The sequence below is a fragment of the Notechis scutatus genome, chromosome 2 (assembly GCF_049901735.1).
Source record: "Notechis scutatus isolate UNSWTSFEM ecotype Mainland chromosome 2, rNotScu1.2, whole genome shotgun sequence".
NCBI lineage: Eukaryota > Metazoa > Chordata > Lepidosauria > Squamata > Elapidae > Notechis > Notechis scutatus.
Window position 1 is genome coordinate 160,493,161 of NC_142010.1, and position 144,179 is coordinate 160,637,339.

The window sequence follows — 144,179 nt, forward strand, 5'->3', positions numbered from 1 at the left end:
TTCCCCTGCGGTAAGATGGGAGAGAACAGCGGCGCCCTCAGCGCGCCGGTCCCGGGACCTCGCAGCCAGACCGAGGTGTGTTAGGTGGTGGACCTCCTGGCCGATCATCCGGGAGAACTGGTGAGGCCCGACAGCCCCAACTTCTTGTGCTTGGTGCTGCTTTCCCACTGGAGATGCAACAAGACCCTCCCCGTGGCCTTCAAGGTAAGCCGGGAGGGGAGGCTGGGCGGAGCCGGCAGGTCCTGGGAGAGGCGCGCAGATGTTTCCTGCCGAGCGGGCTTCCCAAGCGCCCGGGAGGACTCGTGGTTTAATGGCAAAAGCGGCGGCGGAATGGGCGCTCGGTGGGTGGGGGGAAAGGCAAGCGAAAGCCTCCCCACACACACACCTCGGCAAGCGGTTTGCAGGGTTAGCCAGCAGTTTCTCGCAAGAGACTGAAGGCCGGTCTGCTCCCCCCAATTAGACGTTGGTTCAAGAGGAAGGGTCAGCCCTGCTACTAATTGGTGGTTCACAGTTTATCCGTGGGCACCGGAGGAGTTATGTTTTGGGGGGTGGGCATTTATTTATTTTTTATCTTATAAGTGGCCAACTTTTGTAAGCTGAGGGGGTACATTCATACACACATACACACACACAGTCGTTTATTCGTAGGGGAAGAATCTGTCTATCTATCTATCTATCTATCTATCTATCTATCTATCTATCTATCTATCTATCTATGACGCCAAACTTGAGTTTTGGAGGATGTCTCGGAGAAAAAAATAGTTATTTTTCCTACCCCGAGTACGGCAAAAGCGTCTCTCCCGCTTAAAAAACAAAACTCTTTCCTCCCCTCGCTTTGAAAAGGGGAACTGTTAACAAATGCAGTTTTTTATATGTATCGTATCTTGTGCTGACCCGGCCCGTCCGTCAAATTTTAAAAGTCAATGCGGCCCCCGAGCCAAAAAGTTTGCCCACCCCTGTTCTAACTGAAAGCAAATTAAATTTAAGTTGAGGTACATATAACATTTTTATGTTCTCATTTATACTAGAACAATGAGCTATACCTTCACCTTTTGCCTTCAATTTCCATCCATTTGCCAATGAGATATGTTGTGAACTCATGGACATTTTTACAATTTTTTTGTTATCATTTGTAATACAGTGGGATGCACCACTGTCAACCACCCATAAATTATTTTTTACAACTCCATTACTATACATTGCTAACTCATAATTCTTATTTCTTCTTTGATGGCTTACAGCATTCTGGCTTGCATTCTTGCGCTTTGCTTTCTTACAAAATCTTGCAAAATCTTGCACTTTTTAATTGCATATGCAGTAGGAGATTCATTATTTTCCTTTTGAGGTTGCTCTGATCTCTTTCAAGCCTTCTTCTGGCCTCTTCAATCAATCTGCCAGTGATATCAGTTAAAGTTAGGCTTTCTTTAGGCAATATTTCAAGGGAAGTTACGTAGTCATCAAAACTTTCGTCTAATGAAGATAGAATTATGTAGACCTGGTGTAGTTCAGAGAAAATTAACTCCTTCTCATGAAGTTCTTGAAAAATGCTTTTCATAGTATTCAAATGACTCAGCATATCACCATTCTTTTGGAGATACGTGTGGAAAAGCTTCCGTGTTAGATTTATGTGAGCACCAACGTTATCTCGAACATAAATCCTCCTCAGTTTTTGCCAACACCTAACTGCAGTTTGCTCTCCCCGTATATGAACCAGCTGTTGATCAGTTAATGTTAGTCCTATGATGCAAAGTGCCTGTTCATTTTTCTGTTTAAATTCTTCTGTCTTTTGACTATCTTCCTCATCTTCAGGATCCCATTCTTCTACGTTTGGTGGATTTTCAATTATGTTCCACAGACCTTCTCTTCGTAGAAGTAGACTACATTTCATAGACCATGAAACATAGTTTGTTCCATCCAGTTTGGATTTATGACTTGTGCCATATTTCACTATATGGATATAAAACTATAATTGATAAAACACAGCTGTCTGTTTACTGTAACGTGTAACAACACAAAATCTCACTTTTTACATAAACCTGTTTTTATACTAGCTAAACTGACTTTGCAGTCTCTCTGGGCCCATAACCAGTGTTAAGCCTGGATTCCCCAACGGGCGTTAAGGAAAAACAAACTAAACAGAATGTGCAGCGAAGTCAGATAGGAAGACAGGTAAATGTGTGAGATAAGTTTTCTAGTTAACACGCAGTAAAAATACAGATACGCTTGTGCTATCAAAAATATTGTTTATTCCATTTAAGAATTATAGCATAGTCAAATGTAACAGTCCAGTAGTCATATATCAATTTCAGTCAAGTCTTGTCAGGGATACTCTATTTGCAAAGTCCGTGTTGAATAGCCAATGTCAGTACACTTACAATAAATCAGTCCAATCTTCTCTCCGTTGAGAAATATCAACACACTTCTTCACTCCCCGTTTCAGCAAGAACGCAGTCTTCAATAAGCCAGCCAGTAAGAGCCAGAGATATAGTACTGCTTATATAGTACTTTTACAGCTGCACCCTTAATTACATTCCTTTAGCTTAAAGTCACATACACTTTATCTGACAAACCATGATTCATCATTTTATTATCTTTACCCAAAACAGTTAGGGTAAAACAATGTTATCCCTAACAGTGATAACTTCTCAGGAAAAGCTAGCATCTGAATATCACGCGGATGTTCAATGTTTCCCACCCCGCAGAACATGAAAATGAGCTTAATTTTGAAATCCAAACTCTTCTTCAAAAGTTATGCAGCATTGCTGCTAAATTGAGTTGGACCTTCCATTTTGATATATATCTTGTGATAACTTCTCAGGAAAAGCTAGCATCCGAATATCATGTGAAGGTTCAATGTTTCCCACCCCGCAGAACATGAAAATGAGCTTAGTTTTGAAATCTGAACTCTTCTTCAAAAGTAATGCGGCATTGCTGCTAAATTGAGTTGGACCTTCCTTTTTGAGATATGCCTTGTGATAACTTCTCAGGAAAAGCTAGCATCCGAATATCATGTGAAGGTTCAATGTTTCCCACCCCGTAGAACATGAAAATGAGCTTAGTTTTGAAATCTGAACTCTTCTTCAAAAGTTATGCAGCATTGCTGCTAAATTGAGTTGGACCTTCCATTTTGAGATATGCCTTGTAGTGGGTGGAAGAAGGGGCAATGGGCCCGGTCCAATAAGGATTTTTCTGAATCCATCCTCCCATTTGATCATCGGGGCCCATTTGTCTAACCAAGCAAGTCCCAGTATTATTGATTCTGACATCTTGGGGGCCACTATGAAGCGTATGAGTTTGCGATGGGGCCCTAATTCCATCTTGATTAATTCTGTCAATTGAGTGGCTGCCCCCCCTAATTAACTTTCTATCCACTTGCTCAAATCTGATTGGGCGTTTCAGCGGGTTAGTCTGTATGCCCAATTGTTCAATGATGGGAGTCCGATAAGACATCTGGAACATCCAGTATCAATGACAGCTTCTAACTCCCCAACCTTTCCCCGTGTTTGGTACCACTAATTTGACCTTGACTGTAAAAGATATGATGGGATCACTCACCATTGGGTCGTCTTCGCAAGTCAGGTTTTCAGGGATATGGTGTTGGTCTGCTCCCATAGGGGGGCTTTCCCAGCTGTGTTTGGCGAATCCGTCCCTGCCCGGAAGTCTTCCTCGATTCTTCTGACCTCTAACAGCTGTATTAGGCTTCGACTGAGGAGCTTGTGGCACAGGAGCAGGGGCTAGACAGTCTGCTGCCCTATGACTGGCTTGGCCACATGTGTAAAATTTCAGCACCCTGGTGGGTCGAGTACAAGCAGGTTCAGCTGGCCCGCTTGGCAGTCTCCTCACCACAATTCTCTTAATCAGGGCTGCCGGAAGGGGTTTTCTGTGTGGGTTGATGTTGCGATCTAAGCTGAGGGAGGCCATATACCATGACTGTAATATCTCTGGGATTCTCCTAATTTCACAGGCCTTCTTTACTTCTGGATCAATGGCTTTTTAAAAATAGTGTAAAGTCATTCTTTCAGGCCAATCCATGAGATGGCTTGCGACCCTTCTAAAGTCCCAAATGAATTCTGACAATGGTCGTTTGCCTTGCCTCATTTCCATTAACTTCTCTTCATTCTCTGCTACCCTATCTGGATTTTCAAATCTGAGTTTTAATAATTGAATAAATCCGTTTACATTGTGTAATTCAGGGGTTGTTCATTATGTAGTTGGGCCACCCAGTCTGAAGCATCCCCTTCATTCATCCCATTTGTTATGGCCGTAACCAAATCGCGCTCTGTGGCATATTGATCTCCAAATTGTTCTATATGGGATCGGATTCAAGTAAGGAAGCAATTGAAATGTTCGTGGTGGCCATTGAACACGGCCTCAAAGGGTATTCGGTCCAGCCTGGGTCGTGGTTGCGGAGGTGGCACATGCCAGGCTCCTGCAGGTTGTACTGGAATGAAAGGAACAGGCCGGGTGGCATACGTAGGCTGGGTAGGCCCCCTGAATCCTGGCTGGGTGGTGCCTCTCTGGAATAGGGGTCCCTGTGGCCTCGCTTCTGGTTGGGGCTGCAATTGTGGTTGCCAGGAGGAAGATGGGTGTGGCCTGATTCCCTGGTTGGGTGGAGGGGGTGTGGCTGCTGTCTGCTGTCTGGGCAACCCCCCTTCACACCAGGGCTGTGTTGGTGCTGGCTGCCAATGGCATTGAATCCACTCCTGGCCTGGATAAAATCCCCACCCTGGAGGGATACTCTCTGCAGGGGGCAAAATTCCTTCTGGGAAATGAGGGGATTGCCTCTGAGGCTGCAACATACCTCTGTTAGTTGATGCTTCTTTCTGGCTTCCTCCAACTGGCATCTGTATAGTCTCCTCGTTCCTCACGATATTTGTATAAGTGAATATGGGTGGTCTCAAGTTTCCAAACAGACAGTGAGACCAAATCTGTCATCTTTAAATTCTGGAACTGTTGATATAAATCTGCCCTTGATGGACTTCCAGGAATAATCTGGGAGTTGTCTTCTTGAGAGAAATCCGACCCCAATTGTCTCTCTTCCCTCCAATCTGACAGAATAGCCATATGCCTGGGGCAAAAAAAAATTCTCTTCAGACAGCTGGGTTACCTCTGGGTTAAAACAACTTCTTGAGTTGAAACGCTTCAGTATAGCTCCCAAATCTTTCTCCTACTGCCATCCTGAAAGCATCCATCATCTCCTCCAAACAAGAGCTGGCAGGTTCAATTAATGCTCTGGAGGCAATCAGAGGCAATCAATCACTCTGAGATGTTACCTCTCCAATTGATTTATTAGGAACAGATCTGGCATGTTCAAAAGCAATTTCCCAAGTTAAAGTTTTTTGGCGTGTTACAGAGAACCCACCTTCTCTCCTCCCACTTTTACACTTCATAAATCATGAGAACCAATTAACTGCAAGTGGAAATTCTTAATACGACACACAGAATAACCTTGAACTTTTCAACTCCTCTAATTCTCAAAAAAAAAAAAAAAAAAAATGTGGCAGTTGAATTCCAAAGCTGACAGACTGGTGTGGATGGGACTATTACCCATAAAGCAAGATTAGCTGCTCAAGGATTTGCTCAGTCAGATAAGGACGATGATGAAGTGTTTGTACCTAGTCTGAGAGCAAATACATTGAGAGCAGCATTAGTTTGGGCTGTAAATGTAAATGTAAAATAAACCATGTAGATGTTGAAACTGCATATCTACATGCACCTTTACAACACACCATCTATATGAAAAGGTTTAAAGGATGATGGAAAAACTGAATATTGGAAATTAAAGAAAAGTCTTTATGATCTAAAGCAGGGGTCCCCAACCGCCGGTCCGCGGACCGGTACCGGGCCGCGGAACAAGCCTTACCGGGCCGCTGGTTGCTGGGCGCCGCCATCTTTTTGGTAAAAAAGCAATTTTTCGTCAAAAAGATGGCGGCGCCAGCGCTGGTGAGCTTTTCCGGTAGAAAGCCATTTCTACCCGAAAAAGCTCACCAGAGCGCTGGCGCCGCTTTGACGAAAAATCACTTCGGTGACGTCACTGGAAGTGATTTTTCGTCAAAAAAAGATGGCGGCGCCCAGCTGACGCCGGAACCGGGCCGCGGCGCCCAGCTGACGCTGGAACCAGGCCGCGGCGTCGAAAAGGTTGGGGATCCCTGATCTAAAGCAATCTGGGTATGAATGGAATAAATGTATTGTAAAGGAATTAGTTTCAATAGGTTTTGAAACTGGTATAGCTCATCCTTGTTTGTTCCGAAGAGAAAAAGATGGTTTAATTTCTCTATTACTGTTATTTACGGATGACATAGCAATTATAACTAAAACTGAACAAGAAGCAAATGATATTGTTGATAGATTACAGAAAAAGTTCAAGATTAGAAATTTAGGGGAAATTAAGCATTATTTGGGTCTTGATATAGTGAAAACAAATAAAGGTTTTAAAATTTCCCAAGCCAAGATTAGCCAATTATTAAAACGCTATAACATGGAGCATTGTAAATCTGCTAAGACACCAATGAGTAAGGAATTTACACATAGTGATATTAAAAGTCCTATGTTTGATAAGGAAATATATCAATCCTTAATTAGTAGTCTATCATATCTGGGTAATTGGTCTAGACCAGATATATCTTACAGTGTAAACTATGTAAACTTACAGTGGCTAGGTATAACGCTGAACCAAATGAGAGGCATTGGCAAGCAGCTAAGTCAGGGGTGGGCAAACTTTTTGGCTCGGGGGCCGCATTGACTTTTAAAATTTGACAGACGGGCCGGGTCAGCACAAGATTTTTTGGGAATCGCCCCCCCCACCCTTCCCCCCTTCTCCTCCTTCCCCTCCCCTTGGAGGCCCCCTGAGTCAGGAGTTGCTACCGCCGGCGCGGCTCTCGCGCGGCTCGTCCCGCGTTGCCTCGGGAAGGGAAAGGCAAAAAGGAAGAGCCGCGGCGGTGCTTTGCAACGGGAGCAGCGGCACCGGAGGCTCAGGCTCAGCGGCTCCTGGTTTTGCCTTTTCCTTCCCAAGGCAACGCGGGACTGGAGCCGCAGGGAGCTGCGCCGGCGGTAGCAACTCCTCACAGCCCCAGCCAGACACCTGAGCGGAGCCCGGCGAAACTGCCTGTTGCTGCTGCCGGAGCACCGCCGGTCGCCTCCTCCAAGCAGCTCGCCCGCCCGCTGGGCTTCCCCTCTGCCGCGCGGCTCGGGGCCAGGCGCGAGCACCCGCGAGTTAAAAGGAAGCCGAAAGTTGCTGGGAAGTTGCTCGGGTGCTGGGAGCAGGCTTTTAAAGTGCCGCCCGAGCAAAGTTTAAGCAGCCCGCCCGCCCGCCGGGCGGAACCTTCCTGCTCCTCGGTGGGAAGGCGCTCCAGCCTGCAAACTTTGCCTTTGCAAAGTTTAAGCCTGAAGCCCGAGAAACCCAAGCAACTTCCCAGCAACTTTCGCTTCCTTTAACTCGCAGGCGCTCATGCCTGGCGGAGGGAAGCCCGGAGCCTCCTCCAAGCAGTCCGCCCGCCGGGCTTCCCTCCGCCACGCGGCTTGGGGCCAGGCGCGAGCGCCCGCGAGTTAAAAGGAAGCCGAAAGTTGCTGGGAAGTTGCTCGGGTTTCGGGCTTCCAGGGCTTTGCAAAGGCAAGTTTGCAGGCGGGAGCGTCTTCCCGCCGAGGAGCGGGAAGGGTTCCGCCCGGCGGGCGGGGCGGGCTGCTTGGAGCGGGCTGCTGTGCGGCTCGGGGCGAGGCGTGAGCGCCCGCGAGTTAAAAGTTGCTGGGAAGTTGCTCGGGTGCTGGGAGCAGGCTTTTAAAGTGCCGCCCAAGCAAAGTTTAAGCAGCCCGCCCGCCTACCGGGCGGAACCCTTCCCGCTCCTTGGCGGGAAGATGCTCCAGTCTGCAAACTTTGCCTTTGCAAAGCCCTGGAAGCCCCGGAAACCCGAGCAACTTCCCAGCAACTTTCGGCTTCCTTTTAACTCGCGGGTGCTCGCGCCTGGCGGAGAGGAAGCCCGGAACCTCCTCCAAGCAGCCTGCACGCCCGCCCGCCGGGCTTCCCCTCCGCCCGCGCGGCTCGGGGCCAGGCGCGAGCACCCCAGGCATGATATTCTTCCGATTAAAATCGAATTCCGATTTTTGGGAATCGCCCCTCCTTTCCCCCACCCCTTCTTCTCCTCCTTCCCCTCCCCTCGGAGGCCCCGAGTCAGGAGTTGCTGGCGCGGCTCCGCGCGGCTCCAGTCCCGCGTTGCCTCAGGAAGGGAAAGGCAAAAAGGAAGAGCCGCGGCGGCGCTTTGCAACGGCAGCAGCGGCTCCTGGTTTTGCCTTTCCCTTCCCGAGGTAATGCGGACTGGAGCCGCATGGAGCTGCACCGGCGGTAGCAACTCCTGACAGCCCCAGCCGGATACCTGAGCGGAGCCCGGGCGGTGCGAGCGGAGGCCGCTGAGCGGCAGGAAAAGGAGCTGGGCCAGCCACAGACCAGCCTCCGTGCAACACGCCGCCGCCCGGCCCCAGCGAGGGAAAGCAGCGGGCACTCCCCGGGCACGCGGCAGGGGGTCTCTTTTGGCCGGCCCCGATTTTTTTTCAGAGCGGAATATCATGCCTGGCGCCCGCGAGTTAAAACGAAGCCGAAAGTTGCTGGGAAGTTGCTCGGGTGCTGGGAGCAGGCTTTTAAAGTGCCGCCCGAGCAGGACCGCCAAGCCGGGAAACGGGGCACCAAGGCAGGGCAAGGCTCCACCAGCAGCGGCCTAGCTTTAGGTGGCTCCAAGCAGCCCGCCCCCGCCCACCGGGTGGAACCCTTCCCGCTCCTCGGCGGGAAGACGCTCCAGCCTGCAAGCTTTGCCTTTGCAAAGTTTAAGCCTGGAAGCCCGGAAAAAAAGGGGGATCGGCGGGGACTCACCTTCGGAGAGGTCGCACTCGAAGGTGATTTCGAACTCCCAGCCGAGGCCTTTGCAAATTTCTTTTCTTTCCTACCCCTAGATCGCTCCGCACTGTTTTGCAGCTTTGGGGGCCACGCGGCACAGGGCAATACGCCACACCCAGCGATTTTTTTTCAGGGGCGGGCCGGATTGGACAGACCAATGGCAGTGATTTTTTTTCAGGGGCGGGCCGCATTGGACAGACCAACGGGCCGGATGTGGCCCCCGGGCCGTAGTTTGCCCACCCCTGAGCTAAGTGAATACTTAGGTTTTTAAAACACACAATCCATTATTCATTATATTTAGAACCAAGTAATGAATTTGTGTTAACTGCATATGCTGCTGCAAGTTTTGTTACTGATATGACTTGTAAGTCAACATCAGGTATAGTGGTAATGCTGTAACAGAATGGAAGTCTATTAGGCAACAACATATTAATTTATCCACTATTCTCATATATATAATTAATGTGTACAGAATTGATATATTATAAACAATTGTTGAAGGATATTGGAATTACTGTACGTGATCCATTTATTGTTTATTAAGACAATCAATCTGCAATTAGTATGGCTACTAATTTAGCTGTTAAAACAAGGTCTAAACATTCTGATTTGAGATATTTGAATGTTAGACAGTGTGTTCAAAATAAACTAATTCAGTTAGAATACTGCATGACTGAACATAATATTGCAGATCATTTCATGAAAGCTCAAGGTGCAATTAAGCATAAAGAGTGTGGTGAGAATTATGGTTTCAAGATGTAATGTATTATATATTGACCTACCCAAAGGCGAGAATGTTAGGAATCTGTCCACCAATTAGTTGGGTTGGCAATATATAAACCAACAATGTATGTTTGTAGCTTTAAGACAAAATCACTGTAATATTCCAATTGGTTGGTTGTGTTGTGAATTGCCATAAGAGGGAGCTAGAGATCATAGCTTGCTCTCTCTGACATTCTGTCTCTCTGACATTCTGTTGCTGCTGTGCTTATACTTTGATATCTTTTTTTACTGTAAATGGCAAAGGCAACCTGTAAGATGACTTTGTAATTTGATATTTTTTGGACTGTAAAATGTATATGACCTTGACTGTTTATTGGACTGTGCTATTTCTTAAAGTAAACTTTAACTCAATTTAGTGTATCTGAGTGTGGCTGAATAATTATTCATAACTACTCTCATAAATGTTTCCATGTGCATATCCTTGTTACTAAAGGATTATTCTGTACATATCATAACAATCCTAAACTGTTCAAAGCTGGGGACCGCGTATATTTATCTACAAAGTTCCTAAAATCATTGCAACCCCCTAAGAAACTGGGACCAAAATTCATTGGCCCATTTTCCATCTGCAGAATTATCAACCCTGTTACTGTAGAGCTCTTACTCCCCAAGACACTTATAAGACAGATTCACCCAGTGTTTCACTGCAGCCTACTCAAACCAGAGATCACTTCAAAACTTAAGACTCCGGTTCTGGTTTTGGACTTCCCTGAAGATGGACCACTGACTGCAATTGTCTGTGGCTTTGGTCTGTGCTTCATCTGAGAGCCCCGAGCGGCTAGATCTGGGGCAGAAGCCGCCTTATAGGGGTGGTGGAGGAAGGGGAGACCGTCAGCCAGGTAGAGGGGGTCGCAAACCCCCTCCCTGGCTTGGCAAAAGTTCCCTCCTGAAGATGTCTGAAGCGGTGGTCTAAAATGGCCACCCTGAAGGAGATTAGACTCGAATAAGATTGCGCAGGAGAGAAAGAAGCAAACAGCAGGAGGAACAGGATGATATAATCAAATGGAAGATACCCCCAGGATTAACATTTCAAATTTTTAAGAAAGGATTTAAGCGGCAAAGAGAAAGAGAAAAAAAAAGGTGAATTGCTTTTGACAGAGTCAGGGCTTTGAAACCTTGAAAGGTAGAAGCTGGAGAAGGAATTATATAATCAACTTGGATAAATATATTTTGATTTTATATTGGCACTAATAAAGCTGAATTACAGACTGTTAAAGAGGAAATTTAATTTAAAGATTTGATATTTTTCTCGTTGGAAAATTGTGGTTTATAAAGCTCTGAATAATAAAGAAAAAAGAAAAGATTTAGCATAATAAAGAGTTCCATCTCAGTTAAACTCAACTTGTTTTTCTTTTACAAAAACTGTTTCTTGAAATTGCATGGAAATTGATACAATAAAGCAAGAACTTTTAAAAATTGAAACATTGTAACAAAGAAAGAAGTAGGAAGATTCTGCCTTTGGATTAATTGCTGATTCTGACATGGATTTGGCACTGGATTAGCGGAGGCTTAAAAATTGACAGGAAGAAAAATTGACTGTTGGAAATAAACTTTAAAGATACTATTTGGATTAAATTGAGAATCAGAAAGTTGTAAAATGGTGATTTCTCTTCTGGCGTTAAAAATGGAACTCAGAAAAATGAAAGAAATACTACAAGAACGAGGTGAATCTGTCGTGTCCGGCGCAGGAAGGAAGCTCGGAGTCAGTGACTGGTTTCAGCTCTTTATTGTGCTCCGGTTACAGCTTAAGCTTAGAAGGAGAAATGGCGGCTTTTTATTTCCAAGCCGCGGCGGCCGCAGCCAATGGCACCGCTTCGAATCTCCCGCGCTTGGTTCCTCCAATCGCAGGAGATTCTTAACGGGCCAATCCGTGCGGCTCGCTCGACCAATCCGGTCGCCGCGCGCTTTAGCCATTCGCGGTGCGGGGTTTACGAGTATGTTAATTGCAGAATATGAACAACAAAGACAAAAGGCAGAAGAGGAGGTGGAGCAAATCATAGAAGGGCCATCTTTAGTGACCATCGAGAACAAAGAACTCTGGAAAGAAAGAAGAAAAGAGTTGGAAATAAACCCAGGAGATTTAAGAAATTAAATAAAAAGGGGAATATCCAAAAAATTAAAAAAGGGAAAAAGAGCAGAAATTCAAAGGGCGTAAGGAAGCTATAAATAGAGAGGGGGATAAAAACTGGAGTGAAAGAATAAAGGAGAAAAGATGGGGAAAGAAGGGACAAGAAACAGGATTTGGGAACAAAGAAATATGGGAATTGTAAAAAAATGGGGAAATGCTTAATTGGACTCAGAGATAATGGGTGATTATTATATAGAAAGGGGATTCTGCAAGGTATTGAGGGGTAATATAAATAAATTTATAGTTATGAAATAGGGACATATAGACTGACAAGATGGAAAAACAGAATTGTTATTTTTTGGATAATGGAATCTAATGCACTTCTTTATTTAGAGAGATAATTGTAACAAATAATGGAATAAGTATATTAGATATATTGAAATATTTTTAAGATTGGAATGTTGGCTTTTTTTTGGTTTAAATATGAATGGAATAATTAATGGAATATGTGTATTAAATATACGGAAATAAATGAAATGATATAGGAGGAGAGCTGAAATGTAATTAACTTTAGGGTTTAGGATTATTTTACTGTTTGAGTGAGTAGATTAATATGTCCTTTTGGGGGGGGAATTTAACGAAATTTAAAAACCATGCAGAATCTAATTTATATATGCTATGTAGTTTCAAAAGGAGTATTAATTTCATTTTTTTAGGTAATAAAACTTTGAAACAAAGAAAGAAGCAGGAAGATTCTGCCCTGGGATTAATTGTTGATTTTGGCTGGACTTGGTATTGGACTAGTTATGAACTAAAAATTTGAGAAGAATAAAACAAAAGCTGATTGTTGGAAACTAACCTCATAGACACTATTTGGATTAAATTATTACACAGAAACATGTAAAATGGCAATATCTCTTCTGGAATTAAAAATGGAACTCAAGAAACATGAAAGAAATATTACAAGAGTGAGGTGAATTGTTGAGCTATGCTTTAAAGTTTTTGGAAAACGCGATCTTAGAATATGAACAACAAAAGACAGAAGATGAGGTGGAGCTGACTACAGAAGAGGCCATTTTTAACTATCATTGGGAACAAAGAACTCTGAAAAGGAGAAGAGTGGGAAATAAAAATATGAGATGTAAGAAGTTAAATAAAAAAGGGAATATTTGCAAAATTATAAAAGGTAAACAGAAACAGCAGAAAATTGAAAGGTGGAAGGAAGCTATAAAGAGGGAGGGGGATAAAAACTGGAGTGGCAGAATATAGGGGAAAATGAAAGGGAAAAGAAGGGATTAAAAACAGGATTTGAAAACAAAGAAATATGGGAATTGTAAAAAAATGAAATTGTCTATCTAGAAGGCATAAAGACAATGGCTGATAAATATTTAAAAAGAGGATTCTGCAAGGTGATGAGGGGTAGCTTAAATATAAAGTTATGAATATTGTAGGAAATAGGGACATATAGATTATTAAGATGGAAAATAGAAGTGATACTCTTTGGTGTTGGAATGTAAGCTCTTTTCTTATATGTATAGAGATGAATGGAATAATTAATGGAATATATTTACTAAATATATTGAAATAATTGAAATGATATAGGAGAGTTGGAATGGAATTAATATCAGAGTTTAGGATTAAATGAATAGATTAATATATTTTCTTTTGTTTGAAATTGTAAATAATTCTTATGAAATTAAGAAATTAACCATGCAGAATCTGATTTATATTTGCTATGTAGTTTTAAAAGAAGTATTAATTTCATTTTTTAGGTAATAAAAGTTAAATGTTTACTGGGATTAAAAGGGGAGATAATTAATGAATATGTAAACTTTAGAGGTGGCACACTTAAAATAGGTAATTTAAGGGGGAAACTATTTTTTTAGAATGATTGTATTAAATTAGAATTTATGAATGAATGTAATAAGAATATGTGATGAAATATGCAAATATGGCAGTTAAAAGTGTAATAACTATGAAGATATGAGTCATACTTGTGAACTAAGTAAGGCAAGCACCTGGAATAATATAATAAAGTAGAAAATGTATAAAAGCATTGTTAAGATAAGAAGTTGACTATAAAAATTGAATATATAATAACTATGGTCATATTTGTATGTAAAGATGAACCTGTAATCATGCTGTTTACCAAAAAGAGATGTTTTTAAAATGTGGAAAACTTAAAAACTTGTTTTAAAAAAAAAACTTAAGACCCCCTCCCCTTCCCACATCTCCAACTCCCATTATGGTAAATGGAGAAAAACATTTTGAAATGAACGATATCCTTGACTCACACTCATCGTGAATCTACACAATACAGGCATGATATTCCCCTCAGAAAAAAAAATCGGGGCCGGCCAAAAGAGACCCCCCCACCGCGCGCCAAGAAATCGCCCGCCCGCCGGCCACGCGCTCCCGCCCGCCCCTCGCACCGACCGTCGCGACACGCTCGCCGCTCGCCCGCCCCTCGCACCGCCCGCCGCTCGCACCGCCCGCCCCTCGCACCACCCGCCCGCCCGCCCCGCTCGCACCGCCCGCCCGCCCGCTCGCACCGCCCGCCGCGCGCGTGCCCACCCACCCGCCGCTCGCACCGCCCGCCGCTCGCACCGCCCGCCGCTTGCCCCGACCGCCGCGTGAGCGTGCCCGCCCACCTGCCCCTCGCACCGCCCGCCGCTCGCGCCGCCGCGGCGCACCGCCGCTTTGCACCACCCGCACTGCGCGCCGCCGCCGGCCGCCTCGACGGTGTTCGGGCGATTCCAAAAATCGGAATTCGATTTTAATCGGAAAATATCATGCCTGACAATAGTAGCTTGGAAATACCTTCCTTCCTCACAAAATGAGTGGGTAGCCAAACATGTAAAAGCCCCCACATTACTACAGAAGTTCCACCTGAAATACCTTCACAAACCATCCTAAGTTGTAAATGTAACACGTTTTATGTCTTCCAGGTGGATTTCTCAATTTTTTGAGGGCAATGTCAGATCCGTGTATCTGCCATTCTTCAATGGAAGAAGGGGTTTGATACAAGTAATCCTTTTTGATGTAACCTGAATATCTTAATTCTTGTATTGAATCTGTATAACTTGCACATGATATACAACTGGGGACTGGAGCCCAGATGCCTGGAAACTTGTCACCTCTTGGAGAAATAGCAAGAGAAGAGGCCATAAACATTCCATCTCTGAAAGAAACTTCCTAGGAAGCTCTTCTCAATTATGTTCCCAGAAAAAAGGGGATGGGGGAATTAACATGTTATTTATTTGTATTGACGAAATTCACACCGGACTAAGGGGAGAGGTTCTAACTCCCTTTATCTAAGCTACATGCCTAGAGGCATATTAGACACTGCTTTGAACATCATGTGGATCTTTTTCCTTTTCAATAAAGAATTCTTTTTGAAATATGCAGTTTTTGAAAGTTCATTCTTATTGTCTGAAGGGGAAAGGGTCTGGGCCTTACAATTACATGCATAGTAACACAAACACACAGAAGTGTGTGTTTCACCTGTCAGCCAATTCACTGATCTGAACAATTATATATATATATTTTAAAGAGGATATATAATTGTTAACATGTCACAATATAAATTAAATAACAATAGATTTAAACAGTCTTTCCACCAAAGCGTTGACATTCTAAATAATATTAGGCAAACAGAAGATCAAGGTTAACACTGACATTGTTGTTTCATAAGATCTTGTTATCAGTTCTGTTCATTAGTTGCATTGTAAAGCTCACAGCAGAAACACTGCACACACAAATTAAAAATTAACTTTTTATTGAATAACTTCCATTTTATCTATACATTAATACTGCTGTCATTTTCCAGCTCTGGACATTGTGCCATCGCAATTCATTCTTTTTAAAACTGAAGAAACAAATGACAATTCTTAAAAGGGGAGGAAGGAATGATGCTTGATTCTTCATAAAGCCTATAGAAATAAGTCAGAAAGAGAAATGGTCAGGACAATATAATAGATAACTAAGGGAAAACATAAACGGAAATGAAAATATAAGCATCACTAAAACCACCTAAGTAGTTGGCTGCTTTAATGATGGACAACAGATTCAATTAGACTTGAAGCTGATTCTTTAATATTTGGGGGAGGCACAATAGAGATTATGAGCAAAAACTGATTGTAAGAGCATGCTGCTGCCACTGCCTCCTAGTCCTGCATTACCTGGGCCGTAGTACAAAAATTGCAGTCTCTGGCCTGCTGACCTATAGCATCAAAGACTCCTGTAAAAATATTTAATAGAAAAGAAAAATGTGCATAAGTGATTTCAAAACAAATTTATATTATGTTTTCCTGACATTCCCATAGTCTTTCTCAGAAATTGGCAACTGAAACAAAATAGAATTCTGAGAGAAGCACATGGCAAATATGCTCATCTCTTTAATACCATGTTTCCTGAAAAATAAGACCCACCCCCAAAATAAACCCTAGCCTGATTTTTTTGGGGGGTGAAAAGTGGGCGAAAAGTGTGTGGCAGAGCAAGAGGCATGGAGGAAGGGAGGTGATTCCAACATGCTTAGCTCTGTTTCAAAGCATCCCATTTGCAAGTAGACAAAGTTTCGAATCTCCGTCATTTCTCCGTCTGGGCAAAAAGTGTGTCTGCCCTGGGAAGCTGTGTTTATTTTGGAGCTCTAAATAAGACCCAGTCTTATTTTCGGAGAAACACAGTAGTATCAAAATACACTCAGCACAGTGCTACTGTAAATTCTGCTGCCCATGTGTGGGGTTAATGCTTCTATGTGAAATCTTTTCTTGAAGACTTTCCTTGGAATGAAAAGGATAAAAATGAATCCACCAAAAATTCTCATTTCTTTAAATAACTTACTTCCAAATTGTTGATATGATCAGGAATCTAACATTTCAAGAATTTATTACATGTGAATGAATACATTTATTACACATGAAATTATCTTGCTATGTAGATTAAGGAAAATATGATTGCAATGCATTGAAATTTAAGATGCAAAGGAAGCATGTCAGCAAATAAACCCTTCGGCATTATTTCTGGAACTGAGATAATTTCTGTAAGCATAGCTGAATTAAGAAACCTGTTTGAAGTAATACAATGCAGATTTAAAAAACACTCCATTTTATCAGCAGTTTTCGCTCTTCTGTTTAGTATCTGGAGTTAGAAAATATATCTGTCTACTCTATCATGTATAATTACTTTTGATAAAAGATTAAATCACTTTTTAATATTTTGTCAGAAAGTAGAGTGTGAGGAAAGAAAAGGGTGTATGCTCTTGGGATGAGAAGTGAGCTCACTTCAAGAGAAAGGAACAGCAAAAAATTAGATAGGAACTTAGAAAAAAGCTCAAGAAGGGTATGAAAATAAAGAGACAGGATGATAAAAAAAAGAAAATTTTTGATCATTTATTTAATTATACTGATAAACCACCTTTCTTCAACAATGGATCTGAATAAAATATACACAATATATCTGGGTGATCCTCTAGTGGCTAGCCAAATACCTATTAGCCACTGAGATTCTCTGTAGGTTTTTAAAAAAACTAATAAAAGAAACTTGATGGACAGAAAACATGGATCTAATACCATAGGAAAGAGAGAGCAAATGTGATAGAAAAACTTAACAGAAGAGCAATGAGAAATATCTACCTATATTATATATGTCGAGAATACCATCAAGTATTCATATCTGTGACACTCACTTTACGTATTTATATACAGATAGAAAGCAACAGGTGAATCTAGGAAAAATCACACTGAGCACCTGGACAATTAGTACAGGCACCCCTCAGGGCTGTGTGTTCTCTCTCTCTCTCCATGCTCTTCTCCCCCCCCCCCTGCCCCAATGACTGCATCCTTCTGTCAAAGTACTTTGGAGATAGAACAATCATTGGTCTCATTTGAGACAGTGATGAGTCTGCATATAGACGGAAGGTTGAACAACTAGCCCTGGGGTGCAGCAGGAATAACCTGGAGCTGAACTTGCTTAAAAATTTAGAGATGAGAGTGGATTTTAGGAGGAGCCCTATTATTCTACCACCTCTTACTATATTTGACAACACAGTATCACCAGTAGAATCCTTCACGTTTCTGCTTTCTATAATCTTCCAGGATTTAAAATGGGCACCTAACATTAGAACCATCATTAAAAAGACACAGCAAAGCATGTTCTTCCTGTGTCAACTTAGGAAGTTCAGATTGTCCCAGGAGCTGTTGATACAGTTCTACAGAGGAATTACTGAGTCTGTTACTTGCACTTAACTGTCTGGTTTGGTACAGCAAATAAACAGGACAGGCACAGAGTCCAATGGATAGTCAGGACTACAGAAAAAACAATTGCAACCAGCCTGCCTTCCATAATCTGTAGGGTCAGAAGGGCTGAGAAAATAACTACAGATTTCTCACATCCTGGACATAAACTGTTTCAACTCCTTCCCTTGGAAAATCGTGAAATTGCCAAAACATGCCAAAGCCACTAGACACAGGGACATTTTTTTTCTCGTACCATCACTGTTCTGAACATCTAATCCTCATAGTAGTCATATGTCTAAGTATATTCATCCATGTTGTATGGCTGTAATATTATGGCTGTAATATTATTATCCTTCTCATCTTCTCTAGTACCAAAACTTATTGGTATCATATTATTATTCTGTTGCTTTACATGTATACTGAGAGCTTCTGCACCAGAGATAAATTCCTTGTGTGTCAAATCACATTTGGCCAAATACAGTATTCCATTCGATTCCATTTCCTATTCCTGTTTTAAATATAATTTCAAATATAAAGATGAGTCAAAAGGTGAAATGTTCTTGGGTATCTTTATTCATTCTTCCCTTTAAAATAAAGATATGGAATGATATACACTATTTTTGCTTGCAAAGTAATCCAGAGGTGAGTACATTACTTTACAACAGAGCTATAAATTTGATAGACCTGTGTCCTCCTCGAAAAGCTGCATAGCAAGGTCGGGAAGTTGTTTTCTGCGGTGATCTGATGCTTATCTTCTCCCACTTCCTTTTCTACAGACCTGCAGGGGAAAATCTATATTGGGAAACATCAAGGTAACTGTTCATTTTACATATCTTCTGCCACATACTCCACCTGGGACGCTTATTATGAAGCTTCTTCTTCTTTGCTTTTAGACAGAAAAAAGGATACACCTGGATTTCAGAATTTACTTTTTAAAATGCTGCAAAAGCAACTATGTTTTAAGTAATTATACATTGGTTCCTTTGTGGCCAAAGGGCTATATAAAAATAAACAAATTGTATTATAAATTACCACAAATCTTCCTTTAAGTTGCTTATGAAAACCAAACATATTTCTTGGATCCAGATGAGGCTCATTCCAAAATGAATTTGGTAATTCAAAATAGATTCCTGCTTGTATAAGGCAGAATTGGTGGTACAAATATGACATGTTTTGTATTCACCCACTTTTTGATTCCTAATCATTCTTCTGCTTACTATGATGCAAATCAGGCACTATAGGAAACAAGCTTCAATAAATCTTTCAAGTATTTGCATCAATGCCATATTACAGAGCCGAAAGAGCATGATTAGATTTAGTTTTGGACAAATCCATCCTCAAAATCAGACCATAATAATACACCAGTTCAGTATATCTGTCTTGTTGTTCCACAACTGGATCTTGAGTGGGCAGATCAGACAATTCCCAACTTCTAGAGAGCTAAGGATATAGGCTTGCGTAGTTTGGCATTAAAAATACAGATAGTCCTGCCCTCTGTTGAGAATGTCTAAGAAGGAGCTGTGTTCAGGAGCCTTAAAAAAAGGGAGAATATTTTTATTTCTTTTTCAAAGGGGCTAAGATATGCTGTCATTCTTTCTAATATATACAGGTAGTTTTCACCTTATGACCACAATTGAGGCCAAAATTTCTGTAATTGTGAGACATTTGTTAAGTGAGCTTTGCTCCATTTTACAACCCTTCTTGCCACAATTGTTAAGTGAATTTCTGTAGTTGATAAGTTAGTAATACAGTTGTTAAGTGAATCTGGCTTCCCCATTGATTTTGCTTGTCAAAAGGCTGCAAAAGATGATCACATGACTTTGGGACACAGCAACAGTCATAAGTATGAACTAGTTACCAAACATCTGAATTCTGATCACATGAGCATGGGGATGCTACAGTGTGAAAAACAGTCATGTCATTTTTAATGCTGTTGTATTATTCAAAGGAATAGTCATTAAATGAACTGTTGTAAATCGAGAACTACTTGTTTACAGATTCCAACTATTCCCTCATGTAGATATTTTTAATGCCTTAAAAAGAATATTCCCAGTAAAAAGTTAATTTTTGATACCACAATAGAATTAGAAAACAAACTGAAACGAACTACTCCGGGACAATTAACTACCACAATCTTAGGTCCAGTTCTCAGCCCAACATTGTTATTTTCCTTGCAGTTCTGTGATTTAAGCTTTCCATGTGTTTGAAGCTAGAAAGCACATTTCCACTACTACAAAAGATGCAGATGCTTGTAATTATAGGAAGTGTAAGATGAATTTCAGAAACTGAATCAGAATCACAGATTTTGTTACTATTTGAAATATCAAAAATGTTCTGTTTTTAATCATTATGTTAATCTAATTCATTTTAAAGTGCTACCCAAATTTGCACAGGCTGAATGCTATCTTTCTGGTTAGCTTAAATTTGCCCCAAAGCACTTTATTTTAATTGAGCTTTTGTCCTCACCTGTAACATTACTAGAATCTACATAATTCTGATCTAAATTGCCATTTCCACTGCCAGTCTTCTCAGCTATTTTCTCCCCAGAAATGTTTGATCTATAGACAAGCGTCTATCTGCTGCCTCCTTCAAGGAACTACAAATGCCTCCACTCTTACTGAGGTACTTATGTCTCCCAGATCAAGAAAGTTGTGTTTTGGCAAAATGTTAACTAGATGAGGTAAAATTAAACACTTAAAATAGCAGGAAATATTTCTTCTGACACCCAATCAACATGGTCAGGATAGAGAATTGACACCTGAGGAATTCAAACACTTCAGACAAACTTGCAACATTTGACTTGAATGTAAGTTCTAATATAGGACATGGGGGAAATATTAAATATTATTTTAATATTAATATTAGAATATTAAACATTAATTTAATATATATTGATTTCTAGGTCTGCCCATCTTGCAGATGTGACTCTGGATGATTAACAACATACCACAAACAATACAAAAACAATATCAATAAAAGCCTACAATGGATTCTACAATAATTCTAATAAACATTCAATGATAACATCTCATGGTCCATTTAACCTTCTGGAGCACATCTAGATCTTCAGTGTTTTGGAATCTCATCTTGTGGGTACAATATTCTTGAGGGTAGGCATTGTGACCAAAAAGGCCTGCTTCCAATTGACAATTATGGATTCATTATGATCACCCTGAGACCTATCAGAGTGTAACTGGGAAATCATCTCTTTTCAGGGCCACATTTCTTCATAGTAGTGTTGTCCAGTGCTACATATCAGTGGAGAAGAAGTGGAGACAGCTGGCATATGCTGTCATTCTTCCTGTTAATTTTTGATATGTCTGAGGGAAGAGGATAAAGTACCAATGAAACATTTTCAAACCCTTTTTGTCATGTGAGCATTTGCAAGGAGCAAACTGTAGCATGGAAGGCAAGATGGTCAACCCTTGCTTCCTCATTAGATGACTCTTTCCCATGAAATTGCTCTCATGGAGCAATTACACTAATTTAAATATGCTTTTATAAAGATTAACTATATATTTAAAATATGATACCTGAAAAGGTGGGAAATGAGACTGCTGAAACAATCACCCAATTTGCAAAAAAGTTCTGAATGGACTTGATGCTGTAGCTCTAGTTTATGTCTGATTGAACCTATTATGTTATTTTCTTTCACTTAGATTTTAACAGTTGTTTTGCTATTCCATCACAAGCTGTAGTGCTTTATTTATCATTAGCCAATTAGCCTCATCTATTTGCCTTTATTCTCAAAGAAACACTGTATATTTTGGGGTGTATTTTATAAAAAGTAGAAAAGAGAAAATGGGATTTTTCACAGAGCAAAAGAGAATGACAAATATTTGAAAATACCACACTTGCTCAATATAAAATTATCTTTAAACATAATTCTAATTCTAATTCGATAGACTTGGGCCCAAATTGAAAAGAATCCTGTGTATATCTAAGTATACAAACTTAAGAAAGTCAGGGAATTGAATTACAAATAGAATCTCAATTAGCTAATCTTCTGCTATATACTTATCCACTGCATTTCTTTATTTGCTACTTCAGGCTTTCCTTGCTTTTTAAATAGGTTTGGCTAGGGGCAATAATGTAAAATGATTACATGAAGTTTATCTCTTATAAGAATATTTACAATTTTTATATAACTTTTTCCTTAAAATGAAGCAGACTAGTGTTAGAATTATAAATCATATCACACGTTCAGAGATACAGCAGGAATTCTAGACAAATACAAATCAGATATGCATCGAACATTGACAGAATAACAGAATAACAAAATTTATTTATTTTTATTTATTTATTTATTTATTTATTTGATTTGTCAATTGTTTACAAGATAATAAGTACAAGTGTATACATAGTTGTGAATATATGAAATGGGTACATATAAGAAAAATAAAAGAATAAGAGAAACAATAGGACAGGGACGGTAGGCACGTTGGTGCGCTTATGCACGCCCCCTACAGACCTCTTAGGAAAGGGGTGAGGTCAATAGTAGACAGTCTAAGGTTAAAGTTTTTGGGGTTTGGGGAAGAGACTACAGAGTCGGGTAGAGTATTCCAGACATTGACCACTCTATTGCTGAAGTCGTATTTCCTGCAATCAAGTTTGGTGCGGTTTACTTTGAGTTTGTATCTGTTGTGTGCTCTTGTGTTGTTATGGTTAAAGCTGAAGTATTCATTGACAGGTAGGACATTGCAATGTATGATTTTATATACCATGCTTAAGTCGGACCGAAGACGGCGTAATTCGAGGTTTTCTAGTTTTAGAATTTCGAGTCTGGTGGCATAAGGTATTCTACAATGGGTAGAAGAGTGGAGAACTCTTCTTGTGAAATACTTCTGGACTTTCTCAATTGTGTTAATATCACATACGTGATAAGGATTCCAGACTGATGAACTGTATTCGAGTATTGGTCTAGCAAATGTTTTGTATGCTCTGGTTAGTAGTGAGATATTACCAGAGAAAAAGCAACGTAGGATTAGGTTAACAACTCTTAATGCCTTTTTGGCTATGTAGTTGCAGTGGGCTCTAGCACTTAGATCATTAGAGGTGAGTATTCCCAGGTCCTTTACAGAGCTTGGGTCATCAACAAGATCTTGACTATTCAGCTTGTATTTTATTTTCTGATTTTTTTTACCAATATGTAAGACAGAGCATTTATTTGTTGAGATTTGAAGTTGCCATATGTTAGACCATTCAGATACATAGTCTAGATCTTTTTGTAGGGTAGTAGTATTGTCTGTGGTATTGAACAGCTTTACATCATCAGCGAAGAGAACGCAATTGCTCTTGATATGATCACAAAGGTCGTTTATGTAGATTATGAAGAGAGTTGGTCCTAGAACACTGCCTTGGGGAACACCACTATTGACAGGTACTGGATTTGATAGGACGCTCCCAATTTTGACCATTTGTTGTCTGTTTGACAGGAATGCTTCTATCCAGTTATTCAGTTGTCCAGAGATACCATAAGATTTTATTTTTAGGAGTAGTTTGTCGTGTACCACTGAATCAAAGGCTTTGCAGAAGTCTATGTAGATTGCGTCTATTGCTTTGCCCTGGTCGAGTTGTGTAGTCCATATGTTTTTGCAGTGTAAGAGTTGCAGATTACAGGATAGTTTTTTTCTGAAACCAAATTGTTTATTGGAGAGTAGGTTGTTTGTCTCTAAATGGAGGATGATGGATTGGTTAATAATTGATTCCATGACTTTACAGGTGACGCAGCATAAGGAGATTGGTCTGTAATTTTCAACTAGGCTTGGGTCTCCCTTTTTGAAGATGGGGATGACTGTGGCTTGTAACCATAGGTTGGGCAAGGAGCTGGTTCTGAAAGATTTTTCAAAGATTATGCTTAGAGGTTTGGCTATGGCAGTGGATAGTTTTCTTAAGAAGTAGGCACATATTCCATCCGGTCCAATAGATAGAGATGGTTTTAGGTTGCGTAGTGCTTTTTCAACGTTGTCTACTGTAAAATCGATATGTATTAGATCATTATTGTTATCTGTGGTACGGCTAGGAAACATTGGGCATGATCCATTACTGTTTACAAACACTGAGCCGAAGAATGTGTTAAAGATGTTGGCTTTAATGGTGTCGTCGCTGCAGTCTTTACCATCAGGTCCTATCAAGGGAGGGATGGACCTTGAGTCTTTTAGTTTGTTGTTTACAAAATTGTAAAAAGCACGGGTGGAATTGGTGCTTAGAAGGTTTTCCTCTTGTTTAATGTGGTAATTGGTGCATTCGGTCTTTATCTGGTGGCATAAATTTTTGTATCGGTTTTTGAAATTAGCAACGTGACCAGATTTGTTTTTCCGCCAGAGTGATCTCTTTTTGGATTGAAGTTTCCTTATTGATATGGGTAATCTGCTTTTTTGTTTTGTTTTTGGAGTTGTTGTTGGAACATATAGTTTGATGACTCTTTTGACTTCAAGTAAAAATATGTTGTAATGGTCTTCAACAGTATTGCATCCAGTGAATAGAGATTGCCAATCGAGGGATGAGAGATCGTTATCTATAAGATCATAGTTGCCTTTTTTGAAGTTACAACTAGGGATGACATCATTGTGGTGATTTTTGTGTGGACGTATGTTGAGGCAAAAGTCAATCATATTGTGGTCACTACTGGAAAAGGGTTCTTTGGTTTGTATTCGGTAAATTAAATTCAAACTATTGCAGAAGATGAGATCGAGGCAGTTGTTCAGTCTAGTGTTGTTGGTTACTAGTTGTTCAAGACCTAGATTTGTAATAGCATTGTAGAAGGTTGTGTGTATGATTTCAGTTGTACAATTATTTAGGGTCCAGTCAAAATTGGAAGGGACCTGGAGACCTTTTAGTCCAAGTCCCTGTTCAAGCAGAAAACTCTATACCATTTCAGACAAATGGCTGTCCAGTCTCCTTTTAAAAGTCTCCAGTAATGGAGCACCCACAACTCCTGAAGGCAAGCCATACCACTGGTTGATTGTTCTCACTGTCAGGAAATTTCTCCTTAGTTCTAGATTGCTTCTCTCCTTGGTTAGTTTCCAACCATTGCTTCTTGTCTTGCTTTTTGGTGCTATGGAAAATCCCCTCTTCTTTGTAGCAGCATCTCAAATATTGGAACACTGCTATAATGTCCCTTCTTTTCACTAAACCAGACACACCCAATTTCTGCAACCGTTTTTCACGGAATGGAACAACTCGCTATAGCCAACTTGCCACAGCCAATTCATTGTGGAACAACTCACCAATTCAATTATTTAAAATAACTTAAAAATTATTTTAATTTTTCTCACTCACATTTCATTTTGTCCTTCCTTTTGGCATCCTTTTCTCTAATGATTCTATTCCACTATTTCTTCGCTATTAGTCTAACTCTTCTGCAGCAAATTGTCCCATAGCGAGTTGGCCATGGGAAGTTGTCACAGACCCCATTCTCCATATGTTTTAGCCTCAAACATTGCTCATCTCTGCATTCTTTCCAAAGCCTCAACATCTTTTTATATTGTGATAACCAAAACTGGATGCAATATTCCAAGAATGGTCTTATCGAGGCCTTATAAAGCAGTACTAACACTTCACGTAATCTTGATTCTATTCCTCTGTTAATGCAGCCTAGGATTGCATACTTCTGGCTCATAGTTAAGTGATTGTCCACTGGGACTCTAAGATCCCTCTTGCAGTTACTGTTACTGAGCCAAGTTTCACCTAATCTGTACCTGTACATTTGTTTTTTCTTGCCAAATTATAAAACCTTACTTTTCTCATCATTGAATTTCATTTCATTAGATAGGGCCTAGTGTTCAAGTCTGTTGAGATCCTTCTGGATCCTATCTTCTACAGTATTGGCTATTCCTGCCAGTTTAGTATTGTCTGAAAATTTGATCAATTCCCCTTCTATTTTCTCATCTAAATCTTTTATGAAGATATTGAAGAGACATTTAAAGAACAGGAAACTTCTACTTAAATGCTACTAATGTAGCATTTAATACAATACAAATCTGTTATATTCCTTTGTGAATCTTTCTTTCTTTCTTTCTTTCTTTCTTTCTTTCTTTCTTTCTTTCTTTCTTTCTTTCTTTCTTTCTTTCTTTCTTTCTTTCTCTTTCTTTCCTTTCTCTCCTACCCTCCCTTCCTTCCCCTTTCCTTTACATTCCTCTTTTGCATATAATAAAATCCCTGAGATACTTTGTCAAACTGTATACCATATTTATATATATAGCACCACAATAAATTGCTTCTCCTAGGTCCTAGGACATCTTTCCTACAAACAGAAATATTTAGATTTTAATGATTCCTACAATTATCATAGTAATTCACCTGTGAGGAAATTGTTATTGTCACAGAAAGTTCTTCAAACTACGAGATATTGAATGATTTATACCAGGGGTGTCAAACTTAGTTTCATTGGTTGTGTTTGACCTTTGGGGACCAGTGTGTGCATGGCCAGCATGACATCACTTATGTCGGGGCACCTGTGGAGGCCCAAGCACTCTGCCAGTGAAAACAGGCTCCCGAACTCCATTTTTGGCTGCAATGGCCTTTTACCACCCTCAGCTGGTGAAAACGGAACTGGGGGGGGGGTATGCACAGCCCTTTTGAGCTCCTTTTTCAGCTGGGATGGCCTCCTGAAACGGAGCTTGGGAGGGTCACATGCAGCCCTCGTGAGCTCTGTTTTCACTGGCAGAGGCACTGCGGGCCAGTCCTTCACTGCTTCCAGGGCAGCCCTGTAGGCCAGATCTAAGCACCCTGCGGGCCAAATCCAGTCCCCAGGCCTTGAGTTTGACATCTGATTTACACTGTGCATAATACACAATTCTGAGATTAAGCATGATATTCCTCTTATGCTATTAACAACTAAAATAAATTTTCTGATTCACAATTTTGCAGTGCTACAACTAATTTCTAATAAGCTTCAAAAATTGGGAGATTCAAAGTATGATTTTTAAAGGCCAGAAATAAAGTATTAGAGCCAAAGAAAATTAATTTTGATCTTTTTAGAGAACACATTTTTGTTTGATATTTATTTAGATGCTGAAATTTTCTTCTTAATGAGTTCTATTTCTGATTTTCTGGTTTACACATATATTACCTCTGGGCAAATAGTCTTATGGAGATAAGTGTTCCTAAGAAATTGCTTCATTTCCCATTCTATTCAGACTGTGAACATATTTCCCATCCTTAGTGACAGCTTGCTTCATCTCTATCTGCATGGATATAATCAATGCAGGATAGAAGAAAGTGATAATTCAACTACAACATCACTTTGTATAGTTAACATCAGGATGTAGTTGTTAAAGGAAAAAAGTTGAGAATAATGGACTTCCACTTGTTTTTAAGGAAGTGATAATGAAATCAAGAGAAATACCTAAATTTGTCAGCTCCCTTAGTCAGCATTCCAGATTAAACAGAAATATGGATTTAACATATCCGTTATGGTGAATAAGAACTCATCAAGGGTCAGACTCACCATGCAGAGTAACAAGTCAAGGAAGCTGTCTCTCATCTTTGCACATTACATCAGCTAATATTTTGAAATCCATCTCTCCCCAGATGGCAGCATTCTCTGTTCTCGGGTGCCATCTGTATAATCTTCTTCTTCTGCTGCCACCTACCAGTTTTATTATTCTGTTGCAGCACAAGGGCATATAGAAGAAGTTCTTGTTCAGTTCACAGAAAAATCACACAATGGGGATCCTTTAAAGGCATGAAGCTCACTACAACTTTTCCTCCCATACTCCCATCTCCTTCAGAAAAATATTGGACAGAAGACCAAGATAATAAACTTTGTAGGTATTGTTACAGATGGAGCTACTACATGGCAGATTAAAAATACAAATGCCACCAGATGCTTCTGTTACGTTACCATCACATTTCAACACAAAATATTTTGTTGCATTAAGCATACCTAGTTATTAGTTTCCTCTTTCATAGTATCTTATTTCTTTTTCCAAGTGTATTTCTAAACAAATTCTCATAAACTTAATTCACATAAAACATTAAAAAGTAAAACAGCATTTCCTGAAAACTGGAACTCTGGACAGTCTGCCTTATTGGATTGCCCTTTTAGTGCAAGCAAAGTGAACATTTAATTTTGATGAACAGCACACAGGTTCCTATTGTTTTAATATCATTTTTCATCTTCTCCACCCAATTCCAGCAACTGCTAATTTGCATGGGTGTTGACAATTATAAGGAACAATTTGCAGTACTATCCTTTCTCTTGTTTAAGCTTAAGTCACAAGAGTTGCAGGAATCACATTGTGTCAAAAATCCTAAAAAATAGCAAGAGGAAAAAAAGTGTGTTCAAGAGACAATTTTAATCTAGTATTTTCCCTTTATGCAATGCCTGTGTATCAAAAATAACAGGGAAGACAATTTTATAAGAGTTTTGCAGAGTAGCCATTTTCCCCCCAAATAAATTTGAAAAAAAGTTAGCTATGTCTGGGAGAGATTAAATACTTGTGAAAAATAGAAGTTATAGAAATAGTAGTATAACAGTATCTGCTTAAATCTTCCACATTAAAAAATAATCTATAATCTTTGTTAATCTATTTTAGCAAAATATCTTGGCACTTTTAAATTTCAAAGCATATATCTGTAAGATTAAACCTGACAAAGAAAACATTTCTCTTGTAATATGACATGTGTTATGCTCACATGCAAAATCATTTGGGGGAGTGTTCATCTGAAATATTTTGTTCTTTCATATTAGCCATTATTTCTACTGCTGGTTGTGTCACTGCTGTCATATGTTTATGCAGCTATTTGGATATTAAACCAAAAGTAAAATATTAAAAAGTTATTCAGACTGTTCATTAGCAATCAATAGCAGCATACTGAGCAACCCGTATGGAAAATTCCTGAAATAAAATCCCCATCTGAATTTTCGCAAGTACGCAATGCCCTCCACCCAAGCCCTGCTATAAGAAATAGAAAATTATATAAACTTTTTACTCCTATTTTTCGTACCTGTTAATTGATGCCGATTAGTTTTGTGCTGACTGTGCCCCTGGAAAGCATCAAAGCCCTGTAAAACTTAAGCCAAGAACGTATATTGGGGGAAGGGTACATGGGAAGATCAAGATGGCAGAATCTATGAAGTTACATACCATCCCATCCCTTCTTTCTGTCATTGCACACTTCTTAAATTTTCTCTTGCTGTGATCCTACTTGAACACATGGATCGCAATAAGTTTTAAAGTCTAATTATGCTAAATATATAAAAAATGAAGAACAAAAAAAGAAATACCATTTGCTTCCTAAAACTCATTATTTTATAGCAATAATTATATTATGACTGGGGAAAAGAAAAAAGGAAAGCAGTTTTAGATAATATGGGATGATCAAGAGCTGAAAGTTACCTGCCAAGGGATTGGGTATTGGATGCCACCGGGCTGCTGCGTTTATTGTTTTACCACAGGGGGGGGGGGAAGTTTAGGGAGGAACATTCTCAAGGATTTTCACAAGCGCTCTCTCTCTCTCTCTCTCTCTCTTGTCACCAGAAAGGGGAGAAGGGAACTTTTTCTCTGGATTGTTTGACTTTTTTGGCTCCTGAAAAGTTTTGCAAAGAACAGTAAGAAAGTGTGAATTGTTAGAACATTCAGAAAAAGTAGTATGCACTACACAGTGGTTCCTTAAGTGTTGCAAATTCCCACCCCAAAACATCGTTATTGACAAGGCATTAAACAAACAAAAATCCATTCAACTGAAAACTGTAACATGAGGGATACAGAAATTACCAACAATGGTCTAAGCCATCATCAGAACATCCCAAAATTCACCCTCCAATATCAAGACAATCATTATACACTGCTCAAAAAAATAAAGGGAACACTTAAACAACACAATGTAACTCCAAGTCAATCACACTTCTGTGAAATCAAACTGTGCACTTAGGTAGCAACACTGGTTGACAATCAATTTCACATGCTGTTGTGCAAATGGAATAGGCAACAGGTGGAAAGGATAGGCAGTTAGCAAGACATCTCCAATAAAGGAGTGGTTCTGCAGGTGGTGACCACAGAACCTTTCTGCTTTCTGGCTGATGGTTTGGTCACTTTTGAATGCTGGCGGTGCTTTCACTTTTGAATGCTGGCGGTAGCATGAGACAGAGTCTACAACCCACACAAGTGGCTCAGATAGTGCAGCTCATCCAGGATGGCACATCAATGTGAGCTGTGGCAAGGTTTGCTGTGTCTGTCAGCGTAGTGTCCAGAGCATGGAGGCACTACCAGGAGACAGGCCAGTACATCAGGAGACGTGGAGGAGGCCGTAGGAAGGCAACAACCCAGTATCAGGACTGCTACCTCCGCCTTTGTGCAAGGAGGAACAGGAGCACTGCCAGAGCTCTGCAAAATGACCTCCAGCGGGCCACAAATGTGCATGTGGCTGCTCAAACGGTCAGAAACAGACTCCATGAGGATGGTATGAGGGCCCAACTTCCACAGGTGGGGGTTGTGCTTACAGCCCAACACCATGCAGGATGTTTGGCATTTGCCAGAGAACACCAAGACTGGCAAATTCGCCACTGGTGCCCTGTGCTCTTCACAGATGAAAGCAGGTTCACACTGAGCACGTGACAGACGTGACAGGGTCTGGAGACGCTGTGGAGAACGTTCTGCTGCCTGCAATATCCTCCAGCATGACCAGTTTGGCAGTGGGTCAGTAATGGTGTGGGGTGGCATTTCTTTAGGGGGCCGCACAGCCCTCCATGTGCTCGCCAGAGGTAGCTTGACTGCCATTAGGTACCGAGATGAGATCCTCAGACCCCTTGTGAGACCACATGCTGGTGCAGTTGGCCCTGGGTTCCTCCTAATGCAAGACAATGCTAGACATCATGTGGCTGGAGTGTGTCACCAGTTCTTGCAAGACAAAGGCATTGATGCTATGGACTGGCCCGCCTATTCCCCAGGCCTGAATCCAATTGAGCACATCTGGGACATCATGTCTCCCTCCATCCACCAATGCCATGTTGCACCACAGACTGTCCAGGAGTTGGGAGATGCTTTAGTCCAAGTGTGGGAGGAGATCCCTCAGGAGACCATCCACCACCTCATCAGGAGCATGCCCAGGCGTTGTAGGGAGGTCATACAGGCACGTGGAGGCCACACACACTACTGAGCCTCATTTTGACTTGCTTTAAGGACATTACATCAAAGTTGGATCAGCCTGTAGTGTTTTTTTCCACTTTAATCCAGACCTCCATGGGTTGCTAAATTTGATTTCCATTGATAATTTTTGTGTGATTTTGTTGTTGGCACATTCAACTATGTAATGAACGAAGTATTTAATGAGAATATTTCATTCATTCAGATCTAGGATGTCTTATTTTTGTGTTCCCTTTATTTTTTTGAGCAGTGTATATTAAAAAAAAAGAAAAGCAAAAGAAAGCAAAAAGATAACCTTTTGTCATAAATTTTATAGTACTTTACAAATTCCTAGAATAGTGAAAAATTAAAAATGAAAGAGACAGTAGCAGCAGAGGTTACCTGTCTGAGCACCTACAATTCCATAGAGAGAACAGGAGTTGGTCGTGAGTCTCACACCAGCCAAATAGCTCATAAACCTTCTCAAAAAGAGTGAGCCATGAGAAAGAATTGTACATGTTGATACATCTTACATAGTTTAAACCCTTATACATTTAACCGTCTTGAGCTCTGCTTTTATTAAATGGGAGGATATGAAGTTTAAAACAGTATTCATCAAGTCTGGTACATGTCCAATGCAGCATTTCCAAAACTGTCTTTTATTTTTTTCTCCAAATTTCACAGGTTCGAAACATTCTTCTTGGCATATCTTCTATAGTAAATTGCTGAACAAAGTCAGTGTAGTTTGATCCGACAGGTTAAAAGTTTGGTGGAACACAACAAAAATAGTCCACAAATATGCTGTCCTCCCAACATCTGTTATTAATGCTCTACCAAAGTGTTCCAGAATGAGAAGTTTTATCAACAATATAAAATCTGAGAAGATACAAATACAACCTGTAATTCTATACAGTAGAAAAAGTATAAACATAGCATCTATAAAATAAAAGCACAAATAAAACACACTAATCAAACTCCATCATTATCATCCAACACCCAAACGTGGTTCCATTTGAATGCTATATGTAATCACTGACTGCTGACATTCACTACAGCTCCTATTTTCCCAATTGTTCAATTCTGTTTTAATAGTTGTCCATTTCAAATTGTGATAAGTAATGTTGGTACTTTTAATATACTTGACAATATTTTCCAGTGAAGTGTGATGTGTAGCACTAGTCTCTACAGAACTCAAACCCTAGTTATTAGAAACTAAATTCATTTTCTTTACCAATAGTAATGTTTTTAAAACTTTTTTACAATGTTTTTTAAAATGATAAAATAAGGAGGGAACGTACCACCCCATTTTTTCAAGCACAGAATTTCCTATGTGATTTTAACAAACAGTGCCAGCTTCTATTTCAACAATGTGTGAGACTTTTCTTTGCCCAAATGTTATTCAGTCTCTTTTCCATCTTTCCAATACAACCACAACACACACATGGTCATCACATGGCAAACACATAAAACCAAAGTATAAAATCCCTTTATGTGTTCATTGTGTATGATAAGAACAAAGTGTATGTGTCATTCCATTGCATTTATAGTGGTGTAAATTGGATCTATACATTTTGAAAAAAGTTCGTATGAAAAACATTTGTCACAAACTGTTTTTCTCAAACAGTGGAGAAACTCAAATAGTCCAAATCAGAAGTACCAGGATCAAAGAGTTGTCAAGCTTCTTCTGGCATCAAATTTGTTTCCTTTAAATGTTGCAATATTTTTCTTCTATTTAAGAAAGATTAATTCTTTGCTCATTTCTGAAATATGTGCAATCTTTTAAAAAAACATTTATTTTAGAAGGCACACATCTAGTTAACAAAGGGATGAAGGGCCATAAAGCAGAAGGAAAGAAAACTACTTCGGGTTTTTCTTTTTCTGAGTTTTTTTTAAATAGAAACCTTTCTGTTTTCTTCAATCTACATACTCTAAAATTTTGTTTCTGCTTCATCAGCTAATGCCATCAATCATCCTTCTATTTTGCTTTTAATAATAACATTTAATTCTACAAAACTGTCATTATTGCATTTTAAAAACCTGTACAAATAGGCATGATCAACCTTCATGAAAGCAGCCAAATACTTTTCTATTTATTCCTAGTGTCTCTGTAAAGTGTTCACAAGTGGTGTTTAATACTGAAGTGAAAGTTAAAACAGCTGAGTGGTGAAGTTGGCCAGTGGAATGAAGCTCAGAGCCCTGGAGGGTAAATTGCTGTTCTGAAGCACTGAGACAAAACAACCCTGAACCCAGAAGCTGCCCACCCTCCAAAACGCTTTCATAAGCCAACCTGCTGTTACAAATATTCTACTGTGTCATGTTGTGGATGGCTGTTTTTAAAGTAACAGGATTTTATTAACATTTTTCTATAATTTCAATATGGTATATACCCATAAATGAGTGAGAAATGGGTGAGGAGGAGGAAGATGAGGCCATTAAAACAGACCCAAAGCTGTTGTTTTGGTTCTTTTATCAAATTTAATAAGAAAATGCACAGCCAGAAGTATCAGGGATGGACTGGGAGAGGAGATCATCAGGCATTCTGAAAAAAAGACTGACGAACTGGACAGACAAAAATTAATGACAAAACCAAAGCAAAATACAGACACATACAAAGGGGCCTGAGATCCACACACTGGCGGCCTTAAATCATATTCCCATTCTGGCTGGGCCTTACTCCCAAAACCAACACCTGCTTGTTTCTTTCAGGATTTATCCTTTGTAAATCAGGCCACTTTATATTTTAATGCCTTCTATCAATAATAGTGACACATTAAATTTACAAAATTAATTTTGAAATTTGCAACCATTTCAACCCTCCTCCACACCCCTCCCATATTTTCTAGGCATCAGATATTTTTGTATAAGTTTGTTACTTATTAGTGGTGATGTTGAGTAGTTACAGGTATTTTTCAAACTGGACCCCTGTTAAAGATGTAGGCATGGAGAAGGAAGTGTTGGACGAGCATGTATTAAAAATGAAACATTTAACACAGCATATATCTTGCAAAAAGGACTAAAACACTAACAAATACAAGTCAATGAACATTTGTTTTAAACTAGTGTTATTCTTTTTCACATTGGATTAAACATTATTTTGTACACCAAAAGTTAACAGTGCTGTTTATCTCAGTTCTTGTGCAAAAGAAAACATGCCACTTCTGCCATCAACGGTCCAAACTGAATTTTACACACATTCTCCCCATCCTGACCTAAAAGCTAGGTTTTAAAATTATTTTTAAAATCCAGATACATAGTAATTTTTTTTCTCCCAAGGAAAGTGAATTTGATTTTAAATCTAAGCATGTGGACATCTGTCAATACAGAAATGGCAGAAGTTGCACATTTATTTCAAAAGCTCATGCTGAAGTAATCAATATTGCACCCTGTAAAACTGCTTAAAGGCTGGAATTTCAGAGGCCATTATGGACTGTTTGCCAGGGATACAATTTTACAGATCTTATTGATAATAGATAGAAATGGTAATAATTTAGAACCTTTGAATGAAATAAAAGGCCGTTCTAATTTCTCTCCACTCCTATAAGACATAAAGGAAAAGGCATATAATAACTAATAGGAATGAGCTCCAATGAGGTGAGGGGATGGTTGGCAAAGTATTAGTTCACAGGTGCTTTTGGAGCATTAAGTTTTCAAATTACAAACAGCATAAATGAAGATGAAACATTTTCATGAGTTCAAAGATCATAATGGCATCCCTATCAAAACAGTTCTTATCCAGTTCTTTCCCCCCATTTCAGAGTATTAAACAAAGTATTATCAAATGAAAAATAGTTGTTAAAAATAACAACTAAACATATGTTCTGTAAGATTAATAGGAAAGAAAGCAGCATTCACAGAACATGCATGTTTTGATTCTAAGCCCCAAGTTAAAACCCTCACCTCACCTCCATAAGCTGCTTCCAATAAACAGCACTACAAGTTGGTTGTATTTTAAAAAAAATTACAAGAAAGTTGGTCATAGTTATTTACATGTGATATTATTCCACTAGGAGCTTAATCTCATTGGCTATTAGCTGGTTCATATTGAATATCCCCCCCGGGAGCTTGGTGAGCAACTCTCTCTCTGTGGTTTCAGGGTCACTGTCGACAGAGCTGGAGCTAGCACTCATATTGTCGACAGTGGCACTAGCTGGAGGTCCCAGCTCTGGCTCACTAGTCTCGCTAGCCGTGGATACCACAGAGAGCAAGGACATGCGTCGTGTCAAGCGACCGGGAGGAAGCAGTGAAGCGGCATAGTCCGCTATGATACCAGCTACATCTAGATTGCAAGCCTTGTCAAAGGCAATGAAACCTACATTTGCATTGGCCTCACAGACGCAGAACGAGCCATCATCCTTCATTAGGAGGTCGATGCCACAGATATCCATCCCCAAGATGTTAGAAACTTGGACTGCCAGTTGTTTCCCTTGTTCACTGAGTGAGCACATCATACCTATACCACCTAATAACAGAAAGAAAGCTAAATCAGGGTACAATAGTATTCCAACTCAAATTCTCAATCAATAAATCTACATGAGCCACAGAGAGTGCTGTGAGATTTTAATGTTTATTATGGTATTGAGGCCTAGTTTTTAAGAAATTTTGTGAGGATTTTCCATTTTACATAAAAAAAGGAAAATTGCTAGTGTTAAAACTAAATGTGTTCTAGAAAAACTTTGATGGGTGAACAATGGAGGCTGATATATCTTCTTTACCTATTTTTATTTTCAATTACCATTTATTTAACTAATTCACAACTACAGTTAGGCTGTGTTTGACCATGCATTTGTTCCTCACTCTCATCTCAGAGAGATGAAATAAAGGACTGAATGAAATAAAATAGGAACACTTATGAAAACTTAATCTTGGAAACAAGACTTGCGCTACCCACATAAATCAATTTTAAAAAACAGTTTTTAAAATTAATAATAGTAGAAGTCTCATGAGGTTTCAATATGCTTACACAAATTCTCATGATCAGGGTAGAGGAAGTTGATTTTTTTGGTCAGGTTTTTTATTCTATTTTACATATACACATCAATGTGTGAACAGTGTGGCACCTGGGTATTATACCTTTTTGTGCAATTAAGAATTCATCAAACTTATGTAATTCTAATGCTAATACACATATTTGTATTAAGTTATAATCTTCCATTATTTAATTATTCAATGTTTCAATATATTATTCTGATGCCAATCGCAATATTGTTTAAACATACATGATAATTCCATTATTCAATTTCTAATTTCCCCTCTAATTGCTTTTATCTCATTATATAAAAATATGTATATTAATAATCCCTCCTCTTCTTTCTCCATTCTAATTTTTAATCATGCTGCCATTATATTTAAAAAACATTTCCTTTTTATTCCTCATCTTACTCACATTAATACTTTAATTATTTGCTTTCATTTTAATACGAAAACAATATTAATCATACATACATCAAGCTAATGTAGTTCTAATATTAATACACATATTTATGTTAAGTTATGCTATTCCATTATTTATTTCAATGTTTTAATATAATTGGGATAATTCCCAATATTATTTAAACATACATAACACCATTCAATCTCTAATATTCCCACCTTATTAATTTTGTTTTATTATATAAAAGTGTATATACTATTTCCCCATTTTCCTATTTCTATCTCTATTCTAGTTTTTAATCATGCCACCCTTACATTAAAAGACATTTCCTTTCTAACCACTGCATTAGTATTTTAATTCTTACTCGTTTTTTGACTTGCCTCCCTTATTCCTCTCTTAGATCTTTGTTTCTGTCTGCATCCACATCCTGACTATTCAACCCAAATATTTGTCCCATCTCTACCCTCTTCCGTGTCTAGCTTTCAAAGTATCTACCCATGCCCGTCTCCCTTTTGAAAATATCTCCAGGTGTCTTTTTAAATCTCTTCAAGTATCTGTCTTCTTGTTTTATTTCATCAGTCATTGTTATTTTCATTGTTGTCTCCATCTTATCTTCTTTTGTTTGCTGGTTCATCTGTTCCATTTTTTCCTCCATTCTTTCTGTTGGCTCCTCCCTTTCCTGGGCGTCTTGATCTTTACTCATTGTCCCTTGTATTATATTTTCCAGCTTTCCCTCTATGCCATGCTTTATTTTCTTAATCTCCTTGTAATTTCTTATTATAATGTCCTTTATACTTTGATACATCAATGCCACATCTTCCAAAGTTCCACTCATTTCCCCCTGATGGAGTATCTCGTCTTGTTTTAATAGGTCTGTCAGATCCGTGTATCTGCCATTCTTCATGGAAGAAGAAAGGGGGGGGGCAAAGTTGGTATAAGAAACCCTTTTTGATGTAACGTGGATATATTAAATCTTATATTGAATTTGGATAATCCATGATATACTATGCAGGGACGGAAACCAGATGCCTGGAAACCTGTCACCTCTGAAAGAGACAGCCACAGGATGAAGAGACCATAAAAATTCCTGCTGGGAGATGTCTCCTGGGAACCTCAAAAAAGATCGTTCTCAGAAGAGGGTGGGGGGAATAAACATGTTGGCTCTTTGTTTTACACATCAAGATAAGGGGAGGGGTCTTAAACTCCCTATCTATCCATGCATGCCTGAGGCACATTAGATGCTGCTTTTAATCCCTACATGAATTGTCTCTTCTCAATAAAGGATTCCTTTTGATACGTTTGGTTTTCAGAAGTTCATTCTTGTTGATTGAATAGGAAAAGTTCTGTAGCCTGATAAGGTCTTATCCAGTAGTCCAGGAACCATATATTCAAGCCTAAAATTGCTCTTTAAAAAATACACTGATCATAATTCCTTATCTCCCATAGTTAATCCTTCAGTTCCATTTAAGTAGTCCAGGAAGTTGTTCAAAATCTCTTTAAATCCCCTTTATAAATTTAATCATGTATCATGACATTCAGGCGTCACTTTAAATAGACATCTTCCTTGTTGTCACATTTAAATCTCCGGTAGTCATAGGGTAGATGCAGAAAACTCAGTAAATATCTTCACTGTCCTCCAGATCAGTATTGTTTATTCCATATCAGGAATCTTGCCAGGCTTGTAAATATGTGTTATATTTCCTTTCATCAGCAAGTGGCGCTCTCAGCTTAAATTTCAATGTTATAATGAAACCAACCTGCTTCCCTTTCCAGCATTATAAAATTTAAAAATCCAACCAATTTAAAATCCTTCCCAATTTAAAAATCCAATTTTCTGTATTTTTAAAAGTTTTTTGTTTTCTTCCCTTGAAGAAGGGAAGTCTTTCCAATCTAGTATGTTTTTCGAAATGTTCACTCTCTGCTTTAACAAGTAGTTCTGAGCAAATAATTCTCCTGGAATTTTCCTTTTGGGGTTAGGTTTTGAGTAAAAAGGAATCCTCTCATCCAGTTCCAGACACTGTTCACTAACTCCGCTCCTTAGCTGTTCCTCGACTGTCCCAGCCTCATGGCAGCCATCTTTAGGCTGTCTCTTCTCCTCAGTGTGGCTGAGGGAAAAGAAAGCTTCAGCCCAGGCAGGAGAGATGCAGCTCTCCGCGACCTCACAGGGCATCCCTCTTTGCTTCGCTGCTCGTACAGGATGGCTTTGGTCCTTTTGGAGTCCACCAATGGGGAGAACTCAGCACAGGAGCACAGAGATCCACTCTCCGTGACCAATTCTGCCACGATGTCAGCTGGAAGCCCAGAAAGTTAAATTTTTTGTAAGATCTTGAGATGGCATTAATTTAATATTTTGGGATGTTGATATTAAAAAATGTTCTGGTGATTACACTGTGTGAAATTGCATGATGTTGGCTTGGCACATAAAATGGCCTATCTACTCTTGCTACTTCTTAACTGTAATAAATGATGGGGAGAATGATCCAAAAGGAAACTGAGAAATAATGTAAACGTAAAGGCAATCTATACAAATACAAATTATTTAATTTAGTGGACTTTAAATTTAATGGATAAATGGTTGCTAGATCTGAGTTTTGATCAACTTTCGGGCCTTTGCCCCAAATAACAAATACAAATGTGATACTTGGTGAGTCAGTTCATATAATAACCAATGGTTCTCATCAAAAGGTGTTTGATGTTATTAGTTTTTCTATGTAGAAGCATATTTTAGAACTTGAAAAATCCAATTTGCTCTTTAATGTATATGCAAGTTTAGGGTTAGATAGTGATTTATTTCCCTTTTAGCTCATTAAATCAAAGTTTACTGTATTTTTTATTTCAAAATTATCTTTACATTTTAGATGTTTATGAAAAATGTATGCCTTACATTAGAATTTAAAAATTCAACATATATAGTAAATTCAAAGACATTTTTATTCTTACCAAGTGAGCAATTGCTCTGCATTCTACCATCTGTTGAGCAACGCAGCATAGTGCCCACGACACGGCCTCCCACCACGATGACACGCACATCTTTGCCATGAGACTCCTGGACATATTTTTGGAATAGATAAGGGGCTTCATGACGAATTAGATGGCTCAGGTCTGCCAGATGGTGTTTGTCTCTGGCTAGAAACACAGCTTTTCCTGGATCAAAAAACAACAACAACAAAAAAAAACCACACAAACAAAAGATGAAAACTAGTCAATGATTTTCCTGCCTGTATTTTACACATTCTATACATTCTCAACTTCTGTACTGAAAACATTATCCTGGTAACAGCAGTGTATGAATATAAATAAAAATGGCAAAGAACTTATAAATTTAGTGCTACTAAAACAACAAAATTTGGAAAATATTACCTTGAAGTACACTCACAATTTCCAGGGCTTATTCCAGTTCTCACTCCCTCAGTATCCTTCAATCTTGGCCTGTACCATTCCGTGCTATTCTAGTAGAACTAGGTTGCAAGAGTGTTTTGCAACAGGTTTGGGATTCTCTAGACACATAAAACAGAGGGCTGCACCAATCACAGTCTAAAGATGGCAGAGATTCCAAGGTGCTGTTCATGATTAATTGATGAATCAAAGCAAACCAATCCCAATTAAATTGCAGTTGCCAATTAAAATAATTAGTATACCAATGGAATGTAAAACTTATTTAAAATTCTTGCCAAAACAAAATTCACACTAAGTACATTGATTCAAATGTTAAATTTATTGATAAATATCCTTTAGTTGAATACAACCATATTTAGGATAATATCACTAATAAATAAAACATATTTCATGCTATCTTAAGGAGGATTTTATAAATAATCATTTTTTCAGCAACTAATATGAAAGATGTTGATTCTATTTAAAATTTCTTCATTAAGGAATCTGATATATTCAAATCTACTTGTCTTGGGTGATAAGCCTATCACAGATTACAAAGCATATTCTAACATAAACAATTAAACTAAATAATTACTAGCAATGAGAGAATACAAAACAAAACTGAAACCTACAAATAAGCCTAGGTTCTAATACTTGGATGAAGCTCTAAGCAAACTAGTAACAAATACACATTATATACAAAAGTAGGTTACTTCTGCTTTTGTTCTCTAATAAAGGAGTTTTAAAAAGTAATTCAGAGTAACATGAATCAACTAATGCCAATTCATAATGTCCTTGTATAAATCAATGGTGCAACCACATCTGGAATATTGTGTGCAGTTCTGGTTGCTAGACTTATAAAAATTATATAGTGCAGCTGGAGAAGGTTCAGAAAATGGCAACTAAAAAGATCAAGGAGTTGGAAAAGCTTCCCTACAAGGAAGGATTGCAACCCATGGATTATTATTTTTTTGGCTAAAGTAATGAACAAGAAGGGATAGCATTGAGGTGTAAAAATTACACATGGTGGAGAAGGAGAAGCCCCAAAATACTAGAATCAGAGATTACTTAGTGAAATTGAATACTGAAAGAATTCCAAACAATCTTTTTCCTTAAAATCTATGCCCCTTGTGACGACAGACCTCATTTTAATGAATATGTGTGATACTATGGGATGCAAATACAGTATGTAACAGGTACATACATATAACTGATTACATATAACTGATTTCCTATGCAAAGGGGAGGTTACTTTTATCCTGTCCAATCAACTTTCCTCTTGCACCTTCTTTGTTAACTATAAAAAGGAATGCAAGATGGGTCTTGAGGTTCTCCCTTTTTATAGGGAGACCCCACTTTATTGGGGTACCCTAATAAATTGCTTTTAAATTATCTACTCCCTCGATTGCTTACTGAGAAATGTAAACAGAGGCAAAACCTAGCCAAATATGGCTATCAGTCTTTTGAAGGCTAGCTCCTGGGAGACTATTAGGCTTTCTTGTACAATTGGTTGGGTGCTATGAGATAACTGCTGGATTAGATCTGGCAGGGCACTGGTTACATTTTTATGTTTCGCTATGGATGACCATATTCCAGAGACATCATCAATTACTGCTATAGGTTGGATCTACTGCTGCAGCTAATGTAGCAATTTATTTCATTACTGCTGGATTTAGAGTGTTCTTTTCTTGTTCTCTGCAAAATTTTGTCTCCCCATGCAGAAGTACTGCAGGGAAATCTATAGGTTTTCTATAATTCTACATTCTACTTAGCTGGGAAGATTTGAGGGTAATACAATAATACTTTTCTTTCCTTTTAGTGCCTGAATTTTCCTTTTCAAAAGGTGCTTTTAACAGACTTGAGTGAAGCCAAAATACACTAAAGTCCTAAAGTAACAGTTAAACATTAATTCTGACTCATTCATGATGCTTCATGGGTCAGTGGTGTTCTTGCTTCTGCTAGGGTCGATTTTTGGTGAGACAGAGTAGTCCACCTTATTTATACAACTCAGTGACATGAAAGGAGAACAAAATCATACAATAGGTCTACATGAGTGATACAATTATTTTAGAATTGTATGTTAGTTTTTTATTTAGCTACTATTGCATTATTTAGAACTTAAATTTCAAAATGTTCATATTACCTATTTTTTTATGAAAAAGAATGGTTCCCCAAATGCAGTAATTTCATTTTGAAGTCATCCTCAAAAGCAACATTATATCTGAAACTGTACTGAAGAACATCAGGCACTTGAAGAACAGCAGTTAAATTGAAGCCTCCTTCTGTAGACTTCTGCAATACCTGCAATATAATCATCTTACATTGCTCTTCCAAGAGTTCTCACTTTACTTATGCTATTCTCTTCAACTATTCTATTTTTTGTGGATTTAAAAAGAACCTTCTCATTTGTTTGGGGGGGGGGAGATCAGATATAATTTCAAATCAACTTGAAGTAATTGTAATTTCGTAAGATTGGATTGAATAAACTGTAGCAACAAAGTGTATGGAGACAAAAAAATACCACTGAGACTGTAAGGCAGGAGTCCCCAACCCCTGGGCCACAGCCCACTACTGGGCCATAGGCTATTCAAAACAGGGCCGTGCAAGCAGTGGGCCAGCATGCATGCCTGTAGGCAGAGCTTAACTTGTGTGCGCAGCAGGCCAGTGTGCACACACGCACAGCTCAACTCACACAAGCAGTGGGCTGGCCTACATGCATGTGCACATGTGCATGCACTAGCCCTGGCTTGCTAAGTTAAGTTGTGCATGCATGCGTGTGCGCGCCAGCCTGCCACTTGCATGGTTCAGTTGTCCTCTCGCCCCCACCCCCCAAGCCAGGCCACCAGTAGTATAATTTTTTTCAAAAACTCTCAGAGAAAGTGGAAGTACTGTATATTAAATAATTATTTTCCTACAAAGAATATAGGCATTACAACATTTTGCTGCATTTATCTAAACAGATATAAATCATTAATTCTCAATAAAGTTTAATTAAGGTAGGATGGACTTTAAATCCTCATGACAATCAAAATTTAAAAAGAAAGGTTTTATCGTATGATATTACCATGTCATTGGAGACATTCATAGTAGCTATTTACTATGGTTGGTTGAATAGTCAGCCAGATGTTCAGATTGGATTTGACATTTTTATCTATCTAACTAGTCCTTCCCAAGGATCTGGGATTGGAAGATGTTATTGTTTGATGATGATAATGCAGAACTGAGGTAGAATTGTGCCCAGCTGTTATCAGCAGAAACTTATTCTACTAAAAGAAATATGACAGGGGATTCCACTACACTGCTGCAGCATTCAAAATATCTGAACCCAATTGCACAACTCTTCTATAGTGCCAGGCAAGGCCCTTTTCCAACTTTGCACCACTAGAACTTGTTCAGAACAGATTCCTAAGATTGGCCTTTCAAGTCCCAAAATGTCTCTCTAATATCACCTTGAGTCTAGAGACAGGCCCCGTGAAAGTGGAGGCTAGAATGTAGACAACCATAATCAATTACTGCTTAGATTATTCTTTTTCCTTTTTGGCTTTGCCTCACCAACAACAAAAATGATTTTCAGTCTACATGGAATTAAAATCTAAAATTCAGTGACAACTCATCCTTGGGATCTTCTCCAGCGTGGGATATGATCAGGCTGAAGTTCTCATTCAACTGTGTAACCGACACAGAACACCAACTTGACCTAGCCAAGGTTCTCAACTTTTTTCGCCAGAACCCAACAGGTTCTCTGCTTCCCTTAGAGCATACTTAACAAATCTTGATATACCTGATCATTGAAGGGCCTTTACTTTGACACAATGTCATACCCTCCCCTCAGCTATCTTGAAGGCTGATACAGGAAAACCCTTTACCCAGAGGAACAATGCTCTTGTGACTCTAGACAAATAGAAACAATGGAACACATACTTCTACAGTTCCTGCACTACAGACACATTTGTACTAGTCTCAACTCAGAATTAATGTATGAATACCCAAGGGCACACAAGACAATTTTATACTTCCTTGCTGCTTTCAGATATCATCTCTGATATCTGAACATATAAATAATATTGCAAGTTTTTGCACATTTTTTCACAGCAGCACTTAGAATACATCACAAGATGACCTGTGCCACAAATCAGTTTTAATGAACATCTAGATGATAATTATGGTGTTTTGTAATACATTCAGTTTATATTTTAATGCTCATTTATTGCTTTTTCTTTTTAGATTTTAATGTGTTATTTTTGTATTTTCTAAAGTTTTAGTTTATATCATAACCTAATATAGCTTGTTTGATAAGTTAATAAGTTGTTTTATTTTGGAGAAGAGCCATCTTTTCCAACTAATTTTATAAAATGACATTTAAAAATATATTACTAATACATTAGGATAGAGCGAGTTGAAAAATAGAAGGCAATTATAAACCATCTCTATACTTTTCCACAAAAAACCCTATATGAATACATCCATGAAGTTACCAAAAGTTATGTTCAACTCATGGGCATTTTCATGAAGAATGCTTCACTAATTTATATGCAGAATCGAAGAGGCACAATCAAAAGTTGCTCAAACTTGACAATTTAAATAAAAAACTTATATTTAAATTGAACTGTTGGGCCAAGTTTATCAATTAATTATGCTTTGTGGTAGTTGAAATAAAAAATTGTAAATCTTTATTATTACAATAATTAAAGATGCAATATAGTAGTATAGCTATATGACTTCTATAATTAGATAAAAATGTATCTAATGTTAATAAATGAATACAAATAAGTTAGGAAATGTAGATATATTCAATGTATTCTGAAAGCAGGTTATTAATATCGACAAAACAACTCTCATTTAACACTATGATAATTATATACAGACTCTTACACCCACCTCTATGACCTCGTGTGTTTTTCACGACCATGGGGAACTCTAACACTTCTGCTTCATCAATCATTTTGGCAAAGTTTTCATGACCCCCTAGAAAAAAATAGCCAAAGCTGTAAAAAGGGATGCACAAAATGTGAGTTTTGGATGTTTCCTTGTGGTTACAATGTAAAATTGTTATTCTAGACCTGGGGTGTCAAACTGCTGGTCCATGGGCCAGATGCATCACGTGCAGACCATGCCCACCCCAGCTCCACAAAGGGAAAAAACATCATGATACATCACGTGATGGTAACGTGACACGGCAAGTTTGATACCCACGTTCTAGACAGAAAAAAGTATATTACTCTTGAGTATTCTCAGGTTAATTTCTAATACTTTCAAAAGTTTATATCAAGGGTAAAGAGAGTTTGAAATCTATACATATCAGAGTTATGGCATACTTCTAATTGGGTCCTGGATAAAAATAATTTCCTATAAATATAAAATTATCTTACATTATATTGGTGCAAGTTATAGCTTTTCCTCTTGCAATTTAGCTCTACCTAAGAACAGAACTAAAACAAGTTCAGGATAGCTAGATCTTTTCTGCATAGGCATGGCATTATGCTAAAAGGTTTGATTTATAGCCATAGGCTTATACAGTACAGCAATTTGCTTAAGGCCCAGTGATAGCCTCTACTTGCATTGTCTTATCAGTTAACAATGGCATGCTATCTATAACTTTTCTTTTTAGTGAATAAGCTATATCAGTTATTGTACTACATTTTTCTCAAATTTGACAAGATTGTAAGGATTGGGATGAGAAGTTTATAATTTTTAAATTTTTGGACAATTTTACTGTTTTATTTACAAATATATATGTATGTGGGTATAATATATGTATATTATATTGCTATTCCCAATTTATATTATACAGATTGCTAATTTTAATTTCTTGTATCTATGTGTAGCCTGAGCTGAACTTTTAGCATATTTTGATTTAATATTGTTTTTAGTCATTTTAAAAAAAATCTATATGTACTTTTCTTAACTATCATGAGATTGTCAATTTAGTTTTAAATAATTTGAATACCAGTTCTTTTGTGCTGGTTAATGACTACAATAAAGTTAGTTAACTAACTATAATCTTTCTAAAACAGGAAAAGCAATACTTCAAAGATCTCATAGAAAGCTGAGTAAATACACAGTGCAAGTGCTATACTATTTATTTATTGGGACATGTTAAAACCCACCCTTCATTTTTGTAGATAATCTTTTTAACACCAAGAAAGGACAATACAAAATCCACATATTAAAATTAGTAATCTTGGGCAAACAAGATATTCAGCTAGCATTAAAATAATTATGAAGATAGTTTATGGGAAATATGCCATCATAACCTAAAGATTATTATTGTTGATGATCTATAAGAAACTCTAGCCAATTTGGACAAATCTCAAGTCACAAAGAGGCTGACATATGTAGACATTGTTTAAAATATTTAGGCTTCAAGCAGTTTCAGACTTTAAAGGCTTTGGTTTGAATATTGCATGGAAATGCTTAAGGTCAGCACTATCTTCAGAATCAGTGTAATTCCATTCTGCCCAAATTTACAATTCGAACACTGCATCCATGAAGCTTTCAGGCAACCTACCAACCACAACCCACATTAACTGGATTAACTGCATAACTGTATGGAAAAATCACTGATTCACTGTGGCCAATTCATACCCACAAAAACAAGAATTAAGACCGAACAGACAAATCTGTAAAAAGTATGGATGCAAGCCAACTTGTATTTTGGATGTTTTGTCTGTTTATCATCTGAAATTCAGTTATTCCAGGCAGAAAAAGTGTTTCAATTGTTCTATTTTGGTTACTGGGATTGGTGTTTGTCTCTTGCAAACTGGGTTTTACTATTTAAATTCTCTTGTGCAATGTTGTGTGCTCTTTGACTGAGCCAGAGAAAGGTGAAAAAATGGCACCTCTCCAGTATGAACAACTAAAATTGCCTAGCAGTACATCTCTTCTTCACCAACCATCATCAGGAACAAAATGTTCTCTCCAAGGCAGGTAACATTACTCTTACCTGGAGACTTATTTGCTGGAGTACCTTGTTTTCTTTTAAAACAATCTCCCCTTGCTAGATTTTTCTGCCCTTGTAATAGAGGGGACTAATAGTAGCCTGTTCACTGGTCTCAAGAGCGTCTGTATCACAAACATCAATTTACCTGGGTCATATCCTGAATCAGTCACTTGCTTAATGAGTAAAACTGCTGAGGGAGACTCAATTTGGAAGTGACTCCATTTATCTCACTCGAAGAATTACTGGGTGATTTACCTATCCTCTTTTGCATGACTTACCAACATCAATGTATGGCCAATAAAGTTTTATGGGCCCTATCTCTGACTCAGCTGAGTTAAACATGTATGTGACTCTGAGGTCACATGCATGATGCTTTGACAGAGTACAAACCCCAGGAAGAAGAAAAAGTTCTTCTGTTCTCAACTCAGCAAGCTATTGCCTAATTGCCTGAAAGATAAGCTACTAGGTCCTTGGTCTCCCTGAGCTTGCTTGTTTTCTTATAGACGTTTCATTACCCTAACTAGGTCATCATCAGTGCTAGCTAGTTAGGGTAATGAAATATAAACAAGCAAATCCAGATAGCACCCTCATTTCAACCCTGAGCTACAAATATTCTCCTTTATAAATAAGACATTGCAGTTTTTTGTACCTAACCCTAACCCTATACGTTCAAAAAGTTCCATAATCAACAGGAGAAAAGATCATGCACAGAGTATACACAACTAACATCAGCAAGCCATAATCAATTTAGTATTTCCCACCCCAGAAAGTGTTAGTTTTCCAATACTTTTGGAATTTTTGTTTTGATTTAATCAATTCTTTCTCAAGCTGTGCAATTCATTTTCATGGGTTTGGGATATCTTTATAGAGACATTTGGGTTAAATGAAGGCCACTTTTACTGCATTCTGCATGTATGGGTGGGAAGTCAGAGGGAATCTAGCTTTCTGGTTGTTGTATCTAATATTATGAAATGTGTCAGGAAAATGGGAAACAACAGAACACACAAAATAACCTGGTAGCAGTGCTAAACACTAAAATAGGAACTGTTAGGAGGACATCTGGTAGGAGGGATGCAATCCATACACTACAGGGAAAAGGAAAACAGGTGGGCCTCTGTCATTCACAAACTAAAAATAGATCTCCAATATAGCCAGAACAAATTAAACCAAATAGAATCACAGAATCAAACTACTGGAAGGAACTTTGGAGGACTTTTCCTGCCCAAAGCAGGAGACCTTATAATAAATGGATATCCAATCTTTTCTTGAAAATCTTCAGCAATGGAGCAACAACTGTAATGACCTTCCTCAGCTGTTCCTTTAGGACTCTTGAAACAATTAGTTATCAAAAGGAACTTTTACTGAGAGAAAATGATTGCAGAGAAGTCAGGAGGAATCTGAAGTTAACAAAGCATTAAGCTATTCTTTCCAATTCACCCCCCACCTTCACCACTCCACCAGCAGCCAATACAATGCCGCATGGCTTTTTTGAGAACTCTGAGGCATTAGCTTGATCCCCAGGACCCATGCAGTGACCTTGGTGGTCAGGCTAGAGCCAGCTGGGAGGAAGCCCATCTGTCTTTGGGAACCCCCACTCCCTAAATCCCACGCAGTTACAAAAAAAAGTGAAAGCATGCAGAGAATGCAACCCCATTAGCCTTCTCCTCTCTCCTTCATCGGAATGGCAGTGTCCCACTAGGGGATCTGACATGCTGCCCTCCCAAAAGAAGGATGGCTTATACCTGCAGCACATAACATAATAAACAGGAAAGGAAAAGGAAACATTTAGTCTCATTTAGGTTTATCAGGATATTAGTTGTGAAACCATTTGATTAATTTAGGGGCTCTAACATGGTGGTGATTAACCTATTGGCAAGAAAATCTTTCCATGCCACCAGGCACTGGAGGGTCCCTTGATGTGTATGGGATTTCCTTAACTTCAAAATGTTGTTCACCTTCCACCATAAATGGTTCAGGAACAGGGGGAAGAGCTGGCCTCAGGGGACAGGACACCTCAGGTTTCAACAGACTACTATGAAAGACCGGGTGGACCTTGAAGTGGCTTGGGTAGGTCTACTGTAACAGGTTTAGTGTTGTTTTTAATCGGGAAAGGTCCAACAAACTTGGGTCCCAACTTCTTAGAAGGTTGCAATGACTGTAGGTGGCATGTGGAAAGGTACATCTGATCCTCCACCTTCAACTTCTTTGGCTCAATTCTTTTCTTCTCTGCTTGACATTTGACATTTTCTTCTCTGCCTGCCTCTCTAGCATCAGTAAGTGCTTACGTACAACCAGCCAGGTGTTTTGTAACTGGCCTATCCAGTCTTTCAGTGAGATCACTGGATCCTTGGTAGGTAACACAGGCATATGCTTGAAGTCCTGACCGATTGCAATTCGGAAAGGTGAAATTAATACTATGAACAGAATTGTTGTAAGCCACTTCTGCAAATGATAAAAGGTCTGTTTAGTTGTCTTTTTGATAGTTGATGAAGCACCTAAGATACTATTCCAGAACCGAGTTCGCTCATTCACATCCCCTCTTTGTTGCGGATAATGACTAGAACTAAGTCCCTGGTTAGTACCTAATCAATCGAAAAAGGCCCTCCAGAGCTTAGAGGTGAATTGAACCCCTCTATCTGATATGATATATTGGGGTGCTCCACGTAGCTGGTAGATGTGATGTAAAAACAGCTTAGTGAGTCCCTGCACTGTGGGTATTCTTTGGTGTGGGACAAAGTGCACTTCTTTTGAAAATAGGCCTGTTACCATCCAGATTATTGTATTCCCTGCACTTTTGGGCAGTTCATAGAGATCTCTCTCCATTCCATAGAGATCTCGGTCTGAAGGAGTCCTGGTGTTTTCTCCACTTAGCAGATGCACACACAAGGCAACTAGACACATAGCTTTCAACGTCTTTTTTAAGGGAGGGCCACCAGAATTGTTTTATTAGATGCAATGTCTTTACAAATCTGAAATGTCCTGCCACTTTCAAATCATGGCATGTCTTCATAATCAGGAGCCTTTGGCTAGTTTATTTATTTTATTTATTTGATTTGCCAATTGTTTACAAGATAATAAGTATAAGAGTATACATAGTTGTGAATACAAGAAATGGGTACATATATGAAAAATAAAAGAATAAGAGAAACAATAGGACAGGGACGGTAGGCACGTTGGTGCGCTTATGCATGCCCCCTAGTTGGCACATAGTTTTGCTCCCACCCAAGCCAGTCAATCCTGAATGGAGCAGACATCACCGTGGTTGCGGAACCATTCATTGCAAGCGTACTGCAAGAGCAGCGAGCAGGCCATGGAGGTGGTGAGAGCAGCAGCGTCAGTCACAGCTGAGCCAGCCAATGTCTCGGGGCAGAGAGAAAGTCGTGAGTCTCCTCATATTCTTCTTGCTGCCTCATGGCCTGCTTGCTGCTCTTGTAGCGTCTTGCGCAGCACACTTAAATTTAGTGCGCTTCACAATGGGGGAGACGGTGTCTCTTCCTCCTCATGGAGCCCATTACGACATGTAGCATCAGCTGCAGCTAGCCCAGCCAGTGTTTCCGGGTGGAGAAAAGTTGCACGTCTTCCCCAGTGGCTGAAGTGCACACAGCACCAACAAGGACCAGAAAAAGAGATCAGTAGAGGAGCAGTTTGCTCCCGCTCTGGAATATGGGGCAAGTCTCCATCTGCCGCTTTTGCCCTTCCCTTCTCAGGACAGGTAAGGAGTGAGTGGGAGGGGTGGGGCAGGGCCAGCTCGTTTAGCTGACAGGAAGCCACAGCAAGGGGACGAAAGAGCTTCAATTTATCTGGGAACCTGAAATGACTCTTGATTTAAATCATATGATTAAAAAGCACCCAAAAAATAAGAAAGAACAACATCAGCAAAACAAAAACAAAAAAAACCCCAACCCTCGCCTGTTTTTGGAAATGTTTTTTACACACACACACACACACACACACACGAGAGAGAGAGAGAGAGAGAGAGAGAGAGAAGGGAAAGGGGGAGAGGGAGACAGAAAGAGAGAGACATGAGAGGAAGAAAGAGGGAGAAGAGAAAGAGGGAGAAAGAGAGAGGGAGGGACAGAGGGAGAAAGAGATGAGGGAGAGAGAGAAAAAGAGAGATGAGAGATGAGACAGAAAGAGAGAGAAAGAAAGAGAGGAAGAGAGAGGGAGAAAGAGAGGTAGATGTGTGTGTGTGTGTGTGACAGGGGGGGCTACCTGATTTAGAAGGTCATGAATTAAGATTTGGACGGCACGGTTATTTATGATATGATATGGTTAAAATAAATGTTAATTTTAACAATCACTTTTGTTAGATGTTTCATTCTAAGAGTTTGGAATAAATATTATAAACCAATAAAAAGGCAAAGATGAGAATTCTAGAAAAGAAGGTGATAACTGGAGAACAAAGATGGATTATAGTCAGCATTGGCTGCTAAAGCCTTTTTATCTTCCTCATGAATCATAAGGCTAGAGAAAACTACATCTTACCAGCCCATGAGAGATTGCTAGCCAATATAAATGAACACAGAGCATAGGATAACAAACTTAGAAGGGACCTTGAAAATCTTCTAGTCCAACCTTCTGCTTATTTAATACTATTCCTTGGATTTAAATGGAGAGGGAATGTATGTATACACACACACACACACAACAGGCATGATATTCCCCTCTGAAAAAAAAATCAGGGCCGGCCAAGAGACCCCCCACCGCGCGCCAAGAAATTGCCCGCTCGCACCGCCCGGGCGATTCCCAAAAAAATCGGAATTCCGATTTTAATCGGAAAAATATCATGCCTGACACAAACACACACGACAGAGACAAACTCTCAGTTGCAGGAAGCTGCTTGTGCTAAAACTAAATTACAAGAATGGACCTGTTGAATTATATGTTGGATCATTTCCTGTCAACACAAAATTCTTATGATACACAAACTAAATTGCTAATTAGAAAGCTGTAAAATGGCGATATCTCTTCTGGCATTAAAATGGAACTTAAAAACACGAAAGAAATATTACAAGAACAAGGTGAAAGCTGGGCTTTGCTTCAAAATTCATTGAAAATGTGATTGCAGAGTATGAAGAAAAAAGACAAAGGACAGAAGAGGAGGTGGAGCAAAACATAGAAGGGGCCATCCAGGCATGATATTCCGCTCTGAAAAAAAAATCGGGGCCGGCCAAAAGAGACCCCCTGCCGCGCGCCCGGGGAGCGCCCGCTGCTTTCCTTCGCCAGGGCCGGGCGGTGGCGTGTTGCACGGAGGCTGGACTGTGGCTGGCCCAGCTCCCTTTTCCTGCCGCTCAGCGGCCTCCACTCGCACTGCCCGGGCTCCGCTCAGGTATCCGGCTGGGGCTGTCAGGAGTTGCTACCGCCGGCGCAGCTCCACGCGGCTCCAGTCCCATGGCCTGCACGTGATGCATCTGGCCCATGGACCAGGAGCCGCAGCTGCCATTGCAAAGCGCCGCCGCGGCTCTTCCTTTTTGCCTTTCCCTTCCTGAGGCAACGCGGGACTGGAGCCGCGCGGAGCCGCGCCAGCAACTCCTGACTCAGGGCCTCCGAGGGGAGGGGAAGGAGGAGAAGAAGGGGTGGGGGGAAAGGGAGGGGATTCCCAAAAAAATCGGAATTTCAATTTTAATCGGAAGAATATCATGCCTGGGGCCATCTTTAATTACCGTCGAGAACAAAGAGCTCTGGAAAGAAAGAGAAAAAGGGTGTTGGTACTTACCTGACACGCCCGTTCTCCTTGAGTTGCGAAAGCATCCAGTAGTGGGAGGTGCTTCAGTCTCTGCTTATCTAGGCTGGGCTTAATTTGCGGAATGCTCCTCCTCCTCCACGGGACTCCTCCCCAGCGTTCCCCAGTTTTGGCGAAGATGAGAGAAACAAAGACCCTCACCCTTAATACTGTAAAAATTCGTTGGCTGAAACAGGATCCCACCAGATGGAAGAGGGTGGAGCTGGATGCTCTTTGCAGCTCAAGGAGAACGGGCGTGTCAGGTAAGTACCAACACCCTTTCTTCCACAAGCTGCTCAGAGCATCTAGTAGTGGGACATACCAAAGCTTGGCCTGTCCTACGGGAGGGACTCCGTCTGTCTTGGGATCCCCTCCTGGTCCCTGTGGACCCGTTGCAGAACCCTTCTGCCAAAGGAGGCCTCGGCTGATACAAACACATCTATTTTATAATGCCTAATGAAAGGCGATGGAGAGGCCCAGGTTGCAGCACGACAGATGTCAGTGATTGGTGCCTGCGTGGCCCATGCTGCCGATGTTGCGGCGCTCCTTGTTGAATGAGCTGTTGTGCCCCTGGGCACCTGAAGTGCTTGAGTCTGATACGTTTTTGCTATTGCGGCCCGTAGCCAACGGCCTATTGTGGAGGATGAGACCTTGCATCCCTGATTGTTGGGCTGAAAAGACACAAATAAAGCCTTCGTTTTTCTAAAAGAGGCTGTACGGTGAATATATATTCGTAACACTCGCCTCACGTCCAGCCGATGCCCTTGTCGTTCCAGCCCTTGGGATAAAAATTAGGAAGTATCAGTTCTTGTGCCCTGTGAAAGGCTGAATTAACTTTGGGTATGAACATAGGATCGGGACGAAGGACGACCCTGTTGGAATGGAAGACGCAAAGATCTTGTCTGATCGACAAGGCTGCCAGTTCCGAAATATGACGAGCGGAAGTGATCACTACAAGAAAAACTACTTTATACATCAGAAATTGGAGACTTGACGATTGCAAAGGCTCGAAAGGGCACTTAGTGAGTGCAAGAAGGACCTTGTTAAGTTCCCAAGTGGGATAACGGCGAACCGTAAGTTCGTGGCTCCTCGAAGGAAACATTGTATGCGTGGATGATGGGAAAGAGATAGGAGACCTTCATAAGTGACGACTGACGCCAAGGCCGCCACTTGTCTTTTCAACGTATTAGGTGATAATCCCATCAAGCCCCTCTTGTAAGAACTCTAGGATCTGGGCCACAGATGGAGAAATGCGATCAATTTCAGACTTGGTACACCATTTGCAGAAACTGGACCACATGGCATTGTAGATGCGAGTTGTTGAGGGGCATCTGGAAGCTTGGATGGTGGCGATAACTCTGTTGGGAAACTTTTCGCTCTTCAGACGACTCGCTCAACCTCCAGATGGTCAGGTGCAACCATTGAGGGTCTGAATGTTGAAGGGGTCCTTGGGTTAACAAGACCCTGTCTGGCGGAATTCTCCATGGTGGTGATACAGATAAACTGCGGAGGTCTGCAAACCACGACCATCTGGGCCAGTAGGGAGCTACCAGAAGCAGTTCCGCCTGTTCGTCAAGCAGCTTCTGGATGACCTTGGGGATCAGTGGAAGTGGCGGGAATGCGTACAGAAGCCCCAGGGGCCAACGGCAACGGAGCGCATTGAAATTCTCCGCTCCTTGTGAGGGGTATCTGGAAAGAAATCTCGGGAGCTGAGCGTTGAGGGGGGAAGTGAACAGGTCTACTACTGCCTGCCCAAATGTCCTGACCGCCTCTTGAAAGAGGGTCGGATGGAGGCACCACTCTGATGGACCTATCGTGTCCCTGCTTAGCCAATCTGCCTGTGTATTCACCAGTCCTGAAATGTGTTCTGCTCTGATGGAAATCAGGTTGCTCTCTGCCCAATGACACAAACGCTCTGCTTCTCGCATGAGGTTTCGACTGAGTTCCCCCGTTTATGTGAGCTTTCGCAGTTATGTTGTCGGTCAATATTAATATGTGTTGGTTGCGTACCTGTGGAAGGAAGCTGCGGAGAGCCAGGTGTACTGCTCGAAGCTCTACCCAGTTTATGCTGCGCGATCGTTCTATGGAGGACCAGCGGCCTTGGGCTGTGAGCAATTGAAAGTGAGCTCCCCATCCAATCAGGCTGGCATCGGTGGTGATGGTAAGTCTGTGGGGCTCTTTGAATAGGCAACCTTTGTTTATGGCTGGTCTGGTCCACCAGAGAAGAGATATGAGGTCCTGTGATGGAACTTTGACCTTGTATTTGGAGCTGCTTCGGCCGGATCGCTGGTATGGGAGCAGAAACCACTGGAGGGATCTAGTGTGGAGCCGGGCCCAAGGAAAAATAGATATACATGAGATCATCTTGCCTAACAATTTTGATAGATCAGCTAGGGACACCCTCCTATGAACCCTGACCTCCTTAACTAATTGATGAATGCTTTTTTTGTCTATCTGGTGACAGGAAAACTTTGCCTTCCACTGTTTCTATGACTGCCCCCAGATGGATTAATTGAGTCGAAGGTGTTAAATGACTCTCTTCCCAATTGATTGAGAACCCGTGTAGTTGTAGGGAGTGTAATGTGGTCTGAGTATCTATGACTGATTGATGAACAGATGACAAAATTAAGATATCTTCGAGGTAACACTGCAGTCGTATGGGGACACCTCGAAGATGAGCAGCGAGGGCTACGAGAACCTTTGTGAAGGTCCTGGAGGCAGAGGCTAGTCCGAAGGGAAGAGCCACATATTCAAAATGGAGATTATTATAACAGAATCGTAAAAATTTATAGTGGGAAGGCCGAATTGGAATATGTAAGTACGCCTCCGTCAGATCTATAGATGTAAGGACGTCACCTTTTCTGATACCAAGTAAGATGTAGGGTGTGCATTTTAAATTTGCGATATACTAAAAATTGATTAAGGCGTTTCAAATCCAAGATTGCTCTCCACCCCGCTGAACTTTTGGGAATGAAAAGATGTGAATAGAAACCTCGCCCTCGTTGGTCGGTAGCTACTGGTTGGATGGCTCGTATGTCCAGTAGGTGCTGAATAGCTGTTTCCATAAGATTTCGTTTAATTGGATCTCTGGAAAGAGGGCACGACATAAAGAAGTCTGGGGGAGTGGATTGAAACTCCAGCGTGAGGCCGAATCTGATCGTGTCTCTGACCCAGGAATCAGACGTTGAGGAGTCCCATTGGTCCGCGAATAATTTAAGGCGGCCGCCAATGGGAGCCGGGTCCATGGGGTTATCTTGGACACCGGAAAAATCTATTTCCCGCTCCTCGGAAGGATTTCTTGGGTTGGCCACCCCTTTGCTGGTGTCTAAACTGAGCAGCTTCAAGGGAGAGGGGGAGAAAGGGGCTGAAGGGCTGCAAACCTTCCCAACGAAAGCAATCCCAAAGTCTGACCTCTCTGGCTATTGCTCTGGTCGGAAAGGTGGGGGTCTCTGCTATCTGGTTGAGAATGGTCCCTGATAAAAGGGCCAAAAGGATCCCCTCCAAAAGGACTGAGGGTTTCTAGGGTCTGACTTCCAAAAAAGGGAGGGTAAAATTTTCTTTTTGTTTCGAGTCTCGATGAGTAGCGGATCGAGGGAAGGGCCAGTCTGTCTCCCGCTAGAGATGAAGCGAGCTTGCATTTATGTTTAATATCCGCTTGCCAATTCTTTAACCATAGCAAGAGTTGCACTGTGACATGTGAAGTGATGGCTCTGGCTGAAAACTTAACTGCATGAAAGGTTGCGTCAGCTGAGAATTCGGCAGCTGCTATAAGCTTTGCAATGTCTTGGTGTGCTCTAGTGTTGGAATTGGGAACATGCTCCCATAATAGCCAGAGCCATCTAAGGGAAGAACGGGTAAAGAAGGAAGCAGCCGTAGCTGCTCTGATGGCCAGACTGATGGGCCCTGCGTAGGGCTAGCTCAGCCCGTTTGTCCTCCGGCTTTAATGCCTCCAGCGCCTCACTGGGAATGGAGGACGAGGACACTAATCCCACAATGGGTTCGTCTACCTCAGGACTATTCAACAATTTTAAGAAATCTGGGGCCAAATTAAAGAATTTCCTATCATAACCAGTGGGGGCCGGGTACACTGCTGCAGAAGCCCACTGTTTCTGTACCAGGTCTGCAAACATGTGAGGGACTGGAATCATGTCTGCCTCATGGTTGGGTGAAAATGAGATCTTCTGGTCCCTCATCTGACAGAGTTGGAATGGTAGAAGGGGTGGGCTTGTCCAGTCGCGCAGTGTTTCTGGCCTTGAACAATAGAGATTTGAAAAGTTGCGGCCGGAACAAGCCTGTAAATACAGGTTGGTCGGGAACGAGGCCCTCATCCTCAGACATCCCCCTTTCTAAGGGGCCTGCTTCCGACATGGCCGGGTCAGTATCGTGCATTGATTCTGATTCACTCTTGTCCGTGTGCTCAACGTGTTCTACCTCTTTCGCCTCCTCCTCCTGCGGCTCCTGTAGAAGCATACCCCCTTGACACTGTACCTGGGTATAGTGTGGCTCCGACCTGGCCAATGACCAAACTGATTGCGAATCATACTCAGCGGATGCGGGATGATCCCTGGTCAGAACCGCATGTTGCAGGCCTGCTGCGATTCCCTGACGGACAGCCATCTCCCTCCAGGTCTTCATTCGCTCTGGCACATCGTCTGGAAGAGATTGCTCCTGTCGAAGACCGGCAGCCGTTGGTGTGAACATCGCTTCGGGTATTCTTTGCATGGTTGGTGATTGAGCTGACTGGGCCTGTTGACTCAGGGGAGCCATGCTGCGCCTGGATGAGAGAGAGAGATCTAGGGGGGTAGGAGGGAGGAAAGAGGAGGACAGCTCTGGACTGTGGGGTGAGAAGGCTTGAGAGGTCCTGTGTGCCTCCCGTGTGCACTTATCTATTTGTTTTTCCAGTGCCTTGTGGCGCCTGTTGGCATCCTTTTCTGATGCCTTAGAAGTCCCTTTTTTTGGCTTAGGATTGTGTTGAGATTTGGACTTGCCCCTTGAAGTTGAGGAGTGTGAACCACTACCCCCTGCCATTATGATTGTGGAAGGACCAGTACGCTCGTTATTTAATGCTATATTGTGTAGGCGGTTGGCATGCCCAGGGACCTGGCCAAGAATGGACAGGGTGCCCTGAAATCAAATCCTTTTTTTCTTTTTTTTAAAATATGGATATCTGCTTCAAAATTGAGTCGTATCTCAACAAATAATTTATTATTGTTATAAAATTGCAAATATTATTATATTGGTATGATTAATATTATCAGAGCGTATGGGTATGCAAATATATATCAAATTTGGATGTCCCAATCAGCCAAATTGAGAACGCCCAGCAGGCCAAATTATCACTCACAGGCCTTCAACAGCTTCCCTGCACAGGCGGACACTGGCCTAGGTGCTCGCTGTTGTGCCGCTGGATAGGGAGAAATGTGAGGGTTGAGCCAACAACACGAATTAACAAAAGCCTTGAATATGTTGGAAACGAGGTTGTAATGATTCCTCGGGGTATTTTGTGTAAAAAAAACCCTTCAATCTGGAATAAGGATTACCTCACACAGTCTATTGAATTAGCATTCAACGCGGCCACGCGGTCCCTTTACAGTAAAAAAATGGTGACCGGACGTTATTTGTGGCGCGCGCGCCAGCAGCAATCTCCCGCCGAGAAAAAGAGATAAGCTCCAACCCTTAGGGCTAAACCGGCAGGGAGAGGTGAAACAATGAGGCGATTACACCTCCACCCCTAAACGGCGTTCTTGGGGGGGGAAAAGAAACTGCGATACGACTCGGGAGAGAGCGAGAGAAAAAAAGCCTCGCCATTTAAATGATAAAGTGGCTCGGCGATCATAATGGCAAGGGTAGGGCTAGCGGTTGGGGGGGGCGAAATGACATCGAAGCCTCCCTGCGCTTAGGAGCGCAAGGAGCGTTTCCTGATAATGCGATCCCCGACGGCCAGATGGCAAGGGCAGCGTCGGTAAAAAAAGAACAATTGACTATCTGCAAACCTTAAAGAGAATTCTCCTGTTTCGGCCAAGGATTAACGAGAAGCACTGCCTATCTCTCACGAGGCTGAGCCAAAACTGGGGAATGCTGGGGAGGAGTCCCGTGGAGGAGGAGGAGCATTCCGCAAATTAAGCCCAGCCTAGATAAGCAGAGACTGAAGCACCTCCCACTACTGGATGCTCTGAGCAGCTCGTGGGAGAAAAAGTTGGAAACAAATATTGGAGATTTGGCAATTTGAATAAAGAGGGAAATGTCCGGAAAATTAAAAAAGGGAAAAAGTATCAGCAGAAATTCGAAGGGCGGAAGGGAGTTGGAGGGGGATAAAAACTGGAGTGAAAGAATAAAGGGGAAAATACAAGGGGAAAGAAGGGATAAGAAACAGGACTTGGGAACAAAGAAATATGGGAATTCTAAAAAAATGGGAAAAATTGTTTAATTAGACATAGAGATAATGGCTGATTGATATTTGGAGAGGGGATGGAAAATAGAACTGCTATTTTTTGATAATGGAATTCAATGCTCTTTTCCTTTATGCATAGAGATAATTGTAACAAATAATGGAATATATTTATTAAATATATTGAAATATTTTAAATATACTGAAATAAATGAAATGATATAGGAGAGCTGAAATGGAATTAACATCAAGGTTTAGGATTAAATGAGTAGATTAGTATGTCTTTTTTTCCTGAAATTGTAGATAAACCTTATGAAATTAAAAAGGGGAAACCATGCACAATCTGATTTTTATATGCTATGTAGTTTTAAATGGGATTATTAATTTTAATGTTTTAGGTAATAAAATGTTAAACATTTAATGGGATTTAAAAGGGGAGATAATTAATGAATATGTAACTTAGAGGTGGCACACTTAAACTGATATTTTAGGGGGGAAACCAATTTATAGGAGTGTTATTAATCAGAATTTAAGAGGAATATAGAAATGTGACAGTTAAAAGTACTAAAGTATAATAATTATGAAGTTAATATATGTGAATTAAATAATGAGATAAGCATTTGGAGTAATATAATAAAATAGAAAATGTATAAAAGCTGTTAAGATAAGAAATTGAATACAAAAATTGAATTATGGTCATATTTGTATGTATATGTAAAACCTATAATCATGCTGTTCACTAAAAAGAGATGTTAAAATGTGGAAAACTGAATAAAACCTGTTTAAAAAAATTCTTATGATACATGTAATATTAGTTTCAGTTAATATTTCATAGATGCATAATAATTGTGGAATTTTTCTTACCATAAGAAAAAGTGTCTGGAAGAGGCACACCATGACCAGCCAATTCTTGGAATGTCCAGAACTTGTTGACACAATTAAGTATGGCTTGTGGACGGTTCATTAGCCGGCAGCCCACCTTCTCCAGATGGCGAAGAACTGTAATATCACTATCACTCTGCACCCATGGTGTTGGTACACGAACCACCACTACTTGTGGGTAAGCAGTGATGAGTTCCCCATTGACCCGAAGACCTGCAGGAAAGAATAACAAAGAGGTCAATTTGATTAATATCAGTTAATAAAGAAAAAACACTATATTTAAACAATCAGAATGGTATATCTAGTCCCTTAAGCTTTTGGAAAATGACACATAGCTCTTACATTACGCATTAGGTTTTACATGATTTTCACAAAAACACTAGTGTTCTGCATAAATAAAAATACTATAAATTATATACTATGTATACTACAGCAGGAGTCGCCAACCTTCTGGACCTCAGGGACCACCAAACTCATAATTTTAGATCCCAGGGACCACTAACTGGTTCTGTGGTCTAATTTGTGGGCTTGGCGGTCATGTGACTGGCTGGGCATGGCTTGTGTGTAAATATTATAAATATTTATATAAATATTGAATTTTTTTATAAAAAAAGAGCAACTTTTACCCAAAATCAGGCAAAGTAGACAGGCAGATTGAGTTGCTCAAAGAATCACAGATTCACTCAGAGATCTATCTATCTGCCATTGGCTAGCTCAGTCTCACATAAAATTTGCTAGCAAGCAAACTCACAAAATTAACTCACAACACACCATGCATGTAAATATTGAATTTTTTATTTAAAAAAAGAGCAACTTTTACTCAAAATCAGGCAAAACAGGCAGATTGAGTTGCTCACAGAATCATTCAGTGATCTATCTTCCATCGATTAGCTCAGTCTCTCAAATTTGCTTGCCGTGAGTCTGCACTGAATTTGCTTGCAAGCAAACCTTCAGTCCTAAGGGAGGTTCGGCTGTACTTAAAAGCAGAGCCAAAAAAAAAAAAAAAGACTAGCTAGAAAGTAAGAAATCCAACCATTTCCTGCTTTCTAGCTGATCTAAATCTCCCGGCACAGCAGAACAGATGATGATTGGAAAAAGGAAAAATAGAAATTTAGCAGGCAAGTTTACTGGGTAAGGAGTGAGTGGGCGGGGAGGGTTCTCACTCCCAGGAGTGAGTGGGCAGCGCAGCCTTGTGTTTCTGCGCAGCCTAGATTAATTGCTTTGGGAGGGTGCTCTGGGGTTGAGATTTATCTGTGGCCCACCAAAATTTTCTCAGGGCCCACCAGTGGGCCGCAGCCCACCAGTTGGCAACCGCTGTACAACAGTATAGCTCAGCGGTCCCAATTTTTTGGCACCGGGACTTGTTTCAGAAGAAACACTGTCTTTCACGGGGGGAGGTTTTGCATGCAACCTAAATCCCATGCATGCACAGTTGAAGCTTCACTAGCTCACCTGCCATTTGCACAGCCCAGTTCCTAACATGCCATGGACCAATACTGGTACCAGGGGTTGAGGACCCCACAGTATTTATTGCACTTACAGTATATATACTATATCCTCTGTGTGTGTGCCTTGAATGAATTAAAACACTAACAAGCCAGTAATAGGACACTGGAACTCTTGAAAAAAAGTAACTTAGAACAGCTCTGTGTCAACCCCGAAATTGACATAAGTGTAGCCATTTTAGTTAGTCTTAGTACACTGCTGAAAAAAATAAAGGGAACACAAAAATAAGACATCCTAGATCTGAATGAATGAAATATTCTCGTTAAATACTTCGTTCATTACATAGTTGAATGTGCTGACAACAAAATCACACAAAAATTATCAATGGAAATCAAATTTAGCAACCCATGCAGGTCTGGATTTGGAGTTACACTCAAAATTAAAGTGGAAAAAAACACTACAGGCTGATCCAACTTTGATGTAATGTCCTTAAAGCAAGTCAAAATGAGGCTCAGTAGTGTGTGTGTGGCCTCCACGTGCCTGTATGACCTCCCTACAACGCCTGGGCATGCTTCTGATGAGGTGGCTGATGGTCTCCTGAGGTATCTCCTCCCACACCTGGACTAAAGCATCTCCCAACTTCTGGACAGTCTGTGGTGCAACATGGCATTGGTGGATGGAGAGAGACATGATGTCCCAGATGTGCTCAATTGGATTCAGGCCTGGGGAACAGTCAGGCCTGGGTTGCCAGTCCATAGCATCAATGCCTTCGTCTTGCAAGAACTGGTGACACACTCCAGCCACATGATGTCTAGCATTGTCTTGCATTAGGAGGAACTCAGGGCCAACTGCACCAGCATGTGGTCTCACAAGGGGTCTGAGGATCTCATCTCGGTACCTAATGGCAGTCAAGCTACCTCTGGCGAGCACATGGAGGGCTGTGCGGCCCCCTAAAGAAATGCCACCCCACACCATTACTGGCCAAACCGGTCATGCTGGAGGATGTTGCAGGCAGCAGAATGTTCTGTCACGTCTGTCACATGTGCTCAGTGTGAACCTGCTTTCATCTGTGAAGAGCACAGTGGCGAATTTGCCAATCTTGGTGTTCTGTGGCAAATGCCAAACGTCCTGCACGGTGTTGGGCTGTAAGCACAACCTCCACCTGTGGATGTCGGGCCCTCATACCACCCTCATGGAGTCTGTTTCTGACCGTTTGAGCAGCCACATGCACATTTGTGGCCCGCTGGAGGTCATTTTGCAGGGCTCTGGCAGTGCTCCTGTTCCTCCTTGCACAAAGGCGGAGGTAGCAGTCCTGATACTGGGTTGTTGCCTTCCTACGGCCTCCTCCACGTCTCCTGATGTACTGGCCTGTCTCCTGGTAGTGCCTCCATGCTCTGGACACTACGCTGACAGACACAGCAAACCTTGCCACAGCTCACATTGATGTGCCATCCTGGATGAGCTGCACTATCTGAGCCACTTGTGTGGGTTGTAGACTCTGTCTCATGCTACCGCCAGCATTCAAAAGTGAAAGCACCGCCAGCATTCAAAAGTGACCAAACCATCAGCCAGAAAGCAGAAAGGTTCTGTGGTCACCACCTGCAGAACCACTCCTTTATTGGAGATGTCTTGCTAACTGCCTATCCTTTCCACCTGTTGCCTATTCCATTTGCACAACAGCATGTGAAATTGATTGTCAACCAGTGTTGCTACCTAAGTGCACAGTTTGATTTCACAGAAGTGTGATTGACTTGGAGTTACATTGTGTTGTTTAAGTGTTCCCTTTATTTTTTTGAGCAGTGTATATATTCTTTTTCTTACTTTCTCTGTGGTAGTCATGGGGGGAAGGGTTTCGGGCTTGACACATTCCTAAGCGGGGAGTGGAGATAAAGAGAGTTGTTTTGGCTAGGTGATCTTTCTTCCCATGGGAAACAAGCTATCCTTACTGGGGCCCCTTGAGGTGGAGATTTATGACATCAAGCAACGTTGAATTACTTCTATTGGAGAATGTGACTTTTGGGGGTTGTTTCTAACTTGTAATATTGTGGGGTAATTCCAGGTTGTGTCAGATCTGGAATTACCATGGACTTTGCCAATTTGATGCTTTCCTAAATAAAAGAAATCTTTTTGGAAGATGGACTTTGTACTTTTCTTTTTAAATGGATTTCATCACTTGGAAACCTGACACTCTGTTTTTTTTCCAAGCTCAGGACAACACTTTCAGGTACAGTGTGTTGTTATCTTTGAAATGGCAATTTTCAATTTGGAACATTTTGAACTTGGAACAATCTGCATACTGATATTTGGGAAATTTTCTGTTGCTGAGTAGTAAATACCTAGCTCCATGAGCTCTGACTTTTCATTACTTTTCTTTTTTAAGAAGTTGTATTTTGTTGAATTGTATTGTGCAGTTCTTGGCGCTCTCTGAACTTTACTGTTTGTTTTCATTACCCAACCACATAACATCTTCAGTACTCAACTGAATTTTATTGTATTCTTCAATTGCTGTATTATGGTTAGGGAGATCACACCCACCAGGTCTTTTTTTGCCTTTTTAAAAGTTTGACTATTAGCTTAATATTTTTATACATTCCCCTTTATAGACAATTAAATCTGTGAAGGTTTATGTGCCAATAGTCTTTCCAATTTCACTGCTTATTTTTGTTTTTACAATGCTCTATGTGAGTCAAGAAAGAACATTTCTTTGTCTTGCACAAAATTTAATTTAAACTTCCTATTCGCTAGCCTTCCTATAAAAACGAAAGGGTGAAGAAAAGGGGAAATTACAGCTTTCATTCTTCTTTCATGAACTTCCATGGACTAATGTGTTTAGGGTATGTGATAAAGTAGGAAATCCTACTACTGGCAGTGGTTCAAATTTTTTTTAAAAAACAAGGTAAATAGGAAATCTTCAAATTTGAAAAGAATTTGAGTTATTTCTGCTTAGCAACTTGACAATTACCTCTATGTAATTGCTTTCCATTAAGACAGTACCCATAGGCATGTTAAAGGAGGGCCAAGCTGCTTTGGTTTAATTAATATAAACAAATGGTTCCCCCCTGAACTGACATTGGATCTTCCCAACCTAGAAGAAAAAGATTGCGGGGGCGGGGGGGAATAAATGTGTTCTACATGTTCATGAACTGAGTCCTAGGAATACCATTTCCAAGAGAATGTGTGAAAGATGCTTCAAGAATTGAAAAAGAAGAAAACTGTTTGCCCTTCCTAAACAATTATCTGGTTCAGTGGTTCCAGGCATGATATTCCCCTCTGAAAAAAAAATCGGGGGCGGCCAAAAGAGACCCCCCCACCGCACGCCAAGAAATCGCTGCCCAGCTCCCTTTTCCTGCCGCTCAGCGGGCTCTGCTCGCACCGCCCGGGCTCCACTCAGGTATCCGGCTGGGGCTGTCAGGAGTTGCTACCGCCGGCGCGGCTCCGCGCGGCTCCAGTCCCGCGTTGCCTCGGGAAGGGAAAGGCAAAACCAGGAGCCGCTGCTGCCGTTGCAAAGCGCCGCCGCGGCTCTTCCTTTTTGCCTTTCCCTTCCTGAGGCAATGCGGGACTGCAGCCACGCAGAGCCGCGCCAGCGGTAGCAACTCCTGACTCGGGGCCTCCGAGGGGAGGGGAAGGAGGAGAAGAAGGGGGGGAAGGGGGGGCGATTCCCAAAAAAATCAGAATTCCAATTTTAATCGGAAGAATATCACGTCTGTGGTTCTCAACCTGTGGTCTGCGGATGCCTGAGGGGCTGTGATATCTTCAAAAGGAATCTGCAAAAGCTTGAAGAAATGTTATGGTTTAAATCTTAAGGCAAGTTTTGGGAGTCCGTGGCCATGCTCCATTGTCACAAAAAGCATTTAAAGGGGGCGGCGGCAGTGAAGAAAAGATTGAGAACCACTGATCTAGTCTATTCTGAAGAATAGAGAACATTGCTCCATTAGATCTCATAGGACGACATGATCTAGGTTTTCATTGATTACAGAATATCATGTAATGGGACACAAGAAACATGTTTTGACATTCTCTCTTCCTTTTGGAACATTCCACCACTCAAGTTTATATTGGCTCTGACCTTGCCAAAGTCTTGGTTATAATCCAGACAGAAATTAGTGAAGCCTGCATAGTTTGTTACTATTGGTAATGGATTACCATAGAGCATGTTATTCTATGTTATTTCTGCATAAAATTTTTTTAAAAAATTGGCAGACAAGGGTAATCCGTCCCCCAAAGTAACAAACAAGAACATCACCTTCTATGATGGGGGCCTTGATAAGGCAAAGGGGCTTGTGTGGGTAAATGAAACTGTGGGTTATGTTGTCAGACATGTATATGTCCAGAACGGTATCCCAAGGCACAGGTCATGATAGATACCCCAGACTAAAACCGATCACATCTGCCAACCAGCACTGGACCAGAGTGGAAGATTATGATCTATTCCTTCCACATGCCAATACCAAATGGCCCTGATTCCCCGGAGGCCCTAGGGCCACTACACATGGCAGCAGGAAGACCTGTCCAAAGGCAGAGGGTGCTAAAAATCACCAGGTTAAATCAGGTTGACTTTGGACTTTGGATATTAGAACGGTCAACATTCAAACAATGAAAATGGATACTGGACTAGAAGAACTGCTTGAGGTCAACAATATGCATTGGGATATCATTGGACTACATGAAACATAATGAAAAGGAGAAAATTTAGTTGAACTTGATAGGGCATTTACTCTACACTAGAGGTACCAAAGGTAGACAACGTGGCTGAGTTGGTTTTCTCATCAACCAAAAACTAAAAAACTCTGTAGTAAAATTTGAAAGTATATCAGAGAGAGTAACCCAATGTATCATTCAATTGAACAAACAATACAAGCTTCAAATCATCCAAATTTATGTGCCAACAATAAGCTATAGTGCTGATGAGGTTGAAGAGTTCTGTGACGATGTGACCCACCTTAAGACAAAGAAAAATGCTGATACAAAATACAAATGAGTGACTTTAATGCAAGAATAGAAAGAACAATACCTACAGAAAAAGCAACTGACCTCTTATGGAAATGGCAAATGAGATAATAGAGACGACAGACTACTGGATTTTACTGAAATACAGGAACTCTATATCATGAATTCATTTTACAAGAAAAAAGCTAGCAGAAAATGGACATGAAAGAGTCCATCTGGATACACAAGCAAAATTGACTACATCATGTCAAGTGATGAAACCATATTCTGCAATTGTACTGTCATCAATCGCTTTAACATTGGAAGTGACCATAGAATGGTATGAGCTAAAGTGAAAATAGACTGTAGAAAAAAAGCATATGAAAATGATAAAGAAGTCACAAAAAACAAAAATAAAGAGTAATAAGCTGTTAGAGAACAGCATTTTTGAGATTAATCAAATTGCTTTGCTCTATTGCAAAATTTGGAAGAGATGAACATTACGGACCAAAATGAACAAATAGTCAAAAACATCCTTGAATTTGCTACATCTATACCACCACCAGAAAAACACTATGTACAGTAAAAACATCTCTTATGATTTAATTGAAAAATGATGGACAATGAAGAATACTGGAAGTTTCGCTAATAAACTACAGTAAGTACATTAACTTTAACATAAGAAATATTCAAGAAGAAATGTGTCAGTTTAATGTGAAGTTTATGAAAAAGGCAACTGAAGAAAACAAAGGAATTAATAGAGCAAAATACAAGGTTTTTGCATTAAAACATGAAGATGGCTCTGTGTGTAGAACAAGACAGGTAATGTTAGAAATAATTTGCAAATTCTATTCAGAGTTATACAAAGAACAAGATCACCTAAAAATAACAACACCAATGAAAGAGGAGATGCCATATATCTTAGTGGAGGAAGTATCAAGTGTCATAAAATCAATAAAAAATGGCAAAGCTTCAGGAAATCACTGTTACGGTTGGAATGCTGAAAGCTGGTAGTCAGTTTACACAAGATACTAACAAAACTATACTCGAGATGCCTCAGAGAAGAAAAAATATCCAATGCATGGAAACATGGTAAAGCAATTTTTATATACAAGGGGCCCAAGATGATTAGCCAATATTAGCCAATAAGCCTTCTTTCAGTGAACTACAAGGTTTTTATCAAGATAATAGAAAAAAAAATATTGAGAACGTTAAATGATGCAAGACAAAGGAGTAGGTAGGGTTCAGAAGTGGCTACAGCACAATGGATTACATATGATCGGCAAGCTAAGCATAATTTTCAAAAACTATCTTCCCCTATGCCTGAAAAGTTTTCGATCAGTGTGTGCTACCTACTCTAATAAAACATGGACACTTAACCTCACAATTTATACAAAAGCTGAGTGGTGCAAAGTACCATGGAAAGATACATGCATGTGGATGACAGAATAAACAAAAATATACAATATCATAAAGAGAGTAAAATAATTGGAATGGAAAAGGGAGGACCACATAGCAAGAACTGATGGCAGGTGGACTAAGCAATCACAGAATGGATCCCACTTGATAAAAAGTATCCAACAAAAAGGACCTAAAAAAAGATGGAGTGATGACATCGGCAAGTATTGCGGCACAATTGGCAAAAGAAAGCTGAGGACCATATTGGTTGGAAACATGTGGAAGAAGCCTTCATCCTGCAGTGGATACAACCATTTATCACATGATAATGACTAAAATGATGATGATGAACATAAAACATAGGATTGGAGGGGACCTTGGCGGTCTTCTAGTACAACCCTTGTTCAAGCAGGAAACCCTATACTATTCTGGACAAATGGCTTCCAATCTATTCTTGAAAAGGAGGAAGGAACACTCACAACTCCTGGATTAATTCTTCTGTTAGGAAATTTATCTTTAATTCTAGTTTGGATCTTTCTTTGAAAATCTTATTTCTTGTCCCCCTCCTCTCAGGTGCTTTGAAGAATGGGTGTTGGTGCTTACCTGATACGCCCTTTCTCGTCGAGCTGCGTAGAGCATCCAGAGTGGGAGGTGCTCCAGTCTCTGCACTCACAGGCTGAGCTTTAATTGAGGAACGCTCCTCCCCGTCCACGTGACTCCTTTGTAGCGTTCCCCAGTTTTACGAAGACGAGAAGACAAACAACTATCATCTCATCCTAACTATTGTAATAAACAATAACTCCTTGACTCATTGATTCATTGGCCGAAACAGGATCCCCCACCAGACGGTTAAAATAGGGTGGGGCTCGATGCTCTACGCAGCTCAACGAGAAAGGGTGTATCAGGTAAGCACCAACGCCCATTCTCCATAGAGCTGCTTCGAGCATCCAGAGTGGGACATACCAAAGCATGGCCTGTCCTATGGGAGGGACTCCGTCTGGGTCGGAATCTCCTCTGGTTCTCGGACAACTTGTTGTAGGACTCGTCTGCCAAAGGACGCTTCTGCTGAAGCAAACACATCGATCTTGTAATGACGAATGAAGGGTGACAGGGATGACCAGGTGGCTGCTCGACAGATGTCATTTATCGATGCCTGAGTAGCCCAAGCTGCTGAGGTAGCCGCACTCCTTGTGGAATGTGCAGTTATTCCGCTGGGAACAGGAAGTGCTTGTGCTAAGTAGGCCTTGGAGATTGTTGCTCTGATCCAACGGCCTATAGTTGACGGGGATACTTTGAAACCCAGCGTCTTAGGTTGAAATGAAAGGAATAATGATTCCGACTTCCTGAAAGGTTGAGTGCGGTTGATATAAATACGTAGCGCACGTCTGACATCGAGGGTATGCCACTGTCTTTCCCTCTCTCGAGAGGGTCTGGGGCAAAAGTTAGAAAGAATGAGTTCCTGCGATCTGTGAAAGGCTGAGTTAACCTTGGGCAGGAAGGAAGGGTCTGGTCGTAGGACCACCTGATCAGCGTGAAAAACGCAGAGGTCCTTTCTAACGGACAGAGCTGCGATTTCAGATATCCGACATGCAGATGTGACTGCCACAAGAAACACTACCTTGAATGTTAGGAATTGAAGTGATGTCTCCCTTAGGGGTTCGAAGGGAGGTTTAGTAAGTGACATGAGGACCTTATTAAGATCCCAGGTTGGGTATCGGTGTACTGCTGGAGGATGTAAATTGGTGGCTCCTCTGAGGAATGCTCGAATACGAGGATGGTGTGAGAGCGAGCCAATATTGTCGCAGGAGATGACGGTTGATAAAGCTGCAACCTGTCGTCTCAAGGTATTAGGGGCTAGACCTTTATCTAGTCCCTCTTGCACGAAGGCTAATATTTGAGCAATAGATTGGGAGAGTGGATCAATTTGCGATTTGTGGCACCATCTACAGAAAGTGCTCCATGTGGCATTATATATCCGGGTGGTTGAGGGCCGTCTTGCTGCCAGAATGGTATCAATGACCTGATTGGCAAACCCTTCTTTCTTTAAACGGTCCCGCTCAACCTCCAGACGGCTAGCTGAAGCCACTGCGGGTTCGGATGCAGGAGGGGTCCCTGGGATAATGAGATCCTGTCCGGTGGGATCCTCCAGGGAAGGGCCACTGACAGGTTGCGAAGGTCCACAAACCACGGTCTCCTGGGCCAGTATGGGGAAACCAGGAGGAGTTCCGCCCTCTCGTGAATCAGCTTTTGGATTACTCTGGGGATTAACGGTAGTGGGGGGAATGCGTATAGAAAAGCCCTGTGGGCCAGGGACAACATAGGGCATTGTGGTTCTCCGCCCCCTGAGCGGGGTACCTCGAGAAGAATCTCGGGAGCTGGGCGTTGAGCGGTGATGCGAATAGATCCACTAGTAGTTGGCCGAAGATTGCTGAGGCCTCCCTGAACAGTGAGGGGTGCAGGCGCCATTCTGACTGGGCTACAGTGGCCCTGCTCAACCAGTCTGCCTGAATGTTTGAGGCCCCCGAGATGTGATCTGCCCTGATGGATAAGAGGTTGGTCTCCGCCCAGCGACAGAGACGCTCGGCCTCCCTCATGAGCCGAATGGAATGTGTGCCCCCGTCTGTTGATGTGCGCCTTGGCTGTGATGTTGTCTGTCAGAATAAGGACGTGACATCCGCGCACCTGGGGAAGGAAGCTGCGTAGGGCCAGGTATACAGTGTGAAGCTCCAGCCAATTTATGCTGCACCGTTGCTCGGTTGTTGACCATGTGCCCTGAGCTGAGAGCGAGTGGATATGAGCACCCCATCCGGATAGGCTGGCGTCTGTGGTGAGGGTGACCCTCTGGGGCTCCTTGAAGTAATGCCCTTTGTTGATGGCAGGTCTGGTCCACCAGAGGAGGGATGCGAGAACCCTTGGAGGTACCTTCACCACGGTCTTTGAGTTGCTTCTTCCAGATCGCTGATATGGAAGCAGGAACCACTGAAGGGATCTGGTATGCAAACGGGCCCAGGGAACAATGTAAATGCATGAAACCAATTTGCCAAGTAATTTTGACAAATCCAGTAATGCCACCTTTTTTGCTCGTCTGATCTCCCTGACCGATTTCTGGATGCTGAGAAATCTTTCAGGAGATAGGAAGACCCTTCCCTTAACCGAATCAATCACTGTCCCCAGGTGTGCTATTCGGGTGGATGGAGATAGCTGGCTTTTTCCCCAATTTACGAGAAAGCCATGTGCCTGGAGGGCAGAGAGGGTAGTTCTGGTGTCCCTTTCTGCTTGGCGCTTGGAAGGAGACAGGATGAGGATGTCATCCAGGTAACAGTGAATACGGATGGGGAAATCTCTAAGGTGAGCCGCTAGAGCCGCAAGAACCTTGGTAAAGGTCCTCGGAGCCGAGGCCAAACCAAAGGGAAGGGCCACATACTGAAAGTGTTGACTGTTATAGCAAAATCGCAGAAATTTGAAATAGGAGGGTCGAATAGCGATGTGTAGGTATGCCTCTGAGAGGTCAATGGAAGTGAGCCAGTCTCCCTTCCTGGTGCCCTGAAGAATAGACTGTAATGTGTGCATCTTAAATTTATGCCGGATAATGTATCGGTTAAGTCTTTTCAAATCTAGTATGGGCCTCCACCCTCCGGAGTGTTTGGGAACTAAGAAGAGGTGGGGGTAAAATCCTCTTCCTTGTTGCGAGGGTGGGATGGGCTGTATAGCCTTGATTTCAATGAGATGTTTGATAGCGGCATCTATTAGATCACACTTGGTGCGATCTTTGGAAAGAGGGGATACCATGAAATGCTCGGGGGGGGGGGACTGAAATTCAAGGGAGAGGCCGAATTTGATGGTGTCCCTAACCCAGGCATCAGATGTAGAGGATTCCCATTGGTTGGCAAAATGTTTGAGGCGTCCGCCAATGGGATGGGGGGTGAGGGACTTATCTTGGGCGCCGGAAAGGTTTACTTCCTGCGCCCCGAAAGGGTCTCTTGTAGTTGGCACCCCTTCTGTTCCTGTCACCCGGGTCGGTTCGATCCTGGGGTTGGACCGACCGAAAGGGCGGGGCTCTCTGAAACCTGGGAGAGAAAGGTGTCTGATAGGAGGTTCGAAAGGATCCCCTCCGAAAGGGCTGGGATCCTCTGGATTCAGATCTGCGAAAGAGAGACGAAGAAATTTTTTCTTATTTCGGCTTTCCATTAACAAAGGGTCAAGGGGAAAAGTCCGGTGGCAGGACAGGGACGTCCAGAGGTGGAGAAGCCCAGCTGTGGCTTTCGATCACCTCTTCTCGCGTTTGGAGGGATCCCCAGTGGATACACGAAACCCGTAGAGCTTCATGTCAGAAAAGAGGACCCCCGGGTTGCTGTTTGGGGGAAGGCAACTCCCCAGCAACGAAGGAAGAGCCTCTAAGACCAGCGCGATTGAGCCAGCCGCCAGCTAATGGCGGCTCCAAAGTCCCGTCTGTCACTGAATTGATGAAGCGAAAAGTGACAGCCTGAAAGATCCGAGCTGAAAAGGGCAGAAGGACTACAAAAGCCGTGAGTGAGATTGGTCTGACTCTCCCTCTTTCATTGTGAGTAACAGTGGGGGAAAGCTGGAGACAAGCGGCTAGAAAAGCAATTCGAAAAGTGAAAGGGGGATTAATGCAGACAGAATGGCTCAACACTTAACATGAAAGTGTGGATTGGAGCGTTTGGAAGAAGATTGTCGAGGAGAGAGGAAGGCGGTGGGATCTTTAAGAAGCTCGGGAGTGGATTGCCATCTGGGATCAGCGCCTGAGAAGACTAGAAGACTAGGGGAGAACTATAGCTGCGAAGGAGGGCAGAGCGAGCTGCAGAGGGCGAGATAGTGACGCACTGACTTTTATATGTAAGGTCCTCTTCCTTATAGCTACACTGCCTACAAAACTGATTTCTAAAAGGGATCGATTTGAGGCGGACACTCAAAGTGATTGTGGACTGACAATTGCTGACAGAAAGGAAGAAGAGGGAAGAAGAAGAAGGAAGAGACAGACGGAATCCTGGTAAAGACTGAGTGCTGAGTGCTGACAGCAATTAGTCAGCACTTCCTCCCCCTGCTCCTTCCGTGCGGCCAGGAAGAAAGGCTATAAGACTATAACACCAGCCCCAACTCAGACTTGTTTTTCTATGGAACTAATCCCACAGATACGTGTCTAGTGATTCCCTGAAATCTAAAAGACCCTTCTCTTCCCGCACCCTTTCTCTCTCCCTTTCTCTCTTAGTCTTTCCTTTCTCTCTATAACAATTATAAATATAGATGTAAAGGCAAACTGCTTATTATTGTTATTAGGGTTTACTGATTAGAGTCTTTTGAATACACAAAAATTGGAAGGTCTGTTAAATTGGGTTGACTTAGATTAACTGGAACCTTGAATATTAATTACATTATAGGACAAAGGTATATATAGAGTGAGAAATTTTAGAGTTGTTTGTTAGCTGTAAATAAGTTTGATTTGATATGATATTGATTTATTAGGGGTTAAATATAATTAATGAATTTTGGTATATGAACTTAGTATAGAGAACAATATATAATACTTAATATATAATATTTGATAATATTCTATTTATAGTATGTGATAACACTTTATTGAATTGGAATTTAAACTGCATAAGCGACAAATTGGGTCAAAGAAAGAGATCTAAAATAACTTGGTGTGTAAGCTTAGTAAATAGACTTGCAATCACATTTAAAGGGCTATTACATCGAATGGTGATTTGGGAAAATATTCTTAACATTATCCAATTGCAAAAACAAATCTTATCAGAGATGACTTCCACAACAACCACGGCCCTGAAAACGGGAAGGAAGAACACCCAGACCTTGACAACAACTTTGGCAACTGCCTCCCCAACAACGCAGAAAACTATAGAAGAGACCTTGACAGGAGAAAAACAACCGACCGTCACTAATGCCAATCTGCAAGCGACACTATTATCCCTGCAAGAGTCAATGTCTAGAATGCAGGAGATTATGATTGGGAATCACAATGAGACCAGAGCCGATATTAGCGAACTGAAGGAAGAAATGGGGAAATTAAAAGAGGAGATGAGAGCAGATATACAAAAAGTCGAAGATAAGGTGGGGACAATGCAATTGGCTATGGAAAGAACTGAAATAAAAATAAAAGAAATAGAGAGGAGGACAGAACGAGCGGAGAGGAACCTAGAAAGGACTGAAGAAGGCTTTAAAAGTATTAATAGAGAAATGGAAGATTCCTTGGTCCAACTTGAGATGGACAGAGCAGCGGCATACCTAAGGTTCCAAAACGTGGAGGAATCCAAAAATGAAGAACTAGCGCAATTAATGGCAGGTTTGTTGGCTGATCTAGTTGGAAAAGAAAAAGATGACTTACTCAAAGAATTCGACGAAGTCTATAGGGTGAATACCAGTTACGCAAGGCGTCACAAGTGCCCAAGGGAGATCCATATCCGCTTTTCAAGAAGATGCGTGAGAGACCTAATACTTAGAATGGCCAGAGATGAGAGAGTATTATATATGGGCAAAGAGATCATAGTTCTCAAGCAGATTCCAAGAAAAGTGAGGGCCTTAAGGCAAGAATATAAATTTTTAGCTAACCACTTAAATAAAAAAGAAATTTCATTTAAATGGCAAATTCCAGAAGGGATGCTAATATGGTGGAAGGGAAGGAAAATTAAAATAGATTCAATAGAACAAGCACAAGACTTTCTAGAACAGCTAACAACCACGGAGGATCAACACACTAAGGAGGAAACCCAAGGGAACATGCAGGAAGATCGGAACCGCCATAGGAACAAGGAAGAAAGACCCGTCCAAACTCAAGGAAAAGACAACTTACAACAAGAAAGAGTAGAAACATCCCCATACCTCCTACAAGAAGAGAGCCGTATAATTACGAGACAAAAAGCGAGGCAGACTTAAGTAAATGGAGGAAGGAAGTAAAATCCTTTCCATCAACATAAACGGCCTAAATTCAAGAGCTAAAAGGAAGAGGATTCTAAATAAACTAATAAAACAAAACGTTGATATAGTTTGCATACAAGAAACACACATTAGGAAAAGTGAGGAGAAATTTCTAGATTGTCCGAAACTGGGAAAATTATTCACAGCACCAGCAGATGAGCACAAAAAGAAAGGTATTGCAATATATGTGAGAGATGATTTAAAAGCGGAGTTAATCTGGGCGGATCCTGAAGGAAGAACCCTGGTGGTACAAACTTCGATTAATGGCATTACATTTTTACTGGTAGTAATCTATGCCCCAAATGATGATCAAGGTAAATTTTTCAAACATCTTCACCAAAAATAATAGATTTCGGAAATGGCAATATTTTTCTGATTGGCGATTTTAACTCTATTGCTGACTACCGGAAGGATCATAGTAACATGAGTAAGAATAAAAAAGGAAAAAGAGAATTTTCAAGCCATGTAAGGATATGATGTACGAACTGAATCTGGTAGATATTTGGAGAAAACTAAACCAAAAAAAGAACAGTTTACCTTTTACTCTAACCCACACAAAATTTGGACAAGAATAGATATGGCTTGGATAAATGGTGAATTAATTAATGAAATCAAAGATAGCGAAATCTTACCAAACGACTGGGCTGATCACAACCCAATTCAAATAACCTGGAGAGGTAGAAGAAAACCAAAAAGAAGATGGACTCTTAACACTCACTTAATAAAAGAAGAAGAATACACTAATAAATTGAAAGAAGAACTGAACTTCTTCTTAAAAGAAAATAATAATGAACTAACTTCAAACAAAATATATGGGACACAATGAAGGCATTTATAAGAGGAACAACTATCTCTTACAATGCTATGAGAAATAAAAGAAAGTATGCCCAACAAAGTAACTTACAACAAGAAATTAAGGATTTAGAAACCCAACTACAAAAGAACCCCAAAAATCAAAGAATACAAAATCAGTTAATAACAACTAAACACAATCTAAATTTATTGGAACAAGAAAAATTGGAGAGTAGTCTGAAAATGACTAAACAAATTTATTTTGAGCACGCAAACAAGCCAGGGAGATGGTTAGCCCACAAACTTAAGAAAATGAAAGAAAAAAGATTGATACACCAATTAATGGACGAGAGGGGCAATTTGCAAGAGGAGATAGAGAAGAAAAAAGAGATCACTTTTAAATACTTCAGGAAATTATACAAAAAGGAAGACGTTTGTGAGGACAAAATAATGAAATATCTAGAGGAAGCAAACGAAAAAGCAATTGGAGAGGAAGAGATAGAATTATTAAACAAAAATATAACATGGTCCGAACTGAAGTCAGCAATAGAGAAGCAAAGTAACAATAAAGCGCCAGGACCGGACGGGATACCTGTAGAACTTTACAAAACAATCATAGAACAAATTGGACCACTGATGCTGGAAGTATTCAATGAGGTACTCCTAGCAGCCAAGATGCCGGACTCGTGGAGGGGAGCCTTAATTTCGCTGATCCCGAAGGAGGACCTAGACCATAGACTTATTAATAATTATAGACCAATCTCGCTCCTGAATGCAGATTACAAACTATTCTCTTCTATAATAGCTAATAGACTAAAACAGGTTCTAAACACACATATCCATGAAGATCAAAATGGATTTCTCCCATTTCGACAAATTAAGAATAATCTAAGAACAGTGATAGACATTTCAGAATACTATGAAGCCCATCCGGAAAAACAATTTGCTTTTATGTTTTTGGACGCTGAAAAAGCATTCGACAATTTAAATTGGCATTTTTTAATTCAAAAAATATACAATATGAACCTTGGCACTAGATTCGAAAACGTCGTCACTACAATTTACCATACTCAACAGGCAAATATTCTAATAAATGGGGAACAAACTGACCCGATAAAAATAGAAAAAGGGGTTAGACAGGGTTGCCCTCTCTCTCCTCTGCTTTTCATATTCGCCCTAGAATCTCTTTTGACGTATATTAGGCAAAATTCGAGAATTAGAGGACTGAGGATTAAATCAGAAGAGTACAAAGTACAAGCCTTCGCTGATGATTTGGTTTTTTTCTGGAGGAGCCTATAGAAAAAGGACATAACTTATTAGAAGAACTAGAACGATTTGGAGAAGTCGCAGGATTTAAAATTAATAGGGTAAAACGAAATTAATGTCTAAAAATTTAACAGGAGACCAGAATAAAGAACTAGAGACAATAATGGGAATACAGGTGACAAAAAAAATTAAATACTTAGGAATTTGGCTTACTCCACAAAGCAAATCATTAAAAGAAAACAACTATGACAAACTTCTCCAACAATCCAAGAAAGATTTAGATTCCTGGAGTACATTACAACTTTCCTTATTGGGCAGGATTGCTCTGATTAAGATGAATATTCTGCCAAAATTTCTATATCTATTCCAGACAATTCCAATCAAATTAAATAAATTTTTTTTATGGAATTAAACAAGATAACACTGAAATTTATTTGGCAGGGGAAAAAAGCTAGGATTAATGTAAAAGCCCTACAAGATTTGAAAAGCAGAGGAGGGTTAGGCCTGCCAAACTGGGAAGTATATTATAAGGCAGCCACCCTACTATGGATAAAGGAATGGGTGAATTTAACTAACAAAAGAACACTAATATTAGAAGGCACGATATGCAGAAAGGATGGCATGCCTTTCTGTGGGAAACTGGGAAACCCAGGCAATCATATTTCCATAGGCATCTTATCAGGGACTCTCTATTAACCAATTGGAAAAAGTACGTAAAAAACTTTATCTAAAAATACCGATTTGGCTATCTCCAATGGAAGCGATAGTACACCCTAATAATTTGGATATAACTAAAATGATTAAGTACGAAAATTTATTAGACCCACAAGGAAAATTGAAAACCCGACAAGAATTACAAGAGCGAGGATTTAAAATTGATCAGTGGGTGTACCTTCAAATTCATAGTAGATATAAACAAGATATTAAGGAATTTGGAATCTACAATAAATTACAGACTTTAGACAAAATTCTATTAGGATCGAGCAAAAAAATATATCTAAATTTTACAAACATTTATTAGAAACTGAATTAGAACAAGAAATTGTCAAAGGAAATATGATTGCGTGGAGCAGAAACGTGGGACGGAGCATTACGCTAGCAGAATGGGAAAGGATCTGGAACAGGAACATTAAGATCACGAAATCAGCAGCTTATAAAGAAAACGCATATAAAATGTTTTATAGATGGCACCTGCCCCCTTCGAGATTGGCGAAGATGCACCCCAACACGAGCCCCAATTGTTGGAAATGTCAAAGCATAGAAGGTACCTTCTTCCATTTGTGGTGGTCGTGCAAGGAAACCCAGAAGTACTGGCAAAAAATTAGGCGCTGGCTAGAGGAAATAACCAAGGAACAAATAGAGTACAAACCAGAGTCCTTCCTTCTAGGAATTTTCGATAAACAAATACCCAAAAATCGAAGTATATTGTAATTCATATCTTAACCGCAGCCAGACTGGCATTTGCCCAGTGCTGGAAATTATCTTCCATTCCCTCTGAACATATGGTTATTCAGAAAATTTTACAATGCGCCGAAATGGACAAACTAACCCAAGCACTAAAAAATAAAGAATTCTCATCATATTACAACAATTGGAATCCTTTGTATAATTGGCTAAACCAAAGATAGATCATCTCTAGGAAAATTATGGCCGAGGGCCTCCGAAGCAGAGATAAAGAAAAGCACCGCCGATGATACTTTTGAAGAAGAAAGGATCTTACAGACAGTCACAAAATATGGTTTTATTTTAACTGTTTTCCCTACTCTATCCTTCCCCTCCCTTACTCTTCCCTTTCCCCTCTCTTAGGCTTTCCTCTCTTCCCCTCTTGGTCTATGCCAAGGCCTATTTTTCTTTTTGTTGTACATAATTTGTAGTTGTGTTGTTCTTTTAAAGGTAAAACTAATAAAGTATTTTTCCAAAAAAAACAACAACAAAGGGTCAAGGGCTGGACCGAAGAGTTTGCCTCCCGAGATGGGAGCAGAAGCCAATTTTACTTTGTTTTTGACGTCTGCCTGCCAATGCTTGAGCCAGAGCAGACGACGGGCTGTAACCTAAGAGGAGATAGCCCTGGTGGAAAATTTAACGGAATGGAAAGTAGCGTCAGCCGAGAATTCTGCTGCCGCCGTAAGCTTGGCAATGTCCTGGTGTGCCCTGGTATTGGATGGGGGGACATGCTGCTTTAATTGACGGAGCCATCTAATGGAGGATCGTGTAAAGAAGGATGCAGCCGTGGCTGATCGAATGGCCCAAGCATCAGATTGATGCGCCCGGCGTAGCGCCATTTCGGCCCGTTTGTCCTCTGGTTTTAGAGCTTCCAGAGTGTCGCTTGGGGTAGAGGATGACGCTAACCCCACTATGGGCTCGTCAACCTCGGGAGTCTCTAACAGGGTGGAAAACTCTGCATCGAGATTAAAAAATCTCCCATCCTGACTGGAGGGGGCGGGAGGCGCCCCTGTTGAAGCCAACTGTTTCGCTACCAGGTCAGAAAAAATGGGTGGAGTAGGAATAACTTCGGCCTCCACGACCGGTTGTTTGAAAATGGAATCCTCTGGATCTCCAGAGGCTGCTGGGGAAGTAACAGAGGGTGACTGAGACATCAGGCCAGAAATATTTTTTGCCTTAAACAATAAGGACTTGAACAGGGGGTTTGAACAAGCCTACGAAAGTGGGCTGGTCAGGGGTAATACCCTCGTCCTCCGACATTTCTCCTTCCATTGGTTCCACCTCTGAAAGAGGCTCAGAGTAATGTATGGACCCCATATCAAAATCTTCCTCTTCCCTGAAGTGTTCTAGGCCTGTTTCCTCTTCCTCCTCCTCCTCCCCTTCTGGAAAGGGGATTTTCCTCTGGGGAAGTACCTGACCATGGTGAGGTTCTGGTCTGGGGAGAGATCTGCCAGAAACGGATTCGATATCAGGAACCATCGTTTGTAGGCCTGGCCTGGCTATCTGCTGGAGACCTTCCGCAATTCCTTGGCGGATAGCCAGCTGCATCCATTCTCTTATCTTGTCTGGGACCAGGTCTGCAGATGGTTCTTCTTGCCATAGGCCAGCAGTTGTCGGAGTAAAGGTAGCCTCGGGTGTCCGGGTGGCTGGTGTGACAGCGGTTTGAAGGCTCTGAGCGGGCGAGCTGCGCCTGGAGAGAGAAAACTGGTCTGGAGGAGGGGGGAGTTGAGTTGAGGTAGATGGGGTGGGAAGAGTAAATACTGAGGGTACAGATCGTGAGTCCCTTGATCGTTTATCGAATTCCTTCTCTAGCGCTTTGTGGCATCTTAAAGCATCTCTCTGAGAGGCTTTGGATGGTTCCTTGGGCTGCCTGCGCAAATGGTGCGTCTTTGATTTGGCCTTCAAGGAAGGTCCTCTGGGGTTGTCCTCTGCCATAATAAAAAGCAAATGTAAGGTATGATAAAAATCAAATGAGGCGGTTGGCTCACCTAGGAGTTCGACCTACAACAAGGCCGGATGTCCTACAGTTGTTCCACGTCCCCCTTTTGGAATTTTTTTATCTTTATTTTTTATTTTATTTTATTATTATTATTATTATTATTATTATTATTATTATTATTATTATTATTATTATTATTATTACATTAATAATAAAAAAGAGGAATATGAATAATCAAGGTCTAGAGTACCGGAGTACTCTAGGAATTATTTCCAGTTGAAATAAAACACTTGAGAAATTAAAGAAAAAACAATCAGATTAGCCAATGAGCCAAATGAACGCTGAGGCCAAAAAGAAAGAATTGGGCCTCCTGCAGCTGCCTCCCAGCCAAAATGGGTGGTACTAGTGCTGCCTCTTACTTCGCCTCTGAGCAAGCTGCGGGATAGCCAACACTTCTCAATGATAGGCAATAGGACTGGGAGCCAGAATGCCTAAACGATCAAACCGGCTCTAAACAGGCCTGCCGGTCCTGCTTTGGGCCCCTGAACACTCACCGCAGCAAAATACACGGAAAACAAAATGGCGGCCGGCCACGAGGCGACGCCCAAAATGGCGGCCGTTATCCGGCGCGAGAGCTCAGCGACGGAATTAGCCTCCCCAAGAGAAAGCAAGCCTTCAAAAGCTGAATTGAGGGGCAGGAAGGAGAGATTGGCTCTCCCTCTAAATAAAGCATTCGTGGGGGGAAGAAACAACGAAGCACGTGAAATTGTGCAATAAACGAGCCACTGCTATGCAAGCAGAAGCGGCTTCAAGGAAACGGCAGGGAGAAAAAAGGACATTGGGGGGGGGGGCGAAGGTGCTGTTATTTCCCCGTTTCTTCCCCCTTGAGGGAAGAAAAAACGCTCCTCTTTTAGCAGGTTAAGCAGCCAGTTGCGCAGGGGCCAAGAAATAAAAGGAGAGATCAAACCTGAATTTAATTTCTTAGATCCTGAGTCGGCCAAGGAGCTTTGAGAGAAACTGCCTGTCTCGCACAAGGCTGAGCAGAAGATAAAAAAAAAATCTCTCTTTTTAAAAATATATCTTGTGAGATAGTCAATATATTGCAGCAGTCCTGTGGCAATTCTGGGAAGCCCCTTTCCTTGGTATCCTAACAACTGAACGTGTCTTAGCAAAGGAAGTAATGAGATTTGACAAATTTCTTCAAGCACTTAGCCTGAACCATAATTCCTAGTTTCTCCAGTTCTCAACATATCCAACATGCATTTCAAAGTTCATTCTATAGTAAAAATAAAAGGCTATAATTATACACAGCTCATAATGCTTTCTGCTCTGCCTATCTAGACATTTTTCCGTATCAATGCTTAAAAAAAATAAATCCTGATTTTTCAAAATGTTACAGAAAGAACATTACTGTAAAGGACAGAATTCGCTACAAGATGCTTCATTAGCTGCAAAGCAAGCATTACTGCATTGTTGCATTGTGCTTAGATGTTTATTTCAGAGTTGCACTAATTTCAAGGAAAGTTTAACTTAATAAAGCCACACCAAACCAAACAAGAATCTTTATAGCTAAACTAGAAGGCTATCATCCTATACATATTAAAGGATGGTTCTAATTTGGCATGCAGATAATTTGATACTGTCAATGTGGTTAGTTATCCACTATATGCACAAATGTAAACCCAGCATTGCAAGTATGGCAATTATGTATATAAGGGCCTTGTGAGGGTAGAAAGGAAGATTTTGCACTATATTTTCCCTAAAAAAATTTTTTTTTCTATTGGGAGAATTGGAAGAGGCTCTCCTCTTCAGCATTTTATTTCTAGAATTGTGACTGAAATGCTTTTTAAAACATTTTAAAATTATGCTAGCTATGCATTATAGGGGATTTCAATGCAGTAATAGATATAGAAAAAGATTACACAACAAAGAAAAAAAACAGGAAAAAGAGGAAAACACTGCCAAGTACATTTCATAAATCGATACAAGAATTAAATCTTAAAGATATGTGGAGAGAACTTAACAGACAAGAAACACAATATACGTTTTTTTCAAACCCACATAGGATTGACAGGGTGTGGATGGATATAGAAGTAGCAAAAGATACAGAGAAAATAGAGATACTACCGAACATATGGGGAGACCACAACCCACTGATAGTGAAATGGAAAGGGAGAAGAAAGAGAGGAAGATGGACTTTAAATCAGAAACCCCTTAGGGATAAAAACTACACACAAATGTTAGAAAAAGAATTAAAACTAGGACAATGCAAATGACCAAACAACTTTGCAAAATCTATGGGATACAACCTAAGCATACATCCGAGGTCTAACAATTGCATATGAAGCAAAAAAGAACAAAGATAAGAAAAAACAACAGACAAGAGAAACTTGAGGAATTGGAACACAGTATGCAAAAAGAACCACAGAATGAAGAAATTCAAAAAGAGATGGGGGTGATTAAACATGAAATACCGTATTTATCGGCGTATAACACGCACTTTTTTCCCCCTGAAAATAGGGGGCAAATGATGTATGCGTGTTATACGCCGATATAATGTTAAGAAGCCTTCGGTGAATGCTGCTGGGATCGGGGATCAAGGACACAAATGAAAGAAGGGGAGGGAGGAAGCAACCGAAGCCTGTCCTGCTCTCTGGGTCAGCTCTCTCAGTCGCTCTCTCGCTCCTCCACCAGCACAGGAAGAAACTGCTTCAAAGAAGCGGGGGGGGGGCTTTTCCTGTCGCCACAGCTTCCCTGAAGCGCCCGTTTCTCCCCACCCCCACCCCGTCCGCCCGCCCGCCCGCCCGCAGTGCTCGTTCTGCCTGCCTGCCTGCCTTCGTTAATGGTTGAATCGGAACAGCTTCGGCTGAGTAAAAGAGGCGAATAGTTATTATTCTCAGCCGAAGCTGCTCCCAAACAACCAGAAACTAAGGCAGGCAGGCAGGCAGGCAGAATGGGACACTGTGGATTGAAGCGCGCGCGGGTGGGAGTGGGGTGAAACGGGCGCTCGGAAAATTTAATTTTTTTTCCTGAAATTTCCCTCTTAAAATGAAGATGCGTGTTATACGCCTGTGCGTGTTATACGCCGATAAATACGGTACATTTAACTTTACAGGATGAAATGTCACAAAACCTCAAGATGGTAAAGCAAAACTACTTTGAGTATGCTAACAAACTGGGGAGATGGTTGGCCCATAAATTGAAAAAGAGAAGGAAAGGAAAACAATACAAATTCTACAGGATGAAAATGAAATTCCACACCATCTGGCAGAAGAAAAACAATCTATTGCCCAGAAATATTTTGCAGCACTCAGGATGAGATACCAGAAGAGAGGATCAAACAATATTTGAATGAGAAAAATTTACCTATAATCCCAGATCTCACAAAGGAAATGTTAAATGCCGAAATCACAATGACTGAAATGAAAGAGGCAATTAGTAAACAAAAATGTAATAAATCACCAGGACCAGATGGGATCCCTGCAGAATTATATAAGGAAATTCAAACACCAGTGGAACAGCTAATGTTGGATCTGTACAATGAAACATTAGAACGAGCAAAACTTCCAAATTCATGGACAGAAGCCTTATTTTAAAAGAGAACACCAATGACCAACCGATACAAAACTACAGACCGATTTCATTACTTAATGCGAATTATAAAATATTTGTTAAAATAATTGTGGAGAGGGTTAAGAAAATTTTGCATGAATATATCCACCCTGACCAAAATGGATTTGTACCAGAGACTATTTAAGAAATAACACCAGACTGATAATGAATGTATTAGAGTATTATGAGGCACACCCAGACAAGCAATTGGCATTAATGTTTATGGATGCACAAAAAGTCTTTGATAATTTGAACTGGAAATTTTTTATCAAACAATTACATCTAATGAACTTTGGATAATTTTTTTTAGATATGATCAAATCCATATATATTACTCAAACAGTGAAGATAATTTTGAATGGCGAACTAACGGAGAAATTTAATATATCAAAAGGAGTAAGACAGGGGTGCCCTCTATTGCCACTACTATTTATCATAGCAGAGGTACTATTAACACAGATCAGAAATAACCAAGAAATAAAAGGTCTGAGAATTAAAACAGAAGTATATAAAACACAAGCATTTGCTGATGACATGGCATTCATCATAGAAGACCCTCTGGAATCAGGACATATATTGTTACAGGAAATTGAAGAATTTGGCAGAGTGGCAGGACTAAAAATAAATAAAGAAAAAACAATGATATTAATAAAGAATATGACAGTGAAACAAAAGGAGGAATTGGAGAAGAAATTGGGGATTCAAACAACAAAAAAATTAAAATATCTCAGGGTGTAGATGACAGCTAAATATTCATCGATAAAAACAGATAATGACGAGAAATTACTAAAACAAATACAAAAAGATCTGGAAAATTGGGGGAAACTCCAGATATCATTGACAGGGAGAATTGCTACTATTAAGATGAATATACTACCTAAGGCATTATACCTTTTCCAAATAATTCCAATAAAATTAGGTAAAACCTTCTTTGAAGAATTAAACAAAACAATTAAAAATGTATTTGGCAAGGGAAAAAGGCCCGGATAAAATTAAAACTCCTGCAGGATAGTAAAGACAAGGGAGGGTTCGGATTTCCAGATTGGGAACTTTATTAATCAAGCCACAATAACAACATGAATTAGAGATTGGGTAAATCTAAAGGATAAAAGTGTTAATATTAGGACATGACATGCAGATTGGCTGGTACGCTTTCATGTGGGAAGGGCAAAATAAATTTCATTCGTATTTTCAAAGACATCAAATTAGAGATACATTACTAGGGGTTTGGGGAAAATTAAAACAAAACCATTATACAAAGATCGCAATCTGGATGTCAACCATGGAAGCTATAGTATATCTGAATGTTTTAGACCTGAATAAGACATTGAGCTATAAAGAGCTATTAGATGAACAAGGGAAATTAAAATCCAAGGAGTTTATGTCACAAGGAATACAAGTAGATTGGTGACCATACTTACAGACACAATTTAGATTAAGAAAGACATAGAACAGTATGGAATATATTTGGATCAACAAGAATTGGATAAAATTTTACAGGGGCCAGAGAGAAAAATGTACAAATTACCAAAATGTACAAATATTTGTTAAGATATAAATTGGAAGAAGAAACTGTGAAGGAAACAATGATAACTGGATAAAAACTTTGGATATAGTATTAATTTGGAAGATTGGGAAAACCTTTGGAAAATATATTATAAATTAACTATCAGCAATTTATAAGGAGAACTTATATAAAATGTTTTATCGCTGACATTTACTGCCAGCGAGACTTGCAAAAATGTTTCCCAATAATTCAGCAAGCTGTTGGACATGTGACTATGAGCAGAGAACCTATTATCATATGTGGTGGACCTGCCCAAAAGCAAAAAAATATTGGCGGAAAATTAGAAATTGGCTAGAAGAAATTCCTTGCTTTTGGACTTCTGTATGATGATACTGGATGTTCTATACAGCTGTGATAATTCTTGAAAGAAATATCTTGGTCATAGGGATTCATGCACTGACAAGATATCTATTGGTTATTACAATGCACAAATATATCTTTTAAGAAGGCTGATCATTCTTCTAGTGAAGAATGGCACCTCAAAAAAGTCCAATTTTGAAAGACATTCACTTTTTTCTCTAATTAAAAAATGGTACATGTTTTTAAAACATGAATGAGACTGAAATAAAAACAAATTACTTGAGCTTCCGGTCTGGTGCCGGAGTGTGACAGCTGAGACTTGCAGCACTCAGCAAAGTTCAGTTGATTTCTGCCTGCCTGGAGGCTCCTTGGGGCCATACACTGTCCTGGAGGGGTGGCAAAAAAGGAAGTTCTCCTGTAGTTCGCAAGTAGACAGCAGTTCATGTAGCTGGATCTGGGAAAAACTTCTTGACAGGCAGAGAAGAAGATGGCCATTCATGGCCCAACCAAGGCTCTGATAGCCGGAACAAGCTAGTACAAAGAAAAGCAGAAGGAAACGGTGTACTGGACTAGGGTAAGGAATATTCAATTTCTACCTAGAATCTAATCTAAACTCACCACAATAACATAGTGAAGAAGAGAGACTCCAGAGAGAGGGAATAAGAGAATTACTACCCTTTCCCCATCCGGAAGCGGCGAGAAAAAGTTTGGAGCAGATTGCATGGTCACTAGAAGTGAAAGTGAAACGTGGAAGCAATCATACTTAACTTGAAGAGGATGACTGGACTGAGTACCTTAATAAGTTACTTTTGAAGACATACTTGATGTATTATTGTTGAGTTATTTTCCCCCCCCCCTGAAATCTTGGTCATATTTAGTGAAAGATCTTTTTTTTTGCTGCCATGTTTTTCTCTCTTTACTATTCCTTTTCTGGACGTCTCTTTTAGAATGGAAAGGAAAAGAAGCGAGGCTGCCATCTAACTGGCTAAAACAGGAACATACAAGAATACTCTGAACTGATTAGACTCAACAAAAAGGTGGATAGTACTTTTTTTTTTAGAACAACAGAAGCTGATGTTAGAGAACAATTAAAGACGGTGTCCTGGCTTGGAACCTACCAAGTGCAAAGTAAGATTGGAACTGCTGCAGAGGACAATCCCTTTTTGATGGTGGTGGACTACAAAGGACACTAAACTGGAAAGATAAAACACTTATTTCATTGAAGACTAGGGATACAGCGGGCCCTATGGATTATAAATATTAATGGCAAGGACATAATAAGTATAAAAACAGATACCTACTTCATGGAGGGAAAATTCAAGGCTGGGTTGTGGCAGGTCTCCTAGATTACAAACTTAGTTGTTCTGGATTGGTTTTGAAACATTGGGCTTTTGGGATATTTAGACACTGAGTCATTGAAGATGGGCTGAAACTGAATTGAAGAAGAGCTGAAGCTGTCATATGGTTTTCTCCCCTTGGACATGTGGGTTATCAGTATTGATTTTGTGGGGTGTTGAATGTGTTGGAATATTATAGGTAGCTAATTTCTGAGTGGTTTATCATTTTGGTGGATAGAAGGATTGGTAGAAATATTTATTGGTAGCTATAGAAAGTGATAGAAAGAACCAATAAGCTAACACTAGCCGCTGAGATGTCAACCTCAAGCCATCTTCCAACCTGTCATCAGCATCCTCAAGCCCTTCCAATCAGAGGTCGATTGAAAGCATGCCTACAGATGGAAAAATCAAATGCATCCCAAAAGGAGGTATTAACGCTGCTCCAGACACTACAAGAATCCATGAATAAAAGTCTCAATGAAATCAGATATAGGGGAAGCGAGATATGACATGGGAGAGATGAAGAGGAAAATCCAAAACATGGAGAAAAAATTGAGAACTTCCGACAAATGATAATAAAAAACAAACAATTCAGAAAGTGGAAGAAAAAACAGAACAAGTAGAAAAAAAATGGAAGATACAAACTACTGTATAAACTGTTACAAGCAAATAAGGTGTTAGAAAACACAATGATAATGCTGGAAACAGATAAAGCTGCCCACTATCTAAGATTTCAAAATATAGTAGAGGAGAAAGGAAAGGATCTACCAGAGATAAGGAAAGAACTGTTGGTGAAGACTCTAGGAATAGGGTTCCCAGAGAAGTGCATGTAAGGTTCGTGAAAAAAATCATTAAGGGACAAGATACTTTAAAAGGCAAGAGACAAACCACTAGAGTAGAGAAACAACTGGTAGTATTTAAACAGATCCCCAGGAGAGGTAGGGAACTTAGAAAACAATACCGCTTTCCGATGACTGTATTGATCAAATATAATATAAATTTCAGATGACTGATACCTGGCAGGATAAAAGACACCAACTAGACTCATTTGACAAAGCAATGGACATTTATGACAATTACCTTAATACAGAAGAATAGGAAATAATAGGAGAAACAGTGCACAAGGGCCAGAAAGTACCAACAGAAGGAAAACATTTACAGCAATTTCAGAATGAAAAGGAGAAAAAAAATGCTCAGAACAAGAAAGTGCAATAGCAAAAGAACCTAGAAAAACGAGTAACCAGGAGTATAAGACCTAGATATAAATAAAGCAATGCAGGAGGAAGTAAAGATGGTATCAGCCAATATAAATGGGTTGAACTCCCCCATGAAAAGAAAAAAAAACTTTTTCAAGTTACAAAGATTAAAATTGGATATAATATCACTCTAAGAAATGCATATCAAGAAACAGTAATATAAATTATTGGGGTTTATTAGCATTTACTGATTGAAGAAAGAAAACGAAGAAGTGGATAAGTAAATTGCAGGATGAGGAAGGTACATTACAATGCCGAATGGAAAAGAAAAAAGACATAATACATGATTTCTACAAAAATTTATATATGAAAAAATACCAGAGGAAAAAATAACAAACTACTTGGAAAATGCCAATTTACCAAAATATCCAGAAACAATGAAGAATATGTTGAATGAAAGAATATCATTGGTAGAATTAACAGGGGCAATAAAAAAATAAAAAAACAATAAAACTCCAGGCCCAGATGGTCTATCAGTAGAAATCTACAAAGAACTACAAGATACTTTGAGTTTGTCAATGTTGGAGATGTATAATGAAGCCCTACTAGAAGCCAAAATACCAGATACGTGGACAGAGGCCTACATTACTTTGATACCAAAAGACGATTCGGATTTAACACAAATAAAGAACTATAGACTAATTTCACTATTAAACGCAGACTATAAAATATTTGCTTCAGTAATTGCTGAAAGATTAAACAGATTTCTAATTGAGTTTATACACTCTGATCAAAACGAGTTCTTACCCAAGAGACAAATCAGAAACAATGTTTGAATAATCTTGGACCCCACTCTAATGCAGGGGTCGCCAACCTTTTGGACCTCAGGGATCACCAAACTCATAATTTTAGATCCCAGGGACCACTAACTGGTTCTGTGGGTGTGACCTAATTTGTGGGTGTGGCTTGGTGGTCATGTGACTGGCTGGGCATGGCTTGTATGTAAATATTATAAATATTTATATAAATATTAAAGTTTTAATAAAAATAGAGCAACTTTTACCCAAAACCAGGCAAATCAGGCAAAGCAGGCAGGCAGATTGAGTTGCTTACAGAATCAGATTCATTCAGAAATCTATCTGTCATTTGCTAGCTCAGTCTGTCACATAAAATTTGCTTGCAAGCAAACTCAGAATACCAGTAAACACCATAAATCTGCAAAGAGGGAGTCAGGAAAGCTAAGGTCAAGAATGAACTAAGACTTGCAACAAATGCCAAAAATAACAACAACTAAATCTTTCAATCTGTAATGTTGTTCCTTACATTAGAAAGTTAAGGAAATGATAGGTTCACTAATGGAAGCAGATGGAAATAAAATGATAGGCAGCAGGAAGATAGTACATCAGTTTAATTCCTTCTTTGCATCAGTCTTCATGCAAAAGAAGAAATAACCCAAAGTATTAAAAGCAAACACCGAGGAAGACAGAATTTGCCAGTCAAAATAGGCAAGGATTGGTCTACCCTAGGTGTGTACAGATCACCTGGATCAGATGGTTTATATCCCTGTGTTTCAAGGGAGCTGGCAAATGTGATCTTGGAACCATGGAATGCAACATTTCAAAGCTCCTGTAGCATAGGGGAACTACCAGAAGAGCTTATGTAGTTCCAATCTATTAAAAGGGGAAAATGAATCCAGGAAATTACAGCCTAATCAGCTTGGTATCAATACTTGGGAAAATCCTTGAAAACATAATCAAGCAGCGGATTTGTGAGCACACAATTGTTTACACATCTTCTGGTCTCTGAAAGATTGCCACATGTATGATCCTTAAAGGAAACTTCATTTTAAGGCCATCTTAGAATCAAAGTCTCTAAAATGAAAATAGGAAGAAAACTAACACATTAAAAAGAATAGAGCTTCCTATAAGAAAATAACTGTCTCAAACCATCTAAATGTGTCCATAAGGAATAGGAATAGAGTTAAATGCTAATTTCCTGTCTAGAGGTGGATTAGCACACCTTCAAAATATGAAGTTACACAAACATAACTATTGTTAACTGATGGGGAAAAAATCATCTTAATATAAAGACATTACCATGGGATACTCCACAAGAAATGAACAAAAGGACATTTGTTTCAACAGCTATAATTTTACTATCCCCATTCATTTGGTTATAAATGGTAATTGAAAGGCACATTTCTAGTCCAAATAACTGGGAAGCAAGCATATCACTAGCAGTATCTCTTAGCTTTGTGCCTGAATAGGTATGATAGAAAATTTTTAGATGGCTTAATATTTTGACATCTTCCTATTTTCGGTAACAATCTCAGATTAGCTAGGCTTTAAATTCAGATCCCTGCAGCTATTTTTTAAATGATTGCATATACCATGTTTTCCCTCCCCCCTCTTTTTGGCAACACCTCACTCAATCTTTGATCTCAGATTAAGAGAGTTGGAAGGGACCTTTTAGGTAATCTAGCCCAGAGGTTGCCAACTGGTGGGCCGCGGACTACTGGTGGTCCGTGAGAGGCAGGAGCCAACACCAATTCTGAGGTTCCTTTCCCCCGACCCCCACGCAGGCCAGGGAACACCCAGGAAGGGCTCCAATGCTGCAATCTCCCACGTGCATCAGTCCATCCACTGCCAGTATCACCTGTTGCCCTACCTCCCCATCAGCCATCTGGTCTTCAGCATGTGGCTCGTCGGCCTCAGGACATCAGATTCCCACCACCCAGCATCAGTTCAGAGGTTCCTTTCCCCCCCACCCCCACGGACGGTGGGGAGAGAGAGAGAGAGAGAGAGAGAGAGAGGAGAGATCTTGGTGTTTTGTTTTCTGTGGGAAACGAGTCGAAATGACTGAGTATTTAAGGTTGCAGAAACAGGCAGCCAAGCTAAGTGCCTGAAGGACCCCATCCCGTCAGTGGGAGTCCAGGCGCTTCAGCGAGCAGGATTCGTATTAGTGGTCCATGGTATTTAAAATTATGAGTTTGGTGGTCCCTGAGGTCTAAAAGGTTGGCGACCCTTGATCTAGCTCAACCCCCACACCCAAGCAAGAGACCCTACACAATTTCTGACAGATGGCAGTCCAACCTCTTCTTGAAAGTCTCATGAAATTTCTCCTTATTTCCACATTGAATCTCTTCAGTTTCAATCCATTATTCCTTCTCTGGCCTTCAGGTGTTTTGGAAAATAGCTTGACCCACTCCTTTCTATGGCAGGCCCTCAAACATTAGCATACTGCTATCATGTCTCCCCTGTTCCTTATCTTCTTTAGAGTAGCCATGTCCAGTTCTTGCAACCGTTCTTCGTATGTTTTAGCCTCCAGTCGCCTAATTATCATGGTAGCCCTGCACTCTTTCTAGAGTCTGAACACCTGTTTTATAGTATGATGACCAAAACTGGATGCAGTATTCTACGTGTGGTCTTACTAAGGCTTTACAGCTGGCTGGAGAATTCTGGGAGTTGAAGTCCACAAGCCTTAAAGTTGCCAAGTTTGGGGACCCCTGCTTTACATAGTGGTATTAGTACCTCCCTTGATCTTGATTGTATCCCTGTTAATGCAATTCAGGATTGCACTGGGTTTTTTGGCTGCCACTGTACATTATTGGCTCATGTTTAATTGGTTGTCCACTAAGTCTCCAAGATCCCTCTCACAGTTACTACTATTAAGCCTGGTTTCATCTATATGTGTACTTTTGGTTTTTCGTGCCTAAGTGTAAGACTTTACTTTTCTCTATATTTTATTAGATAGAGCCCAGTGTTCAAGTCTGTCAAGATCCATCTGGATCTTGAGCCTATCATCTAAGGTGTTGGCTTTTCCTGCCAGCTTAGTATCATCCACAAATTTGGTAAGTTCCCCTTCTAGTCCCTCATCTAAGCCATTTATGAAGATATTGAAGAGTACTGGGCCTAAGATGGAACCTTGTTGTAGCCCACTGCTTACTTCCCTCTATATAGATGTAGTACCATTAAATAATACTTGTTGAGTACAGTTTGTCAGCCAGTTACAAACACAGTCACAGAAAACAGGTGAAGCCCCTTTTATTCCTTCACTTTGCTTCCGAGCTCTGAATATTCTTGACAGAAGACAAAAAACTCCTACACAAACAGTTACAAGAAGGAAAAAAGCAACACACAACCAGGCAAGATAAGGGCTGGAGGATGTCCACAGATAACACACACTGGGAAGGATGCCAAACACAGAAAGGAACCATAAACTATAGATATTTCACCCGTACGCATGTCTGTCCTCTTATTCAGTTGTCACAGCTGCAGCCCATGAAGAAGATCAAGGCCCTCTCCTCCTGAGTAGACCACATCTCTCCCTTATCCTCTCCTCCCTGCATGCCCTAGGATGGATAGGGAATGGGTCTGGGTCCTCCTCTGACTGCTCAGTCGGCCTCTGCCCTTCCCCAGCCTCCTCCACAACCTCCAGAGCCACACTTCCACTCTCTGCCGGCTGTTCCTCTTCTCCCTCAGAGTCAGTCTCCACCCAGGCCATAACACTATCTATCTCACTTTTTTCTAGCTTATGAAGAAGTTGATTGTGCTCTACTTTGTCAAATGCCTTGCTGAAGTCTAAGTATATTATGTGCAGAGTATTTTGCTGGTCTACTAATTTATTCACTATGTTGAAAAAATGAAATAAGATTGGTTTGGCATGATATGTTTTTAACAAACTCATGCTGACTTAGTTATTAACTTTACTCATTTCTAGTTGTTGGCAAATCTGTTTTTGTTTTTTAATCTTTTCCAGTATCTTCCCGGGTATTGATGTTAGGATGATTGGTCTGTAGTTTTCAGGGTCGCTTTTTTCCCTTTTTTTGAAGATGGGAACCACATCTCTTTTCCAGTCCTCTGGTAGTTAGTTCCCCAGTGCTCTAGAATTTTTGAAAGATATGGTACAGTGATTCCGAGATGACATCTGCCAGCTCTTTTAGAACTTTGGGATGTAATTCATCAGGTCCCGGTGATTTGTATTCACCAAGATCAGACAGGTGTTCTCTTACCATTATTTTTTTTTGCTTATTTTAACTTTTATTTCTAGTCTGTCTTTTGCAGTTATGTTTTTGGTAGGTTGGACTATTGTTTCTTTTTACGTGAAGACTGATGCAAAGAATGAGTTAAGTAACTCTGCTTTCTCTCTGCTGCCTGTTACTTCCTTGCTGTCTCTTCTCTTTAGTGGACTGACTGTTTCCTTGATTTTTTTCTTTTTATATATTGAAAGAAACTTTTATTATTGTTGACTTTTGTTGCAACTCTTTGTTTCTTTCTGAATCTTTGCTTTCTTGACTTCATCTTTGCAGATTCTCTGCAGATTCTGGCTATCTCCTGATATTCTGCCTTAATTATGTGTCCTTCTTTCCATTTTTTGTACTTGTCCTATTCATCTTTCAATTTGTTTGTCAGATAAATCTTTGTACAGCCATGCTGGTTTCTTCCTGGATTTTTCTTTTTCAGTGGTATTGTGGTACTGGGCTTTTATGGTTATATTTTTCAGAGTTTCCCAAGCTTCTTGAGTTGTTTCCCCTTTACGATTTTCATCCAAGGAATCTTTCCCAAGTTCTCTCTAAGTTTGTTAAAATCAGTTCTTTTAAAATCTAAGACTCTAGTATCATTATGTTCTATTGCTTCTTTGCATTATGTTGAATTCTAGTATGACATGGTCACTCTCACCCAAGGTTCCTGCGGTTTCAACTCCCTCTATCACTTCTCTGTTTGTAAGAATGAAGTTTAGTATGGCTGTCCCTCTAGTTCCCTCCTCTACCTTTTGGACAACAAAGTTGTCAGCTAGGTTGGTCGGGAACCTATTTGATTTCTCACTTGGTGTGGAATTAGTTTTCCAATTGATGTCAGGCTAATTGAAGTCCCCCGTTAGTATTGTAGTGTGTTTCCTACATATATTTGTTAGTTGGTTAGCAAAAAGGAGATCTATTTTTTCTGCTTGGTTGGGTGGTCTGTAGTATACACCTATGGCAATGTCATTCTTTTTCTTTTTATATTAACCCATATGCATTCTAGGATGTTTTAATCTTTGGTTTCATGCATTTCTGTAGCAATGTAGTGGTCCTTTACATACAGTGCAACTTCACCTCCTCTTTTATGGGGTCTAGTTTTTTTGAACAGTTTGTATCCTTCTATCAATATGTTCTAGTCATGGATTTTGTCCCACCAGGTTTCTGTAATTCCAACTATATCATATCTACCTTCATGTAATAATAATTCAAGTTCATCCCATTTGTTCTCCAAACTTTGTGCATTTGTATATAGGCACTTGTGGTCTTTCAATCCAGAGTGGGACTAGCTGACAGAGAATGAAACTTTTCTTTTGGCAAGATTTTAGAGTCAGAAACATACTTGAGACACAGAGAACATATAGAGATAAATGAACAAGTCTGCTTGTACTATTCTGCATCCCTCCTTCCCACGATATTTTGTCTTTTAGTTTAAACAAGCAATTGACTCAATTGATAATTAATAGACACACATTTCCCTCACTGTTTAAACAATGAATCTTAGATTAACAGAGTGTGACTTTAGTAATGTGGAGGAAAAACAGAATGGATCCATTTTCAGAATTTTTTCTAAACTATTTCTTTAAATTTAGAACCAGTGAACAAAATCTTTCAAGGATCCTAGAGCATGGCAGAATTACTAGAGGACTGGAAAAGAGCTGATATGATTCCAATCTTCAAAACAGGAAAAAAAAGTGGAACCAGAAAACTACAGACCAATCAATTTGATTTTAATACCTGGGAAAATCATGGAAAAGATGATAAAACAGCACATTTGTGAGCATCTAGAAATAAACAAAAATATTTCCAAAACCAATATGAATTTGTTAAGAATACATCATGCCAGACAAACCTTAATGCCTTCTTTCATAAAGTGACTAAATTAGTGGATCAGGAAAATGATGTGGAAAAACAGGTAGTCTTCAACTTACGACCACAATTGAGCCCCAAATTTCTGTTGCTAAGTGAGACATTGTTAAGTGAATTTTGTCCAATTTTATGACATTTCTTGTCACAGTTGTTAAGTGAATCACTGCCATTATTTAAGTTAGTAACACAATTATTAAGTGAATCTGGTTTCCCCATTGACTTTGCTTGTCAGAAGATTGCACAAGGTGATCGTATGACCCCGAGACACTGCAACTGTTATAAATATAAGTCAGTTGCCAAACACCTGAATTTTTATCACATGATCATGGGGATGATGCAATGGTCATAAATGTGAAAATTGGTCATGAGTCACTTTTTTCAGTGCTGTTGTAACTTTGAATGGTCACTAAATGAACTGTTGCAAGTTGAGAACTAGTTGTAGTATACTTAGACTTCAGTTAAGACATTTAATAAAATAGACCACAGCCTACTTCTTCATAAGATAGAACGTGGGGCAGACAGTACCATTAGCAGATGGTTCACAATTAGCTCATTGCAGTCAGTGTGTAACCCTTAACAGAACTACATGTACATGGAGGGATGCATTCAATGGGATACCTCGAAGTTCTGTCTTGGCCCAGTGCTCTTCAACTTATTCATAAAAGATCTAGATAAAAGGGGGACTCATCAAATTTGTAGATGATACCAAGTTGGGAGGAATTACGGCACCTGATTTTCAGTAATTGAAAGGCTCAAGAAGAGGGGGTTGACTTATTGTCCAATGTTTCCTCAAAAAGGGAAAGTACAATGAAATAATATTAACCTGTGTGTTTTCATATGAATGATTTACTGTTTGGTCTCTTATTGCATTAACAATGATTATTCATGCCATTATGCTGCACGACTAGCACAAGATGCTCTATACTGGATGCCTTCTAGAAGCTTCTGTTGATCCCCCCAAAAGTCCTGGGTAATTGACTTCACTTCTCAACAACAGCGCATTATACTGGTATAGTATGGCTGGCAGATAAAACTCAAAGTGCTGACTTTGTCCAAAAAAGCCATCTACACTTGGCATAAAGGCATTTTCACACTTTCCTTATCCAGTCATAATTGATCCATTTGATATAATATATCCTAGGACCAACTGCAACTGCTTCCCCACTTTCTGTAATTGGACTGAATGGAGTTTGTAAGAGATGGTTTTCAATAGTCATCCTTTTGCTATGAATAGTTTCCTTTTAGAGATCTTGTTCAATGTGACCGACTTTCTAAAATTTAATAGAAACAAAATTACAGGTAGTCCTTGACTTATGACCACAACCAAGTCCAAAATTTCAATTGTTTACCAAAATACATGATTGATTTGCTCAACAAACCTAGCTCTCCCAGCTGCGGTCATTAAGCAATCATACAGGTTATTAAGCAAGGCACAGGGGTACCTTGAGGGTGAGGGGAAGGCTCTCAGAGGCCTGGTATAGGCCATGTATGAGTTGGAGAAATGCTATGTAAAGCCAGCAGCAGCACTGAGGCCAGGCCAGAAGCAGAGGCCTGGGGCCTTTAGCAGTCTCAGGCAGCTGCCATCATCCAAGCCTCTATATCAGCCCTAGAACTGTTACCACCACTCAGAAATGCCATCTTGCGGCATTCTCCAAGGCATGTGAATAGCAATATTGCCCCCACTGCCCAGCACTCCTAAACATCTGAATTCTGCTTATCTTAGGGCATTTTTCCTATGCTGTTGAGGTCACATGGCCTATCCAAGACAGCTACATCAAACCCTTCTTTTCTGAGCCTTTTCATGTATCACTTTAGAAGCTTCTAAAAGTTCTCTATGACTTCAGAAGCCTCTAGAAACCCTGTACAAATAGGGCCTGTTCTTCAGAAGCTCCATGCAATTTTGGAAGCCTCTGGAAGCTCAGCATGACTGGAAGCCTTCAGAAGCCCCTGGCTGTGAGAGACTTCCAGAGGCTTCCAAATTTGTGTGTGACTTTTGGAGAGTTTTGAAGTCAAGTGGGACTTCCTGAAGCTTCTGAAGAACAGAACCTGTTTGCACATGACTTCAGAAGATCCATGACATCAGAAGCCTCTGGAAGCCCTGCATGAACAGACTCTGTTCTTCAGAAGTCTCTGGAAGTATGACTTTAGAAGCCTCCAAAAGCTCAAGAAAAGAGGCTATTTGTGTGGGGCTTCCAAAGTCAAATGGGGCTTCCAGAAGTTTCCAAAGAATGGGCCCTGTTCATATAGGGCTTTATGGAGGTTTCCAAAATCACATACGGCTTTTGGAGCTTTCCAAACTCGTGTGAAGAGGCTTTGAGAGCTGCCTCATAGGTCATTAAGGCCATTCAACAGCAGGAGAAAAATACATGAAAGTGGGCAGAACAAAGCAAAACCTCAGGACCAGGGCAGTGAGGGCAACTGTGCCATTCACCAAAGCACACACACCTTGGAGAATACAGTGAAGTGGCATTTGAGTGGCAGTAGCAGGGCTAGGGCTGATATAGAGGGCTGCCTAGTGCTGCTGGGCAGGACAGCCTAGATCTGGAAAAGATAGGCAGGCGGAGAATTGGAGTACTCCTGCAAGTTGTAAGTGCCTGAATTTTTATCATGTGACCACAACAGTGCAACAACAGCTGTAACTTCAGGCAAGGACATGAATATTTGAATACTGGAATATTTTCTGAATTTTATTTTATTTTATTGTGGGCATATATTTTTATAATAATTTTAAACTATTTTATTCTTAACATGAGTGTTTTATTTGTATTATTTCAATCAACTGATTATAATGGATACAAATTGCATAAATGAAATAAATCATAAATAACTTTTTGATGGGTATTAATATATGTACACTTATAGATTATCCCTCTGCAAATTTATTGTGGGACATTGATTCAGAAATCAATTCACTTTCTTCAGAATTTGAATATTTTGAAGATGACATAGCTTTCATTTGAAAAAAAAACTGAAATTCAAAAATAATCATTTCAATTAATTGAGCTACTCCCAGCCAGTACTGAGAATTCTGGGAATTAGTCCAAAAATCAGGTGGGCTCAGAGTAGGAAAGACTGCAGTAGGAAGCTTTTCACTTGAGTTGAAATATACTGATGGTAGAGCACAATAGAAATATGCCACGTAGTACAGAACAATGTTCAGTGCCAGGATAGAACTGGTGATACATTTATATTATACAGCACTGTAGGTTGACATCCCCCCCACGGGGGGCTGTTATAATCCCCCTTGGGTTCTGCTATGAGGTAGCTACCATTTTAATTATTAATCTGCTTCATTTTCCAAAAGAACAAGAGACAATGCCAGGCTGACCAAATAGAATCATTTCTGAGATTTCCATACTTGCACTGAGATTTCCATACTCGGACTAGCATTTATGATGTTGCCTAATTTGGGTAATGAAACATCTGCAAGAAAAAAAGCAAGTTCAGAGAGCACTAAGGACCCCTCATTTCAACCCTGAGCTACAAATATCCTCCTCCATACTCTTCTAATAGTCATTAATTTATATCCTCTATATAATATTCTTACCCAGATTTCCTTGCTCAATGGTCAAGACCACTTCATCCATCAGCAAAGCTCGGAAGTCTAGATCCTCTTCACAACATTTGGCTTTAAGTGCCCTTAGAATTTCCTGCTGAGGATAATCTTCTTGAATACGTCGATCTGTTAAAAACCAGAGCCTGGGAACAACAGAGCTACACATCTTGAAGTAGTTCTGCAGATTTTAGGTATTCTTTGAAAGGAATATCTAAAAAATATAAGTAAGAAACTTAGCTCATGCTTACATATAAACCATTCCAAATGACAATTCATTTTCTTGTTAAATTTGGTAAAAGCTAATGCTCCACTATTTCTTGCCCAAATTGGAGGTGAGAAGGGACTGAGAAAAAGTAGTTTTAATTAAAATTAATAAATAAAATAAAACTAATAGTTTTAATTAAAATAATGGAAACCATTTAAGTATTTTTATTTTTCAGTACTGTTTTATTGAAATCAGGATAACCTGTTGAAGAAAATTTAAGAAATAAGGAACAAGAAAAATGCTTGAATTGTACGGGAAAATTATTATTGAGATTCAAAAGTGACCTCTCTGCCCATCCAAAAGAATTCCTTTTGGAGAAAGAGAAGTAATACAAATCTGTGTGCCTAGGGTGCATGGTTCAGCCCATATCTTGGTTATGCTGTGACTGATTGTATGGTTTTATCTTGGCTCCTATCTTTATTATTTAATGTTTTGCTATATTTTATCTATTTGTTATTAATGCCTCAAGCCATATGTTTGAAATAGAGGATTTCCAGGGGAGATAATGGCAAACCAAAAGCAGCTCTGCAAAAGCAGAAATGACCACAAAAAAGACCAAGAAATTAGTGTGTCGACTGGTTTCTCGGAACTTCTCTGGTCTAGGATGAGACAGCACCCTTATGTTCCAGATGGCTGCTTCATGTGGGACAATGGTTTTCTGTGGGTCTGAGTGCTGGGAAATGAAGGGATCAGCATTCTTGTTTGCAACACTGGCAAGTTTTTAAAGATCCTAACTTCACAAACCTCATTTTCAAATCACTTTTGAAAATTGTCCAACACTATATAGACTTTTAGCTGATGACTTGACTGAAAAGTTATTTTATGAATAAGGGATAGGATATGGGATGAAGATATATTTGTTGGTAGCCTTGATAGAATTGGAAAGCCACTACATTTGTTTATACTTGTGATGAAGATTGGAAATCATATATAGTATGTATATGTACATGTGTTCTTTTTCTTTATTATATTCCCACTTTGCCTTTTATACATTTCATTTTTCCTTCCTATTCCTTTCTCTTTAAATTTAAATTTGCATTAGTTTTTACTACTATAATCAATACATACAACCTCTGGCCATGACCATAATTCGTTCGATAACCTTGGTAATTTCTTCATCTTCTAATGTTTCATCTTCAGGAATTTCTGGGTTGGGGTCATGTTTGATCACCACTCAAGTATGTGTTTGTGACCAGATTCAAAAATTTTGTGAATTTTTTGGTCGGAACCCGATTTGGTAATAGTCAGAAGCATTCGTGACCAGAGGTTCTACTGTATTTTAAATAAAAATAATATGTATGTGTAGGTGTGCATAAAGTGGTGGGTGACTGCATACATTGAATAAATGTTCGGTATATTCTAAAGTTAACTCAGCTCTCATTTTTATCAACTATATATTTATGGGGACTAGTAACAGAATCTGCTTATCCTCGTGCACTAAAAAAAAATGAAGACAAGTGACAAAGCTTTCATTTTTTTCTTGGCTTACTCATACACAAAGCACTTTCCCATTTGTTCTGCCACTATTCTATTTATGCCACTTAAACTGTTTTACAAATATCTGATTCAGCAATCTGTTCTTTCAGATCCATCTCAGTTGTTAGACCTAATTAATTATATACTCCATATCACAACTTTGCTGGCTATTATTTTTACTTCCTTGTGATTCTTTGAATCTGTTTTGTTAAAATCAATTTATTTGTTTTGATGTTTATAACAGGCTAAATTCTGGGATTCAGTCTATCTTTTTGTGGGGAGGGAGAACTTACAACAATTGTGGATAATCTTTGAATGAATAGGGACTACAATTTTTATTAAAAACATTTTTAAGTAATCTGATGCAGTTTGGAAGTTAATAACACAATTAAGAATTTGATTGGAAATATCTTCTGAGTTGTTTTGGGCAGTTTTGCTTTTCTAGATGTGCTAAGCCTGCCAAAAGGATACCACGTTATTTTATTTTTCACCAAAATTTGGTGGAAAGTCATCTATTTATTTGTTTTTAAAATCTGGCATTATGACTTTAGATATTTTTCAGTGTGGGAGAATATAAATTAGAGGTCCAGGGTCACATACAAAGTGTATTTGGAGTTACCATCTCTAGTATGCTTGCTGCATTATATAAAAAAACTAATGCAGAAAAAGTGTTACCTGTCAAATTAAAAATTAATGACGGTCACAATCTAGGCACCTAAATTTCACAAAATCTATTTGTATAAGAGAACAAGATTTCAGATTTTTAATTTTAAAGGTGCAAAACAAATGTTTTATTTTTGAGTACTGTTCAGTTGACATAGCACAAAATTATATGATGGGGCCCTTTTAAAGATTGCCAATCCATGAAACAAAGTTTTTTATGTCTTAAAATATGAAATATAAATAAGAATAAAATCAAAGATTTTACTTTTGCCATGTTTCCCATCCTGCAGGAATGGGCTCCTGTCACTCAATGACTTTCAAATATTGTTAATGTTTTGCTAATTCCTATACGATGTATGACCCATCATGACGGAATGGAATTCTGTCCTATATTTTTCAGTGTTCCTGATGTATACGGTAGTCAAGTGGGAATTAAAATCCAGACTAACAGTCTCAAATCAAGATTTTAGACTATAAGGATGTGATCAAGCATATATAGTATATATTCTGTGTATAGTACAATAATAATTTGGAATATGGATCCAAATATGAAGTTCCTCAAAATTGAGATGACAGGTACTTTTTGCAATCCAATCCTTTGCATAGTATCATATAATACATGATTTAACCCATTTAAAGAAACCTTCAGTATGTTTAAATGTTACATGTTTAAAGGTATTTTATCTCTTAGATATAATTATATTGCATTTGTTCATTTTTATTTTCCCCTTATTTTTATAAATAACTCAAAGCAACAACCTAATACTTCCGCCTCCTATTTTTCCCACAACAACAAGAAGCATGGTATCTATTTAAATACTGTTTCTTTGCAGTATGTTTCTCTGGGAAGAATTTAATCAACAGAAATATTTATGCCCTATGAAAAAGTGAGATAATCAGGTGGATGCATCCCTTTATCATATGACTGGATGAACATATTTTTTTATTTAATCTGAGAGAACATGTGGAAAAAATAACAAAGGTCACCTCCTGGGGTAGAGAATTCCAAATATTATCTATGCTATAGTAGTTTAAAATCATAATCTGTTATTCATAAACGTTTATTTAAAAGGCTACCTTTTAAAAAAAAGGTCACTAAAAATCAATAGATGAAAAGAATCAATACAGATTTGGTGCATACTATATAAAACATATTTATTGAAAATGTTCTGTTCCATATAAGGAAATATTTAGAATTTACAAAATGAAAATCAAGTTGAACTAAAATATTAATTCTGATTTTGCATTAATCTGCCTCCTTTTACATGTAATGCACCGCTGTAAGTTTTAAATTAAACATCTTCATAAAAAGATAACATAAGCATTAGCCAGTCATCAACTGCTACACTCCTTTTAGAGAAATAACCACAGAAATCAGGTGATCAAACATGCTTTTTGACTGCATTAATCTAGCTAACACTACTTCTTTTTTATTTGCAAAGGACGCCACATCCTGGTGAAAAAGGAATATTTCTCCTACACTGTACAGCCAACTGTGACATCTTTTTTTAAACTTTTTCTTCTCACTTTATAAGGGAAAACCTAGCCAATTACTTTTACCTACTTATGAAGCTAATTATCCTTTAAATTATTTCCCATAATTCCACATATCCAAAAGAACTCATTTTTTTACTTTCTTTAGGATTATAGGAAGTTTCTCTGCATTCTATAAGTGTTTCTTCTTTTTGCTGAGATGTCTATTCAGGACACAAGCTATTTGAACATCTATAGTACACAACCTAATGCCAAATTATAGGATAAGACCATGCTCAAAACTCCTCCCCTTTTCCTTCCCTTCCCTTCCTTAATCTAGCACTATTTCCTAAGAGGAGTAGGGTGAAAAAATAATCAGGTTATAACTTACCAGACAAAGGTGGGAAAACAGCAATGCTTATGAATTGTTGCTTCTGCCCTCCTTTCTGAGAAGAGGTATTTCTGGAACTTTCTTTTTTTCCCCTCTCCTGTTTACCACCCACTTGGAGGATAATCAAGTCCTCTCAATGCCTTTTGACTCTTCAAGAATTATTTGGTCATTGAACCTCCAAAAAAAGAAAGGTATCATGGGAATTGTTTTTGCCTGGTACCCTGATGGTCCACACCTAACCGTTGTTCTGAAAACTAAAGTAATTTGGTTGGGAGGTTTAATCCTCAAATTACTTCCATAGTAAACAAAGGAAAAAATAATATTAAGCTTAGAAGACTAAGCATTCAAAGCATACAAATGCCTTATTCGGATCTTCCTCAGAACAGGACCCTTACAAAGACTGTACCTGGCATCACCAGTATCTGGAAAACAAGAAAAAATGAGAGAATTCAGGTTAGCTTTCTACATTTAAGGCCTTATTGAAGGGGAAAAGAGTGATTTTAAATGTATAATCTAAAATTATACTTAAGGAAGGATTCAAACTGGACCAAATGAAACTTACTACTCATCAATATGTGATATGACTCTACTGAGATAAAAATCTTTTGAATCGTTTCAACAAAAACATACTTCAAAATCCTCTTATCATACAAAAAAATTAAATTGGAAAAAAAAAGAAAATGCAAATTGACCATGAGCAAAACTGCAAGCCTGAAGGGGAGAGTCATAGTTTAACAGAATACTTATTTCATTACAAACATATTTTAAAGCAGCACAGTTAAAGAAAGTATTTTCTATGCAGCAGACTATCTTTTCATCCAAAGTACAACAGAAGAGGCTTTGTTGTAATGTAAAACTAGCAAGAAATATTTTTCACATAGCTGCGATTGCATGTCACCATTAACACTTAAGCATCAGTACTCAGACAAAGAATTCTAAAACAACATACGTATGCACATTTCCCTTCCTGAACACAGAAGATGAGGCAATTTGTAGTCGAAAGGCTTTCGACAAGTCATCACTAACCTGGTTGCTCTTTCCGTCGTCTCCTCCTCCTGAACAGGACGCTTTATTTTAGGAAGATTAGGCGGGGAATCCAACGCCTCCCCTCGAATATTATCAAAGGGTGTCGATAAAATAAGTGTGGGGAGACATAAAAGGGCTGGGAAAGAAATGCTTCAAGAGAGACTAAAGACTCGGTGGATCCCGCAAATGTGGTACTATTCAAATCTCGGTTGGTAGTATCAGAATTATTTCCCGACGATGTGATAATGATCAAAATTGGAAAAACGAAAAAAGTGGGGAGGTGCCGAAATCGGCCTCTCCAGCCCCGCGCGCTCTCCCCCACCAAGATCGTCAGCAAGAGGCTGATGATGGAAGGGGGAGCTGTCGTGCCCAACCTTGGTATTATAGATGAACCAGCGAAATTAATGCCTCCCTACGACTAAGGGGAGAAAGGCAGCGCCTCCGCCCACCCGTAGAGCTTCCACGATCGCCTGGATCGCGCTCGCAGTCCCCGAGAAACCGCCACCTCCGATCACGGCAGCCCAGTCTTCTTGCCTAGCCTGCTAGGGTCGGAAGGAGGGATCGGAAGACGCCGCGAGCGCGCACACGGCAAAGGGAGGGGGCGCGGTCGATACACGCAACGTATTCGAGAACGCCCTATTTCGCGCGCGCCCGTTAGGTGAAAGCCCCCTCCCCTTCCTCCAACCAATCCCGCGCAGGGAGCTATAAAGCGCAGAGATCTTTCCCCTCCCCCGCCTGGGTTGGGTGTCGTCTCTTCAGAAGCAGTTGTAGTGGTTAAAGGGAGGAGGGGAACGCGCGTACGTGAGGCACAAGGGGAGTCGAGTTAGTGTGGCAGGCAAGTTGTCCTTTTCCTTTTCCTTCTCTGCTGCCAGTTTTTACTGGGCTTATTCTTGTAAGAATTTGTGGCCGTTTCCCAGTCGACCCCACCCCACCCGCTTTGCAGGCTTCTGTGGGAATATCATGATATTCGCCCACGCCCAATGGTGTGAATTGCATCTATCTCGTGAGCTAGCTTCGTTGAAAAGGGAGCATTCGCTCTTTGCCAGCTCAGCAGCCAGCTCGATGAAACTTGACTGCAGATAGGGAGCTCTGCATGGGCTGCGTGGGAGAGGGGAATCGGGATTTGTATCCCAGAATATAGAAAGTCCCTCTTTCCTGTAACCTTTGACAACCAACTGAAGGCTGCATACAATAATGCAACCCTTAAGATAACATCCCAATTAATAAATTTCCCACCTGATCCTGTCGTTTAAATACTAAAAGAATTAAAGAGGAATTCCTCCTTACTGACAGAGGAACCATAGAGTGGCATTATAAGATGCCAGTTAGACTCAGGCTACTTAAATGTAGCTTCTTGTGCTGTATCCAACATTGGACATTGTCGATTATGTTGGCGATCCTATTTTTATCAACAGACACACAAAAAAGTGCTGCTGAGTTTGGTCTAAACCAGTCCCTTAGATATTGAAGCCATGGTATTCTTCTGCCTGGACCCCTGGAGAATTAAGGAACTATGCGGTATTTTTCCAGGTGTTGCATCACATATCTGAAATATTCTAACTTTTGCAAATGTAGCTGGTGATTGATTATTACCATAATAAAATCTCACTAGCTTTTGATACTGTCATAGTATCTGACTTGACTGATTCTGCAGGATGAGCGCTGGATTAGTTCCACTTTTAACCAGCAGAATGGTTTTCACCTTGAGCATGGCAACTTTGCTGTGAAAAGTGAATGTGCTGTGCAGACAGTTTAGAGTTAATGGGATTTGGGATAGTTAGTTAGGAATTGAGAGCTGTTCACTTAAGGGAATGCATCCAGGGGTGGGATTCTACGAATTGGCACCTATTCGCAAGAACCGGTTAACATTCTAAGCAGTTTGGAGAACCCATTGTAAGAAGAAATTACTGGCCTAATCCTGTAAGGAAGGCAGGAAGGAAACATTCTGGTGTTGCTTACAGAAACTGCCTCTTGATTAACCCTTATTACATTCTTGGCAGGAATAGAATTCCTTTCTCAGGAACTTCTCTGGAGTTTTTTCCCCCTCCTTTGCTGGTACTTTGCTTGTGTGGAGTGACCATTGAAAGTTACAATGGCACTGAAAAAAGTGACTTGTGACCATTTTTCACACTTACGACTGTTGCAGCATCCCCACAGTCTTGAGATGTGTGCCTCGATGTGAGTGATATTGAGTTGGCTACATCCAGCCAATAACATGACCACCAAGCCACGCCCACCCAGTCACATGACCACCAAGCCACGGCCACCCAGTCACATGACACCAAGCCACGCCCACCCAGTCACATGACCACCAAGCCATGCCCACCACCTAAGCCATGCTCACAGAATCAGTTGTTAAAAAATTTGAATCCCACCCCTGAATACATCATGGTAAATGTAGTTAAGGTATCCTGGGAAATGTAGTTCATGTCATGTGGCCACATCTGTAATCCTGATTGGTCACTAAATTGACCCTTGTTGGGTTGGGGGAGGCTCCCTCACTCTTGCCTGAATCCATTACCATGCAGCTGCTTCAATCTTCATGGGGATGAAAGTTTATTATTATTATCTAACAGACATGATAACGAAGTTGATAGATCTTCCCTTAGAACCCACCACCTTCTATACAGACAGCAGAGTGGTATTGGGTTATATCTACAACAAGAGTAGACGCTTCTATGTCTGTGTGAGCAACAGAGTTGAGCGGATCAGGAGATCCTCTAAACCTGTGCAGTGGCGGTATGTTCCAACAGATCAGAACCCTGCAGATCATGAGACAAGGTCTATTCCTGCATCCCAGTTATCAACTTCTACCTGGCTCAAAGGTCCCGAGTTCTTGTGGCGTACAGACGCCTTGAAGCCAGGGAAACCCAATTTGTATGAACTCCTAGATCCAGATAATGATGGCGACATTCAACCGGTAGTCAAGAAAATAGAACCGGTCGTCCCTCTGGTCGTCTGCCTGGCAACGACGGTCAAACACGAGAAGGAAGGCCCCTTAAAACCTGCTCGCTTTGAATGCTTCTCCTGATGGAAACCTCTTGTACTGGGGATGACTGTGATCGTCCACAAAGTCATGGAAAGGCTTCCAGTCATACTTCTATACTATACTCATGCTGAGAGACGAATATTGAGAAGTGTACAACAAGACGCATATCCGTCGGAATACAGATGCCTGAGTGCAGGGAAGCCCATACCACAATCAAGTCCACTTCTGAGACTGAACCCATACCTCGACAACCAGGAGGTACTTTGAGGAGGAGGTCGCCTACACAAAGCAGAAATGGACTCATACAGCAAGCACCCCATCATCCTTCCTGCTAACCAACATATAACAAGGCTATTGGTACAATACTACCATGAAGCAATCCATCATCAAGGCCGCCACTTCACAGAAGGTGCCATCAGAACGAATGGACTCTGGATCATAGGCGCCAAAAGATATATTACAACTGTTCTGCAGTCTTGCATTCATTGTTGCAAACAATGGGGTCAGACTCTACACCAGATGATGGCTGACCTACCACCCGAACCACTGTTCACCAATGTAGACCTCGATGTATTCGGCCCTTAGTCTGTGTCTGCCCGATGGGACCAGGGGCGGTCAAGCTAACAGCAAACAATGGGCAGTACTTTTCACATGCCTCAGCATTTGAGCGGTTCATATCAAAGTCATTGAATCTATGGACGCCTCTTGCTTCATCAATGCCCTGAGAAGGTTTCCAGCTTACAGAGGCCCAGTCAAGGTGTTCAGATCTGACTGTGGAATGAACTTTGTAGGCGCTTGTAACGAACTACAGATAGAAGACGGCATTCACCCTGACTTGCTGATCGATGGCTACCTTAAAGCCAACAAGTGCAGATGGATATTTAATCCTCCCCACGCATCTCACATGGGAGGAACGTGGGAATGCATGATTGGAATAGCTCGTAGAATCCTAGATTCTATGTTGGCAAAGGCACCTAAGCTGACACATGAGACCCAATCCACCTTGATGGCAGAAGTAGCAGCCATCATCAACGGTCGACCTTTGGTTCCAGTTTCCTGAGATCCTAAGAATCTGACTATTCTCACTCCAGCTGCCTTGCTAACTCAGAAGATGGGTGATTGGCCCACACCATTAGGGAACTTTGATTCTAAGACTTGTACAAACAACAATGGAGACAAGTGCAGCAGCTTGCCAACATCTTTTGGAGCGGTTGGAAGCAAGATTACTTGTCTACCCTACAAGACCGGCGTAAATGGAAGATCAAAGAACTGAACCTTGAAGAGGGAGACCTTGTCTTGCTGAAAGACAAGGATGTGCATCGGAACGTGTGGCCTATGAGACTTTTGTCTAAAACCCTGCCCAGCTCTGATGGACTAATCCAAAAGGTCAAGGTCCTGTGTGAGGTTGCTAGATTCCTCCTGCGACCAGCAGACTTTCACCAAGAAGCTCTACACTAGACTGGTCACCGCCCTTGTGCTGCTGCGGAGAAAGGCTGAACTCAAAGATTGAATCTCAAGCTTTGCATGTTTTGCTTTGTTTGATGCTTTATTATTTACTGTCTTCTCTTGGTTATACAGCTGTTTATCTTAGTTTTGTCCTGTTTATTTTAGTTATATAGTTATCTGCTATTCGGTTAGTATTACTCTTTACTGTTTATCTTAGTTATACAGTTACTTTAGTTAGTGGAATTTACAATTCCAGGCGGGGAGTGTGCTGTCCAGACAGTTTAGAGTTAATGGGATTTGAGATAATTAGTTAAGAATTGAGAGCTGTTCCCTTAAGGGAATGCATCATGGTAAACGTAGTTAAGGTATCCTGGGAAATTTAGTTCATGTCATGTGGCCACATCTGTAATCCTGATTGGTCACTAAATTGACCCTTGTTGGGTTGGGGGAGGCTCCCTCACTCTTGCCTGAATCCATTACCATGCAGCCGCTTCAATCTTCATGGGGATGAAAGTTTATTATCTTTCTACACCATAATGCAGATATGCAAAGGATTGGATATTAAGAACCTCATCATAACTGTGAGTTGATAAGGATGCCTGATGAACCAATAAAAAAGACTTTGTATGGATGCTTTGTGGAATTGCTCTGTCTGCTTTATAGAGTGTATCCAGAGTGTAATAAGCAGAACAGCAACCTTATTATTGGACATTTCTAATTTTAGCAGAAAAGAAGCAGTTGTAAGCAGGTCTCTGGAGGAAGGAAGAAATATTATCCGTTTCTCTTAATGACCTTGCTCAGAATCATTGGAATGGAAGTGGACAGAAAAGAATAAGGGTCGTTTGCATGCAATGTGACTCTCAGCACAGACCCTTTTTGTGCTTGCAATGCATGGGGGACAAACTTTATCTCATGATGTTCTACTGCATTCATCATTTTGATGAAATCTTTATGTTGTTATGGCCCTCAAAGTTAGAAAGATTGCCTATCCATGACCAATTTTGTGGCTGATATTTCATCAGTATTGTCACTATACTGGATAGAGCCAGAATTTCCAAATCAGTTGTTATGGGGTTGCCTTTGCTTGTCAGAAGGTTGCAAAAAGTGACCCTAGAATACTGCAACTATCATAAATATGAGTTAGTTGCTATGTTGAATTTTGATCACATGACCATGGGGAGGCTGCAATGGTCATAAGTGTGAAAAATGGTCATAGGTAACTTTTTCCAGTTCTGTTGTAACTTTGAACAGTCACTGAACAAACTGTTGTAAGTTGAGGACTACCTGTATTCTTTTCAGTCCTTTTCCATGGATTAGGAGGGATGTGAATCCTGGACACTTCAGAATCTCAAACTTTCATACATTTTCTATGATTTTATCCATTAATCTCTTCCCACATATATTTGTTTGGTGTTATTTTTCTAGGACTGCTGAGGGTTATATTGTTGGTCAAGATTTATTTTTTAAGGGAGAGGACAAAGAAAAGGAAAGGGATGTTTAAAGGGGGAAGAGTAGAACCAAAGGAGGGGTTGCTGGTACTGTTTCCTGTGACCCATGGAGCCAATGTGCTGAAAACACATCTCAATAAAAAATGTCTTGCATTCAAAAGAAGAAAACAAGTTCTTATCTAGAGAATCTCTGATCATTACTGATACTTATTTCATTGTAATTTTCTACTCCTTTGATTTTGGTTTCTTTTTAAGGAATTCAGTTTTGTATTTTACTTACATCTGCGGAACATTGCTGATGAAGTCAGAATATTCCATTTCAAATTTCACAATTAAAATAACCCTAATGCACTCATCATAACTCAATAAACTATAACTATCCCTTCATATTGTAGGATTTCTTTCCTGTACTTTTTTTATTTGCTGAAAGCCATTGTTAAACTGAAAAAACAGTATAAACATTTTTTCTAGATAACTATTCTGAGATTGCAAAATATGGAACAATTCCCTTTTGCTAGCACTAACAAACTTGCTTAAATGAAGAATACTTCCTAAAAAAATTATGATCACCTATTTATCTGTCAGATCTGCCATCTTTAGCTTCTATGTTTTGCTGGCATCCTGTCATAAAATGCTGCCGGGGGTGGGGGGTAGTAGGCAATGTGATGTAGTGAGTAGAGATAGGGAGGAAGTGGGGGGAGTTGGGGTTTCCTTGACAGAAACCAGAATCATGAAGACCAGCATGTATCAGTCTTCAAGAACACCTGGCTGGGAAAAGAATGTAAAACTGCACCAAGTGGTGCCACATATCCAAGCTGTTACCAAAACACCTAAAAGGCATGCCATTGGACAGAAATGGTCTGGTCAAGGGGGGAGGGCCAGGAAAAGGGGGAAAATGTAACTTTTGTTTGTTACATCTTCAGATCTAGCCTTTCTTTCTCTGCAACCACTTAACTTTAGTAAAAGAACCTATCACTTCAACCAAATGAAGTTGAGGGTCTTTCTTTCCTAAGGTCCTAAGCTGAGGCAGGGCTGATATTAGGCTAGATCTGAAATAGTAGTCAACCCAGAGAGAAGCCTCTACCACAGGGACCATGCAAATGATGTTGACTCAAGAGCAACCAGGAGAAAACCGAAGCATGGAGAGAAGCGGCAAGACCTCAAAGTGGAGAAGAGAATGGCTGGGAGAGGCGGAAGCAGTGGTGGGATTCAATTTTTTTTACTACCGGTTCTGTGAGCATGGCTTGGTGGGCGTGACTTGGTCATGTGACTGGGTGGGCGTGGCCAAGTCGAAGTCACTTCTTTGCCCTAATGACCTACAAAGAGAAGATAAACAAAAAGAAGGTTATTATTTTGTGCATTTAATACTTAAATAAGAATAAAAGAAGTACACAAAACAATAAAAGGTACACAGATACTTACATAAGAACAATAAAGTGTTATTTGTCTTTAAGGTATTTCCAAATCCATGTTTGATTGGCATCCTCACTTGCACTTCACTTTTACTCCAGCATCATCGGCTGTGTGATATGTTCTCAACCATTTTGTGACTAGGAATAGGGTCCCATTCTTTTAGAGGTAGGCCAATTACACTAACGGTCATTAAGTTTGTTATGTTGGAAACCAGCGAGTTCTCTGAACATATGTTCATTTTTGAAAAAACCCTTTTCGCTTCTGCTGAACATACAGCAATTGTTTTGACAATATTTTTAGCTTTTTGAATACTGTCAGGAATTGCATATTTCTGGGAATCTTTTAAAACATTGTCTACAAAATCTTTAATCATTATTAATTTCATAATTAAAAATGTCACTAAATGCAAGCAATTGTTCTTCAGATGCTGTCCATGGAACTACTACTTCTTCAATATTCCAGTAATCTGGCTCCAAAAAATTGGAAGAAATAAAAGTTAACATGATAATGATTGATGAGATAAACCAAGGGGGAGGGATGTGTTAAAGAAAAGACAACAGGAAATGGAATTTCAGAGAAAATATTTTGAGAGGACGGGTAAAATTAAATAATTGGAAAGAGAAACAACTGAATATAATAGAGAAGGAAGGAAGGAGTAAGGAAAGGTCAAAAAATGAAAGAAAACGGGAGACAAACTAGGAAGCAATTAATGTTTTACTAAGAGTAAGAGACAATGGCTGAAATAGAAAAGATAAAGATGAATAGGTGTATTATTACTTAAGATGTAAAATTGTTAATTGTTAAGTATGAAATTAGTATTTTAATAGAGAACTGGCATTAAAGATACACAACTCTCAACTATAATAAATATGAAAACTAATATGGTAATTGTAATAAACATGAAATTAATGTTTGAAAACAAGATTATAATCAAAGATATATAATTTTTAACTGTAATAAATATGAAAAGTAATATTGTAAGGTAGTAAAAGTAATGACATGTAGAACCTGATAGATTAGATTAAAAAAATATAGGATAGTGAAATATAGTAATAGATAAAAATTATAGTGTTACTAGAATTGAACAATACGTTAAATGTTTGAATATTGTTTGCTTTAGTAATAAATGGGACTAGGAAGGGACTTTGCTCAAAGTGCAATAGTGGCAAAATTAAGAATTAAAAGGGATAAATAATTGAAAATATAAATTAAACATGGACTAATGAATGACCATGTGAATTATACAAATTGCTTATTGTACCCTATGACTATTATTAAGTGTTGTACCTTATGATTCTTGACTCTTGACAAATGTATCTTTTCTTTTATGTACATTGAAAGCATTTGCACCAAGACAAATTCCTTGTGTGTCCAATCACGCTTGGCCAATAAAGAATTCTATTCTCTTCTATTGTTAAATATTGCAGATATGATGAGTTAAGAATTTATAAGAAAAGAAGGGATGTTAAGAATGTAGAGATAGACACAAAATAGTACATGGGAATATTGAATAATTAAAACTAAGATTGAGAAGACATATATAAAATTATATAAGAAAGTCAGCAATATCAATGTGAAATTATTGTTTTAAAATGTAAAATACTCTGGGATCACACTGTTCACACAATGAGGTATTTGTAACAATTAATAATAATAAAATAATAATAATTTAAAAAGTTGCTCGCAGGCTTACAATTCTACCTTTCTGCAATATGTACCAAAAAATAGAAGCTTCAGTCCTTGGAGTCTGGGAAGGCAACAGCCTGGCCGTTCAACTCTGCTGTCAGGCTTCTCCTTGTAGCACTGAACTCCTTGGCTTTTTAAATCCAGCACTCTTGGATTTCAGGGATCTGGTGGCAACTCTAAAAAGACCATAGAAATATTTTATGAGTTGATATTCAGCTCCCTTCACTTCTTGAAGGTGACCTGTACAACACAAAAAGAAAACAAATTTATTGCAGGTATAGAACTCAGGGTTGTGAACTCCGCCCCCGCCCCCCAGCTTGGTTGGGTTTTCTGCATGGAACCTCTTCACAAGGCGATCGGCTTGGACGTTCCTACTCTACCCAAGATGCCTCTGATAAGGGGTAGCCCTTCCATGTGATTAAATATTGGAGTTGTCTTCTGTGCCACCTCGAATCAAGGATTCGCTGCACCTCATAATGGGTTTGGCCTCCTATGACCACAGGGTCTGGGAGCTCACAAGGTAGGGGCCTCAGGGTTGATTCCATCATGGGTTTTAAGAGGCTACTATGGAATACCGGATGTATTTTCCCTAACAATTAGGGCAACTTCAGTTGCACCATGACTGAGTTGATGACCTTTACTATGGGGAATGGTCCCATGAACTTTGGCCCCAATTTCTTGCTAGGGAGTCTTAACCTCAGGTATTTGATAGAGAGGTAGACTTTCTTCCCCACCTGGAATGGCCGTTGGGCTCGGTGTTTGCCTGTCTCATATCTCTGTGCCACTTTTGGCAGTGCTTTTTTGGCATTCTCCCAAGTTTCTTTCACTGTTGACATCCAATTGGTCAGGCTGACTGAGGAGGGGGGATCCCTTGGATACTCAGGCATTGGGACGAAGTCCATACCACTCACTACTTTGAAGGAGGTTAGTCTCGTGCTACTATGAACAGCATTATTGTACGTAACCTCCACGAAAGGCAGGAGGTCCACCCAATTGGATTGCTGATAATTCACGTAGCACCTCAGGTACTACTCTACCATGCATTCAATCTCTCTTCCCCCTCATTGGTACGGGGATGAAAAGCCGAGCTAAGGCCCTGGGATGACCCAATTGTCAGACTGTGCTCCCTCTAAATCCCAAATGCCATATAACTCCCAACTTGTACCAATCCGACATCCGGTGGCCCTCCTTCCCACAGCGGAAACAGGCTGTGGTCTTGGCTCTTGCCGCCATCACTCCCCTTTGGGGGGTGGAGGTCTCTCGGAGACGTGGGGGGAGTGGTCTTCTCCAGCCGGGACCCCCTCCGCGTCTGCTTCGAGCTAGATCAATATCCACCTCTTCCGCCAGCAAGTACCACGACTGCAAATCACGTGGGTCCCTCCGGGAGATGCACATGTGGTATACATCTTCATTTAAGCCGTCTTTGTACTTTTCCACCAGGGCCTCTTGGGGCCAGCCCCGGAGGCAGGAGACCAACTGCCTGAACTCCTGGGTGTAGTCTGCAACCGATCTCCCCCCTTGGGTTAAAGTTTTCATTTTGATTCTAGCCCTTCTCTCTGCCAGGGGGTCCTCAAATCTTCTCCTCAATGCAGTCATGAAAACATCAAGATTTCGCAGTTGGGGGTTATCATTGAACAAAGTCACCACCCAGTCTGCTGCCATCCCTTCCATGGTTCTGGTAACACATCTCACTTTGGCTGCTTCAGAAATGAAATCCCTTTCAAATTCTGCCATATAACTCCCAACTTGTACCAGGAAAAACCCCAAGTCTCTGGGATTTCCTCCAAATTTCACATCTAAGGGAGGCAGGGGCCGTCTTCCAGGAAGCACACCTATTGCTGGGGCTCCCCAGGCGGCAGCGGGCGGCTGCGCCGGCATAGGCTGGGCTTGGGGGGGGGGAATTAGCTCGACTTCCCCAGGTTGACCTCGCTCCCTCTTCCCTCTCATACCTTGGAGCCATGCCGGGCTTTTCAGAGACGTCCATAAGGAATCTGCCGCCTTGATCCAGCCTGCATTCCATCTCCTCCCCCTCCTGCCACAGCCGTTCCCTCGCACCTCTTCATCTTACAGTGATCCTGGGAGGAGGGGGGTCTTCCCGATCTCTCCAACCAACCCCCAACGACCATCTGGGCATCTCAGCTGGGGTTTCTTCCAGAGTCAGGTCGGCCAGTAAGTCAGCAGCCGGCATCTCTGGTAGCAGCATCGGCTGCCCCCCCCCCCACGGCTCCCTGGTCCTCTTCATCGCCGGCTGGGGACGACATGAGATGAAACCCCCTCGGAAGAAAAGTTGCTGTTCTCCGGGTGGGTTGATATCTGAGTTTCGGAATAATGTCAGACTGTGCTCCCTCTAAATCCCAAGAAAGAAATACTCAGACTCCATGGTGTAGAGTAGAATTATTCTTTTACTGGAAGATGATGTGGTAGCAACAGAATCAATTCCGAAACTAAGAAACTGGCGGGCAAAACACATATACAAAAGGATAGAATTGTTCCCCCCCTCCAAAGGATCAAATGATTCTTCCAATTAAAACTTCTGAATAGGATCATGTGGTCATCTCCAGGTGATGATGAGGCTACTGTCAGTGACCTTGACATATTTTGATAAAAGTTCGCAGTTGCGCAGAAAAGGACAGAGGCTAACGAAGAAATGGAAAGTTAAGGAAAAGAATCCCCCCTCCCCTTCTTAACCCAGCAAAGGAATGCAAAACACCTCCTGCCTCCCACCGTTTCATGGCAGCCGAAAGAGAAAATGGCATAACAGCAAATAAAGAATAGAGAGCAGCAAGTGTTGGACAATTACATCGAGTTTTGCTGTCAGTTTCAGGCCATGTTTGAGGACCCTGTTTGAAGCCAAACAGCAAACAAACGTTTGAGAGAGTTGAAGCAGGGGCGTGGCTCACTCATGGATTATATTGCTAGTTTTCGGGTGGTTGCTCAGGATGTACAATGGAATGAGGCAGCACTATTAGACCAGTTCCAGGAGGGTTTGTCGTCGGAGCTTCTGGATGAGTTGGCACACAGCCAGGACGAGCGGCCACCTCCTGGACAGTGCGGGAAACTCTGGTGAGGGTGGGAAGTGGCCAGGATGAGGGGCCTACCTGCCAGACAGTGCTGGAAGCTCCAGGAAATGCAGAAAGTGGCTGGGATGAGCGGCCTGCCTCCCAGACAGCGTGAGGAAACAGCGGGAAGTGTGGAACCTCCAGGAATGGCCATGGGAGGAAGGCAGGAAAGCATGGGGGGCTGTGTGCCACTAGGAAGGGAGGAAGGAAGGAAGGCGGTATCAGGGTTCCAGAAATTATCCGTTCCAATCAGTAACTCTGAGACAACCATAATCTCAAAGTACTTTATTAAAACAGAAACTTGGCATGTCTGTGGAATTCTGAAACTAAAGTTTCCTCCCAGACTTCCCACAAGACTCAAGCTACACCCACCCCTTTTCTTTCACATCATAAATCACATGAACCAATCACCCTTCAGCTACAATTCTTGCTGCACCATAGAGAATGACCTTAAAGGTTTTATATATCTATTTTGTCTACTGAAAGCTACTCAAAACAACAGCAGCCCCCTTCCATCCTCCACAGCTGTGTGGCAGCTTTTAAGGATTCCAAAGCTGACAGGCATCCCCCCTTGAAAAGTTCACCTCCTAAAAAAACCATAAGAAACAAATACAAACGGGTTAATGTTACATCTTAACCCCCTCTCCCCCCCTCCAAGAGGACCTTTCGGTTTGTTGGGAAATTCCTCATGAAATTGGTTAACCAATCTATCTGCATGTACATCCTAACTTTACCCAAGTAGCATCTGATATAGGGTAACCTTTACATAAGACCAAATATTGCAATTGTCCTCGGTGTAATCTAGAATCAAGGATTTTTTTGATTTCATAATGTGTCTCACCGTGTACGATTAAAGGGCTTGGGGAAGCGATTGGTCTTATCATTGATGCACTAGCTGGTTTTAATAAACTACTATGGAACACTGGGTGAATTTTTCCCAACAGCTGGGGAAGAGTTAGTTGGACCGTGACTGGATTGATTATTTACGAAATTGGGAATGGACCTAAGAGTTTAAGTCCCAACTTCTTACTAGGAAGTTTTAATCTAAGATATTTGGTTGACAAATATACTTTGTCTGCTACTTTAAACAGTGGTTGGAGGGATCTATGTTTGTCCGCTTGCTTTTTATAATCCTTTGCAGCTTCAGTCAAAGCTTTTTTTGTATTCTCCCAACCTTTTTTTATTGAGTTCATCCATTCTGTTACAGGAGGTAACAGAATGTAGGAGGTTCTCTAGGTAATTCTGGCATAGGGACAAATTCCATGCCAGTGTTGATGCCATGCCATGTACTGCATTATTATAAGCAATCTCGGCAAATGATAATAATTCAGCCCAGTTTTCCTGTTGATAATTTACATAGTATCTAATGTATTGTTCTACCATGGCGTTCATTCTTTCTGCTGCTCCGTTGCAAGCTGGATGGAATGCTGAGGATAACCCTTGGGAGAACCCAATAGACTTTAAAAATTCCTTCCAGAATTTAGCGATAAATTGTACCCCTCTGTCTGATATTATTCTATGAGGTACTCCATGGAGTCTATAGTTATGCTTCATGAACAGTTTTGCAAGCTTTTTTGCAGATGGAAGTCCTTTACTGGCTGTAAAGTGGGCCTGCTTAGAGAATAAGTCAATAACAGTCCAAATGATTGTATTCCCTCCACTCTCAGGTAATTCTACGATAAAGTCCATTGCGATTTCTTCCCATGGCTGTGTTGGTTCAGCTACTTGTTGGAGGAGACCAGGGGTTTTTCCAGTTCTGTGTTTCATCATGGCACAAATTGAGAAACTTTTTACATAGTCCTCGATGTCAGGTTTCATTTTTGGCCACCAGAACTGTCTTCTGACTAAATGTAGGGTTTTTAAGAACCCGAAGTGTCCCCCCAGCCACGACTCGTGGCTATGCTTTAGTACCATTAATCTTAGGGTTGGAGGTACATAAAGTTTAGTCCCTTTCCAAGCCAGTCCTTCACTGATTGTTAATTTGGTTTGATGTTCCACAAACCAGGGATCGGTCAATAGGGCTGTTTTCAACTCTGTGGTCAGTTTGTCTTTTAGGTGTTTGGGGTTGCAGTTGGCTTGGCCTTGAGTGGTTACTTGGTCTGCCGATTGAGCTTCTGATATCAAAGCCTGTACTATTTGCTCTCGGTGACTGTCAAACTGGGGTTTCCTGGACAGGGCATCTGCCAACATGTTTTTCCCTCCGAGGATATATTTCATGTTGAAGTTGAACCGCTTCAAGTATTGAGCCCAGCGGACTTGTTTAGGTAATAATTTCTGAGATGTCTTTAGAGCTTCAAGGTTTTTGTGATCAGACCACACCTCAAATGGCTCCTTCACCCCTTCTAGGAAATGCCTCCAAGTCAACAAAGCCCATCGTATTGCAAATGCTTCTTTCTCCCAGACTGCCCATCTTTGCTCTGTGTCCATTAGCTTTTTGGACAAATAAGCGCAAGGCATCCGTCGGTTCTGAGAGTCCTTTTGTAGCAGAACGGCTGCTACTGCCACATCACTAGCATCAGTTTGGACTATAAAAGGTCTGGTCGGGTCTGGGTGTTAAAAAATGAGTTCAGCTGTAAAAAGGCATTTTAAAGTTTCAAAAGCTTTCTGACAGTCCATTTTCCAAGCAAGGGGTTGGCTGGGCTTTGGTTTGAGGGTGGAAGGCCCCATTTTTAACAAATCCATCAAAGGGAGAGCAACCTCGGCAAAAGAAGGAATGAATTGTCTATAAAAATTGGCAAAAGTCAAAAAACTTTGAAGTTGCTTGCATGTTTTGGGAGGTTGCCAATCTAGCACGGCTTTCACTTTTTCTGGATCCATTTCAATTCTGTGGTTGGATGTTCGGTAACCCAGATAATCCAATGACTCCTTGTGGAATTTTGATAGTTTTATGTATAACTTGGCAGCTAAAAGTTTTTTCAGCACTTGTCTGACCAATTTAATGTGTTCTTCGATAGTTTTGCTGAATATAAGGATGTCACCAGGTAGACTAGGGCCCCCTTGTACAAATGTGGATGTAGTACCTCGTTGATGAGCTGCATAAATACTGCGGGGGGGCCTTGGAGTCTAAAAGGCATGACTCAGAATTGGAAACTACCCAAAGGGCAGTTGAAGGCTGTTTTCCATTCATCTTCTTTTATACAGATGATGTAGTAAGCTTCTCTCAGATCTAGCTTAGTGAAGATCTTGCCTTTTGACAGGTGGTTTAATAAGTCTGTCATGAGGGGGAGAGGGTACATGTTTTTGTCGCACACAGTGTTTATGCCCCTAAAGTCAACACATAATCTCAACCTGGCATCTTTCTTTTCCTTGAACAGCACAGATGCAGCTAACGTTGATTTGGCAGGTTCAATAAAACCTCTGTCCAAATTGTTATCAATATATTTCCTCAATTTGCTCATTTCAGCCGGTGTCATGGAGTACATCTTTGGTTTTGGTAGTTTTGCCCCGGGTTCTAATTCTATGATGCAATCGGTGGCTTGATGTGGAGGTAAAACATTACATTCCTCTTCACTGAATGCTTCAGCCAAGTCTTTATATTGTTTGGGTATTTGGGGAATACCTGGGAGAAGGTTCAAGGCTATGGCTGCTGTTTCGGGTTTTGGATTCAAGTCGGGTGGTGTTTTCTTAGTGGGAGGAAGGGGGCAGTGGGCCCACCCCAATAATGATTTTGCTGAATCCATCTTGATGGTAGGGCCCATTTATCTAGCCAAGCAAGTCCCAATGTGACCGATTCTGACATTCTTGGAGCCACTATAAAGCGTATTAATTCGCAGTGAGGACCCATTTCCAATTTGATCAATTCTGTCATTGGGGTTGCTGGGGTCCCCCTATTAATGTCCCATCAACTTGCTCAAATCTGATTGGGCATCTTAGTGGGTTAGTCTTTATGCCCAATTGCTCAACGATAGGAAGCCCAATAAGGCATTTAGAGCATCAAGTATCAATGACCGCTTCTAACTCCCCTGCCTCCCCTGTGTTAGGTACCACTAGCTTGATTTTGACAGTTAAAGGAATGATGGGAGCACTCACCATTGGGTCATCTTCGTCAGTTGGGTTTTTGGGGAGGTGGTGTTGATTTGGAAGTTTGTTGCTCCCTTCTGCGTAGAGAGGACTTTCCAGGATGTGTTTAGCAAACCGGCTAGTGTCAGGAGGTTTTCCTTGATTTTTCCGACCTCTGACAGCCGTGCTAGACTTTGATTGTGGTGCTTGTGGAACAGGTATGGGAGCCAGACAGTCAGCTGCTCTATAGCCATCCTGGCCACAATGGTAACATCATCCTGTTGGGTCGGATGCAGGTAGCTTCATCAGGTTTGGTCAGCAGTCATCTGGTCACAGTTCTCTTCGAGGGGCCTTCAGGAAGAGTTTTTTTACATGGGTTGATATTGTGGTCTAAATTGAGGGCGGTGGCATACCACGCTTGCAGAGTCTCTGGTATTCCCCTAATGTTACAGGCCTTCTTTACTTCTGGGTCAATAGCGTTCTTAAAATAGTGTAAGGTCATTCTTTCCAGCCAATCTATGAGATAGCTCGTGACCCTTCTAAAGTCCCAAATAAAGTCTGATTAAGGGTTGCTTGCCCTGTTTCATTTCCATTAACTTCTCCTCATTTTCTGCCACCCTGTCTGGATTTTCAAATATGAGTCTCAATAATCAAATAAATCCATTGACATCTTGTAATTCTGGGGCGTGTTTGTTGTGTAGCTGGGCCACCCAGTCAGAAGCATCCCCTTCATTCATCCCATCTGTTATTGCAGTAACCAAATTGCGCTCTGTCCTGTATTGGTCTCTAAATTGGTTTATGTGGGACCAGATTCGAGTGAGAAAGTAAGAAAAATGTTCATGGTGCCTGTCGAAAATGGCCTTGAACTGTCTGGTCTGGTCTGGGTCATGGGTGGGGAGGTGGTACTGGCCTGGCACCTGCAGGTTGAGCTGGAATGAAAGGAGCCTGACTAGGTGTGTATCTAGATTGGGAAGGTCTTCTGAGGCCTGGCTGGGGTGTGTCGCTCTGGAAGAGGGGCCTCTGCAGGGTTGCTCCAATTAGGGGTTGAATTGGTGGTTGCCATGAGGAAGGTGGGTATTGCCTCATTCTTTGCCTGGGTGGAGGGGGAGTGACTGTTGTCTGCTGTCTGTGCAGATCCCCTTGTGGGGCAGGGATTGCTGACTCCCTTTTGGACCAGGGCTTTGTTGGCGCTGGCATCCATTGGCACTGAATCCACCCCTGGCCTGAATAAAACCCCCACCCTGGAGGGATATTCTTTGCAGGGGGTAAACTTCTTTCTGGGTGTTGGGGAGGAGGACTTGGAGGTTGCAACATACCTCTTGTATTCAGCACCTCTTGTCACCGTGGGCTGTCACACTGGGCCTCTCCCACTGGCATCTGGGTAATTTCCTCTTCCCTCATAACACTTGGGAAAGAGAAGATGGGCTGCGCCAGGCTGTAACTTGGCCAGATAGGTTGTGGCTTTGAGATAAAATTTCCCACTTTTAATTGCTGGAATTGTTGTGGTAATTCTGCTAATGATTGTGTCAGCCTTCAAGATTTTCATCCTTTGCTTTGCACCTTTCGGCTGTCATAAGTAATGTGGGGAGGAGTGCGGACATGGTTATGGGAAGCGAGCAGGAGGTTTTACAAAACAGAACTGTATAAGTTGGGGGGGAAGTTTCTTGCTTAGGCTTCTATCCTATGCTATGCTCAGCCGCAGCTCTTTATCAAAATATGTCAATGTCAATGGATAGAGGCTTCATCACCTGGAGATGCCCACATGATGTTATACACAACTTTTTATTGGGTAGACAAATTGAACTATTGTGGGTGGGAACATTGCCATCACTTTGTATATGTGATTTGCACGCTCATTTTCTCAGATTCACAATTCTTTTGTTGCTACCAATTGACTTCCAGTAAAAGATATCTTTTCTTTAATTAATGGTCTAAGTATTTCTTTCTTGGATTTTGAATGGAGCACCATCCGACAGATTGGCTTCTAAAATAAATCTGTGGATTGTCATCTTGAGAGAGTTCCGATCCAATTTGGGCTTCATCCCTCCAGTCTGCCTCCTTTGCTATATGCAGAGGGCTCAAAAAGGATTTTTCCCCAGGCAGTCTGTTTAATGTCATTTGACAACTCCCCCATGAGTTGGAAGGTCTTGGCCTGGCTCCTAAATCATGCCTTTCCTTTGCCTCTCATCATGCTCTCATCATCTCCTCCAATTGGGGGGGGGGCTGAAGGATTCAGCTAATGCTCCAGAGGGCCCTCCCCAAGCTCCTTCCATCTCACCTTCTGTGTTGGCTGATTCTTAGGCTTTCTCCATTGCTGGAAAAAAAATCCCTGGCAGTTTCAGCAGCCGTTTTAAGTTGAGTTTTGGAATAATATCAGGGTTCCAGAAATTATCCATTCCAATCAGACAACCATAATATCAAAGTACTTTATTTAAACAGAAACTTGGCACGTCTGTGGAATTCCGAAACTAAAGTTTCCTCCCAGACTTTCCACAAGACTCAACCTACACCCACCCCTTTTCTTTCACATCATAAATCACATGAACCAATCACCCTTCAGCTAGAATTCTTGCTGTGCCATAGAGAATGGCCTTGAAGGTTTCATATATCTATTTTGTCTACTGAAAGCTACTCAAACAACAGCAGCCCCCTTCCATCCTCCACAGCTGTGTGGCAGCTTTTAATAAGGATTCCAAAGCTGACAGGTGAGGACGGGGGAGGGGCAGCTAGCTAGGCTGAGACTCACAGCCTTACCTACCCAGGCAGGCAGATCAGTTGGGTCGCAGGCACTGGCAGGCAGGCACAAGCAGGCAAGCCACAGAGACTCTGTGGTCAGCACAAGCAAGGAGCTACATGGTGTTGCTATGCCGGGGAGGCAAGATAAGAAGTGGCATAGCAGAGTGGGCAGGGTGGAGTTTAGGTGACCGGGCAGGTGGAGGTGAGCAGTGACTGGACAGGGCCAGCCAGAGGTGGTATTTGCCGGTTCTACAAACCACTTAAATTTTCTGCTACTGGTACACCAGAACTGGTGCGAACCATCTGAATACCACCTCTAGGCGGAAGCCTGCAAAGACCAGCTGAGACCTACATAGTCATTGGGGGTTGGAAAGAAGAACCAATGGGAAGATAAGCCTCTGGAGTGACATTCATGTGGGGAAGATGAGGGAACCATCAGAGAGAACTGTGCACAGAGACCAAGGAAGAAGCAGCCCCAGGAGAGATGGACAGTGACTGCATGCTGGTGCAGCAAGCCATTGAATTCCTGACAGTTTGAACAACCATAGAGAAACTGAGGCCATAGTCCAGATAGCACTGCTAGGTACCCACTAGTGCAAGATCTAACAGGAGATGGCATGGCTGTGCATGCCACTGCAGCTGCTTCAGAACACACTCCCTTGGCACTGGCACTGGCTCCAGCACCACAGCAAGCAGTCCAACCACCACCAGCAGCTTGGGCTGCACCACCCAGGAGGAGAAACAGTAGACTGTCAGACCTTGAAGTGAGGTTTTGTGGAGATCCAAGGCAATTGGGATTATTCCTAGCCCAAGTCTGGACCCACATGCAAAGGAATGGTCAAGACCTGCCAACTTAAGGGGCCAGAGTGCAGTGCATGACCAGGGGACCGGAGAGAACCATGATAGAGTGGATGGTCACCCTTCATGATGACACCCCAGAGCTGCATGACTTTGACTGCTTCAGGACAGCACTCTGGAAGCTATTTGGAGACCCCCTTGCTGACTGCAAAGCTAGGACAAGAATCAACAACATAAGCCAGGGCCAGAGACCTCTAGCTGCCTACACCCAAGTGTTCTGAGATCTGACATGCAAAACTGACCGAATGCCCACATGACATGCTAATAGAATGCTTCCAGGATGGGTTGAATGATGATGTCTACAACACCTGCATCTCCAGGGATCATGCGCACCCAGCATGGATGGTATGTCCTGGCTGAAGAAGTGGCTTTTGAAATGAAATCCCCATGAAAATTGAGAAGGAGGCTGTTAAAAAATTGGCAAAAAGTGACCAAGGGAGAACCCAAAGGAGGCTGCCTGCACCAGTGAGTGATGAGGCAAAGAGGAAAGTGGGAGCAACAATGTGAGAATGCCTCAAAACTGATCCCTAAATACCTGAGGAGTTCTGATGACCTGGGCTGGGCACAGAAGTGACACAGCCAAAATGAAGGCTTAATTCCCTTTTATTGCTCCAATCTTTCCCCAAAATCTCCACAGTTCACTGCATATTGAAGAGCAGAGTTCTAAACACGCATATACACTTCCAATAGTTATTGTCTGCCATATGTCCATAGGAACAGCACAGTTCTGGGAACAGAAGCAGTACAGAAAACCTCATCATGGGGTGTCCTTGTCACTCAGAAAGTTTGCTCAGGCTTCAGCAAAAACTCAGAGCAAAGCAGTGTTGCTGCACACTCACACTCAGCCAGGCTAGGCAAGGTAAGGAAAATTGAAGCAAGGAGAGGCAAGGTGAGGTAATGTTGGTAATAGCAAGTGTGGCTGGAAGAATGCAACACCTGTTCCTGACAAATGACCCTCCCCACAGCATCTCCTTAAATCCTATTCCCCAGGTAAGCCTGGTGACAAGGTGTGGGGCACCCTCCTCCTGAGTCACTGGATCCCTCTGCACTTATCACGCCTCCTCTCCATTCTCCATGCTCAGGAATGAGGCAGGGGATGCAGTTGCTCTTCTTTGGAGCTCTGTAGGTCCTCTGCTCCGTTGCCTGTCCTTTCCATCTCCTTCTCCCTTGCTCGGTCATCCTTCACCCTCTCTTCCTCTCTGATGACCCTCCCCAGACCTGAAGGACTTGGGGCTGTCTCATCCTGCTCCTCCAGTTGCTCCTCTGGAGCCAGGGAGGCTGCACCATCTTTCTCTGTTGGCCCCATCTCTGGTTCCTCCTCCTCCTCCTCAGACCTGGCCTCCAACAGGGCTATGACAGGAGTACCCTAAATAGTCAATTTTACCCTGGTGGTATTCACACTGGGACAGTTTAGCATACAGCTGAGCAGCTTGAAGTTTTTTAAGTATGGCTCTGACAAGCTTCACGTGTTCAGCCATGGTTTTGGTGTAAATTAAAATATTGTTTAGATACTAGGACTTCTTTATTCAGGAGTTCATGCAACACCTCATTAATCAGTTGGATGAAGACCGCAGGGGCATCCTGTAATCCAAAGAGTACCCAAAATTGGAAGAATCCAAAGGGGCAGTTAAATGTAATTAAGCCCCATTCAAAGTGTGGACAGACCACAAAAATCTGGAGGCCTGAAAACCCAGGAGCTGTCTCCTAAGCAAGGCTGCTGAGCACAGTACTTTAGCTGGTTCAATTTTATGTTGTGCTACATTCCAGGAGGAAATAATTTTTTAGCTGATGCTCTCTCAAGGTTACCGCAATATAATAGTTCCAAGCCTGAAATCATCAGGTCAGTTATCCCATCTTGGCAGCTGGCAGCCCCAGTCATTACAACAGCTCAGAGGAAACTCAAGTCCCACGTAGCGGATGACTTACTCAACATACAAAGATGAAAGAAAGCTAGGGAAAGATGAGTTGTTCCAAGCCTACCAGACCAAGTGCATATTATGTGATATGTCTATATATATAAACATATAGACATATAAACTATATATCCCAGAAAGCCAACAAACTGGTCCTCCCCAAAAGCCATGACTCAAAAACAGTGGGACATTTTGGCTTCATAAAACCCTATGTCTTGTAACACTCCAATTTTGTTGGCAATTGATCAAAACCAATATAAAAAGTTATGTAGCCAGCTGCCCCATTTAAGTATCTCCAAAAGGACACCAGGGGAAACCACCATGATTCCTTCAGCCAGTGGCGGAACCCAAAGAGCTCTGGAAGGAGATTTCAGTAGAGTTGCCAGAAAGCTTGGGGAACATAGTAATTTGGGTGATAACACACCTTTTTTTTAAAGCAAATACAATTCATGATATGTCAAAAAAATCCCTTTGGCATGCACATTAGCTAGACTACTTGTGCAACATGTATACAGATTCCATGAGGCACCGGAAAGAATCAGATTGCGGTGTTCAGTTCACTTCATGCTTTTGGCAAGAGTTTCTGAAACTCTTTGGGACCACCCAGGGAATTAGCTCCCCTGGAAACCAATTGGGGGTTGTGTATGAACATATGAATCAAGTCCTAGAGCACCTGAGGTGCTATATTAATTACCAATAGGACAATTTGACAGATCTCCCTCCTTTTGTCAAAGTGGCATGTAATAACACTGTGCACAGGCTGCACAGAGTTTACCCCTTTTAAAGTAGTGACAGGGCAGGACTTTATATTTATTCTTGAATTGTCCCAAACTACTCCACTAACTGCCACCCTGACAGAATGGGTTGCATAACTTCAAAACAGGGATGGGATTCTACTGGTTCAGACCGGTTCCATAGAACCTGTTGTTACTGTTCCAGGTAGTTTGGGGCAGTGGTTGGTTGCCAACCAGTGGGTTGCCAACCAGAAAATTTTGGTGGTCCACAGAGAAATGTCACCCCAAAGCACCCCCAAGCAATTAATATGGAGTGTGAAGGATGTGTGCTTGTGTTTATTTTATTTTATTTTTTTAAGTTTTATTGTTTTTAAGACAAACATAAACAAACACAACATAAAAACATCAAACCATCTTCCATATGTGTGCATACAGTGTGTCGGTTGGTTTACAAATTGTTTTGTGCTTCCACTTCGTAGTCTTCAATTACAATTACATTGTATATGTTCTCATATTGTCAATCAAATATTCCTAAATACATTAATATCATTGTTAATCAATCATTTGACTATACTATTATTCATTCATGTTTTACAAGATATTCCATATTTTACTTAATTTGTTTTATGACAGTTCATATTATCATCTCAAATCTATCCTATAATCATTTTGTAGATATAATAAAAAATACATCTTTATATATTCATTATGTTCTAAAAATCTACATATTTCATTACCATGTTTTATTGTCTAACCATTGATAGAAAAGATCCCAAATTTTATAAAATTGTTTATCTTCTTGTTCTCTGATTTCAAATGTCAATCTACTCATTTCAGCACATTCCAATATTTTCTTAATAACTTCCTCCTGTGTTGGTATTTTCTCATTTTTCCAGTTTTTAGCAAATACGATCCTAGCCGCTGTTAATACATTTACAATCAAATATTTCAATTCTTTACTATATATTTCAGGTAAAATTCCCAATAAAAATATCTCTGGTTTCAAGTCTATATGCTTTTTTGTCATTTTTTCCAACCATGTGTGGATTTTAGTCCAATATTTTTTAGCATCCGCACACGTCCACCACATATGGTAATATGAGCCAGGTACCTGATGACATTCCCAACTTTTTTCAGATTTGTTCTTAAACATTCTTGCTATTCTTGTTGGGGGAAGATGCCACCTGTAAAACATCTTATACAAATTTTCTTTATAAGCTGTTGACATTGTCATTTTATAATTTTGAGACCACAGTTTTTGCCATTTCTCTAGATCAATCCCATATCCAAAATTCTTCCCCCAAGCAATCATTGTTTCTTTGACTTGTTTTTCTTCTAGTTTAATTTCTAATAAATATCCATAAAAAATTTTAATCACCTTTTTATCAGTACCTGTCAAAATCTTATCTAAATCAGTCAATTTATTATAGAAACCTTCTGTTTTAGAATCTTTATCATACCTTGAATGTATTTGCGCATATGAAAACCAATTCATCTTTATACCTTGTTCCTCTAGTTTTTGCATAGATTTAAGTTCACCCTTTTCATTCAATATTTCACCATATCTAACTGTTTGTTCCTTTTTGTATATTATAGGATAAGAAAATACTTCAATAGTCGATAGCCAGACTAGAATTTTCAAATAACATTGCCTTTTAGTCTTCTCCCAGTTTAACCACAGAGACTCCCGTATATAATGTCTTCTAAAATACCCCTGTGTTTTAGTTCCTTTATACTATAAAAAAGCATGCCACCCCAACAACAGATCATGTCCTTCTAATGTCAACAATCTAGTATTTCTTAATGTTATCCATTCCTTAACCCACATCAAATTTGTAGCTTGGTAGTACAACTCCCAATTAGGCAAACCAAATCCTCCTCTTATTCTAGCATCTTGCAAGTTTTAATTATTTATTTATTCTTGCTTTCTTACCTTGCCACATATATATTTCAACACAATTTTATTTAAATCTTCAAAATAATCTTTTCCAAGCCTAATTGGAATTGTTTGGAACAAATATAAAATTCTGGGTAATATATTCATCTTGATTGTTGATATTAATGACAGTTGTAAATTTTCCCATTTCGCCAAATCTAGTGCTATTTGCTGCTTAAGTTTAATATAGTTATTCTCTTTTAATGTACTGCATCTTGCTGTCAAATGTATCCCCAAGTATTTGATCTTATTTGTGACCTGGATTTTCAATACATCCACCAGTTCTTCCTTTTGTCTTGATAACATATTCTTTCTCAAAATTATACGAGACTATTATGGGAAACTATACACACAAGAGAATATTGATGATGAAAGAGTTAAACAGTACTTACAGAATGCTAATCTACCCCAGATACCTAAAGAGATTGAAATAATGTTAGAAAGCAATATAACAATGATGGAGTTAACTGAAGCACTTAAGAAGCAAAACAATGGAAAGGCACCAGGCCCAGATGGACTTCCGGCAGAATTTTACAAAACACTACAAGAATCGTTGAATCTTCCATTGCTAGACATTATGAATGAAGTTATGTTAAAGAAGAAGATACCTAAATCATGTTCAGAAGCTTATATTACACTTCTCCTAAAAGAGGAGGCCGACCCATTACAAATCAAGAACTATAGACCTATTTCGCTACTAAACACAGATTATAAAATTTTTGCTTCAATATTGGCAGAAAGACTTAAAAAACACTTAAATAATTTTATTCATCCTGATCAAAATGGATTTCTGCCAAAGAGACAAATTAAAGACAATGTGAGAGTAATCCTGGACACTTTGAAATACTACGAGGCACACCCTGAAAAACAAATGGCTTTGATATTCTTAGATGCACAGAAGGCATTTGACAATGTGAATTGGCGATTATGTTATTACAGCTGGAACAGATGGGCTTTGGTAAAAAATTCATCCAAGCAATAGAAGCTATATATCATAAGCAAACGGCAAAGGTAATGATAGAGGGAGAATTGACAGACTCTACTGATATAAGAAAAGGAACAAGACAAGGAACAAGACACTGTCACCTTTGTTGTTTGTGTTAACCTTGGAAATGCTAAACAGAAATATTAGAGAAGAAAAGGATATAAAAGGGATGAAAATTAAAAAGGAAGAATTTAAATTGCAAGCATTTGCAGATGATCTGGTTTTCATTTTAGAAGACCCACTAGAAACAGCATTAAAATTGATAGAAAAGATAGAGGTATATGGGAAGGTAGCTTGTTTGAAAATAAATAAAGACAAAACAAAGATTTTCACAAAGAATGTGTTTGTGTTTATTTTCATGGTCATGATGTGCACTGAAGATAGTGTTTGATTTTGTTGTACGAGGTGTGACAAGTCTCACAAAGACTCATTTCTGACAAAGTTCATTTTTTCCTTGCATGAAGCCAAAAGTCTCTCTCTCTCTCCCCCTAAGAACGGAGCTGGAGATGGTATCCTGCAATCCCAAATAAAGAATGATCGATCGGTAGGAAAATGGGATGGATAATTTTCCTACAGACTTTTTTTTTGGATTTTCCCAGGGACTCTAGTCCTTGGGATTTAAAATTATGAGTTTGGTGGTCCCTGAGGTCCAAAAGGTTGGTGACCCCTGGTTGGGAGAACTGGTAAATCAGGCCTCTGGCTGGCCCCACCCCTCTCTGCCCATTTCTCCACTCCCTGCCCAGTCAGTCCATATTGCACATGCACAACCTGCCTGCAGCCTGTTTTTGCCCGCCCGGCCAGCCATTACTGCCTGCCTTTTGCTAGGGCCCTGCCTGATCTGATTATCTCCCTGGGTAAGTGCAAGCCCCGGTCGCCTTTCCCTCACCCCCACCACTTGCCTTTTGTTTTGCCCCTTACTCCCCCCACTTGCATTTTGCCACTGCTGCCGATCTTTCCACCACCACCACCACTTTCCTTCCACCAAGGAACACATGGAGAGGCTCCTGTTGGCTCCGGCCAGATCAGTGGCTTTTTCTCTCACCTGCTGCTCCAAGTCCCCCTCGCTTTGGAAAACGACTCCTGGGCAGCAGAGAGAAACAGGATTCAACTGGGCAGCTTCTCTGCTGCCCAGCAGCTGTTCCCCCTCCACTGCTCTCCATTCCTCCCCATTGCTTTCTGCACTGTGCGCTCTTTTCCCTGCTCCACTGCTCTCCAATCCGTTGCTTTGCTGTGCTCTTTTCACCCCTCCCCATTGTTCGCCTTTCTCTCCCGCTACTCTCCTCCCCCCCCACTGCTCCCCTTTTTAATTTTGCTGCTGCCGTCGAAGGCAACTCCCGCCACCGGTGCAGTTCCAGGATGCGCTGCCTCTGTGCTTGCCTTCCTGGCAAGAGCCTCAATGGTAGCCCTCTGTGTGATATCTGGCCATTCTTTCTCTCGAGTTTATTTTGCAAAATCCATAGGCAACAATAGCAGGATAGATCATCCCTTGTGCCCCTGGAGTTTTTCAATGAAATACAAGGTATCAAACAAGTAACAATTACCTACAGTTGCTTTTCAGTCCTGCTATGGATATAAATGCACCAAAGAGGTTTTAGAAAAATTACCAACACAATACTGTAGAAATCAAAAATAACTATTTTGGTCATTAAAAAAAGTCTAAATCCAAACTTAGGGAATATGTTTGCTATATTAGTTCAGTGTCATAAAATTGCAAGCTTTTTTATACTCACCCTTCTCCTTTATTTACTTGTTTGTTTGTATTGTAGTCTTTGATTATTGCATCAGCCACAGTTGAATCAATGGGACTGCATCCAGCAAAATTAGTCTAGATAAAGGGATGATTTGTTATCCTAGGAACTAATAATCCAATATTGAGGCATTGTTAATTTGTGGTGATATTTTGCTTGTGTTTTTCTCTGACAAGTCACTTAGATCTTATTAGCATTTTTCAACATTATTAAAAAAAAGTAAGAGAGGTAACACTTCAGATATATTTCAAAAAACGGCTATTTATTTCTTATTATTTAAAGAATGCAAGCCGTGTTTTAGAAATTACCAGAGGCATTAACAGAAAATAATGGTGAAAAAATGAAGGAAAAAATTGCAAAAGCAAATTTTAAAAAGTACAATTTTTATGTAGAAGTGGTAAATCATATTATAGAAGCCAATCAGAGTGTGTGATAATTTACAGTAGCATATCATCAATATTGTTTTATAATGTTCACTGTCTGGAAATAAGTTTTGTTGTATTGAATATTTATACTCCACTCTTCTATGTTTATACTGCTAGCGTAGATAATAATGTATTAATATTAAATCATTTAAAATGTTAAAAGGTAGAACAATAAAAGCAGCTAAATAGAATGCAAACTAGCTTAAGCAATCTTTTGAAAACTTGAATGAAGGAGTTTTATGCCAAAAACAATGCTAGATATCAAGTGTGCCTTTAGGAAGATGATGAATCTCCAAAATGCTGTCCTAATCAACAGGCCCACCTGTAAAGTAAACAGAGTTTCATCATTTCTGTCATTCATCTTCATTATACAATGATCTGTTATGAAAAGATAACAGTGCAAAATTCAGAAGAGGGCAGATAATGAGAAAGGCAAGAAAGTTTTTTTAAAAAAACTTCTGTTTTTGCTTTATTGATATTTAAGGCTTTTAACAATGTCAACTGCAATAAATTCTAGATATCCTTTAAAAATAGGGTTTACCACATCACCACAGCTGCTTATTGAAGGAACAGAGCAGAAAATTAGATACCATTAGATACTATACCATATTTAACTTATATACCAAATATATGACAAAAATGCTGGAGCCAAGAAGTAAAAATGGGAATGAAAAATGGAGATAATCATCAACAACCTCAAATATACTGATGATACCAATTTAATAGCTGGATGATTGTGCTAGAGGGGCAACCCAATACAAAGAACAGGAGGGGGAGGACAAGAAGGGCGAGGGCATATCTGGCAGTTTCCTTTTGGGCTGTACTTCCAAGAGGCAGGATGCAAGCTTGGCACTGGTTTTTTTACTGCCTTTCTGGGGGGGCATGTGATATTTCCTTAAATCTGGATGATTTCCTTAGGATATCTTATGAGGTGAGTGAGACCAGCTGGTATCTTTAAGTGGTGCAAATGGATCTAAGGATTGCTTCTCCTGGGTGTACTCTTTCTGGAGAGCTTAAATGACCTCTCTGCTAAAGGGTTTCACTTTATGAGCAAGAGTTGGCTGCTGATAGTTATCATTGCATTTTAACTATTTTAATTCCTCAAGGTGCCCTGGCACCCTGCCTGACTTGTAACTCTGGCTTGCAGGTATTTTTAAGCTAATGCAGTGGTTCCCAAAGTGGGCGGTACTTCCCCCTGGGGTTGGTGGGATGCCTTAGGGGGATGCTAACAGGCAAGGGGGGTGGCAGGGGAGTGCTAAGAGGCGGCAGGGGGGCATTTGAGGCACCGGCCCTGCAGGCTCATCCCATTTACTGTTGCACCACTCTGTATCCAGCTCCTTGAATGCAGCAGCGGTGTCACGTTACATGCCGCCATGGCCGCGTTTGACGTGCCGGCTCCGCAGGCTCTCCCCATTGAGCCCCTTGCACCGCTCTGGTGCAACAGTCAATGGGGTGAACGGCGCCTCGAACGCCCCGTGCTGCCTCTTAGCGCCCCTCTGCTGGCCCCCTTGGAGGTGCTAAGAGGCGGCAGGGGGGCATTCGAGGCGACGGCACCCCAGGTTCACCCCATTGACTGTTGCACCGGAGCTTTGCAAGGGCTCAATGGGGTGAGGCTGCGGAGCTGGCACGTCGAACACAGCGGCGGCAGCACGTTGGGAAAGTCGCTCTACTTTCCCAAAGTGCCGCCACTGTCGCATTCTGTCTGTCTGTCCGTCTGTCCGTCCATCCATCCATCCACCCATCCATCCATCCATCCATCCATCCATCCAACTATCCATCCCAAAGGTCTGTCTGCCTGCCTGCCTGCCTATCTACCTACCTGCCTGTTTGTCTCTCTGTCTTTCTGTCTACCTACCTACCTACCTACCAATATAGATGTATCTACCTACCTACCTACCTATCCATCCATCCATCCAAAAGGTCTGTCTGTCTGTCTTCCTGCCTGCCTGCTTGCCTGCCTGCCTGCCTACCTACCTACCTACCAATATAGATCTATCTATCTACCTACCTACCTACCTATCCATCCATCCATCCAAAAGGTCTGTCTGTCTTCCTGCCTGCTTGCCCACTTGCCTGCCTACCTATCTATCCATACATTCATCCAAAAGGTCTGCTTGCCTGCCTGCCTACCTATTTACCTACCTACCTACCTACCTATCTATCTATCTATCTATCTATCTATCTATCTATCTATCTATCTATCTATCTATCTATCTATCTATCTAACATCTCTCTCTCTCTCTCTCTCTCTCTCTCTCTCTCTCTCTCTCTCTCTCCATCCATGTTCAAAGCGCCAGCCCCGCAGGCACATTGGGAAGGTAGAGCAAAGCCAGTCTGGGAGGGAGGGAGGGAGAGAGAGAGAGAGAGAGAAAATGTGAGAGAGCGAGAGAGATGCATCAGATTGAAATGAGGCCTAGTTTAGACAGAGGCCCTTTTCCACATTGAAACATCTTTGCCAGCACATTAAATCCTCTTTGGCTTCTATCAAAGGTTTTGTGGACGAAACATGGTCAAGACTATCAGGAAGCTCTCACATTTTGTTGAGGCTTTAAACAGGATCCACTGGATCAGATCTCCACCCTAAAAATTACTTTTCCCCAATGGATTACAGTGCCTATTCTGAAGAAGGCAAAACCAACATGTAAATTGTAAATAACAAGGAGAACACATACACACACACCCTTCTAACCCTGCTGGAGCAGGTGATTGGACTAGAATAGATATCTCATTATCTTTCTCCTCCCTCCCTCCCTCCCTCCCTCCCTTCTTTATTTCTTTTTCTTTCTGTCCCTTCCTTCCATCCCCCCTTTCTTTGTCTGCCCCTTTTTCTTTCCCCTTTCTCTTTCTTTTCTTCCTTCTCTCTTTCTCTCTCTCTTTTCTCTCTCTTTCCCTCTCTCAGGCTCACCCCATTGACTTGGTGCACCACTCCGCTAGGACTTGCTTGGGCAGGTCCCTCCAGTGCAGTGGGCTCAATGGGGTGGACCTGCGAGCCTGGCACCTAGAACGCGGCAGTGGCAGCATGTTTGAAAAGTAGAGCAAAGCCAGAGATCGGTAATTTTTGCTGCAAAGAATCACAAAAGCTTCTGGGTTGTGCACAAGAAGGGACACACATGTCAATGCAATTCAACAACATAAAATAAAGAAATACAAATAAAAATCAACAAGAATCGACAAAGCATCTCTGATTAGATTCTATTCACTGCTAGAATCTAATCAGAGATGCTTTGCCGATTCTAGTCCAATGACCTGCTCCAGCAGGGTTGGAAGGGAGTGTGTGTGTATGTGTGTGCATGGCTGTCAAAACTCCAAAAACAGGTCAAGTAGCTCTGGGGATGCCAGTCATAAATTAGAACACTTGCTAAACAACCGGCCATTAAGTGAGGACCACTTGTATTTGGTTTTCCAGTCACCTGGCCAGATCATCCAGTCACATGACCACCAAACCACACCTACCCAGTCACATGACCAGCAAGCCAAGCCCTCAAATTAGGCCACGCCCACAGAAATTCGAATCCCACCCCTAGGTGGGGGGCACCGAGGATGAGTTTGTAGCACTAAGTGGGTGGTGGATTGAAAAAGTTTGGGAATCACTGATCTAATGATTGGTATTTAGGGCAGGTTTTTTGCAAGCAAAGAAGCTTTTTGTATTTTTGTATAGGTAATCCTTGACATACAACAGTTTATTTAGTGACCATTCAAAGTTACAATGGCACTGAAAAAAGTGACTTATGACCATTTTTCACACTTATGACGGTTGCAGTATCCCCACAGTCATGAGAGGCCAGGCGAGGAGAAGTGCCCCTCGATGTGAGTGATGTTGAGTTGGCCATGCCCAGCCAGTCATGTGACCACCAAGCCATGCCCAGCCAGTCACATGATCACCAAGCCACACCCACAAATTAAGCCACCCCTGCTTCAAAACACCTGGTCAATAGTTCCATAACTGCTTGGGAAAGTGCAGGAATCATATAAACAAGAAGATCTCAAAAGAGTTCAAAACTGGTGATAAAGGTTATCTATTCACCAAGTACCTGCAATGCAGACAATGTTAGAAGAAGCTGGGTCTGAAATACATTGGCCCTTTTCTGATCAGAAAAATTATTAACCCAGTAACACTTCAACTTGAATTACCAAAAACTGTCATTCCCCTGGTGGAGTCTGACTCTGAGGAAGAGGAGGAACAGCCGACAGGGAGTGGGAGTGTGGCTCCAGAGGTGGTGGAGGAGGCTGGGGAAGGGCAGAGGCTGGCTGAGCAATCAGAGGAGGATCCAGGCCCATCCCCTATCCATCCTAGGTCATGCAGGGAGGAGAGGATCAAGGAAAAGTCTACTCAAGGGGCTGCCGTGGCGGGTGGGGTTTTTTAAGTGGTGGTCCCTTGAAAGGGCTCGTTGGGTTCTGGCTTTGTTTTCCTGGGGTTTTTATTAGTTTTCTTGGCTTGCGCTCCACAATGCGGTTTGTTTTGGTTTTCTGTTTATCTCATTATTTACTTTTGTGACTTTAAACTGTGCCTAATAAAACAGTGCAGTTAAGTTGAAGGCTTTACTGGACTTTAATATATGTTTTGGGTTTTGGGTTATTTTGAGAGACTACGGGTCATCACATTTTGACTTCAGCCACCCCTTCAACTTATTTTTGCTTTTTGTGGGGTGACCATGGATTAGCTCAGAGCAGAGATTGCCCAATTAACCCAGCAAGTGGCTCTTTTGACTGCACAGGTGGCACAAATGCAAGCTGCCTGGCCATGCCAAAAATGCCCAGTGGCAGTGCCAGATAAATTTGATGGTTCGCTGGCCTAATTTCCAGCATTTTTGGGGCAGTGCCAGCTTTACATGAGCCTTCAGCCTGAGGACTTTCCCACTGATTGGGATAAGGTGGGTTTTTTGATTAGTTTGTTGTCAGGCTCTGCAGCATGTTGGGTGATGCCTCTGCTGACCCAGCCCAACCAGGTGTTGGACATTTACGCCGAGTTTTGCCGTCAGTTTCAGGCCATGTTTGAGGACCCTGTTCGAAGCCAAACAGCAAACAGACAAACAGCAACAGAGAGAGTTGAAGCAGGGGCGTGGTTCACTCATGGATTATATTGCTAGTTTTCGGGTGGTTGCTCAGGTTGTACAATGGAATGAGGCAGCATTATTAGACCAGTTCCAGGAGGGTTTGTCGTCGGAGCTTCTGGATGAGTTGGAGCGCACTGAATGCCCTCGCACCCTTCAGGAGCTCATGCATTTGTGTCTTCGTATCGATGCTAGACTTCAGCAGCGATGGGTGTGACAATAGACAGAGACCGTATCTGTTTCCAGCAAGATGGCGCCTTTGGTGGAAGTGCCTTTGGAGGAACCTATGCAGTTGGGGGCTGGCCGCTCTTGCCTGATTCAAGTAGAAAAGAATAGACGTCGTCATTATGGTTTATGCCTCTATTGTGGCAATCGAGGCCATTTTGCGGCCAAGTGTCCTGTTAAGACATCCACAGCAGCGACACCTACGGTGGCAGGAAACGAGCATTGCTCGGCCTACGGGGGTCTGCAGGTCGGGGTGTAAAGTCCATAGGCCCGCCATCTTCACCAACCTTGCCACCCTCGCCATCTTTGACATCTTCGACATCTCCACCACAGTCGCTATTGGTGAAGCATCTTGTGCTGCCAGCAAGTGTGTTTGTGCCTGGTATGGGAGTGCTGGAGATCCCAGCTTTGGTCGACTCAGGGGCCACAGCCAATTTCATGGATACTAATTTTGTCAAGCAGTGGTTCATTCCTCAGCAACAGGTATCCTCACCAGTAATGGTGGAGATGATTGATGGTCGGCCCCTTCGTTTGGGACCTGTGGTTGCTGCAACCAAACCCATTTGCATGCGTATTGGGCAGCATGTGGAGGAAACCGTGTTTTACGTTGCTGCAGTGCCTCATTTTCTGGTGGTTCTGGGTTTGGAGTGGCTACAGGCCCATGATCCACAGATTGGATGTCTGGAGCTGTGCAGTTCCTTGATAGGAAGTGTGCCAACCATTGCTTGCGCTCCTGTGCAGGGAGTGTGGCTACGCCATGGACCTGGATCTACCTGCAGAGTTGGTGGACTTTGCTGATGTGTTTGGGGAGAAGGAGGTGGATCAGTTGCCTCTGCATCGGGCGTATGACTGTCCAATCAACTTGTTGCCCGATGCAAAATTGCTGGTGGGTTGGATATATTCCCTGTCAGAACTGGAGTTGGCTGCATTGCGGGATTTTATTGACAAGAATCTCTGGAAAGGGTTTATCCAGCCTTCTACCTCCCCATTGGCTGCACTGGTGCTTTTTGTGAATAAGAAATTGGGGGAGCTATGTTTGTGTTGTGATTGCCACAAGTTGAATGCAATGACAGTGAGGAATCAGTATCCGCTTCCCCTCATCCCTGAACTGATTGAGCGGCTTCGTCAAGCTAAGATCTTTACAAAGTTGGATTTGCATGGGGCCTACAATCTGGTTCACATTTGTGCAGGGGACAAGTGGAAAACAGCTTTCCAGACAAGGTATGGGCATTTTGAGTATACCGTGATGCCCTTTGGATTAACCAATGCCCCAGCTGTGTTCATGCATTTCATGCACGATGTTTTCTGTGATTTATTGGATCAATTTGTGGTCATTTATTTAGATGACATTTTGCTTTACTCAGACTCCCTGCAGGAACATTGGCAGCATGTGCGGCTGGTGTTGCAACGTTTGCGTGATAACCACCTGTTTGCTAAACGGGAGAAGTGTCAGTTTGTACAAACCACGACTGACTTCTTGGGACATCGTATTTCACCTGCTTGGGTGGAAAAGGACCCAGAAAAAGTTCAATCATTGCAGGAGTGGGAACCTCCACAACGGGTTAAGGATGTGCAATGACTGTTGGGATTTGCGAACTACTACCGCACATTTATTCCCCGCTTTGCTGCTTTGACTGCTCCCCTTTCTAATCTGCTCAAGAAGGGGGAGAAGTTCCATTGGGATGCTGAGGAGCAGGCAGCTTTCGATGCCCTGAAGGTTGCCTTTGCTTCCGAGCCTATCCTCAAACACCCTGATCTGTTCCAGCCATTTGTGGTGGAAACAGGTGCTTTTGATGTGGCTGTTGGTGCAGTGCTCCTCCAGGCCTACGCTCCCACAGGCACCTTGTTCCCTTACGCTTATCATTCCCAGAAGTTGTTGGCTCGGAAATGCAACTATATGATTCAGGACAAGGAACTATTGGTGGTGAAGGTCGCTTTTGAGACATGGCGGCACCACCTGGAGGGGGCTCAACACCAAATTGAGGTTCATACAGATCATCGCAATTTGGAACACCTACGTACAGCTCAGACATTGAACCAGCATCAGGTGAGATGGTCCTTATTTTTTGCTCGATCTGATTTCCGGGTGACCTATGTTCCAAGTAGAGGGAATCAATGCGCTGACGCCCTATCTCAGAACCCTGAGTATACCCAAAGGGAGGATAAAACCTTGGCTCAGACAGTGATTCCATTGGAGCGGTTTGCGGCCACCGAGGAACCTGTGGACCTTCGAGTGAGGATTCAGGAGGTGCAGCGGCAAGACCCATTTGTAACAGCTCAACGTCGAGAATTGGATGAGAATGGGTGACAAGAGACTCCTTGGGCGTATATTGGGGACCTGTTGCGGTTCTGTGATCGCATTTATGTGCCTGGAGGTCCTCTTTGTGGCCTTATCCTACGTCAATGTCATGATAGTCTGGTAGCAGGACACTTTGGGGTGTTCAAAACACTGCACCTCATCTCTGGGACATTTTGGTGGCAGAGACTTAAACTTGATGTCGGGATATGTGGCGTCTTGTGGGAACTGTCGCCAAGCCAAGTATGCTCCTGGTGCGCCCCCTGGTCTATTGCAGCCCTTGCCCACGCCAGAACGACCGTGGGGGGCAGTTTCATTGGATTTCATCATTGAGTTACCACCATCGAATGGTGCCACAACCATTTTGGTGGTGGTGGATATGCTGACTAAAATGGCTCACTTTATTCCGTGTGCGGGTCTTCCCCTGTCCAAGATAATGGCTCAATTGTTTATCTCCCATGTTTTCCGGTTGCATGGGTTACCAGACCGCATGGTATCAGATTGGGGGGTACAATTTTCAGCACATTTCTGGCAGTCCCTACTCGTGAAACTGCAGGTTCAGGCGTGTCTGTCGTCTGCTCATCACCCCAAAACTGATGGAGAGAGAGAGAGAGAGAATGCTACTTTGGAGCAGTATCTCCGCTGTTTCAGCGATACTCAACAAGAAAATTGGGTGGAGGTGCTGCCGGTGGCAGAATTCACTTACAACAATGCTCAACGTGCATCCACCCATGTGTCCCCTTTCTTTGCTAACTATGGGTTTCATCCACGACTTTTCCCTTTAGCCCCTTCTGATTCCCCAGTTCCAGCAGTGGATACGTTTTTGCAGGAGTTAAAAGCCGTGCACCACATGGTCCGTGACCAACTAGAGAGAGCCAAGGAAGACTATAAACGGTTTGCAGACTGACATCGTCACGATGTTACACCTTTAGTGGTTGGCGATCAGGTTTGGCTCTCTACTCGATATTTACCAATGACGCGACCATCGAAAAAGCTCGATCACCATTACTTGGGACCTTTTCTGGTCGAGGTGGTGATCAATCCTGTGCCTTATCGTCTCTCCCTGCCACAGACCATGCGTATCCATCCTGTTTTTCACCATTCCCTGTTAGTCCCTGCCTTGCCTAACAGTCCGCATAGACTGATGCATGTGGGGAGGGAGGGGAGCACATGGGAGATTGTGGCACCGGAGCCCTTCCAGGGTGTTTCCCTTTTTTTTGAGAATTTTTTTTATTTTTACAACAAAGACCAAAAAAATAAAATCATATTTCAATTCAACAGTGTGTCGGTTGGGTATATACGGTATATCCAGTGCACATAGTAATATCATACATTTCTTATTTGTTTATATATACAACCATTCTGTTCAATATTTTACCTGACATTAATCAACTACTATGTTATCATTAATATTGTAATTATTATCTTCCAAAAAATATTCCATTCTCACCTAAATTATATTCATTCTCTTACTCAATTAAATCAATTAATTATAATATATTATTACTTCTGCTATTATCAATGTTTCCATTTCTTACTCTTCTACCTAACCATTCATAGAATAAATTCCAAATCTTATAATAATCTTTTTCTTCCTGTTCTCTAACTGCCATTGTCAATCTACTCATTTCTGCACATTCCATTATTTTCCTGTTTCCTCCTCTGTCGGACTTTTTTCATTTTTCCAATTTTGTGCAAATACAATTCTAGCTGCTGTTAATACATTAATGATCAAGTATGTTATCTCTCTGCTATAACCTTCAGGTAGAATTCCCAATAAAAATATCTCTGGTTTAAAATCTATATGTTGTTTTGTCATTTTTTCTAACCACATGCGTATTCTAGTCCGGTATTTTTTAGCATCAGTGCATGTCCACCACATATGGCAGTATGATCTGGGTGTTTGATGACATTTCCAACATTTCAACGATTTACCTTTAAACATCTTAGCTATTCTCGCTGGGGGTAAGTGCCACCTATAAAATATCTTATACAGGTTCTCTTTGTAGGCCGTTCACATGGTTAATTTATAGTTTCTAGTCCATAGAATCTGCCATTTATCCAAATCTATTCCGTATCCAAAATCCCCCCCCCCATGCAATCATTCCTTCTTTAACTTGTTCTTCCTCTAATTTCACCCCTAAACAAGTAGCCATATAATTTTTTAAATCATCTCTTTGGTACCTGTTAGTTTATCTAATTCAGTCGATTCCTTATAAAACCTCAGTCATCTTAGTATCTTTTCTATATCTTGAATGTATTTGCATATATGAATACCAATCTATATTTAATCCTTGTTCTTCTAATTCTTGCTTTGTTTTGAGTTCCCCCTTTTCATTTAAAATTTCCTCATATCTAATAGTATGTTCCCCTTAAAAACATTTGGATATGTAAATGCCTCTGCTGTTGATAACCAGACTGGTATTTTCATGTAATGATATTCCCTTATTTTCTCCCATACTGTTAATAAAGTGTCCCTGACACTACGTCTCCTAAAATATCCATGTGCCCTACTTTCCTTGTATCATAGGAATGAATGCCATCCCAATTGTAAATCATGTCCTTCCAATGTTAACAGTCTAGCATTTTTCAATACAATCCACTCTTTCATCCTCATCAATATTGCTGCCTGATAATATAATTCCCAATTGGGCAGCCCAAAGTCTTCTCTCACTCTTGCATCCTGCAACAATTTTGTCTTGATTCTTGTCTTTTTCCCTTGCCAAATGAATTTCAACATCATTTTATTTAAGTCCTCAAAATATTTTTTCTTCAGTCTTATTAGAATCGTCTGGAACAAACATAATATTTTTGGCAATATGTTTATTTTGATCGTCGCTATTCTCCCTGTTAAAGATAGCTGCAATTTTTCCCATTTTTCCCAATACAAAACTCAACCATTGTTACTTTATTCAGATTATTTGTATAAGAACATAGTCAAATCTTGCTCCATTGCTTTAACAATTCATCCAGAGGGGAAGAAGGTGGGATAGAGGGAACTTCCACAGTAGCCTTAGTAAAATATCCCCCCATTTAGAAACGATAACTCTCCCCCATCTAATGTATGAAAGGGAAAAAGGAAATGAAACACACCCTAGCACAATAGCAGCAAAGTACTGTCCCTAACACAGCGCACACACACATATACAGCTAAAACAGACCTCCCAGGCAAAGAAAAACAACCCTTTTCACCCAGCGTTTAAGCAATGTTGCAACAAATCCCTTTAAAACAAGGTTGCAACAAGTTGGAAAATAAATGATAAGAACTAGCTTACCTGAATCCTGGTGCACCAGTAGCTGGGTTGCTCAGCCCTTACAGTCACAGGTCATCTGTCAACAGGTTGCTAAGAGAGATTCTCCTCCCAAAGGTGAAAGATCACTCAAACTGCACTGAAATCAGCATAGGCGCCTGCAGCTGTCAAAATCTGTTGTCCTCCAGAGGAAAAAAGTCTTGCTCCTGGCTGGCTCTGCCAATTGTGATAAATATACCAGCTTTGTAACATTTTACTTATTAGAGGGAAACCTGGCACTTTCAGATTCAGGATTTCTCAGATGTGCCAGTTTACTACTCTAATAAAAGGGAATTTTGAGAATATGTCTGGTTCAGAGTTACCTGTTGGAGTTGAGTTTTTCTGGAACTCTGACATAATCCCGAATCTCCAAATAGTTACCTGCACCCCTCTCTGGGGTGCTGAACCTCAGTACTGACCTAAAGTTCGGTCAGTGCAAAGACTCAGCAAAGATGGAGGAGAAGGAGGAGATCACAGAAGGAGTGGTGGGAATAGATACTGGAAGACTGATCAAGACCCGGTATCCTCTTTCTGAAAAATTTATGTAGACCATTGCAGCTGCAGAGGAGAGACGAAGGCTAGGCACTCGGCCCAAGGAAATGGATTCCTGGAAAAGTTGCCAGGCTGATCCAACTCGAGATGGGACTGGAAGAAAGGCCACTGAAACATCATTCCTACTCCAGTCCAGTAAAGTCAGCCCATGAATCAGAATGGAGAGATGTGGGGCTTTTGGGGTCTGACAACTCTCGAGACTGGAACCTGTTGCCTCCGTCTCAAAGCCAATTGTTGGCAGGACTCCTGGAACAGTTTGAGTGACTTGAAGTAGGGAGTTATGTCCCACAGTCCCAACCTCCCCACCCAAGATGGAACTTAGAGCAACCCATGTTTTTGCGCAACCCACTTTTCCTGATCTGGGACCTGGCAGTGGAACCAGCGTGGCATCGGCTTCATTCCACTCAGTGAGAGATGACCAGAGAATTGGCTCAGCACAGCAGAGGCAAGTAGCAGGGGAGAGACAACAGACGCAGCCAGCATTTGGGATGGTGAAACCTCCAATTGGCCCCCCATGTCAGCCAACCCTTATGCTATGTATTCCCCCAGACTGGGGATTCTATCCTGGTCATGGGTGGGTCCAATGCCAGTGGATGCCACCACCAGTTGCACCACCTGGAATGGGACCACCATGGGGCCAATTTGCAGCAACAATCCCAGCACAGCAATGAGGTCAGATCCAGCAGCAGGCTGCAGCCACCCCACTTTTCCAACATGGCAACCAGTTCAGCAGCCAGCGGCAGTGGCACAGCAGATTCCAGTTCAGCTGCTGCCCTGCCTCCCCGCTGCCCCGCCGCCCATTGCAGTGCTCCTGCAGGCCCCCTCCTGCCTCCCGCAGCATCACCCAAGCAGGTCCCTGCCCTGCCGCCAGTCGCCATGGTGATTCCACTAGTGAGGCCAGCCCCACCAAGGTTTGAAAGACATTTGATGGGAAACCTGAAAAACTTGCTTATTTCCTCAGCCAAATCTGGGCACATATAGATCAATATGGAAGCCAATAGAAAACAGAGCATGACCTAGTTTCTGCAATTACAGATGGGATGAATGAAGGAGATGCTTCCACCTGGATAGTCCAGCTACACAATGAAGAAGCTGTGGAGATAAATGATGCAGATGGATTTGTAGAGCTGCTCCAGGTTAGATTTGAAGACCCTGACAGAGTAGGTGAAAATGAAGACAAAATAAAAGTGATGAAGCAAGATAATCAACCCATAAAATACTTTGTGTGGGACTTTAGATGGATCACAGGAAATCTCATGCATTGGCCTGACAGAATACTTCTGCACTATTTTAAAGAAGCCATTGATCCAGAAGTCAGAAAAGGTTGTGGCATCTGAGAGGTACCAGAGCAACTGCAAGATTGGTATACCATGTCCATTGTTCTGGATAGAGAAATTCACCCATACCGAAAACCTCCCTCTGAGAGGCCCCCTAGGAGAACTTTGGCCAGATGTCCTCTGACTAAACCTGCTGAAGCCGCTCCTACCTACAACCTACAGAAATTATCAAATGCTACCGTTGTGGTCAAGTGGGTCATCAGGCTTCTGAGTGTTTGGTTCCTGCAACGGTCCTGCAACCAAGGCCCACTACAGCTGTCAGAGGTAGGAGAGCTCCACGGAAGCTCCCAGAGACCAGTCAGTTTGCCAGACAAGCCGTAGAGGTTGTTCCCCTCCCCACAGAAGAGAGCAAGGACCTCTGGCCAAAGAAAACCTTCCCGGAAAGGCAAATGCAGCCATCCCCCCTTTTATAATTAAAGTGAAGT

General features: G+C 41.0%; 1 protein-coding gene, 2 long non-coding RNA genes and 1 pseudogene across 9 annotated transcripts; 3 read left to right on the forward strand and 1 right to left on the reverse strand.

Annotated features, from left to right (window-relative positions):
- Positions 1 to 11,174: 11,174 nt before the first annotated feature.
- Positions 11,175 to 15,135, forward strand: LOC148132366 (uncharacterized). The gene is made up of 3 exons (XR_015747916.1): positions 11,175 to 11,328; positions 12,449 to 12,918; positions 14,681 to 15,135. It is a non-coding gene; the product is annotated as an uncharacterized LOC148132366 (long non-coding RNA).
- Positions 15,136 to 15,493: 358 nt separating this feature from the next.
- On the reverse strand, positions 15,494 to 104,206 carry RIMKLB (ribosomal modification protein rimK like family member B). 7 transcript variants are annotated; one of them, XR_015747907.1, is made up of 12 exons: positions 103,629 to 104,205; positions 102,603 to 103,024; positions 98,326 to 98,545; positions 59,699 to 59,929; positions 44,663 to 44,749; positions 39,350 to 39,553; positions 35,352 to 35,497; positions 29,314 to 29,503; positions 28,922 to 28,987; positions 27,420 to 27,577; positions 15,914 to 21,288; positions 15,494 to 15,664 (listed from the first exon to the last, which is right to left on the reverse strand). XR_015747907.1 is itself a non-coding variant. In XM_026687377.2 (7 exons), exons 3-7 carry the CDS (start codon positions 98,498 to 98,500, stop codon positions 35,034 to 35,036), a joined length of 1,161 nt encoding a protein of 386 aa, XP_026543162.1. In that variant the 5' UTR covers positions 98,501 to 98,545; positions 102,603 to 103,024; positions 103,629 to 104,206; the 3' UTR covers positions 31,592 to 35,033. The 7 variants fall into 7 exon arrangements, 1 of the variants encoding a protein (XP_026543162.1); XR_015747909.1 differs by having other exon boundaries at positions 15,914 to 18,746; positions 21,013 to 21,288; positions 27,420 to 28,987; XR_015747908.1 differs by lacking the exon at positions 28,922 to 28,987.
- A 161-nt stretch (positions 104,207 to 104,367) lies between these two features.
- On the forward strand, positions 104,368 to 110,078 carry LOC148132367 (uncharacterized). Its single transcript, XR_015747913.1, has 2 exons — positions 104,368 to 105,199; positions 105,316 to 110,078. It is a non-coding gene; the product is annotated as an uncharacterized LOC148132367 (long non-coding RNA).
- A 33,286-nt stretch (positions 110,079 to 143,364) lies between these two features.
- LOC148132368 (uncharacterized) lies at positions 143,365 to 144,167 on the forward strand (annotated as a pseudogene).
- Positions 144,168 to 144,179: the final 12 nt, after the last annotated feature.

What these genes read in the sequence shown, in the direction of transcription:
- RIMKLB (XM_026687377.2), bottom strand. Translation starts at nt 98,500, where the DNA reads ATGTGTAGCTCTGTTGTTCCCAGGCTCTGGTTTTTAACAGATCGACGT. An exon ending in TCCAGACACTTTTTCTTATG is followed by an intron (nt 44,750 to 59,698) that starts GTAAGAAAAATT and finishes ATTTTTTTCTAG; the next exon opens with GGGGTCATGAAAACTTTGCC. An exon ending in GCAGAGCAATTGCTCACTTG is followed by an intron (nt 35,498 to 39,349) that starts GTAAGAATAAAA and finishes TTCTGTTATTAG; the next exon opens with GTGGTATAGGTATGATGTGC.